General features: G+C 38.5%; 5 protein-coding genes across 6 annotated transcripts; all 5 read right to left on the reverse strand.

The window, feature by feature from the left end:
• Positions 1 to 1,540: 1,540 nt before the first annotated feature.
• samd1b (sterile alpha motif domain containing 1b) lies at positions 1,541 to 13,909 on the reverse strand. Its single transcript, XM_085356213.1, has 7 exons — positions 12,690 to 13,909; positions 11,382 to 11,625; positions 10,039 to 10,166; positions 5,830 to 5,878; positions 5,636 to 5,747; positions 1,979 to 2,093; positions 1,541 to 1,853 (listed from the first exon to the last, which is right to left on the reverse strand). Exons 1-7 carry the CDS (start codon positions 13,863 to 13,865, stop codon positions 1,710 to 1,712), a joined length of 1,968 nt encoding a protein of 655 aa, XP_085212339.1. The 5' UTR covers positions 13,866 to 13,909; the 3' UTR covers positions 1,541 to 1,709.
• A 1,979-nt stretch (positions 13,910 to 15,888) lies between these two features.
• prkacab (protein kinase, cAMP-dependent, catalytic, alpha, genome duplicate b) lies at positions 15,889 to 35,387 on the reverse strand. Its single transcript, XM_085355064.1, has 11 exons — positions 34,986 to 35,387; positions 33,494 to 33,555; positions 31,674 to 31,802; positions 27,772 to 27,870; positions 26,424 to 26,506; positions 25,799 to 25,925; positions 25,201 to 25,296; positions 22,737 to 22,859; positions 18,295 to 18,354; positions 18,096 to 18,200; positions 15,889 to 18,008 (listed from the first exon to the last, which is right to left on the reverse strand). Exons 1-11 carry the CDS (start codon positions 35,029 to 35,031, stop codon positions 17,883 to 17,885), a joined length of 1,056 nt encoding a protein of 351 aa, XP_085211190.1. The 5' UTR covers positions 35,032 to 35,387; the 3' UTR covers positions 15,889 to 17,882.
• A 1,822-nt stretch (positions 35,388 to 37,209) lies between these two features.
• On the reverse strand, positions 37,210 to 42,671 carry LOC146630946 (histone chaperone asf1b-B-like). The gene is made up of 4 exons (XM_085356214.1): positions 42,287 to 42,671; positions 40,713 to 40,828; positions 38,734 to 38,910; positions 37,210 to 38,132 (listed from the first exon to the last, which is right to left on the reverse strand). Exons 1-4 carry the CDS (start codon positions 42,393 to 42,395, stop codon positions 37,935 to 37,937), a joined length of 600 nt encoding a protein of 199 aa, XP_085212340.1. The 5' UTR covers positions 42,396 to 42,671; the 3' UTR covers positions 37,210 to 37,934.
• Positions 42,672 to 43,262: 591 nt separating this feature from the next.
• On the reverse strand, positions 43,263 to 72,140 carry LOC146630947 (complement C3-like). The gene is made up of 43 exons (XM_085355065.1): positions 71,863 to 72,140; positions 70,853 to 71,051; positions 69,391 to 69,553; positions 67,543 to 67,637; positions 66,957 to 67,045; positions 65,889 to 65,971; positions 65,005 to 65,092; positions 64,782 to 64,884; positions 64,453 to 64,573; positions 62,751 to 62,866; positions 59,200 to 59,346; positions 58,811 to 58,910; positions 58,632 to 58,726; positions 58,349 to 58,540; positions 58,056 to 58,211; positions 57,688 to 57,817; positions 57,535 to 57,603; positions 56,743 to 56,937; positions 56,530 to 56,650; positions 56,364 to 56,452; positions 56,103 to 56,242; positions 55,689 to 55,907; positions 52,602 to 52,665; positions 52,378 to 52,467; positions 51,075 to 51,278; positions 50,793 to 50,868; positions 50,526 to 50,685; positions 50,244 to 50,339; positions 49,843 to 49,993; positions 47,674 to 47,759; positions 47,359 to 47,436; positions 47,104 to 47,259; positions 46,953 to 47,015; positions 46,778 to 46,859; positions 46,564 to 46,612; positions 46,052 to 46,142; positions 45,859 to 45,945; positions 45,650 to 45,764; positions 45,416 to 45,505; positions 44,800 to 44,892; positions 44,631 to 44,714; positions 44,061 to 44,205; positions 43,263 to 43,975 (listed from the first exon to the last, which is right to left on the reverse strand). Exons 1-43 carry the CDS (start codon positions 71,985 to 71,987, stop codon positions 43,834 to 43,836), a joined length of 5,037 nt encoding a protein of 1,678 aa, XP_085211191.1. The 5' UTR covers positions 71,988 to 72,140; the 3' UTR covers positions 43,263 to 43,833.
• Positions 72,141 to 79,398: 7,258 nt separating this feature from the next.
• Positions 79,399 to 101,635, reverse strand: LOC146630948 (complement C3-like). 2 transcript variants are annotated; one of them, XM_085355066.1, is made up of 43 exons: positions 101,516 to 101,635; positions 99,949 to 100,144; positions 99,571 to 99,733; positions 98,905 to 98,999; positions 98,666 to 98,754; positions 98,320 to 98,402; positions 98,121 to 98,208; positions 97,903 to 98,008; positions 97,630 to 97,750; positions 97,263 to 97,378; positions 96,974 to 97,120; positions 95,910 to 96,009; positions 95,676 to 95,770; positions 95,361 to 95,552; positions 95,083 to 95,238; positions 93,791 to 93,920; positions 93,480 to 93,548; positions 91,347 to 91,544; positions 91,133 to 91,253; positions 90,960 to 91,048; positions 90,734 to 90,873; positions 89,552 to 89,764; positions 88,233 to 88,296; positions 88,056 to 88,145; positions 87,703 to 87,909; positions 87,478 to 87,553; positions 87,178 to 87,337; positions 86,916 to 87,011; positions 86,533 to 86,683; positions 84,731 to 84,816; positions 84,229 to 84,306; positions 83,962 to 84,117; positions 83,614 to 83,676; positions 83,409 to 83,490; positions 83,242 to 83,290; positions 83,038 to 83,128; positions 82,856 to 82,945; positions 82,657 to 82,759; positions 81,497 to 81,586; positions 80,525 to 80,617; positions 80,352 to 80,435; positions 79,791 to 79,935; positions 79,399 to 79,666 (listed from the first exon to the last, which is right to left on the reverse strand). In XM_085355066.1, exons 1-43 carry the CDS (start codon positions 101,587 to 101,589, stop codon positions 79,525 to 79,527), a joined length of 4,977 nt encoding a protein of 1,658 aa, XP_085211192.1. In that variant the 5' UTR covers positions 101,590 to 101,635; the 3' UTR covers positions 79,399 to 79,524. The 2 variants fall into 2 exon arrangements, with proteins under 2 accessions (XP_085211192.1, XP_085211193.1); XM_085355067.1 differs by having other exon boundaries at positions 79,791 to 79,931; positions 80,348 to 80,435.
• Positions 101,636 to 111,257: the final 9,622 nt, after the last annotated feature.

A 111,257-nucleotide genomic window follows, 5' to 3' on the forward strand; every position in this document is an offset into this window, starting at 1 on the left:
CCTTCACCATGTTTGACGGATGATATGGTATGGTATGTTTCTGTCTCCATCATTCTGGTTTTTCTTTGCAATATTTCTTCAGAACTGTGCAGGCTCCTTTAGATACTTTCTGTCTTTTACAAGATACTTTTACTCTGTCATGAAATAACGAAGATAACAGCATCACCATAGAGGTGCCTGTCAGTCAGTTGTCCAATTACTTTTTAGCCTCTGGAAACTGAGGACTATGTACAAAAATAGCTGTTATTCCAATTTGTTTGTTAAAGCTGAAGGCCTGCACTTCAATCATGTCTTGATTTCTTGATCTAAAATCAGTGAGGAGGCGTCCAGAGTCCAAATTTCATTCATTTGGAATAATTCAGCAGTGACTCAGTGAAAATAACAAAAAAAAAAATCCAATCACTTTGCTTTTGGGTGAGCAGTTTCTGTTAGGAACAAGTTTCTTTCTACTGAGCTACATCCATCAATCTTTTCAATGTGACTACAAAAAGAGCAACTATTATCCCCCTCAGCTGAGCTGCAATATCTCTTTTAGTAATAAAGTACTAAATAGTTCCCTTTAATTGGATTTGAGGATGAACTGTCTTCAAGAAATCACAACATCTTAACTCTGGTCCAAGATGTCATGATAACTAAAGATACACTTAAACACTTTTAAATACACTTAAAAATTACACTCTTTGTGTAAATCATCACTGATGAGCGGATCACTCCCAGTAGATCGATCCATTTAGTTTGTTTAGGAAAAAAGCTCTCAGCTTACTCATAATTTCTATAAAACTGGACCTACATAAGACAGTTAAACAGTTCTGTGTGACATGTGATTTTAGGTGTCTATTAAAGAAGTAAAGTCTGATGTAAAGCAAATATCAAAGTGTATCTCTGTAAAACCAGCATATAAGGTGGTGATGCATAGCCCTAAGCAGATTTAAAAAATACTTTTTCCATATGAGATATTAAGTTACACAAAACCAACCAGCTGATAAGCTGACATGGTCCAAAAGCCTCTCAAACATCTTAGTCAGTTTATTGCTTTGACCAGCAACCATTTCCAAAATTTCCATAACCCTGCACAGGTTTTGTTTTAAACATAGAGAACAATATAAAGGTTCATCATGCCAGCCATCATCGGCCTACTTCAGCTTTGGGAATGTCTCAAATCCGGTCAACCTCTAAATTCTTTGCTGTCCTTTTCAACATGTTCTGTCTATTTGTAGAAGGAAAGGTACACACCAACAAGAACATTCTCAGATCATAGCCCAAAAATGCAAATGACCCCTTCCCCAAGTCCCAGAAAAAAAACATACCGCTTTCAAAATGTGCATAAAAAGCAGCATGAAGTGACAGCTTAAACCAAAACATTTTGCACAGTTTAATCAGTACAATTGCAAAGTGCTTAATTGTTGTTTGTCTTAAAGGAGAAATTGCATGGTTGTTTGAAAATCTCTGCTCTACTTTCTCCCTCCGACACTTGTGCTCTGATAGAAAATCCTTGTTGTCTAGAAAATCCAGTCTCATTTCTGATGTCAAGAGGCAGGAGGATAAGAAACAACAGTGTGTGTGTACCTGTGTTTTTGTGTTTGCATGTGTTGTGTGACATGAGATGAAAAGTGAAGTGTATTGTACTGTATATCATGCATGCATTTTTATACTACGTTAGCTATATGTAGATACAAACACAACAGTCTGCTTGTATTTGATTCATGCTGTTAGCAGTCGTCATCCTCAAAGTGTGTTTTCTGCAGAACCTTTACATGACGTTCATAGATCTTGAGGGCGGGGCCAAGTCTGATTGACAGGCCAGTCAAAACATCATTACGCTGCATGAGGAGAAGTGACTTTCCATCGATTTCCTAATGAAGAGAGCAAAACAGCGCATGCAGGTGCATGTTGATTACAAGTGTTTAAAGTGAAGCGCAAGCCATTGAGCTTCTGTATGGTGCACTCTAGTGGCAACTAAGGAAGATCACAGCCTTACCTGGGTCCTGAACGCAGCAGCCTGCTCAGGGAAACCCGCTGCTGTGAAATAACTGACAACATCTGACACTGTCCAGTTTACTGGGCTCCCATTGACGCCCTCAGACTTCATGAGCCTGCAAAAATAACACAGTTGGTCAAACAGAAAACATGCAGGACGCGACGTTGAAACAGTCAATTTTAACAGTTATAGTGCTGCCAGATTTATTTTTCCTCTCTTTTGTAAATTCTATAGTGCATAGCATGACTGCAGAAAAACTATCAATGCTTTTTCATTTCATAAAACTGGTAGAGAGCTGGGGCCAGAGATCTGGATCACTTTGTCTAACCTCGCAGAAGTCATTCACCTCTAGTATGCTATGCATTGACTTCCTGTGTTTCAGTGATTACTTTTGTGTCACAGTTGGTATAATCATATGTCTCACTTTATTTTAAGTGTATAATGTAATCAGGGAAGTGCTTATATTGCACTACACAATATCCTGTGATTAAGTGCTTGGTGGTGATTAGTTGGATATTAAGGTTGAAATTAAACTCACACAACTGTTAAAATATTATAACTTTTTTGTGTCCTGTCTGCAGATTGAAGCTAAGATCTCACAGGTTAAGTACAATTGTTTAGTTTTAATTTATGGGTGGTCACATCCATATTGGCTGAAAAGAGTCCATCAAATATGGGCAAATATCAAATATGACACTAAACAAATGTAGGATGTTCTTCACATGAAAAATAATGTGAAAATGAAAGTACACCATCCTTGAGTTTCAGGGTTTTTATATATTATAATAAATGTCACCTTGTAGAACCACCTCTGCCACATCACTGTCAAACAATTTTAGCCAGCTCTTCTTTACAACGTTGCTTCAGTTCAATGAGGGGAGTTGTTTATGCACAGCTCTCTTAAGGTCCCACCACAACATTTCAATCAGGTTGAGGTCTAAACTTTCAGTGGGCAATTGGAGCACCTTCCTTTTCTGTTTTTAGCCATTTTTTGTAGATTTGCTGCTGTTCTCATTGATCATTGTCCTGTTGCAAGATCCAATTTGGGACAAGCTTTGTCTGTCAAACAGAAAGTCTCCTTTTAGGAGAGCATCCTAACGTACGGGATAACATCATGGTATGCAGGGTGCTCAGCTGCGGACAGGAAAGTACTGCAGAGGGTCATCAACACAGCCCAGAAGATCACTGGCTGCTCTCTGCCCAGCCTGGAGGTCACAGCAAACTCTCGGTACCTCAGCAGAGCTGGCAATATCATCAAGGACCACTCTCACCCCAGCAATCAACTGTTTGAACTATTACCGTCAGGCCGACGGTACAGGTCACATAAAACCAGGACAAACAGATTCAGGGATAGCTTCTTTCCCAGAGCTATCACTGTAGTAAATAAGCACAAAAACAATTGAACCTATTCCATACCGTCACTGTCATTATATTATGCTGCTATTCATACTGTCATTATATTAATGCTGCTATCCTGTATATATTGTACATACTATTGTTTGAGTACTTACGATTGTTTTTTTTGTACTTTTTATATTTTACATTTATATTTATTATTGAAACTTGCACCAAGGGAGTGGCACTCCAATTTTGTTGTACTCTGTACAATGACAATAAAGGCTATTCTATTCTATTCTATTCTATTCTATTCTATTCTATTCTCATGTTTCACTCAAGAATACTTTGGTATACAGAGGAGTTCGTGCTCAACTCAATGACTGACAGATATCCAGGTCCTGTGGCTGCAAACCAAGCCCAATTCATCACCCCTCGACCACCGTACTGACAGCTGGTCTGAGGTGTGTGTTCATACGCTGTTTGGTTTTTTCTAAATGTGACACTGAACATTACGGCAAAACATCTCCAGTTTAGATTCGTCATTTTTCCAGATGCAACTTTGCAAACCTAAGCTGCGCTGCCATGTCCTCTTTTAGCAAGAAGAGGCTTTCTCCTGACAACCCTTCCAAACAATCCACGCATGTCAGTCTTGTTCTAATTGACTTGTAATGAATTTAACATTAAACATGCTGACTGAGGCCTGTAAAATGTGAGACGGAGTTCTTGGGTTTTTTGCAATTTCTCTAAGCATTGAAGGGTCTAAGCATGGAAGGAATTTACTGGTACATCTACACAGACAGACAAATAGATATTTTATGATCCTGCAAAGGAAACTGCTGTGTTACAGCAGCAAGAAAAAGAAAAAAAACATAGTATATTATACAATAAAAACAACATTTTCAAAGGAAAAGTACCAGAGGCCCATAGTGAAGTGCAAAAAAAGCAAAAAAAAAAAAATCCTAAAAATATAAAACTAAGATTGTACTAAAGTTGACTGCAAATAGCATTAATAAATAATATGTACACAACAAGAAAAAGCAGAAACAAGCTGGGAAGATGGACGGCTGTCTTGAATGTTTTCCACTTGTGAATAATCCTTCTCAGTGCAGAATGATGGACTTTAAAATGTTTGGAAATGGTCTTATAACCCTTTCTGTATTGATGGGCAGGAGCAATTGCTTCACCAAGATCATTGCTGCTGTGTTTCTTCTTTTGCACTGCACAGCAAACTGCTAAAAATCTGCTTTTATAGAGGAAGTCACGCCTTCTGATGATTAGTTAATCGAGTGCATTTGGCTGCCTCTTACCCTGTTAATTCCTATCAAGGTTTACTTAGTTTTCTACACACTGCTTCTGTATTTAGTTATAAATTGTATAAATAACAACACAGTATAATATGTCATGTTTTGTAGCTCATCTGACGTTCTAATTTTAGAACCTGCTAAAGACCAGGTGTCTTTTTAAAGTATCCTGATATTTTAAACCTTGCAATAGAATCAGGGCATACTTTCTTCATCACATGACCTTATCTGAAAAAAAAAAAAGCCTTCAAAACAAACAAGAAGTAAATCATCCGGCAGAATTGGCTCAGCAGAGCATCACCAAGAAAACAATATGTGTTAATGTCTATCTAAAATTGATCAAAATATGAAATAAACTCAATTTTATTTATTTAATTTTAATCAGTCAAATGTTACAATGCAAACTGGTCTGTGCAGGACTGCAGTGAGAAATCTGTTGCAGAGTTATTAAAGTTTTGTAATTCATCTTTTTTATTTTATCTAAACAGTTTTTAGTTTTAGGAATAGTTTTCTTGTTTGAGTTTGATTGTTTTTTATTGTTTTGAAGAAAATGACAGCATACAGAGAAGGACAACACATCACTCCAAAGTATTTCAAGAAACTGCAAGACAAGACAGAGCCTGTAAAGAGAATAATGGGAGGTGTAAATGTGAGTGTGTGGGTTTTAGTTTCAGTCTGTTTTCTTTCTTATTTTTTACTTGGCAGGACAGTGAGGAGAGTGGGCAGGAAAACTCAGAAAAGAGAGAAAATGTTTGCATTGAAAGACAGTTTGATGAACATTTGAATTCTGAATTCTTTGTTTTGCTAGCATAAAAGCAATTTTTTTTAAAAGGGAGCAAATGCCCAAAAAGCAAAGCAGAAATAAAATCTGTATCAGCACCAAATTGATATTTTTAACATATATATTGCTATGTATCGTCAGAATTTCACACAAAGAAGCTGTTGACTTTTGTTCATAGTTTTCTAACGCTTGTGTGCATGCATGCATCAGCATCTGCAACATCTCTACTGTACTCACACTCCACTGCTAATGGTTATCCCTCGTTCTTCAGATCGGCTGGAGTCTCTCGGGGAGGCTGTGGGTGTTAGCAGGCAGGACGACACACCGACCTCTGTCTTGCACTCCAAATCTACGAAGGAGGCAAGTATGATTCCTTGTCGTGAAACCCGAACATGCACTCAGTTTGAGATTATCAATGAAACGAAACTCACTGTTAAAGTCTGAGGAGCTGTGGTTTATTTCATCATGCTGTGTCTGATTCTGTGCATGGACAGGAAAGAAAGACAGGGGTTAAATTAAATGCAAAGAGGGAGTGTCAGAGCAATACAGAGAGAGTCATATGACCTCCGCCTAAAATGAAGGACAAGAGGAGCTAGCAGCATGAAGATGCATCATGACAAAACCACAGTGGGACATTGAGACCATCTGCTGTGGGAGTAAAAGTGATGATGTGCAAAGGTATGAAGTGGACTGGGGGGGTGGGGGGGGGGGGGGTTTGACAAAGCTGATGAGTCACCCTGGTGGAGAACTGAAGTCTGCCTTAGACACCTTTTGTAATAGGATTTTTCTGCCTGACTTTTGAAAGCATAGAAAAGCCTCCTAGAGATAAATGGATGCTTCCACATACTGAATCTCTCATTACTTTAACCAACAAAACTCTGTAATTGCATTTGAAATCACTCCTCTGTTGACATTGTCATTACACAATACATATACACAATACATAAGAAGTGCTTGGATAATAAGTGCTATGTTGAGCATTGCATGGTATATGTTCAAAAAAAGGTATATGCACACATTATGCAAACCACATTTGTGCTGCCATGCTGGAATTGATTAAAAAAAATTTGTTCAGGAATGCAAGTGAATAGCTGTATTTTGGCATCTTTAATTAAAAAAATTATAATTTAATTTAGTGTTTTTTCTGCTTTTTGTAAAACAGTCAATTTTAAAATTTGTGGATAACAACAATAATTAAAAATTCAGTTAAAGAGCATGCACGCAGTGGTGATTAACCAGTTATAGAAACATAAAAAAACATTTTGATAGTTACAAATACCTTTAATAAACCTTACACTGGGTGGTGGTCTAACACATTTTGAAGCAGTGTATATCAACATTCATATACCATATATACCACTGATACCTAATAAAGTCCTTGTCGGGTACTAATTATTTATTTTAATCATTTTCATATAAAATGCCCAGCATGCACACGGCTTCAGTGTTTGGGTATGCTGTTGGAGAGATGTTAAGAGTGTGTGATAAACTGCTGTTTACTCTGATTACATTTTCTAGATCAGTGTGGATCATAGTTAACAAATAATTACGAAACAAGAGTAATCTGTCTGCTACATTTTCTTATAATTTATTTGAACCTCTTGAAAAATGTAAAGTGTTGCTAGAGGCTTCTTTTCTGGCATTCAGAACTCTTACCAGGAATACTCATTTAAAAGCACTATTTTAGTTAAAAAAACGTGATAAAGGTATAACTCCCTCACCCAATCAGAACAACAGAACTAATGAAAGGGTCAGAGAGATGTCAGTCTAGCTCACTCTGCACTTACACCCTTTTTAATATTTTGTTCCTCCTTAATAACCCGTTAATCAGCATCAGGCTCTTAATCACATATTGGGCATATCCTGTAGTACAGTGTAAGACATTTCCTGATTGTATAATTATCTAAAGTGTGACAAAGCTTGGCCATTCAACATTAATCATAACGTAATATTTGCTTTTCCAATGAAAGGGAGAACTCGCACTTTTGAGATTTTACTGTTGCAGAGAGCAAAACACTGACTTCTGTGTCAAAAATTGACACAGCCTTCATTTCAAGGATAATCACTCCCATTCAGAGCTGGTTCTCTGATTGTAACCCAGTGACCAAACAGCCTCTTTAGTTAAAGAGGCCACAGTTTGCAACCATAAAGTGACTCATCAGATCAGGAACCCAACTAGAAGCAGGTTTGTTGCTTTTTCAACACTAAGAGCAACAATTTGTCCTCTAGGTTCAGTTAACACAGACTATAATGCGCTGACATGTTTGATGGAGAACAGTAATGGAAAACAAGATGATTCTTGGAATATGCCATTGTGTACCTGAGATTTATTTTTAAAACAACTCATCAGATTTGGCTCAGTGGAATTTTGTTTTTGGAAATCCAGCATGTGTCGCTGACACAAGTATTAAAGGTAGGGCTGTGCGATATGACCAAAATCTCATATCCCGATATAAGAATTCTATCGTCCGATAACGATATAAATCACAAAAATGTAACATTTTCTGTAAATTCTGTGAATCTCGGGCAGCTTGACTTGCGGGAAGTGTTTCCAGCTGCGCGTCGTGTAGCTGGAGTCGAGTGTTTTAACCGATGCATGAAACTATACATTTTTAAACATAAGTTGTAACGGCCGCCGTTTTCTTTGTGAGTATTTATTACACGGCGTGCTGCGGGGAAAGCCTGTTCTAACGTTTGAGTCTAAGGTTGATTTTTTTTAGCACCTGGGGGCTCTTTTTTACTTCTCATCCGTAAATAATCTGCTCTTTCACGTGATTCAGTTTATTTTGAAAAGTCTCAACAGGATCTTGAGCTTTATTGTGAAAGGTTTATGTGGAACATAAACAAGCGGACACGCGATGCTGTTACCGTCGTTGTTGCTAACCACAATGCATAAAAACAGGTAAACAGTTTATTTTGCGACACCACGAAACAAAGGATAGCGTAAAATGAAACATAGACATTTTTATATCGTCATCCGATATATATCGTTATATCGAACAGCCCTAATTAAAGGTAACAAAACTTTCTTGGAATGATCTACAAGAATGTTGGAAGTGGTGCAGGACTGCCCAAGGAGGTTATCTTAAAATCAGGTTTAATTTTTTACATTTTTATATACTTTTATATACAAGTTTTGTAACTTCACAATCATGAGTTGTAGTTACATTGTGACAGTTAGACCAATAATACCTAGAAAACCATTTAAATAATAACTTCTACATGCAGTGCAGAAAAAATATAATGTGAAATCTTTAATATTTTTAATTATTATTTTTTATAGTTATTAGTGTCCTTGAATTAAATAAGCAGATGGATGGATGGATGGATGGATATTTATTTGAGAAAGTTCTTTGATGAGTTAAGATAAATTAAATGAAAACAATTAGTGCATATTATTGAGTTTTCTTAAAGTTTGCTCTCAGATTTGTTGCTTGAACTGATCTAACTGTGTGCTAAACTTGGTTTAATAGGTTAAACTGGGGAAAAGCATGAGATGGATTTTCTGTAATTGGTTGCAGGATTTTGAGTTTTGGGGTTTAAATGTTTGTTTCCATTCTCGTACTCTAAGATTTTGATTATTTGTTAAGCTGACTTTGGGATTTCCTGTTTTGATTTATTTATTATTAAAAGTATATTGTGAGTGTTTTTTATTTCAAGGTTTCTACTGATATTTGTAGTAGGAGTAGTAGTAGTTTTCCTTACTCTGATAAAAAATAATTGGCTTGTATATTTAAACAGACTAATAACATACAGAAATTTCCTTAACAACCTAAGATCAGCCACGTAAGTACAGAACTCTGATTCCGCCTTCAGATGATTCCTCCTTCCTTCTTATGAGATGCTAAAAAAACGCTTTTAAGGGAATTGAGAAAAAATCAAATATACGAAAGATGTCGATGAATTAAGGTATTCAAATTGAGTGAAGTCATTGTCATGTTGAAAATACCCCCCAGTTTTGGATGATTTGAGCTTTGTGATATGGCACGTAATCCTCAGAAGGTGGGTATGCCCTTATCATAAAGGGATAGCATTTTCTATGGTTATGTAGGAAAGTTGCAGCAGATCAGCAGTTTCTGAAATACTCAGACCTGTCTGGTACCAACAACCAGGTTCAAAGTCACTTAAATCAACTTTCTTCCTCATTCTGAAGCTCAGCTTGAACTTCAGCTGGTTGTCTTGATTATGTCCACAGGCCGATATGCACTGAGCTGCTGCCATGTGATTGGCTGATTAGATATTTATGTTAGTTGGCAGTTAGACACTTCTAAAATAATAATCGGAAAAATGAGTTCCTGACTAGGAAAACTGAAAAGTCTGAGAAAGTTTTGGCAGATACAAACACTGAGTTGTTGACATCATATAGGCAGCATCATGGAGGATAAAAGTTGATGTCAATTCATGGTTAAAATAGTCCAAATTCACATTTTTTGTTTTTTTGCAAACATTTAGCTTGTAATTTAGGATTTTCACTAATGACCACTCCTCTAGGAAAAGAGCATTACTACACAAAGAATACTTTCACATTTAATGCTCCAGTATATTTGACTTATAATACTTGTGTACTATCAGTCAAACCATTTTGAATGATTGAAAAAACAGAACAAAACAAAAACAAAGTGGACGACACATGTACTTACGCTCACTTGCACCTCCATTGGTATCTGATCAGGGGAACCAGCTCTCTCTTCCATGACTGGACCATTACTCTGTGACTGCGAGGCTCCCTGAACTGGTGTGTCGGGGATGAAATCAAGCACCGGCAAACCTGAAAAAAAAAGTCAAAGCAAGGTAAAAAGACTGAAGAAAGGAAATTCTATATCTGAAAATAGTTTAATGGTAGCATAGGAGCAACTATTTATGTAATTTACTGTGTACAGTACTGTTAAAAAGTCTTGAGCTACTCCTCATTTCTATATTTTTTACTTCCAAGGAGCCAGACTTCCTTCTGATTTATTAAAGTGCTCTTGAGTCCAGGAAGGTATTTTGAAGGTTCTTTTGGACATTGGTTGCTTTTTCATTCATTTTCTGTCCAGTCCTGGTAACTGGCTATTCACAGCGGACTAGTGTTTTGTTTTTTACGTTCCCTAACACTGACCTAAGTGTAAAAAAAAAGTATAAATTGTATGTGTAGGCACTTTATTACCAGCACCCAGTTGCAAAAATGCATAATGCGTTCCCAATCCTTTAGCTGAATTCACAAAATATGTCAAAGATAACACAATTTCTTTGTGTTATTAAAGAAAATGTGTATGGAGTGACCCAGTGAAACCTCATAAGAAATGGTCTCAGTGGAAGGGTGGTTATCAAGAAGCTATTCTTAAGAAAGAAAAACAGGGAAAGGGCTGATGCATGGCAAATTACATAAGAACTGAACTGAAAATTAGTAGCAACAGGTTCAAATACAGACATCAACATTACTGAGGCACTGTGAGATCATCTTGCCAGAGACCTGAGCAAAAGGGAGCCAACATCCAAAGAAGAGCTTTGAAATGTCCTTCAGGAAGCCTGGAGAACAATTCCTGAAGACTACTTAAAAAAATAACAGGAATGCTTACCTAAGCAAGTGCAGTCTGTGCTGCAGAACAAAGGTGGTCAAGCCAAATATTTACTTTGAAACGCCTCAGAATTGTACAAACTCTATTTCTATATATGTCTGCAAAGTTCAATAAGTTGCTGCCCACATTCCCATTTTCATAGCAAAACATAAAGAAAGAAAAAATTATTCAAGTATTAAATAATTACTAGTATTAGTTATTAGTATTAGTCTGTTTGAAATTGTTGTTGAAGAAAAATTAAAAACTTAAAAAAGTCCAATTTAAAGTTGGAAATCAGTTTGAAAAGAAAAAAACAAATAACCACTTGAAGGTTTTAAGAAGCAGCAGCCGTGGTCAGTAAAGAGCTATTTAATATAACCGTGAGAATATTACTAGTTCTTTAATGAGGCTGCCTCTGAGTACACACAGCCATTCAGTGCACACACCTTTGCCTCCCTCCTGCTGCTCCTGCTGGGGGCTCTCCTGCTTTGATGCTGTCTGGATCTCAGCATCTTCTCTGATTTTCTCAATGAGCACTGGTTCGGTTGTCATGGCTACCGGGGATAGTCCTCCCTCCTCCTCAGAACTCCGAGTATCCTCCTCCTCCTCTTCTTCCTCGTTGTCTTCCCGTTCCTCTTCTTCACTGGCTGTTTCCATCGGCTCATTCTCCTGGAGAGAGGGTGACGGCGGCTGCAAGCACACATAAAGTTGTATCAGAAGAAACGCAATTAAAAAAAAAGGGGTGGGGGTGCACTGCTTTTCGAGATGAGTTTAAAGCTAAGTTAATCGCTCCCTAAGTTTTGAGGGGTTTAAGAGCATATCAGGTCTGCTGAGCTTCTCCGGGGCAGACAGTGCTGCTCATAAACACCCCCCACTTGGAGAAAGACATCAGAAATAACGATAGCCGCCTACTATAGCTAAGTTTGCACGCACACACAGGGTGGAGAGGGAGAGCGCGAGGGAGGAGAGTGCGCTGTCAGAAATGACACAAAGGACTTAATGAAGCAAGAAACGGGAGGGGTAGTGGGACATAAACGGGAAGGCTATAATAAAAACGTTAGAATGGCGCTTTTATTATATGAGTAAACACGATGTCCGGCTGATGGGGCTGAGTCCTCCGTCGGCCTGCGCGACAGAGCAGCGCTCACAGGAGCGCGGCAGCGGCACGTCTCAAGTTTAGACAGACACCGCCTACTGCGCGGCAGGCCCAGACACTCTGCGCTCCGGTGTGCACGGCTAAAGTTTATAGGAACGAAATCAGATGTTATTGACCCGAAAACAGCGAAGTGGAAACGAAATCTGTAGGTGCTCGTGCTCGCGCCGCGCACAGACGCTCTTTGGTGCGCGCTCTCGCCCTGGGAGCCGGGGAAAGCCGCTCCGGAGCTGTCTGCTCCTCTCTGTAACCCGCACCTTTTGTGCAGGAATCCGAGCTATACATACACACACAGACAGAGACACGCATTTGGCGAGGCTACAGAGGACAAACGCAACACGGGCACGGTCGCATCCCACTGACAAGCATTCGAGACAATAACGCATTTCCTCAAATGCCCTCAAACACTTTTTGAAACATTGAGGTTTGACGAGAAGAAGAAAAAACGAAGCACACGCCGGGCGACGGAAGCGCGTCCTAATGCTGTGCGTGCGGTTTCAACCCGCGATCATTAATTTATCGGCAATCCATCGAGCCAAAGCTGCTCGCTGAGCCCCGCACAGTCCAGACGTGTCGAAAATATTAAGTTAGCGTTGCCCACCTTTTTCACAGCGTGTTTGTCCTGCAGTGCGCTCTTTGCAAGTCTGTCAGCGGACGCATTCTTCGGCATCGGTTCCTCTACCACCACCCCCCTCAGAGGGAGAGTAATGTTCCCGCAGCGGGTCCTGCGCAGCCTGCCCCTCGCCACCTCTCTCTCCATGACCACTTTGACTTTGCCTCGGGTCAGCTTTTCCTCCGACAGCCGTTCCTGGCTGCTCAGATAGCCCAGGATCTCCTTCAGCCCAAGCGGCTTCATGTGGCCTCTGGTCACAGTGGCTGAGCCCCCTCGGAGGCTCTTCTCGGACAGGCTGCGAACAGAAGCGACTAATCTGTCGCCCAGGTCCGAGTTAGCGTGGTTCCCCGTTGTTTTGGTGCTCCCTCCTCCGACTCGAAGTTTGGGCTTGAGGGGAACAGACTGCTTCTGCTTTTGATTCTGATGAACACTGCTGACACTCCCAGGGCAAGTTTTGCTCTGCGTGTCAGCCCGGGACACAGCACACTCCTTTTCTGCGCTAACTGCACCGGCTTTGCTCTGAGCCGTCCTGCCGCCGTCAGCCCCGCTGTGTGCGCCTGTCCTGTGGCCGAAACCGGGCGACGGGCAGTCCCCCGCCGCCTGCTGTCCTAATCCCTTGTCTCTCGGTGCACTCGCTTTCTCCTCTTTACAGCCGCTCCCGACAGCACAGCCCGTTGTTGCGCCACAACTGAGGCACCCGTTTCCGCTACTCGGGCTGGAGGCAGGCTTGAGCTTTTTGCCGGTGGTGCTGCCTGATGTTTGAGTGTGTGGATCTGGGCTGGGCTCCGAGTCCTCCTCTGCCTCCTCCTGGTCCGTGAAGCTGTGCGCACTGTCGCCGTTGTTGTTCAGATGATCGTGTTTGGTCCGCTCCCTCGCTGCCTCCGCGCTGCTGCTGCTGCCAGCGGCCGTAAACTCACTCTTCTTTCTGCTTTTCCTCTGCACCTTCGCCGCGTTTCGGTACGATATGGACCCCTTGTAGCTAACTTTGAGCACCGTCTGCTCTTGAATCAGTTTTTCCAGTTCTGTCCTGGTTCGGTCCGGGTCTGACCCGTGTCGTCTCCGGACCATTCGACAGATCCTCTCCAGATCCGGACGGGCTTTTCTCGAGCGGAGAGAGTCGATTGTTTCCAGGATCCACTCTCGGTACTTGTTTGGCTCGGACATCTTCTCCTGCTGGTGCGGATGGGGTTTGGCCCGAGTGCGTCTCTTTTTCCTTCTCTGTTGTTTCACAAGTGACGCTGTGTCAAAGCTGGGAAGCCAAAGTGCGATCCCCGGCTGGAGAATGAGGACGGAAGCCTGGCTGGTACGCTTGCGTTCGTTTGCCACATTGTGCGCTTAAGGTGGACCGAAGATGGCGCCTATGGTCTCTGCCGCCAGAGACGCAAATTGCATTTAAGGTGGAATTGACTCGCATTCGCGTGGCTCAGAGCCACGTTCTTTGTTCGCAGTCTTATTCTGATCAGCCTGCGGTTTACAGCAGCACAGTGGATTTCAGCACAAAGAAACACGCACGCAGCCTCCGTCGAGGACACCCCGGGTATTTGCGTGTTATATTTTTGAGCGTTATGGCGAATGAGTGAGCCGCGCGGTCAACAGATGGGTGGATGACGGCTTCACCCCGCATCAGGCGGGAGTGATGGATGTCACCTCAAGACTACGCCAACCTCCCACCGAGAACACTTTAAATACCTCAGCATCCGCTCACTTTTCGGCAAACGTGGAACTTTCACGTTTCAGCTCCACACCCAAATGAGGACGCGGGAGTTCAGGAGAATTTTACAAGTAAAACTTTATTGGAATGATACTCATGTTGCAAAATATTACACTTCGTATTTTTATGTCACCGTTTCCGTGACTTTAGACGCTTCTCTTTGCAGTGTGTGTATGTGTGTGTGTATAGTATGTCTGTGGCGGGGGTTAATATGGTTTATATTGGGGTCTCATTTCCCTAAAAAGTGCGACAGTATGTACCAGCATTGTGCCTGCATGGAGAGGAAGTTGTATCACTGCAAAAACATCGAGGAGACACATAATAATATTGTATTATAACTTCAAACATTTTGTCCATGATGATATATTCAACATTAAACCTGACATGGAGGAAATACAGCGAATGTGAAACCTCAACAAGTGATGTAAACAGTTTATTAATAATAATAATAATAATGGTTTTTAAATTAACCAGTAAGCCAGCTGATGACTACAACTAGGCTTACAGCTTGCAGCTCTTTCCACCATTTATCTGCCACTATGATTTTGGCGTCAGATTCATTGATAAAATCTGGAGTTTTTCAGCTGGTTAATCTGCCTCAGTGAAAAAGAAGGGGAAACATTAATACAGGAGAGACATGTCGGATCCATGTTAGTTGCCTTGTAAGTGACTCATTTCTCTGTGAAGCCCCAGGTTTACTGTGGCAGTTGGTTTGTGGTCATTTAACTTTACTTTTGGGACTATGCCACACACAAGCACAATATCCAGTAGCCTTAAAAGTGACCCAGCATTATTGTCCTAGTCCATTTATTCTTGAAATGCTGTCTCCTGTTTCAGTTGATATCTCTTTCTCTCTGTTAAATAAACTAATAAAAGGAAATTAAATACACCACATCACCCGTGTAATTCTGACAGGCCTTGCAGAGTCCCAAACAGCCTGCGTTACAAACTGTACATTTATGCAGAATTTAAAGGATGTGGGAGATGTAGGACTTTGTTTTTTGGAGCTTGACCCATGCAAGGCACTAATAAGATAACGCAGCCTCTGATGCAAGTTTACTAAACAGTAAAGCTGAATCACCGGAGTGGTCCTTTAAGACCTTCAGCTGACACTGTGCTTCTGTGATGCACATTCTCAAATTGATCTTTTTTTTTAAACAAATTACCACACTGTAAATCTGGGGTCACGCACAGAGTGGGAAAAGAGTGTTGATCGAATAAATAAGTAAATATGGCAAGTGGACAATTAGCTGTGGGGGCTATTGTTCCATATTACAAATGATAGACACAAACCATTACACATAACAAATGTGTATCCTGGAGAAAATGCTTGAGATATATATATATATATATATATATATATATATATATATATATATATATATATATATATATATATATATATATATATATATATTTTTTTTTTTTTTTTTTTTTTTTTTTTTGCTATCTGAACTGTTTCAGACTCGAGGGAAGTATGTGAATTTATATTATCTAGTTTATAACGATGGGAGAAAAACCAAAGCGCCTGTATAAATCAAATTAGGAAACCATCATTATTGTGGCACATTAAATTACAGCAATAAAGAAGGCATTTTGATGTCTGAAACGAACATCAGTGTCACTTTGTTTTATCTCATAAATTGTGAATGAACAAATCCTACAGTAACGACCCTCTCTGGCCATTGCTGAAATATTCTGTGACCATAGCTCAGGAGCCAAGGAGACACTGAATACCAAAAGTGCTATTTGTTGTATTCTTCAAATCAGCAGGTTGTATACCATGCGCTATGATTATTTTTCTCTCTTCTCGGTATTAGCTCGATTCACCGCCAGAAGCTCTAGCTTTCACTAACTTGTTAAATGGAGTGCCAGTCATCTTTACATCATCACCAACACACAAAAAACAAAACGAAACAAAAACTGTGCATGTTTAAAACACATAAACAGTAACAGAGCTGCTGTCACATATAAGACTGTCACATAGAGTGTGGTCCTACTTTACAAGTGATAAGAAGAAAGGGATGGGTAATAAGATGAGGTGAACATGAATACATATTTCCATTGAAGACCATAAAAGCGCACTATCCAAACTGCCATCAGTGACTGGTCAAAATGCTCTGAAGGCCACCAGCCGGAAGCAGTTCAAGGTAGTTTGCCTCAAGCGGTCTCTTTCAGTTGAAGTAATCAAGGGCCAAAGGCTTGATTCAGTAAGCAGAATCACTGTGGCCATTACGTAAACTCTGAGCCGAGACAGGAAGTGCTTTCATGAAAACAAAGTTGTCGAGTCAGTTAGCAAAATCAAATCTTCTGGAAGGGCAAACTGTGGAAGACGCTAACCAAAAGTCTGAATATTCCCTTTTGTTTCTCTTAATTTGAACCAGAACTTTAAATTCCCAAATCCATATCACAGATTTACCTGCTGATCCTAACACTGTATGTTAATAAAATGTCTATTAAGTGATATGTTCAAACCTGAGATACCATTACGTTACAGTGTTTCTTTAAAACACCCTTAAAAACCGAGTTAATTCCATCCCCTTACTCGTATTTCCTTGTTTGTTAGCGTGACATGATATCATTGGAGCCACTAGTATCTAATAACATTTAGAATGGAGTACCGTAGATATGCACTAATTCTAACAATGATAAGAACGGTAGATGGATAGTTACACAGTAAACGTAACTGACTTTTTTTCCCCTTAAAACATCATCTGTCTCTCGATGAAATTTATTTTGCACACACAATGCATTCATTTTTTTTGTTTTTTTTTGTTGGCCCATCAAGCCTTAAGTTATGTCGTGTGTCTATGATATGAAAGGGTAAAAGTTTAAATTCTGAAGGAAAAATTGAGATAAAACTGCAAAATGTAAAGTCATCCAAGCTGAAAGTACATATGTGTGCAAGACCTATTAAACCTGCTACTTACATGCCCTTCCTGCTTAAAAAAAAACAAAGAGCATGTTAGCCAGTTGTCGGTTAAAATTTAAGAAACTTTTGTCCAGACTGAGACCTAAACTTGCACAAAACTCATTAGTCTTCATGTAATGACTAAGAGGCTGGACTAGATCAGCACAGACAGGCTGATTTCTCTTTGCTGCGGTGTGAATATGACTAAAAGATGGATTTAAAAAAAGGAAAAGGAAAAGGGAAGATCTCGGGTGAAAATGTGTAGAGGCAACTCCAAATTAGTTGGATTCTCAACACCCATGAAGCACACCTTCATTATAAAGGGATCCATAAATAAGACAGAATAATAAATAAAACACAACAAAAACACAACAGAAAAGGCAACACTGCTGGTTATCAGTCTCCTTGCTCTTTTTTCCTTCTCTATCCGATTTTTCCTCTTTGTAGCTGGTGCTTGTGATTGGACAGGAGACAGTACTTTCTCCTTATGTCTCCCACTTGACCAGCCTACCTTTGACTCTCCCTATTTCCTTCTTTCTTCCTCTCTTGCTCTCTAACTCTAGAACTCAGCAAACTCCTTGGCACATTTCTCAGTGAAGGAGACGCGAATCTCCTCCTCCTCGTAGTCGTCGAAGTTGCTGGTGTCGCCTGGTCCTTTGAACTTGGGGATGAAGGGAGCTTCCACCTAAAGTCACATAAAGGAAACTATTATAAAACAAACTGAAGGGAAGAAAAGTCTCACATGCCACACAGTACACTCACCAAAACATACCTTTTTCTGGTAAATGGCAATCCAGTCAGTTGTTGCAAACCACTTGTGTCCCTTGATATCATTGACCCCATTTTTGAGGTTTCCATAACGTTTTGTGAGATCCACCTTAAAATAACACAAACATATTTTTCTCACGGTCACGTTAAAGAAAAAATAAATGTAACCTAAACGTCTGAATGCCTGCGGTATTTGCTCTCACCTGTAACAGGTTCCTTAGGAGGTCTTTCAGGTCTGAACTGAAGTGAGACGGGAAACGAACCTAAGGGCAGAGCACAAAATGAGGATTGAACCAGTGATAACTTCATGTAGTGATGAGATTCAGGCTCTCGGGTTCGTTATCTTCTGTAGTGAAGCACTGGTAGATTCTTATAATACAATGACATGGCTCTATGTAGTTCTGGGAAAAACTAAGTACATCATATGAATCAGTAGCTTGTAGAAGAACCTTTTCCAGCAATAACTTCCAGTAATTGTCTTGAGAGACTTCCCAGACTTCTCACATTGTTGTGGAGGATTTTTAGCCCACTCTTCTTTACAATGGTTGCTTCGGTTCATTGAAGCTTGCTGGCGTGCATTTGTGCACAGCTCTCGAGTTCCAGCTACAGTAATTCAATCAGGTTTAAGTATGGACTTTGACTAGGCCGTTGAACCTTCTGTTTTAGATTTGCTCGTGTGTGTGAGATGACTTTCTCGTTGGTCAACCAAGCTTCCTTTGTCGGAAAAATGGTGTCACATTTGACTCTACAGGGAGTGCAAAATTATTAGGCAAATGAGTATTTTGTCCACATCATCCTCTTCATGCATGTTGTCCTACTCCAAGCTGTATAGGCTCGAAAGCCTACTACCAATTAAGCATATTAGGTGATGTGCATCTCTGTAATGAGAAGGGGTGTGGTCTAATGACATCAACACCCTATATCAGGTGTGCATAATTATTAGGCAACATCCTTTCCTTTGGCAAAATGGGTCAAAAGAAGGACTTGACAGGCTCAGAAAAGTCAAAAATAGTGAGATATCTTGCAGAGGGATGCAGCAGTCTCAAAATTGCAAAGCTTCTGAAGCGTGATCATCGAACAATCAAGTGTTTCATTCAAAATAGTCAACAGGGTCGCAAGAAGCGTGTGGAAAAACCAAGTTGCAAAATAACTGCCCATGAACTGAGAAAAGTCAAGCGTGCAGCTGCCAAGATGCCACTTGCCACCAGTTTGGCCATATTTCAGAGCTGCAACATCACTGGAGTGCCCAAAAGCACAAGGTGTGCAATACTCAGAGACATGGCCAAAGTAAGAAAGGCTGAAAGACGACCACCACTGAACAAGACACACAAGCTGAAACGTCAAGACTGGGCCAAGAAATATCTCAAGACTGATTTTTCTAAGGTTTTATGGACTGATGAAATGAGAGTGAGTCTTGATGGGCCAGATGGATGGGCCCGTGGCTGGATTGGTAAAGGGCAGAGAGCTCCAGTCCGACTCAGACGCCAGCGAGGTGGAGTACTGGTTTGGGCTGGTATCATCAAAGATGAGCTTGTGGGGCCTTTTCGGGTTGAGGATGGAGTCAAGCTCAACTCCCAGTCCTACTGCCAGTTCCTGGAAGACACCTTCTTCAAGCAGTGGTACAGGAAGAAGTCTGCATCCTTCAAGAAAAACATGATTTTCATGCAGGACAATGCTCCATCACACGCGTCCAAGTACTTCACAGCGTGGCTGGCAAGAAAGGGTATAAAAGAAGAAAAACTAATGACATGGCCACCTTGTTCACCTGATCTGAACCCCATTGAGAACCTGTGGTCCATCATCAAATGTGAGATTTACAAGGAGGGAAAACAGTACACCTCTCTGAACAGTGTCTGGGAGGCTGTGGTTGCTGCTGCACGCAATGTTGATGGTGAACAGATCAAAACACTGACGGAATCCATGGATGGCAGGCTTTTGAGTGTCCTTGCAAAGAAAGGTGGCTATATTGGTCGCTGATTTGTTTTTGTTTTGTTTTTGAATGTCAGAAATGTATATTTGTGAATGTGGAGATGTTATATTGGTTTCACTGGTAAAAATAAATAATTGAAATGGGTATATATTTGTTTTTTGTTAAGTTGCCTAAAATAGCTAAAACTAAAAACAAACTAAAAACTACTTCCAAAAACATTCAGCTTTGATATTAATGAGTTTTTTGGGTTCATTGAGAACATGGATGTTGTTCAATAATAAAATTATTCCTCAAAAATACAACTTGCCTAATAATTCTGCACTCCCTGTAGAATAAGCACACAATAACAGAAAAATAAAACACATCACCCCTCCACAGAGTTGATTAATGGTTTGAGGTGTACGTGCTATTATGCTGTGTCTGGTTTTCTCCAAACGTGTAGCTGTGCATGTATGGCCAAACTTGTCCGCTTTGTTCTTATGTGTCTAAAAGTCTGTACTCACAACAACATTTCACGCACAGATTTATCAATGTTTTCGTAGGTTTGTATTTTACATAATTAGAAGTCCTTCAGACTGTGTGCATGAACAAATGAGGGCATGACATAGGTCTTTAAAATGAGTATTACTACTTCTACTATACCACTGCTACTTATTATTATTTTTTTTTTTTTTTCAGTCATCATTTACAGTTGACCGTAAGGCCCCATATACTCAGAATTACAATTAAATAAATAAATAAAAACCCCTCAAAATAAAACATGTGTAAACATAACTTCAATCATTGTCTGATGTCATAACTTATCTTCTAATATTCTCTTTTTTGACACTATACCAAAGATGATGGAGAATTTTGAGGCGTATTTTTGTTTTCTTTGTTTTTATTGCCATGCGTTTCTTATCTGGGTTTGACAGATCATGTGGTCCATGTCCTCCACCTAATTTCTTCTTTTTCCTGTAGTTTGTCTTTTTCATATCAACTGATCCACAGTGACTAGCTCAGGCTAAACATTATTCAGCACCCGAGTTATGTTTCACCCCGAAGCAGCTGATTAAGAATGAGGCTGATTTATTAACATATACATGGTGGTAAGAAAAATTGGTCAGTGTGCACCTGTCATAAATTTGACATTGATTTTCCTCATTTCTTTTGCAGTATACCAATGTTTCCATGCACATATTAGTAAATGAGGGTCCCAGAAGTCTTATTCAGATGCAGTTTTGCAAACCTAAGCTGTGCTGCTTTGTTCTTTTTAGAAAGAAGTGGCTTTCTCTGGCAACTCTTCCAAAAAGTCATACTTGCTCAGTCTTTTTCTATTTTTAATCTCATGAATTTGAATTTTTAAGATGTTAACTTAAACCTGTAGAGTCTGAGATGTAGCTTGTTGGTTCTTTGCAATCTCTCTGACCATTGGACGGTCTGACCTTGGTGGGAAATTGCTGGGAAGGCTCAGAGTGCTCTCACCACCCAGTTTCAAATATTTTTTCCACGTTTGGGCTACATCCACACATACACAGGTACTTTTTTTTAATCCAAGTTGATTTCCATCCACATTTAAATGCAAAAAAAAATCTTAGACACTGTCAATTTCATGCTAAAGCAACAGATGGTGATATAACCCAACCATGAAGAAATGTTGGCCAATAAAAAGCTCACAAACAATAACAAGGCACACAGTCTGACATAAAAAAAGATGGGGAGAGATAAAGGTGGACAGCTTTCATGTTGCGAGAGAAAAACCTAAATGTTCCTTGTCCACACATAAATGCAGATATATAGATTTAAAAAATTTTCACCCTCAAAGGTATTTTTCAAAAGCTGTTTTCAGTGGTTCAAACTACCACACAGTTAAGTTAAGTTAAGTTAAGTTTACTAAAATACTCATATACAAGCGAACATAACTTTGGATCTGCATGATGTCAAAAGATAGCAGATAGTCTCAGTATGGTTACCTCAGGTACAGTGAACATGATGCTATTCAAATTCTTTGTGTGAGGTGGACAGCCAGTCAGAGGAAAGATGAATTAAAGAGAGGGTGGCTTCAAAGGAGGCAGAGCCAAAATAGCTTAGTTCAGACAGTGGATGAACTGAGGTGCTGTATCAATGGTTGTTATAAAATACATAAGGATTATTTTGGAATCTGAATCATGCAACACAACTCTATTAAAGTCCAAATATAAAATTATGGAACTGGAAACGATCACAATACTCCCCTTATAAATATACAAGAAATAAATAAAGGAAATATGCTCCTCTTACATCCTCCCTGATCAGATTTATTATGCTGGATCAAGGCTCTAACTGCCAGGTTCTCTAATATGATGGCGTAAAAAATTGCTGCTTTTTACACATCTGGAAACAACAATGTGGGTGGAACAAATACAATGCAAACCACAGAGTATTTTCAGAGACCAACAAAGGAAAAACATGGCTGAACAGATCAAAACAGATGCTTCTACTTGGTCCGTGTTTCTATGGTAAAAACACATTTTTTGAAACTACACCATACCCACTCTACCACAAAAAAAAAGAAAAAAGAAAAAAACATTGCCCAAAACTCTTTCAGGATTAACCTAAAACTGAAATTTAAATACAAAGTAAACTAAAATACATTTTTACAACAAAAAAACAAGCTAATATCACATCATGAGTCATGTTCTCTTGTGTAAAGCATTAAATATTAGCACAAAATGCTAATCAGACAGTCAAACTCACCTTCCCTGAAACAATCTTTTCATAGATCTGAATGGGCTGATCAGCAAAGAAAGGCGGGTACCCTGCTGCCATCTCGTAGACGAGTACACCCAATGCCCACCAGTCTACTGCTTTGTTATACCCCTGGTGGATGTAGCGGGGGGCATGACAAGGATGGAGTAACGGAAGAAGAAAGAAAAAACATTAAGTTAATTTAAGATAAAATATAAAATGATGCAGTAAATGTATATTTCATCATATGTCTGTAATGAATTGTGTACACGGGTAATATCAACAAATGCACCAATTCCCCAGACAAAAAAAAAAAACCCACAGAAAATAAATGATGAACTATCTCGATAGTCTGTTATTTACAGTAAAATTACAAATCAATAAAGTGGCTTGTTTTATTCCACATAATTAATTGTCAACTCAGTATCTCCAGATTATAAAGTGTTATATAAAGCTGCACACAGTAAGGATGCATTCACAGCCTGTTAGCCTTAGTTACTGTCAGTTACTGGACAGCTTGTGTCTACACGTGTCTGTATCATAGTTAGTACACATGGTTGGAGTACTTGGACCAAACCTTTAAAAGGTCCACTCACACTACACTCGAGGTCCCAAATGAATTCCTATATACATGGTCTCAGAGACTCAATTTTATTCAATCCTTATTCCAATCTAACTACATATTAGCTTTCCAAGATATCTTACACTCAATATGTTTTCCTAATGCAAAGTGCAGATATGTACTGCTACAATGTTCGACGTTCACATTAAGCATAGCCAAACTTTTAAAATAATAAGGCTTCAGACAGCTTTCAACACCCAGTTTCTGGCACTCTGTTTAAGCTTGTGGATCTGCATGATGACAAAGACACCAAGAGTGGTCATCTCAGATACTCAGCTTTTGCCTGAGCACATAAGCCCCACCCACCTGCTATTCAAATCATTCATTTGTGAGTTGACTTAAAGCGAGGGTGGCCTCAAAGGGAGAGGAGTGAAAACTTGTTTCAGTCACAGTGGAGGAACTGAGGGGCTGCACCAAGTCCCAGAATAAGACAAATGATTACCTCGAACTGTGAATCATGCAAAACTACAATAATAAAATCCCCAAAAAATAAAAATACAGAGCATGAAATAAAGAGAATAGCTCCATTTTAATAATGATATGTCAGTTTTCGATAATGATATGTTCACTTCTTGTTGTGAGGAGTATCTTGGGATGCCTTTGAGACAAAAAGCTTGTCTGTTAAGACTAAATTTGGTGACTTGTGGTACATTTTATTATATACACTGGATTTAATAATTGCTTTAATGACTTTTCCTGTCTGATTGTAAACATATATTTGTAAGTCATTCAGTCATTTAGCGGAAACCTCACTTACATTATAGTTTGGATTTATTGGAATTAAAAGTTTAGCCACATTATTTAGTATTGTTTATAATATTGGGCACTACCATTCAACACCATTTGGATGAACTACTTTATATAATTATTTGTGTAACATTTAAAAGTTGCTTATTTAAAGCCTCCACCCATCTCTGACAGCAATTTTTGATCCTACCTTCAACTGTTGGGAAAAAAAATGAGGAATGTGAATGTGGCAGTCTTCCAGTGACCTGAGCTACAGAGAGCACAGTGAAAATACTCTCCCATCATTTTGGTGTTTAAGAAAGAGAAACTTGAACCTGCTTGTCACTCACAGAGTCTATAGATCACAACCCACCAGGGTTACAAAGCCCATAAATGTCTATATATATACAAACTGCAGCACTTCAAATGTTCTTTTAATACTTATTGCACAATTTTAAAGTTGCTGGCACGTAAGCTTCCCAAAGCCTGGCACCTAATGAGGATGCTGCCAGTCTGTGCAAACAACAATATTCTTAATGAGTTTTGTCATCAGTGTTTTCCTAACATATGTCAAACACTGAAGAGACCTGTGTGTTCTCTACTCAGGTGTACACAACTTCTCATCTGTGTGCACACACATTCATAGAGCATCTGGGGTGGGACTGATACAGACAGATGGGCATGTTTTTGTGTCACAATGCTCCCAGTATCTTAAAGCGTATATGCACATGTAGAGTGAACCGCAATTTGCTTGTCAAAAGTACTGCTAAAACATGTCCTGCTAGGATTATTTATATGACTGTATATTACTGCAGATTATTCGTGTGATCAGCTTTAAATTCACAGGGGTGTAACGCTGGTATTATAGTTTGCAAGTAAGCAAAGTAAGCTATTGGACCTTCACATATTATCACATGATTTTTAGGACTTGTCCTGAAAGAAAAACCAACAGTTATGCATTTGTCTTCCAGTTGGACTCCAAGCAAACTGTAAAAATGTATAATAGAAACAATCTTTCCTATGAGGTACCTACAGCTATCCACAAGTGAATATAATCCCAGCCTTAAAAAACGAAGAAGCCTCTACCCCAAGCTTAAAGTTAGTTCAGCTGGCTGCCAAGCGCACCTTGCTGAGAATGATCTCTGGAGCCAGATATTCTGGGGTGCCACACAGTGTCCAGGTCCGGCCCTTCACACGTTTGGCAAAGCCAAAATCTGTAACCTAAGAGGGGACAAAGAACAATGACAACGACAGTGAGTAAAAAAAAAAGAAAAAAAAAAAAAAAAGAAAATTCAAATAGGCTAAGTAACACCACATGAAAGGCAGCAAGAAAGAGAGGCACTAAAAACAGCCGCATCAAGGGAAATTGTCACCAGCTGTTATGCAACAGTTCGCCACTAGAGGGTGGTACACCAGCACACAGAGACGATTCCAGAGTGAAGAACACCTTTGTAAGGTTAACGAATCTCACACTGAAAATAAATGTCCTCATATCTGTTGAGCTGTACGTGGCATAAAATATTCTAATTTTGAGCTCTAGAAAACTCTTACTGTGATGATAGTTTTAAAATATTTAAGTAAAAAGATGTTAGATAAATGGAATAAAACAGATGGATTAATGTGTGCTAAAAAAATTACTGTCAGTTGCAGACATAATAAATATGGAACACAAATTCATCAGCACGGTCTGTGAAGGATAAATAATTAACAGTAAGTTTGTTACCTGTATGTAGCCCTGTTGGTCTATGAGCAGGTTTTCAGGTTTCAGGTCTCTGTAGATCAGGTCCAAAGCATGGAGATACTCAAAGGTCAGAACGATTTGAGCAGCGTAAAACCGAGCGTGAGGCTCACTGCACATAAACACAACGAGACAAAAGGGGATCTGTTTGGTGATCGAATAGCAGAGATGACTTGAGTCTAGCATAGAGATGAGAAGAGCTGAAAATACTGCCGTAGGTTAGGAGACATGATAGAAGAAAGAATACTGAATGGGAATTAATACATGGAAAAGATGTAGGCAAGCAATACTCTACATTATACTATAATCTGAAATAGCATGACATTTGTTTGCTGCTTTGGGATAAGCCAGATCATCTTGCAACTTTGGATTAAGCTGTTAATTAAGTTATAATGTCATGTAACTCTAGACATGGATAGTATAATAATTCTTCTGGGGAAAAAAGGTTTTTAAATCTTATATTGCGACACAGTATCCAAACTTTTCTAGAGTTGTTGTGCTTTGTGCCTATGTAGAATACAAGATAACAGAAATGCTTTCAAAGTCCACTGTTTACTCTTGTAGCAATCCACAAAATGCTTCTGGATATAAACTTTATTCAAACACTGACCTAAATCTGCCAATTCTCCGTAGATGGGAAAACATCTCGCCACCTGGCACATACTCCATCACCATGTAGAGGTTAGTGTTGTCCTGCAGAAAGGAGGACGAAGGTTAGTGGCACTCACACAAACACACAAAAGCATGCCCATGTATGGATGCACTTCAGGTACACACATATACAGGAGTTAAAACTCAATTACGTGAGCTAAAAAAGAGAAGAGCAATTTCACCAGTTACCAAATTGTTTAATCTAGCTGGTATTTTGCTAGTTAGCATTAACTGACTATTATTTATAGTATTGCCATATAAATAATAAAGTACTTTAACCCAGGAACATTACTGAAGGCCTGGTTTGTATATTGTGTGTTGTTTATATCACAGTTTTGCAAGATATAAGTAGTGTAACCGACTAACACAAATCACACTGCATATGTTTTGTTCTTGTTGACTCTTCCTCCTGTGTGTAGGACAACACACGTGGACTGGAATATTCTGTTAATAGGTTTATTTAAGGTGTCTAGGATAGTCAATCCCTGGCTTTCCAGGTGCATCTAAACAGCTTAACCTGAATAAGGCATTAATTGGAGTATAGCCATCAGCAGGATTAGTCTGTGCACGTCCATGTCACACGCTCATGTGACATCTAAAGCCAACTTCACCATGTACTTACATACAACTCAACAGGACTGACAGTGGTGATGGAAGGGGTAGTAGACTGAAAGATTAATGCACTATAAATTATTTAATTTTAATCATTAAAACAATCAGAGTTGGTGCTCAATTTTCAAAAATATTACAAATAGGCTTCTCATCTGCTGGCCAAAGATACTTGTAAACACTTCCAAGAGGTCTTTAAAAACATGCAGACTTAATGTGACCACTTAGTTCATAGTTTGAATAAATAAAGCAAATTATTTTTTGAATTAACTAATTTGTGTGTGAGTAACCAAACCATCATCGGATCTGTAACAAATTTTAGCCATTTTCTGCTTATTATTGTTTCAGAATCATTTTAAGTACAGGTATGCATAACACATGTTAAATAAAGCACTGACCATTGCCAGCAGTGACCAAAGTAACAACTAGCAGTTGAAAATAGTATTTAGTGGCAAGTTAGTAACTTCAGGAGTTGGTTGAGACCAGCACAAAGATGGATATATATTAATCAGGCAGCTAAGAAACAGCTTCGAATGGATCATAACATTTGTCTGTGGCTTTTTAATGAATTAATATGCGAAACTTTGCTAAAGAGTTCTTTTATTGTTATTTTAATTGTGTGAGAAATTAAGCAGTCACTCGCTGTCATCAAACAACCACAGGCATGTGTGCTCTCACACACCTAAAATAATCCATACCTTGAATGAGTACTCTAACCGCACCAGAAAAGGGAAGCTGACAGCCTGAAGAATCCTCTTCTCATTTAGAGTGTGCTCTATCTGCTTGAGCTTGACCACCTGAAAGGCAGAGAGAGACAGAAAGAAGAAGGAGAGAGAGAGTGAGAGAGAGACATTTTACCCAGTAAGACAAGAGTGTGAAATTTAAGGCAAATATGAAACTAGCAATTTTCATTTAAATACATATCTGTTAAGACATCTCTCACAGGTTGAAGTAATATGCTGCCTATGGCCCAATCATCACAATATTTGAGTGTTTTTGCAATTGGAGGATTATAACATGGGTGTCTGTGGCACCATTACTGGAAAAAATGCTGTATTAAGTTACTGATAATGAAAACCGAACATTTCCTACTGCTGCATCTTCCCATTAAAACCATTTAACTTTTGAAAAATGAGCTTGCTTTTATTATGAAGTATCAGCTGGAAATGCATTGTGTTTGTTACTGTTATCATTCATTAAAAATGGATCAACAAAACAATATAACTGACATATTTCTTTGACAGCAGATCAGTTTGAGATACTGCAGAAAGTAATGGAACAAGAAGCAACAGCCAGAGTGAGCTGTAAGATGAAGCGCTGCAGGCAAAAGACTGCACACCTCCAACAAACTTCTTTCACTGTACCCTTCTGCTGACATTCAAAATCATATCTCAGCTGCTCACCAAATGATAAAAAGACTCTTACTTATTACATTACTTCTTTATGAAAAGACAGTAGTATTACTGTCTCCAAAATTGTGTAACTTTAACAAACAGACACTCCAGGTACAGCAAGACATCTGTGGCATTTACGAAAACAACCTGAAGTCCGTATTCTCAAGATTTTCCTCCATAATTAAGACTATAGGCCAGTGTGCTATTGTGCCATGTCTTTGAACTTTAAAATAACTATGAAACGTGTTGGGGTTTCATGGGAAATCAGCTTAGAGTTAGAAGTAGTTTAGATGAAAGGAGGTTGCAAGGCGGATAGTGCAAAATTTAACAGGAAACAAGAGTTTGTGGCAGATTTTTGGCTGGGAAGACTTATGAACATATTCTACATCACCAGTTACAACAAGGCTGCATCGGTAGGGTGGCAGCACCTGGTTAAAATAGTATTCTCTTTTAAACCTCACTTGGTATGCCACTTGGGCCTCTCTGGCGAGACCAATCACAGATACTCCACTTCCACCACTTCCATCTGTAACAGACCAATCACTTCAAGGACACAGGCTCGCCCGACCCCCTTTATAATAGGCCCTGGCCCCACACCAGGCATTCTTGCCTTCTTCCCTGTGAAGATCATTAGAGCTTAACCAGTGATCCTGGACCAAGGTTATCCACTTAACAGTTTACAGATCCAGTTGTGAAAGGTATTCCCTGAACGTTTCTGGTTTCAGGATTACTAACATAAATATTTTATTTAATTATATTTTAATTATGTCAGTATATTTTTCTAGTAAGCAGTCGTCGCGTTGTTGCAATTCTGCACCTTATCAAGTCAGCACATCAAGTGAGCTTGTGCTTGTATAGCTATTTGCTAGCTGTCCAAGCTGAAAATTGGTGCCTATGGGTGCCACTGCATTCTCTGGTAGTGGTAAATGGTAGTGGTAGCAAGGTTAGGGACGTTGCTTTTGCTGGTTGAATATCTGAGGGAACCCCCCCCCCAACCCCTCTGAATCACTTATGTGGGTGTCAAACATGCAAAGGCGTCACATGGGCAGACAGAATCCTGGAGTCGCATTTGCAAGTGCCCAGGGCCGCAAAAGCCGATCCCTGTCTTTCTGACACTGCAGCGAAGCTGAGCAACATACCCAGCTCAGGTTGCACTTGCTGGGGGGATATGATCAAAGACCCCAAGGCTGAACTTACTCCTTTTTTAATCAGCTCCTCAACTCCAAGGAGGAAGAAGATGAGGATGAGTTAAAAAGTATCTTCTGATGATAATGATGACGATGAGGAGGATGTCATTTTCCCTCCTATCCAGGCATTGTGGCCATTTTCCATCTTCCCCATAAGGTCACGCTTATATATATATATGATATGCAAGCATGTAATAGCCAGTGTCCCAGGAGGTGTCCTCTCTGCAGATGGATATGAGATGTCATCTGAGTCCCAGTCACAATTTCTCTAAATATCTGGTAGCTATGTCTCACTGGAGTGACCCAAAATTGTTCATAACCAGTGTCCTCTTATGTATGGTGGTTATGAGGAAACAGATGCTTGATTGAAAGGTTAGAAGGCTGTTTTTGAGGGGAGGGCTGTCAAAGGTACCTGGCCCCAGAGACTCATATAAATTAGCAAGAGCTGATGGCAATTTTCTAAACTGAGGCACAAAGGCAAGTTTAGGCCTTCAGGGATTTTTTGGTATCTTGCCATAGTTCCTGTTTGCAGTCCCTTCCCTTGCCTTTGTGCCGAGGTTTCGGGAATCTAGCTTAGCTTTTCATTAGGGCTGTGACACTAGATGGTGGAGGCTATAGTGATGGCATGATTACCAGTGCAACCAGCATTCACCAGCATCCACATTCTACCAGAGAAATGGCTTCCTTGTGGGGCCTTGTTAAGGGTGTTTCTGTGGATTACATCTTTGTTATTGCTAGTTGGGCTTCCACACATTTTTTAATTTGTACTGTTCTGATGTAACTGCGTCCTCACTTGCATGCTCAGGCCTTAATGAGGCCTGCTAGCTGAACGTTGGGGTTGGTGTGAGGTGTCGGCCTTCGAGGTGCTATTGGCAGGAGAGCATGCAATTTGGGAGTGAGCTACATTTCCAATAGTGCGATACCAAGTAAAGCTTAAAAGGCAATGTTTGTTTACCAGGGTAACCCCAGTTCTCTGAAAACTGAGGGAGTTATTTCATCGCATTGCCCTATTTGCATGTGCAAAAATGGCTTGTGTGGGGCCAGAGGCTATTTTTAAAATGGTTTGGGGACCCTATGTCCTTGAAGTGATTTGGTCTGTCTTAGATAGATGCGATGGTAGTTTAGCTTCTGTGAAAGTATTGGGTTTACCCTGGGAGATGACCCTGTGGACCAAAAACTCCATCTAAATTGTTTACTAAAGTTAATTTTCAGTACAACAATATGGTGCTATGTATGCAGAGGCAATAAATAAATAAAAGTATAATGCCCACCTCCCTGAAACAAGTGCAACATAGACTTTTTTGTGAAAACAGCCATAGCAAAACAACACCATCGTGTTCATGTACATTCATTCTCTCACTCTCTCAGGCATGTGTTCTGTCAGTAGTACTTGCAGAAGACTGTAAATTCATGGATTACCTTCATGTCCCTACTGATGTAAAAATTATTTTGCCAGTACTTTAGTACAGCATGACAGATAGATAGATATAGATATTCATTCTGATTTTGATCTTGCTAAAATCCCAATCTCAGTGTTTTATCAATAAGATGATAATTAAATGGTAAATGGTCTGTATTTGTATAGCACTTTACTTGGTCCTAAGGACCCCAAAGCGCTTTACACTATACACAATCATCCACCCATTCACACACACATTCACACACTTTAAGCCATAATATAATTATATTGTGGATTAATTATCATCTTATTCACAGATTAAGTCAAAGATTTATTTTAACTGAATATTAAAATTACTCTGGTGTTATCCACGTAAAGACAACCTCTGCTCTGTGACTGTAACTAATCCCTGCTTTCAGCACAAGTGGGTTCAGATAATAATTTCACCTGTATTTGAAGGGCCTTTAACAAAATGCATAAAAGAATAAAATCTTCCGAGTGCAGTATTCACATCAATTACATTTCTGTTTTCTGTGGGAAGACTAACTAAAAAATGGATGGGAGCGCATTTAAACACCCCAATCCCTCTGTGATTCTGGTGACCCCTGACCCAGACTGACCTTCTGCTTGTTGAGGATCTTCATCGCATAATGTTGTCCCGTTTCTCTGTGCTTCACCAGCATAACACGACCAAATGAGCCCGTGCCCAGGGTTTTCAACCTCTCAAACTGCTCCAGGCAAGCAGTGTTCTGAACAGACAAAACAAAAACGGTTAGCTGATTTTTGTGAAAATGGGATATTTAGGGTCATGTTGCTGGTAGCGAGTTTTTATTTTCAGCTACTCGTGTGCTCACATTTATCACTAATTCTTGTATTTTCATGGTATATATTCTTTGCACATGTCATAAACAAATATGCAATAGATAATATATATAAATTAATATATTTGGTATGTATGGTTTATAATTTCTTAATAGAAAGTAATACACATGTGCATACAGGATACAGTGTAAATTTGAAGAACAATAAAGAAAAAACTTTTACTCATGTTTGTGGTACCTGAACTGTTTCTCAGGCTCAGATGGTCCCAGAAACTTATTTATCATAAATAATTGATGTTTTCCTACATAGAATCAAATCATGCTTAACACTCATATATTTTTAGATACTGTCATAGACGGTTTTGCATACATATGTGATAAATATTGGTTTAGGCTTAGATATTCAGCTTTATCTCAAAAGTCAAAACAAAAATATTGCCTTCACTGCAATTTTTATACCCAGTGCCATAGTTTGAGCTGCTCAAGTGTAATTGGATCATTGCTACATAACCCGTTTCACTGACAGCTGTGGGTTGTTTCTTCATTACTTCTTCCGAAGTAGAATAAAAAATAAAAACGTTTTGAAGATGATTTCAAGTGTGGTACATGCATTTGGGAGCTATGAACCCACAACATGTGTTTGAAAGAGCTCTCATTTCAAGTGAAACAAGCTATCCTTGAGATCCATTTAAAAAAAAATGCAGTACTGGTGAGCTTTGCTCAGTATTACAGTATTGCAATGGGCCCTTTTATCATTGTGTTAATTTGTTCATTTGACAATCTGAAAATAATAAATAAAACTGAATAAAAATTCAGTATATTTTTTAACCCCAAATTCATCATTTAGCTTCAATAAGCTTAAATAAATACAAAAAAAAATAAGCCAGTGTCCCAAAACATACGGAGAAAATTATATACAGTATAAATTAAAACAATGTTGATACAGATTTATGTATATTTAATGGTTTAATTAATGTCTATGAAGAATATTAGGTGATCTAAAACAAGTGAATTAAAAAAAACAACAACACACACACACACACACACACACACACACACACAGCTTTAGGGTTGATACAGTTGACATTGCCCTGGGGATATTTTCTAACTTTCTTACTCATACTGCATACAATACGAAATATGTATACTGAATATAAATTTGCAGCATTAAATATTACAAAACATATGGAGTTGTTTTATGTCACAGTTTACTTGAAACAGTAACTTGCATTTTAAAAACAGTCAGACAGTAGCATCATCACTAACCAATAGCCAATAAATAATAAAACTGATGCTATTTACAAACAAATGTATTTATACCGCCATCTGTATATATTAAAATTATAATTTTCAGTGATTTGCATAAAGTGATAGCTGGTAATACTGAACAAATAAACAATAAAGACATGAAACAAGTGAAATTTCAGTAGCTATGATTGGCATTTTCAAAAACAGCAGCCCACACAGAAGTAATGTATATATTTCTTTGGCCATACAGAATTGGGAGTGAAAATTCTGTTTTTCTAACATGCAAACAAAGTTAGGATTAAAGTACAAACAATAAATCCTGTGTATCATACTTCTGAAGCTTAGTGGGCAGACTTAGTACACACACTAACCTGTGCAGGATTCTCCCACTTTTTGAGGAAGTCCTCTTTGGCTTTAGCAAGGAATTCCTTGACTGTGGAAAAAACACACACCAGTGTTTACATAAGAAAGGCTTTAGTGGGGCATCTGTGTGTATACAGAAAGTGAAAAAACATCAAAATAAAGAAACAGAACACCTACTTTATTGTCTGAAGTCAACAGCACAGAGTCTGACTAAAAATTGTTAATTAAATCAAATTTTATTCATATCCATCGTAAAACCACCTGCTCATAACTATTACTCACAAAGACCCAGTGGCTACATGGATGATTTGTCAGTGTGTAGAAAGTTTTGAAACGTAAACTGATCGTCTTATCTGTCTGTAAGGTAATTCAGGCTGTTGGGATTTTTCTAAATGTACAGCAATTAGTCCAGATGGCTGATAGTCTGAAAACTACATGCAGAATATTCTCAAGTGCAAAAAAAATACCTGAACTTGAAATCTCATGAACAAGTATACTCATTTAAAAGCTTAAATCCCAGGACACATTTCAAAACACTTGTTGACCTACCGGTATTAACTATCAACACTTTCCCTTCTCACCTTCACTAAAAGTGTCAGCTGCTCAGTGACCGGTATGCATTTATACCAAGTAGCTATGTCATATACTTAGATGTCTTGATTTAAATGTCAAGCATTTAAGCCTTTTGGAATAACTGTTTCTTTGATTTTCTTAAAAAGAAATCCATCACAGTATTCAGATTTACTCCAGTTTGTGACACATACATAACTAAATAAACCTTTACATATCATTTCCTAGTAAATTGCTATTTCAAAAATGATGAATTTAAAAACAAACACAAAAGTATAACCCCAGACATGAGCACACTCATCCTTCTATATTTGGACTTACAGTACAGCAGACAATCAGACTAACTCAGTGTCAATCTGCAAACCTTAAGGGGGTTCACCAAACAAAATAGCCCCCACACTTTCAGCAGCATCTCTTTCCAGAGACAACAGGCACTGTGCGTTTGGGAAATATCTGACACATAGCTTGTTGTGATCTCGCCAAGATTTGAGTACAAGAGGATGTGAAGTTGCCAAGATTCTTGCAGCTTACAATAGCTGTTGGTTGTTTTGCACCTCGTGAAGTGATTTGGCTATGGAAACGGCACTACCACCTGCTTTATTATAAAGCAGCATCAACTGAATCCAAAGAAAAAGCTCTGTTCAAAGCGGAATACTACTACCGAGCACCTATTCATCTGTCTCTATATTATGAGGTTAGTTAATTGAAATGTAGCTGCCTAATTTGGGTTCTTGAAAGCTATCCTGACACAGGCTTATTTAAGGACTGAGCAGGATGAGTGGATCTTTTTAAATCAGACAGCAGAAATAGGCCGCTGCATGGAATGTTAACTGAAGCTAACATAGCCGCTGTGTCACACCGTCTCTGGTGATTTCGTGAGTCTGGAACAGAGCAATGTGTTATGTTTAGCGTACAGGCGACGGTACCCACCGCTTTCCATCTCGCTGCCCTTCCTGGCCGTGGGCGCGTTGCCCATGATGACAACCTGTCAACGGGCGATCCGTGGCTTTTTGGCCGCCCTGCAGCCTTCTCAAGCCGATCTAATCTCGATTAGGTCTGTTCGGTATTTTCTAAATCCAAAAGCACCAAGCGTTAACTCCGAGGTCTTGGTCTTTAATAGCCTGGCAGCTGCTGATGCGGTGCCAGGGCGAGACGAGATGGTAAAGCGGGCTCACTCACTCCTCAGTCATCAGCAACCGGCAATTGATATATAGTTCAAATCCACGGGGAGGATACCTTTGAGGTATCTCGGTCGTTGGGGCTTCACTGGACCGTAAGGCCGAGCTCGGCGCAGATGGCCTGAACACGGAGGATCCAGTCTTCGCCTGTCCCTCCTTGCAGCCCCCGCCGAACGAGCCCCCCCGGCTCCCCACCTCTCCCCAGCCTAAAGAAAAACGACACCAGAGGCGGGGACGCGATATTCTCAGCCCAAGAGCCGCCACTTTTTGTTACCAAACCCAGCTTTTAAAAATTAAACCTCGGCGGGGTCCGACGACGACGGGAATTCACCCAAATCAACATTGGCCCCCCGTAGCCTCGGAGACGAGCGAGATGACGGAACTACAGTCGACTGAACGTCCCGCCTACTAGCCAGAACCGGTTTTTGATTGACAGCTGCAACCAGCCCGCGGATTGGCAACCTATGTATGCCGGTATCCCACGGAAGGCACTGATTGGCTCTTCGCAATCCATCAAGAGCAGCACCATCCTACCGCCCTACACAAAGCGAGTGAGGGGAACGTCACCGATTATTTTCCTCCCGACGACATACCCGCCCACTTTTCCTGGTTTCCGTCCTCCATTGGCTAGATGAGGGCGAACCGTGGGAATCTCGGCGAATGTGAAGATGTCCATTGGCTCTGAGTAACGATTGGCAGGTAGAAAAAAAAACCCTCTTCAGCCCCCCACTCCCACCGCCACCAAGCGACTGATACACGTTTGGCCAAGTGACGTCAACCGCGAGCTATTTTTAGAAATGTTGGTCAGAATTTAACGCACGCGCGGCGCGGTCGGGCTGGCAGGACTTCTAAACATTTCGCAGACCGTCGTGCGTTAAATGATGAGTGTATTTAGTGAGAAATAATATTAGGAAACAAGACGGTCTTTCTAAACACTCAGAGAGATACCGTCTCTCTGAATATTTTACAGTCACCGAAACCCTCCAACAGCCTCCTTCAACACAGCACATCCACCCCAGCACCTAGAACACCTGCAGGCTTAGCCTAGCATATGACCGAGAGTCCTTTTATGAACGGGACCTTCAAAAGGCTCGGTTTCACATGGATTTGCATCTGAATATCTAATTTCAATAACAATTTCACCTTGTGCTGGTAATTAAAAAAAAAACAAAAAAACTTATGGTATGAAAAAAAAAAAACATCCATTCTATGAATACGAGATCTCTCAGCTGTTGCAGGGTTTGACACCATCATTTGGGCTCACAGGACACCACCACGGTTATGTAAAACGGACTCAAAAACCAAATCACTAATTCTGCTAATACTTGGTTGTAACTTACATATCACAGTCCCCCCACACCGTACAGAGTGCTGTTAAAGGACAATTGAAGCTGCATATGGGTTTTACTGCTAAATATGAATATATGAAAAGAAAAACTGGTCAACTGTGCAGACATGTGAGAAGTAGACAGATGGATGGATGGGGGAGTTGGTCCCTTCAACTAAGATAAAATGTGCAAGAGAGCACAGACAGGCCCCCCTTCCTTTTGTGCAGCAGTTGCCTAGCAACATGAGGCTGGAGTGAAAATGGTGGTGCTGCATTTTATGAATGAAATCGGAAAACAGAAAGGAGCCAGAGATGGGAGGGCGAGGAGCGAGCCAACGTGCTGAGTCTCTCTACTGTTGCAGTGCTTCCTTCCACACAAGTCAAGGTGGAAAGCAGCCGTATGGAACATGTTCTGATTAACAGGAAACACAACAAGGTCAACAAAAAAAAAAAAACTTTATTAACCCCATCACTGTTGTTACAAATACTGAAGCTGAGAATATATAGTAAGTACAAAATGAAAACCTGCCTTCTTGTTTTGAAGACAAAATAAGAACAAGGAAAACATTATTTACAGTAAGCCTAAATCATCCACACACACACACACAATGCAATTTGGCATCCATCATTACCTACATGTTTTGCTCATATAGGCGTTTTATGTAACAGTAGGTGAACTGTTGCCTATTCACAGAAGCAGGTTTACCGAGTAATCTAGATAACCCTGGGGCAAAACATGTTAATGCGAATAAAGCCACTTGATGCCACAATATCATAAACATGGCCCATAATTCAAACCCAATTCCCTCCCCCCAGTAGGTGTCACAAGAGACAAATCTTACAAAGAATGAAGTGCTCTACTACAAGCAGCTAGGTGCTATATCCTTCCCATCGCATAGCACTAGTTGATCTGTGCAGAAAAGGACAAAATGAACAGCATGGGTATCAGAATCTCGAGTTTTTCCCACACGTTTCAGGTCTGTTGAAGTGACCTGGCCCAGCACTGATGATCTGCACTTCTTTCAGCCAGGCATAAAATATAATCTTATACAGAAATACAATAAATTAAGGCAAATCTGACTGTGCACACCTGTGTGTGTGTGTGTGTGTGTGTGTGTGTGTGTGTGTGTGTGTGTGTGTGTTGAAAGGAAGTGCGTAAAGAGGAGGAACCAGAGGTGGTAACCATGCCAGACCAATCCCATTTTTGAGTGCTTCATAAAAAGATAATGTCTATGCTGTGGTGTCCTGTGCTTTCTGTTAAAGTCCACATGTTATACAGAAACATCCATGGCCTCCTTGTATAAATGTGTGTTTGCAATGTGGGTGTGTATAGATAAGAAGGGCTCCTTATCCATTGCATTAATCTGATGCCTCTTACATGCAGTCCATGGAGTTATCTGGCATCACTCCTAGATGTGGCATCTTTCCTGGTATACAGGATGGAGGGAGCATGCCACTGATGTTGGGGGACGGGTCAACATTCTCACTGTCTTCCATCTTGTCTGCCAAGCCCTCCCAGTTGATATGAAAACGGGTGACACGAGGATTTGAGGCCAAAATATTCCTCTGGAGCTGCAATGATGAGAACTTGTTAGAAATAGGGGTGGACTGCTAATGTTTTTACATGAGGACATAATTAGATTACTAATTAGGAGCCCAAAAGTTAGTTATGACAGCCATCCTTAGGAGTGCACATTTCCCCTCAGAACTTGGGATAGCTTTGAATTAAATACAATGAATAGTTGGTTTTATGTTGGATTTGTAGAAGGAAAAGACCAGTGTAAAGAGAATGAAGCACAAGATAATAATTTTAATGCTAATGTTAAAGTAGATACTGGTACAAGAAAGCATAAAATTCCACCTGAACTAATGCATTCTTTTAAAACAATGCAAGACCAAATAAAACAAAAACACAGTGCTAAACAATCTCCAGATAATTCTACACACACATACACGTACATAATGCTACAGTTATCTGTAATTGTACATTTCTGGGCACAAGAGGGCAGCAGAGAGACATTTATAGTACCTTTCCACAAATATGGCCCATATTCTACACTTAATATCACCCAATGCTGATGTAATCTGGTCACATTACAGTAAATGCAGACAGCTGGAAACAGCTTTCCTCAGTATTATTCATGATGGTCATTTGTGTACTTGTGTATGTTACCTGAGAGTAATCTGGTTTGAGAGGTGGGTTTTCTCGCAGTTCAGGGTCCGTGTATTCATTGTTGACATAGTAACCGATGCGGATGAACTCCTGTCCACGGTAGGTGCAGGTTATAAGGACTACGGTCACTCCTACAGCATCGCTTTCTGGAATCAGCCCTGTGTTAGGAGCGTCAGCCTGATAGGGTAAATGAGCACAGAGAAGAAATCAGATGAAATCTAATTATGCTATAAATGAAACAGTAACTGGTTAACCAAACCAGGGATATCAAATACATATATGATATTGTGCAAAAGGAGTATGTGAAAAATCCCGTTTATAACAATTTTCAAGACATGGAACACTCAAAGAGCTTTATAGAGGTTAAAAAGACAAAATTGATACAAATGAACTGAGAAAAAACACAAACATAACCCAAATGCCTGTCTGAACAGATGCATTTTAAGCTGCTGTTTAAAGGATGTCACTGAGTGGGAAGTGCAAAGAATGAGTGGGAAGCTGTTCCAAAGTTTTGGAGCTAAGGTTTGGAAGCCACAGTCCCCTCTTAGTTTTCAAAAGGATATATGAAATCACAAGAAGGCCTCTGAGGACCTACGAACCCAGCCTAGAGAATAGGGGTGGAGCACTTTGATAATGTAGATGAAAAACCAAAATTTTAAACTACTCTAAACCTGACAGAAAGCCAGTGCAAAAATGTTAAAAGTGGACTGATGTATGAAGACTTTAGAGAGTCAGTTAAGAGTCTCACAGGAGCATTTTGGACAGACTGAAGGGAATTAATAGATGCTTCAGTCAGAACAGAAAACTCCATTCAATAACCTAAGCAAGAGGAGAAGGAGGCTTGGACAAGAACCTCCAATTCACTTCTTGAGAAAACAAGCTGAGGTGCTTGTCCATGCCTTCTTGTCCTCTTAAAAGCAGTCATACATCAGATGAAAAATCTGACGGTACTTTTCTGCACTTAAAGTTCACACCACTTTCTGAAATTTCTCACCATTAGGTGCCTTTTTTCTTTTACACTTGAATGGTTCATAGGTCATTGTTAAGTGACTGTAAGAAAAAAAAAAATCCTTTGAAAATATCCAGGTACAAGGACTACATTGAAAATTTGTGAGGAAAAAAGTAGTCAATGTCCAAAGAAATACTGAAAGGTCAGAAGACTTTGGAAAACTATTGTTCAAGACCACAAAAATGATAAGTCTTGACTCCTTGATAGCAAAATATAATAAGAAATTAGGCTTGACTTAGTATAGGCTTGCACTGTACTGTATAACTCATTGAGAAGTTGAGTGCAGAGAGACTTTGTTGACAATTAGCATCACAAAGTTCAAGCTTAGTCAGAAAAGGGGATACGATGCTGCCTCACATGGAGAAGCTCATCTGTCTTGGGATCTTGTTTAGAGACAAGGGTAAAGTGGAGCAGGAGAATGACAGATCTATATGATCTATTGCGTTCAATTGACATTTCTACCTTCACCTTTTCTTTTTTTTTGCATATACTATTATATATTGTACATATATTTATTAGTTTCAGATTTAGCCATTTTTATATTTTGCCTGTTTATGTTATTGTATTTTGCACAACTCCTTGTGAAGCTCGCACACAAGAATTTCACTCGCATGTGCTGTACCAATGTACCTGCACATGTGATGTGACAATAAAAAGTGATTTGATTTGACCTACGGACAAAAATACAAGGTAGATGACAGAAGTAGACCACAAATACTAGCGGAGACAATCCTCCACTACATCTCTGCATCAGGTGTGGTAGCAACATGTACTGATCCCAGTGAGAACCCAGCCATGATGTCTCTTGGCCGGTCTGGGAACCTCTCAGTTTCCTCTCAGAAAAGCTGGGAAAAAGATGCTGGGACAGTGCGATCTGGTATGTCTGCTTTGAATACTACTCAACAGGGTTTGTTTTAAATAAAACTGGATGTTAAGTATTACATGATAAAAGCTCACTGAGAGGACTCACCTGAAACACAAACATGTGTCTGCCAGCTGGTACAGGGCCCACTAAAACAGAGTCCAAAACCTGGTCGTACTCCTCGCTCTCAGCTGAACCCACATAAATGATCTTCCATTCCAGGTCTGCCAGTACACAGAGGACAAATAGGGAGGTTTGTTTTTAAATTATTATTATGATCACCATCATCATTATTACTACTACTACTACAAGGTAGGCTTAATTTTACTTTTTTAAATGAATAATTATAGTTAAACATGCACAAACTACTTTTTTTTCCCTTTCACACACACACACACACTCTCACACACACACACCTGTAAAACAGGGTATTGTGAATGATACCTTCACCAGAAGGGTCACTTTATCCAATTTACATAGAAAATGTTTCATGGTTGTCCCTTTTTGTTATAGTTCACCCTGTATTAATTAGTATTAGTAATGCAAATAAAATTTACCTGTAGCACTGGCCAGATATAACCGAAACGGCATCAGTCTCCATAAAAACCTCAAGTTTCCACAATTTATTGATTTGAATATAAGGGAGAAAAACGATGTTTAATGGTGCAAATGTTGTTTTGGGATATTAATAACTGGATTTGGTAATGAAAGAAAAAACAAAAAACAAAACAAGATTTGTGACTCAGTCCAACTAGCACCACAATACGAAAGAGACAAAAAGCAATTCAGTTTGTTTGAGGTGCTGACAAAATTTGAAACTCTACTTGCTCATAATGTGTATTTGGTAATATTATTTGGGCTCACTTTTAAATGAACGGCAGAAAACAGGAGACTAAACTTGGAAGTTGTAGCATGATGCTATTGGTAGGCTTGATTTTAAGACAGTTCAGTACATTCTATATTTAATATCTGCTTATCCATTAATTTTAAAATCAAATAAATGTTAAGGGTGCTGTGTCGAGAACTAGTAAAAAAATGGGCCAAGATAGAATACGTACAAATAAATTCAGACTGAAGCTTATACTTAAATTTTGTTGACAGGAAAATAGTTTTTTGTTGTTTTTTTTTAAATCGGAAAGGTAATGAAACTTAAGTTTCGGTATTATAGATACCAAATGTTCACAGCAAAGCAGCAAATAATATAATGCCACTTAGGGCTCACAAGTCCATTGTGCTATAATTAGTAGAAGAAAATGCGGGCTACTTTTATATCCTTAAAGAAAAATATATTTCCCCGCTATCCCGTCGCGCGGTTCGCGGCAAATTACGAGCTTGTTTATTGCTACAGTAACATGTGACCGACCAATCAGCTTCTTGAGAAATACTTACGAGGAAGGTCCTTTAACCAATAGCGGTGGGCAGGAGGCGGGGCGCTCTGCACAAACGCGCCAGCGCCAATTTTCAACAACTTTACAAATGAAATATAACTTTACAGCCCAAACGACAGCTAATACTGAATAACCATCGAGCAAAATAACGTGCTTATCGTTCACTTATGATGCAACAAATACATCCAGCGGTGAAATTAACACTTAAAGCAGACTGCGCCCACACGACGCTGCTATTCTACAGCTAACATAAAGAGTAATTCAACTAGAATGACACGCTAGCTAAATACCCACCTTCCGGCAAGTCCTCCATGCATTCAAACGTTATTTCGAACTGAAACGGGTTTCCAAACGGGCTGGGGTTATCCAACACAGCAACATTTAACACTTGTACCTTGGCCATATCTTCAGACGCACCTTAACCTGAGAAACTCTTACGCCTTTTTTTTCTCTTGAACCAGATTTAGTGAGTCACTTCGCACTTTACTATCGCCGAGCTCACACGCTGTCAAAGTTGCCTGGCTTCAAAGACGCAAGTTACAGTTAGCCTCTTTTATTCTCCAAGTACACCAACAGAAGGAGCCGCTGCTTGGCTGAAGGAAGTACGTCACTTTCGTCTTCTTCGACGTCTTTATTTTACATTGTCCATAGAAGGGTGGTGCTGCCCTCCAATGGTAATTTGTTGTATTGCAGCTAGATTAAACTAAATACATAAATATCCTCGAGAAATATCAAGAAAAATATTTTAAAAATAGTGTGTATATATGCATATAGTAGAGAAATGCCAAGAGCTGACATATAAATGCCTTTCTGTTGTTTACTTGTTCAAAAGAAACAAAAAAATAATTACAATGCCACAGTTATTTAGACCTGTATATGTCTCTTCACTGACTGATCAAGTTTTCTACACAGAGGAAAAGTTTCAGACCATGAAATAAATACTTTATTGCAAAGAAATCCAAGGCGCCTCCAAAAATGACCTTTACTTCGTTTTTGTTCTAACTTTCATTTGACTTGTGTGAGAAAACCAGTAGCTGCATTGGGAGTATTTCTACAGAGCATTAATCAGTGCTGAAAACCAGTGCGTTACAGCGTGATTCTCAACATTTTCCACTGTGACTATGTTAGCTTATCAAACACAATTGCAGCCACTAAGATCAAATATGACGGCAATCTGTTCTCGCACAGTTCACAGTGCATACATTGCCATTGTAACCTAAGTTTTGAGGAAGGAAAAAAAGCTCGATATAAAATAATTTTTTTTTAAAAGGACAAGTAGTGCAGATATAACTCAGGTTATATAATTTTATTTGTTGTTACATGGGTAAACATGCTGACATTTTATTTTTGTTATTATTAACTATCTATTAACCACCTTCGTACACATGATGTTACATGATGTTTTACAAACGATTCTTACATGTTTGTCCAAATATAGGTACCATTTACACTGTATTTTTTCAAAATGTAATGTAAATGTGGAGTAACTGATTATTTTTCTGTATACTACTTGAAAAATTCACCTATTATCTCCTTGCAGTCGACCAGTTCTATTCTTGCCTGTCTTCCTCTTCCTGTCTCTGTCTCAGTCCATCAGGGGACATTTGGGATGTGGTGGAAGAATGCACGTTTAAGACACTTCCTCACTGGCCTCACTACAGACCTGGAAGTCTGTCTTTAATATACAGTTTATGAATTTTTTCTTTATTTTCTCCTTCGGAAAGCTAGTCTAATTCTCTGTGTTGCTAAGGCAGGTTTTTGTTTGCCTTTTTTTAAGAAGTGTCTTACTCAACCTTTAAAAAATATTTATAGATTATTATTTTTTATTCTCTTCAGTTTCACTAATTTCGACATCCTCGGATCATGTATTCATTGACCATCTCGTTAATGGCTAAACAGGTAGAATTATGTTCCTCAGTTGTACATTCTGTTACTGTAGGCCAGTACTCAATCCAGGTTCTCTCACCAAGGACATACTGATACCTAATTTGAAAGTGAAAAACAGAAAAAAATCTTACAAATCTATGAATACTCCCAATATCACAAGAAGAAAAAAACAACAACTTACGATTGACTCTTTTCATCTTTGAAAATATCTCCAGATGTTCCCATCATAAGGAAGGTTTTGCCCACTCCCAGATCTAAAGCCATTCTGCAGTGTGGATAACCTAGGAACGTGCGCTGTCTACCCTGAGCACCCACATCATAACTTCCTGTAATCAATACATAGAAGAACAAATGCAAATAACACATAAAGGAATTTTTTACATTTTCTTTGTATTATTTGTAGCTCTAATCATCACTTCTGAAAGATTGCAAACTACCTGAAAACAAACAAACACATAAGTAGGCAGTTTGGGAAGAATTATTGGTCAGAGCCCAGAAAATGAATCTAAATCATACTTAATTGTGATTCCTTTAAAATTCACATATTAAGAAGAAGCTCAGCTATGAAAAATTAGGTGGCATTTTAATTCTGAGAAATTCTCAGCCAAATATTTGAAAATAATGATGGCTGAAAATGTCTTAAATTCAGACAAAGAAGATATCTGGTATCACCATAGGGGATCAGATAGGGAAACAATACAAATCGCAAACACTTTTGGTTCTGTCACAGGTTTAAATAAAATCAACCTACCTTCTTTGATGACTTCCAGCACCTGCACTGTGTAAATGTCTGTGGACAAACCATCTTTAAACTGTTCCACGCTCACTTTGTATGCTGAGGACAGACAGTTTGTAGACTGTTAGCTCACCTGCTCTGTTCCTTAGAGTATTTATTCCATATTTATTAAAAACAAACTTACCAAAATCTATTTTGCTCCTCACTGTAGTCTCACAAATCTTATCTTTGCGTTCATCATTGTTGATTTTTCCCTTCTTCTGCATACTACAATTCTCTGGAAATATACAACAGGCACAAAGGGATAAAGGAACTAAATGAGATTATGTGGAATTTTGTGGACTGGTGATGGCTGCATGGATCTAAGCCACATTTTAAATATGTTAGAGCTGTGTTTGTGTTATCTGCATTTGACTGACAGATGAGCTCCTATTAAACAATAGAATCATACATCTCATGGGTCAAATACATTACCAAAAACTAACTAGCAACTGCAATATACACCCAGCAGCCGAGTCATTACATCTTGGTAGTATCAGGTTGCCTCCGCAACTCGTCACAAAACATATTCAAAGAGTTGCTGGAAACATTCCTCAAAGATTTTGGCCACATTGATGCGATTGAATCACACGGGTGTATTTGTCACGGAGTGTCTAAAGTACTTTTATAGTAAAAAAAAAGAAAAAAAAACTTCCAAGTATTGTGTACAATCTACCTGTTCTAACCTTTGTATACCAAAAATGTTTAATAAAGAATTTCAGAGGTTAAAAAAAATGTATGTAGCGTCATCTCCTGCTTACCTTCAGCACATATGCATTCATCATTTCTACAGAGGCGCAGCAGCTCTCCAGTTTTCCTTTCTGGATGATAGAATCTCACACATTTTGTGTCTGCATTGACAAATAAAGATGTTTTTGCACCATTGTAGTACATTTAAAAATGTAATATTGCACCCAACCACATGAAGTGAAATCTACTGGAAGCAAAGATGAATCCTTTACGCTCAAAAAACGATTCAAAGATGCCAAACTCACGATCACTTTGTAGCTGGTCGCTGAATTCGTAGACATATACAGAAGCTGGTTGTAAGATGCCCACTCTCAGTTTCTGATGGACCCTAAAGGCAATCTCCAGCTCCGTGTAAGGAACCTAGAGGAGAGAAGTTATGAAAAGGAATTAAAAAATGATGTGAGCACAGGTCAAAAGAGAAAAAGTAGAGAGAGGGGGAACACTGATCGCTTACTTTGTTCAGGTAAATGGTGAGCAATCTTCTCTCTGACTCAGTGCTCAGCCTGTATTTTGAAATAGTGCGGGCATGCCCTTTGGCTTGCTACAATGAAACACACACATCCACGGTTCAAAATTTAAAGATGCCTCCTTAATTAGAAATACTGAATTCTGAACAATTTGAGCCCATTTGTGTTTATTTTTCTTACTAAATCCAGATCTTTTGTGCTAACAGTGAAGCCAGTTAGCAAGCCTATATCCAAGACTGGTGTGGTTGCATTACGCTCCTTGTTCTTATAGCTGTAAACAGAACAGGGAGAATAAGTAATCAAAGAATGAAAAGGCAAGAACAATTTCTTTATCAGCAGTAAAAGACACAAAAGTTACAAATCTGTATAGCTCTAAACAAGAGCTGTGAGAGAAATGTTTTAAATAAAATTGTTAGTGCTGTCAGCGCTAATCTTGTTAAAATGACGTTAACGGCATAACCGCATCAACAGGGCAAATCTCCATTAGCGGGTTAGTGCAGATTGCCCCGTGCGCGGTCGCAACAGGTGTTTTTCTGCCTGGTGACTTAATTTCACAAATTTTCCAAGTGTGAGCTCAAGGTTGTTCATTTGTTGGTGGGAATAATATATAATATTGTTAAAACCTTTAACGGAAATCAAATCATTTGAAAAGTTCAATGAAATATACATATATTTATTTTTTGTCTACTTACAAAACCTTAATTTTTAGGTTGTAGATGTTTTCATCATCACCCAGCGACTCTGCAGAGGCAAAGCAATGGAAGACTTTAAATCTGATTTACAGTATTTATTTTTAAAAAGCTCGGAAAAAATCAAATTAAAATAAGAAAATTACCTCACATAGATAGTCAAAAAATGTGTACAGTTATCTTAAGATGGATAAACCGACAGAGGGCAGCAAATTACCTGGAAGGAGCTGCACTGACAGGTTAAATTTCTGACAGTTGTCTTCTTTTTCTTTCGGCAGTTCATAATACAGCGACGTTATCTGTGATACAGACAACAGGAGCTTACAGCAAATTCAAACACAAGGAAACAAATAAACAACAAATAAACAACCAAAACATTGCATTTTACTTACCGTCAGTGTTGCTTCTCCTGGTCCTGTGGCTGACACTTTCACGTCTTGGTTTATGACGTTGATCTGTTAAGGATGCAGAAATCAACACATAGCAAGCAGAAGGAACAGAGATGCTGTGTATTTACTTATGTGAAAAAGAACACTTTCTCACTTTAGATGTTCTTGTAGCAAAGTGGTTTTCCCAGTTAAAGTTGTATTTATCAGGCTTTGACCTCCCCGGCAACAAGATGTCCACATTCAGATCGTAATCTGGCTCTTTTTCACTGGTCCAGTACTCTGCTATTGCCTGGTACACTGTCATTGTGGCCTGGGGAGAAAAATGATCAGTGATCAATAATTTGTGGCCAGAGCAAGATTAACTTCATCAGTGGATCAGTACATGAGGATATTAAGATGTCTTCTTTACCTGAGCTGACCCATAGCCTCCATTCTCTCTGATCTGTTTGTTGAACCATCGGACAATTGGTCTTGCTTCATCAAAGGCCTTTAATGGAAGAAAAGGGTTGAAATACAGTGTATTTGTCTTATTTTAGTTAAATATAGAAAATCTTATCAAAGCTGTTATATAATAAGCACGATTTCCACAGACCTCTGCATATCCTCCTACACTACATCTATTATCTTCTCTGTGGTCTTCCTCATTTCCTCCTGCCTGGCAGCTCAATCTTCTATTACATGTACACTTTAGCTACATGTACTGCTCTGTGACACAGATACTTACCTTGGCCCTAACAAGAGCCAATAGAGCGTAAGCCGTGGCCTCCACTGTGAAAACTCGTCCTGCAGGTGAAGGCCAATAGGACGAATCTAAGCAAAACACAGAGACAGTTTTGCATCAAGTAATGTGGTGCTCTGTCTAATCTTTAATTTAAATAATTTTTATAATAAACTTGATAATAGGTGGGTAAGGTTATATAAATATATACACAAGTTCATACACAAGAAAAATGCATTCCATTTTTTCAAAAAGAAAGCTGCTATTTGATAGGTGCTGGCTGGGTGGAGGATTGAAGAAAAAAGGAGGAGTGAAATGCAGAAATGCAATGCTTGTTGTTACTTCAGTAATAGTTACCAGATACAACTCAGTAGATAATTGTTGTTCCTATGGAAAGAGAAGGAACCCAAAGAAGATTGCTAGGAATAAATGCACACTGGATAAGCAGAAGAAGATGGATGGATGGATGGAGGGAAAAACACAGAGGCGCAAACATCAGTGTCTTACTTTCTTTTTCTTACGATGTGGCAGGTGAACGTGCATATAAAGATGGAATCACAAACACTCATGTCATATATTTTAGAATCACGCTTAAAGAAATATACCCCCCAAAAAAGGTTACACATTCATCCAGCAGGATGTTGATCCAAAATGTTCGAGTCACTCATTTAGTAAAACCTCCTACACTACATAAATGATCCAAACTAAACTTCTCCACTTACCGTGGCTGCTAAAAAATAGATTAAAAAAATGTCATGGAGAACAAAAATCTGTTAATAGCTGTCGCCAAAACTGTCACAGAGACTGGTTGGGTCCACACTCAAATGTTGTCAAGCTGCTCTACAAGCTAACCGACAGAAAGCAATAAAACCAATCTCTGATCTTTAGTAAAGTCATTATTGGGTGTCAGAATACGCATCTATTTGTACTGATTTTGTGTTGTATATAACTTCAAAACTAACAAACTCATTTGTGTGGAACTTTCTGCTTGTCAGAATCAGAATCAGAAACTTTATTGTCATTGTCATGAGAACAACGAAATTAAGAATGGTCCCCGATCATTGCATCATCCCTAGCAATATCAAAATATAAATAAAACAATAAAATTCAATAAATAAAATAGATAGAATACTTAAAATACTAACAATTGTGCTTTCCAGTTGACAGATGTGTATTAAAAAAAATCATTTTCTTTCACATTTTTTCTCCTTCATTTATGTCAAACAAAGTTGTATGTAACGTTTCTCGCGGTTAGTATCATGGTTGCTAGGCAACCTGAACAGCGCGACGAAGGCTAGACCGTCCCATTTCACAAGCCTCTCACTTCCGCACTTCTCGTACTTATAGTACGCACAGTGCGCGTACTTCAAGCGTGCAGACCCTGAATTGGGACACAGCCATCGTGAACGCTTCCTGGCCATCCAGCGAAACTCTTGGGAAGACAACGTGAACATTTTATTTGTACTGTATAATCTGCAGATTCTGACAGAAATCTGCAACTATCCTTTGAAGCACCGCTCCTCTAAAACAGCAATAAGGATAATTATTAGGTTATCTACATTATTATGTAAATAACAAAATAACTTAAAGCAAAAATTGGGAAACATAAAGTCCGAAGTCTTTACATTAAGGGCCATCAGTCAAACAATACTGTTTGCTCTGGGTCTAAACAGAGCGCGTTGTGTGTGACGTCTTCTTTTGCGCATGCGGGCCGCTTTGAGCGTTCACACTAGAGCACGTTTGCTGTCGCATTTTAGTTGTAGTGTGAACAAGCAGACAAAAAAATCGGATTTGATCAAAAAATCGGAATTGAGCATTAAGACCTGCAGTGTGAACGTAGCCATAATGTCAAAATACATTTTTAGGCCACTTTATCTTGCGTTTATAGAAAGCTAGGATATGCACTGAACTACAGAACAATTCCTGGAATGCTAAATAGCACGCATATATTTATAGCATTTTTGAGCTTTTCTTTCTTGCAGGTAACTACACAACCACACTGATGCTTTACATGAATCTCTAATAAGCTAACATGTACGTGAATGTTAGACATGAGAGTCAATCCGTTTGACCCAAGTTTTTGTGATGCGGTTGTTGATGTAGTTTTGCACAAGCTATTTATTATTCCACTTTAGTACTACTATCTTTATATTTTGGATTGTTGTGTTACAGCACCTGGGGAAGAAAACTTAAAGAAGATCTCTCGGTTTAGTTTGTTTTCATTGGCCATGGCGTATGATGTTATGGCAACAGCATAAGGGTTGACTAAGCTTGGCAGACGCCTCTCCAGGTAGCCCACTGCTTTGTCTATGCTCGCTTGCAGATTCTGGATAGAAAGAAACAATGAAGGAAAGAAAAGTAGAAGAAATGTAAGATCACGTCGACGGGTAAGATTTAAGTTGCAGCTGCACAGATGTTTAAAGATCTGCAATATGGGAACAAAATGTACAGACTGCCAGTCTTTCGATAGATCAGTAAACACACTATCCTTCATTTTTTATATTTGACTACTGGGTTTCACATTCTGTGCGTAAAAGTTTTAAAAAAAGAGAGATAACGAACAAAAAGGCACTCACATGAACAGTTGGAGCACATATTGTGTGTGACTCTTGCATAGAAATGACGCAGAAAGCTGTAAAGGAGGCATCTGAGTCTGTGTCAAGCACATCACCCTGTACACGCAAATACACACAAGCATGTCAAAACTACTGATATATATACTACTTCTTAATATATTTAATAATAAAAGTTTGCTGATTCATCCAAAATGACATTTGGTATACTATTCTGCAGGTTTGTATTTTATGCAGGCTTTTGTTAAAATGAAGAGTTAATGTTAATGAAATCAGTGCACGCACAAGAATCTCTTTGAGGGACACACTTCCAACTTCCATAAACATGCCGTTACGTTGCTGTGTGTTCACGATCAGAAACCTGACAGCGTTACAGATCACTTCACTTTGCACTGCTATCAGATTGTTGGCCAGGGCGAACACCTTGACAACATATGCTGTCAACCTAGTAGAAGAAAGAAGGTGTATATGTAAAATCAACACATAGTCATAATCCGAGTGAGAAAATATGCAAACATTTACATATTAAAAACCAACAACTGTAGGCCTCACCAGGTGCTGCTGGGTTCATCCTGAGTCCTAGCAAAAGATCCATCTTTTTTACTGTATTCAAGTTGGTTGTGGTATCCTAAACAAACCAAAGAAAGTAAACTCAAGTTATTCACTATTGTTCAAACTCTGTACTAAAAGTTACTGAAAACCTATTTGAATAGTATTTTTAAATTAGGTGGTTTTGTATTGCTTGTTACTGCCAAGTGTGACCTTTGGTTTTTACACACAGGGCTTTAAAAAAGAAATCTCTCATACCTGTGCTAACAGTTTGTGTTAACTTACCAGTTGTGATGTGCTGGAGGGCCTGATGACGCTGGTCAATGTTCGCAACCTCCCAGAGATCGGCTCTGTCTAAATATGTGACTGCGGTAACTGGTAGGGTCATGTGAATCATGTTCTCCTCTCCACATCCTGAAGGCTGATAGATCAGACCACCCATTGACTCCCCACTAATTGTGTTCTTGAGCACGTTTCTCTGTTGTTTCCCTGAAATTAATACACAACCAGTCTCATCATTTGCCACTGAGAACAAGGTGGAACACAGGGGCGTAATTTCCAGGGGGGTAAGGGGGGTTATGACCCCTCCAATAATCAGACCCAACCAATATAACCCCTACAATAAAATTATGAATTAGAATAGAATAATCCTTTAATTGTCCCACAAGGGGAAATTTGGTTGTATCAGCAGCAAAGAAAAGCACATATACAAAAAGAACAGGACACAGAACAGAAAACAAAATTATTATTATTTTTTTTTTACATATTTACATCAAAGACAATAGTTACCAGAGCAGAGTACAGTACAGCTGTTGAAATTAGCGTACAGATAGTGTGCAAACAGAGCAGGATATTGAAAGATGTTTAAATAGTTAAGAATATTTAGAATAATTAGAAAAGTGCAGATTGTGTATTGTACCTGTGCATTAAAAAGTAGACATGTAACTTCCAATAAGTTAGTGTATATATAAGCTGAGAAAAGTAATGTGCAGTTATAACAGTACAAGTTGTTACAGCACTGATGTAAACATCTGTGTTTCTTGGGAGCAGTTCTGCATAAATAGGCTGTTGATTTTATTTACTCATTTACTCAGTTAATACCAGCAAAATAGTTGTACATTTAATCATCTGGGAATTTACCCAGATTTATTTATTTATTTAGACAGAGATCTTGACCCCCCCAATGTTCAGCACAAAGTTACACCAATGGTGGAACACGTAGCTCTTACCAAATAAATACAGTAATCCCATATGCATTTTACATATAATTTTAATAATATGAATGATTTTAATTAATTAATATGCTTGAAATGTTTGGTTTTTTTTGGCAGATATGATGTAAGCATTTGAAGGCTGATCATTAGTGTGATCATCACTGACGATATGTCACTGCATGTTGAATATTGCTAGTGCTTTTCCCAAGCAGACAAGACTGTGCTGAAAGTCTGCAGAAACTATTACTGTGAGTAATCTGACATGACACTGGAACTGCCATGTGAATGAAATTTAGTCCTGTTGGCACCACTGCCTCTTATCTCTCCAGTAATACCGAGGTGACACTGCAGGCACTCTGATGTGTATATCTTACCTGTTAGTGAGATTTGTGTGCTGGTAGGTGAGTTGGGAACAAAATCTATCACAGGAATCTTGCTATTGAGGATTTCCACTTGTCTGCCATCTATAAAGTTGAAAAAGTTTCATTAATACTTACAAAAAATAACCAGAGATGATAGCTGTTCATTATCAGGCTATAAGCAAATGAATAAGTTACTAAGTTTTCTTTAACTGGAGCTACTTAACATTGATACTCACCTGTACCTCTTTGTTTAGGGTCCAAAGTTAGAGTATGAGTAGATTTGATCAATATGCCTTCAGGCTGAAAAAACAAGCAACTTTTTAACTTGCTGTACAACAAATTTAGATGAGAATTGTTTGTCCTAGGTGGATTTGGTTATAAGAAGTATCTCAGTTTAGTTAAGCCAGATCCACTAATAAAAAGAACAACTTTAAGTCAGCAGTAATTTATATTTCCTACACTTACAAGCACACACTGAGGAAGGATGGTATGGGAAGAGCAGCGAGTGTGCCAACCTGGCTCGAAAAGCCATGGCAAAAAGGATGGATACTGTGTTTTGGCAGTTTAACAAAGTAATATAAACTCAAACAAGCAAACAAAAAATGAAATCTTAAACCTCCCCAGAAAACTACTGTATGCTGAGGGAGAGTTGAGTGTAAAACGTGTGGATTGTCGCATCAGACACAGGACACTTCCTTGGTCTCTTGTGTTCTGGGGGCCTCTGGATGTCTAGAGTTTTGATCTCCTCCATACCTGCTTCATACCCTGGAGGACGGGGCTGTGGCCCCCCCACACTCCCTAGCAGATCGTAACATGGAGAAACCTTTGGAATGCAAGCATGCTGATCCACACAGGTATGCACACAGGTGTACACACGGGTATTCACAGACGCGGACTACAGCTTTCTTGGCTGCTGCCTCAAAGCATATTGTGCGCTGTCTACAGTGGGGCAAAAAAGTATTTAGTCAGCCACCGATTGTGCAAGTTCCCCCACTTAAAATGATGACAGAGGTCAGTAATTTGCACCAGAGGTACACTTCAACTGTGAGAGACAGAATGTGAAAAAAAAATCCATGAATCCACATGGTAGGATTTGTAAAGAATTTATTCGTAAATCAGGGTGGAAAATAAGTATTTGGTCACCTCAAACAAGGAGAATCTCTGGCTCTCACAGACCTGTAACGTCTTCTGTAAGAAGCTTTTCTGTCCCCCACTCGTTACCTGTATGAATGGCACCTGTTTGAACTCATCATCTGTATAAAAGACACCTGTCCACAGCCTCAAACAGTCAGACTCCAAACTCCGCCATGGCCAAGACCAAAGAGCTTTCGAAGGACACCAGGAAAAGTATTGTAGACGTGTACCAGACTGGGAAGAGTGAATCTACAATAGGCAAGCAGCTCGGTGTGAAAAAATCAACTGTGGGAGCAATCATCAGAAAATGGAAGACATACAAGACCACTGATAATCTCCCTCGATCTGGGGCTCCACGCAAGATCTCATCCCGTGGGGTCAAAATGATCATGAGAACGGTGAGCAAAGATCCCAGAACCACACGGGGGGACCTGGTGAATGACCTGCAGAGAGCTGGGACCAAAGTAACAAAGGTCACCATCAGTAACACACTACAACGGCAGGGAATCAAATCCCGCAGTGCCAGACGTGTTCCGCTGCTGAAGCCAGTGCATGTCCAGGCCCGTCTGAAGTTTGCCAGAGAGCACATGGATGATGCAGCAGAGGATTGGGAGAATGTCATGTGGTCAAATGAAACCAAAGTAGAACTTTTTGGTATAAACTCAACTCGTCGTGTTTGGAGGAAGAAGAATACTGAGTTGCATCCCAAGAACACCATACCTACTGTGAAGCATGGGGGTGGAAACATCATGCTATGGGGCTGTTTTTCTGCCAAGGGGACAGGACGACTGATCCGTGTTAAGGACAGAATGAATGGGGCCATGTATCGTGAGATTTTGAGCCAAAACCTCCTTCCATCAGTGAGAACTTTGAAGATGAAACGAGGCTGGGTCTTCCAACATGACAATGATCCAAAACACACCGCCCGGGCAACAAAGGAGTGGCTCCGTAAGAAGCATTTGAAAGTCCTGGAGTGGCCTAGCCAGTCTCCAGACCTCAACCCCATAGAAAATCTGTGGCGGGAGTTGAAAGTCCGTGTTGCTCGGCGACAGCCCCAAAACATCACTGCTCTCGAGAAGATCTGCATGGAGGAATGGGCCAAAATACCAGCTACTGTGTGTGCAAACCTGGTAAAGACCTATAGTAAACGTTTGACCTCTGTTATTGCCAACAAAGGTTATGTTACAAAGTATTGAGTTGTATTTTTGTTATTGACCAAATACTTATTTTCCACCCTGATTTACGAATAAATTCTTTACAAATCCTACCATGTGGATTCATGGATTTTTTTTTCACATTCTGTCTCTCACAGTTGAAGTGTACCTCTGGTGCAAATTACTGACCTCTGTCATCATTTTAAGTGGGGGAACTTGCACAATCGGTGGCTGACTAAATACTTTTTTGCCCCACTGTATCTTGCGTGCTGCACAATATCGTTTATTATTTAGTATCTACTGATATCTACTGCTAGCTAGTTTATTGTGATGGTGCTGTTTTTTTTTATTATGTTGCTCTTCGTTGTTTGCTTTCTCTTCTGTTTTTTTTCTCCATACAGGTGACCCAGGTGGGTTTTTTTTTGTTTGTTTTTTTCTTTCTTCCCCCCCCTTCTCACTGTCTCTTCTCCCCTTTGGTTTTCTTTCTCTCCCTCTCTTTCTTTCATTCTTTCTCCCTGTCCTATCCCCCAGTCATGTCTGTCCCGTTTGTAGGAACTGAAAATAAAATAAATTCATAATTATAATAAAGGTCAATCAAATGGACCAATATGGCAAGGCCATGATGATCCACTTGGTAAAATAAATCCGCTTGGCATCTTTCTTGGCCTTAAGACAACAATTCTGATGGCTTAAGATCCAAACGGGACACAAAAAAAAAAAAAAAAAAAAAAAAAAAGACAGGATAAAAAGGAGGATGGAGGTAGGTTCCAAAGCATTTTTTAGATTAACCGAAGGTTTGGCAGGCTTCAGGGACTAAAAGGGGCACTCTATATGTGACCCTTAGAATGATCATAGGTGATAGCTCAACTGGAATGTGTGCTGAGCTTGACTTTGGTGCCTGCCTGTACCAATGCTATGCTTGATTTCTTAATGTATTTAATTGTACCCTGCATATCTGGCTGCATTCAATGACTTCATGTGTCTCTTAAAGGTAGGGAGCTATGTGAGTTGGTAGAATATGTCTTTCTTTCTTACCACTACTTGTAGCATTTTCACAATTCCATCACTGATACCCAATTCTGAGTCTTTGACAGCTGCTTTGATCTCAATGCGATGCTGTCCCTCTTTTGTAGGAATGATGGTGAATGGTACAGATCGTATACTTTTGGCCCCGACTTTAATCTCCTGACGAAATTGCCCACGTTTAGATGCTGCACTGCACACATGTTCCGCCTCAGTCAGATCAATGCGCACCTTGAAAATAAGTTCATTCAAGGATTTCAAACACTTTTTGTCATAATCTACAGAATATAAAAAATCGCTACAGTCTCTGATCAAGTTCCACTGAAGAACAGTTAACTGAATAATAATAATATTAATGATGATGATAAAATGTCATTGAATGGAACATTATGGTGGTGTTGACGTGCTTGGATGAACCAGGCTTACTGTGTAAAGATTGGGACCATAGTTGTGGATGACTGCCTTAATTTCTAGCTGCTCCCCACGAACAGCAGTGTCCGGTAGCTTCAGATCAACAAAGAAATCTTTACGGACAACTATCTCTAATGGATCACCCACACAGATACCTTCAAAAAAGAGAAAAAAAGAAAAACGGACAAAGACACAAACACAGCAAAAGAAAGACCAGTTGATGAGCTATAGGTTGGCTCCTTGATCTAGAGACAAATTATATCAGTTCATCCTCACCGTGAGTTTTTGATAGACTAATACCAGTGAGCTGCCAGGTTGTAATTGAGTCTTGCAAAGGAACATTTTTCGAAACTGATGTTGTTTCACTGAAAAACGAAATATTAACACAGTGAAGGTAGTGAAGGTACTAAGATATTTCAATTCTATATTTCAGCTCACTAACCATCTAGCTCTGTTCGCAGGGCAAGCAGGCAATTTGATATCAGACCACAGCCAACTTTCAGGGAAATTGGTGCGGGAAACAATTTCATTGCTGTCCATGAAACTGCTGTCATCATCCTCACCTGAAGTTTTAAAACGTTCACATTTTTATTCCTTTATAGTGACCAGTAGGACCATTTATAACCACCTTCCATCCATTGTTCGTGATTCTTACTGCGAGCCAGTTTGAGGCCATCCTCCTTCCTCTCAGCTCTCTCTTTTTCTATTTCCTTGCAGCAGTGCAGGAAAGCCTCAAAACAGGCTGTATCAGCGATAAACTCACTGCGCTTCTCACAGTTAGATGAAGTTGGGGTTTCCCGGATTCCATCTAAGCAACAGTCACGTTCCAGTTTGTCTTTATATTGACTCACTGTAGAGAAAATAGCATTTAACAGAAAGATAAAAGGTGAGACTCCTTCTGACCCTTTTTTTTTTTTTTTTACACAGAGGTATAAAAGACTAATAATTAGTTTATTTATTAGAAATAAAAAAAAGTTTCTAAATCTAATTGAATTTGACAATCATTGTCACATTTTTTTTACTGGTCATTTATGTTACTTTAGCTCAAAATAGAAAAAAAAAACTTAAAAATGTTTACTTTGGTACAACAACAGAGCAAAGTGGAAAGTCTCAAATAGTGATAAAACTAGTACTTTAAATCAAAACAACCTATAAATGTTCTCCATATAATTAAACTATAATTTGAATAAGAAAACACAAACGCAGAATGTGGAAAATGAATTGGAGTATAAAAATTGTTGTAGCTGTAGATGAGACAGACTGAACTATTGTACATAATAAATAAATCTTGTAGTATTGTAGGAAAAAAAAGACATTTTACTTATTTTTTCTTGTACAATCATATAGCATGGAAAAGTTAAGCTTTAGAAATGTTAGCAACAAAAGGAGTTGTTTGTAAAGCCTGAAGTGTATGACAGAAGATCATGTAAGTGTTTGTTGATCTTACATAAGGTAGTTGTGACATTCATCATATCAACGGCCCTTTTTCTTCTGTTGGGGTTCAGACATTTCAGCTCTGGAAATTAACACAGACTAGACTTTACTATTTTGGTTTTAGAAGAAAGAAGGAATACAAGTGTGAGAGTAAAAAAGAGGTTACCTTGTCTGTAAGGAGTTCCAGAAGCTGTATTTGACTCAAACAGCAGCCCAGCATCATAAAATACACTCATGCTATCCTTCCCCCCACCTGGTGTGCACCCTGTGTCATAGTTCTCCACAGTGTCCCAAATCTACAGTATGGACGTTATACACACAGAGAAGCAGATAGTTTAAGTTTGGGGTTCAGCTATGAGTGTGCTGGCAGTTATTTCTATAGTTTTTGGTTTAGTCTTCCTCCATACCTTTACATATTAAAATGTTCTTGAGCAAAAAATGCAACAACTTGTATCTTTAGTCCACTGCCGTTAAAGTGTGAGCCTTAAACTCCTTAAAGTCATTTTGAAGGGGAATAAATGAAAAATAAATTACCTTTTTTTGGGTTAGACGGTGCTTACTGTTTAGGACGTATACACCTTTGTCAACTGCGACCAGTCCAACTGTGGCTTCTGGATCACCTGTGATTTTCAGGCTAAATATTTTGCGAGGCTCATAGAATTTAGAACCAGCTTCTGATTGAAGCTGCAGCTGGAGAAGGAAGGAAAAGTAGATTTGTATTCGTTAAAGCAACCAGACTGTAAATGGGAAATATACTAACTTTAACTGTGGTGCGCAGGTGTGTAATTTTCCCACTTAAATTGCTACATCATTATTATGCGTCTCACCGAACCCATGCAGGAGTCTTCTACATCCACCCAGACAGAGTCTGACACAACTTCGTTATCATTTGGATGATAATAGGCGATGATGCGGAAAGATGGCAGCAAGTCTTTGGTAACAGTGATGATTAAGGATATCATTATTTGACCACTTGTTCTGTAACGGCCATATTTCACGAGCTGACCTCTGCTAAGTATCTAGAGATAAGAAACTGAACATCAACACTTATCTCGTATGTATGTACAGTCTACTATGTACGTTTGTTGTGTAAGTAAATATGTATCTCACCAAGTACGTTATGTCATTTTGAACATTTTGCTGCCCACTGAGGTGAATGTTGATCTTCAGGTTTTGCCTGTTTTTTACTTCAGCTGTATCCACCCCTTTAAAAACATTAAAAAAATTTGACTTAAGAATTTATTTATTTTTGGATGTCACTACCTCTCTAATGTTATTTCAGTACATACCTATGTGAATGTAACAGTTGCTCTGAGAGGCATATGGGAGAGCAGTCATGGTGGCTGACGCTTGCCTTTCAGGTGAAATTTTAACATCGTTGGTCTTTGCCTACAATAAAGCACACGTAAGCTAATAAAGTAATTGACTTCGCTCTCACTTTCATTCAGCCTGCATATAGAGGTGACCCATGTACAGTACAACATTGCTTTATGTGCAAAGTTGAATTTAATTATATCAAAGCCAGTATTCAGTAACAACTAAATATATACAGAATAATAATTATGAGACAATTAACCTAATAGTATCTTTAAAAATTTCTCCCACTGGGGATTTGAAGATTCTTGCATATCAGATAAGCTTATCTAACAACTGAAAACTATTAGGTTTTATGACTTACTATGATTTTCATTGGTTGAGGATTATTGACTGTATTGATAGTAAGCCTCGCCATGCCATTAGCTGCGGTAAAGCCTTGGACATCACCTGGGTCAATCATCACTGCAACACCTTGTGCAGGAGAGCCATCAGGATTCAAAACCTCAATCTGCAAAACAAAGCAAAACAACAATGATTTTTATCATTTTATCTACTCCTTTTGACCATCTTTATACTTCTCCGTCAACGCTGTCAAAGCAAATATTCACATTTTTCACAATGCCTGTCACAATCTTGGTAGTGGCGATTTTACGATTTTCTTTCATGTTTATTTTCTTGTTCTTTCTCTTTTCAGTAGTTGTCAAACAGCTAACAGATCATCTGCAGAGGAATGGTTTATTTGAAGAGTTTCAGTCAGGTTTCAGAGCTCAGCACAGCACAGAAACAGCTTTAGTGAAGGTTACAAATGATCTTCTTATGGCCTCTGACAGTGGACTCATCTCTGTGCTTGTCCTGCTAGACCTCAGTGCAGCGTTCGATACTGTTGATCATAATATCCTATTAGAGCGATTAGAACATGCTGTAGGTATTACAAGTACTGCGCTGCAGTGGTTTGTATCATATCTATCCAATAGACTCCAATTCGTGCATGTAAATGGAGAGTCCTCTTCACACACTGAGGTTAATTATGGAGTTCCACAGGGTTCAGTGCTAGGACCAATTCTGTTTACATTATACATGCTTCCCTTAGGCAGTATCATTAGAAGACATAGCATACATTTTCACTGCTATGCAGATGACACCCAGCTCTATCTGTCCATGAAGCCAGATAACACACACCAATTAGTTAAACTGCAGGAATGTCTTAAAGACATAAAGACCTGGATGGCCGCTAACTTTCTGCTTCTTAATTCAGATAAAACTGAGGTTATTGTACTCGGCCCTGAAAATCTTAGAAATATGGTATCTAATCAGATTCTTACTCTGGATGGCATTACCTTGGCCTCCAGTAACGCGGTGAGGAACCTTGGAGTCATTTTTGACCAGGACATGTCCTTCAACGCACATATTAAACAAATATGTAAGACTGCTTTCTTCCATTTGCGCAACATCTCTAAAATTAGAAATATCCTGTCTCAGAGTGACGCTGAAAAACTAGTTCATGCATTTATTACTTCCAGGCTGGACTACTGTAATTCATTATTATCAGGATGTCCAAAAAACTCACTGAAAAGCCTTCAGCTAATCCAAAATGCTGCAGCAAGAGTCCTGACAGGGACTAGAAAGAGAGAGCATATTTCTCCTGTTTTGGCTTCCCTTCATTGGCTTCCTGTTAAATCCAGAATTGAATTCAAAATCCTGCTCCTCACATACAAGGTCTTAAATAATCAGGCCCCATCTTATCTTAATGACCTTGTAGTACCATATCACCCTATTAGAGCGCTCCGCTCTCGCTCTGCAGGCCTACTTGTTGTTCCTAGAGTATTTAAAAGTAGAATGGGAGGGAGAGCCTTCAGTTTTCAGGCCCCTCTTCTGTGGAACCAGCTTCCAGTTTGGATTCGGGAGACAGACACTATCTCTACTTTTAAGATTAGGCTTAAAACTTTCCTTTTTTCTAAAGCATATAGTTAGGGCTGGACCAGGTGACCCTGAATCCTCCCTTAGTTATGCTGCAATAGATGTAGGCTGCCGGGGGATTCCCATGATGCATTGAGTTTTTCCTTTCCAGTCACCTTTCTCACTCACTATGTATTAATAGACCTCTCTGCATTGAATCATATCTGTTATTAACCTCTGTCTCTCTTCCACAGCATGTCTTTATCCTGTCTTCCTTCTCTCACCCCAACCGGTCGCAGCAGATGGCCGCCCCTCCCTGAGCCTGGTTCTGCCGGAGGTTTCTTCCTGTTAAAAGGGAGTTTTTCCTTCCCACTGTCGCCAAAGTGCTTGCTCATAGGGGGTCATATGATTGTTGGGTTTTTCTCTGTATCTATGAAGCGCCTTGAGGCGACTTTTGTTGTGATTTGGCGCTATATAAATAAAATTGAATTGAATTTTCATGGTTTAGGGTAGGGATGCACCGATACCGATACCGGTATCGGGTATCGGCCTCGATACCACATTTTCTAAAGTACTCGTTAAAAGTCCCCCAATACCACGGTCTGAGAGCTGTCTATGTTTGAGCGGCATGTAAGGGGTTAATCACAGGCGCCGAGTGCCCGCCCCCAGGCCCCGAGTGCCCGCCCCCAGGCCCCGGCTGCAGCTCAGAGCGGGGAGAAAGCGAGGCGAGACATATCAGCTGTGTGGAACTATTTCAAAGTGAACGAAGACGCGAAAACAAAGGCGGACTGCAAATTGTGCTCAGCGAAATTGTCCAGAGGAGGCTCATTTAACACAAGCAATTTAATCAAGCACCTAAAATCCCAACACAACAACGAGTACAAAGAGTTTACCCACGCTTATTAGCACAGAGGAGCATAGCTGATGCTATAGCAGTGGGACGGAAAATAGTTGGGCATTTTAAACATTCCGCCTTAGCCTACTCCCGCCTCGAGGACATTCAGGCTCAACCAGCCAATAAAGAGACTGCAGCAGGACGTACAGACGCGCTGGAACAGCACGTATTACATGCTCCAGTCCCTCATTGAGCAAAAGCGAGTGCACGAACTCCCTGACTATCTCACCGCTCACCAATGGGCTCTTATGGAGACGACTGTTGCCATCCTCGCCCCCTTTGAGGAACTTTTCATTTTAAATAAATGTTCTTAATTCCAAACTAGTCCCTTGTTTGTTTGTTTTTTGTTAAATTATAGGACTAAAGCTGTTACCTGCAAATTTAAATCATGTTTTTATTAAGTACTCGGTATCTGTATCGGCGAGTACTGAAATGCAAGTACTTGTACTCATTTCCAAAAAAGTGGTATCGGTGCATCCCTAGTTTAGGGTGTCTGGAATCCGCCCTTGAAGGGGCGGCTCTGTCACGATCCTGGTAGTGGCAATTTTACGATGTTGTTTCATGTTTATTTTTTGTTGTTTTCTTTTCATGGGGAGAACAACAAAAAAATAAAATAAAAATTATTTTGAAGGTCCATGTCCTACGTCAGTGTAGTCAGCTTTTTCCCCATGAGTTTCCACTTCCCCTAATCACCCTTGTGTGTATTTAGCCTGTGTGTTTCTGCTCATTCTTTGTCAGGTTGTCTGTTGTTCACGTCATGTTTCCATGTTTCATGTATTGTTCCATCCAGGCCAAGTTTCATGTTGAGGGTTTTTTCATGTTTGTTTTTAGTTCACCCAGTTTACGTTAATGTTAGTTTTGCTTCAGTTTTCTTTGCCCTTTGTTTGTACCTTTTTTGCCTGCCCCATTAAACGGCTCGCTTTTTGTTAATATTTAAGTTTTGTTCCCTGTTCCGTGGAGTCTGCGTTATGGGTCCTTTTCGTCAATCCATACCGTCTCCCTCTGCCAGACTGTGACAATGCCATCCAGTGGTCATTTCTAAAGTGACCATTTATGTATCTCAGATCATCTAACCATAGTTTTATTTTTACAAACATGCAAATAAAGGTAATTCACATTACCGCAACATCGAAGGACATTCCTGGTTTGAAATATCTGGACGTTTTCTTGAAGTGGATGGTGTAAGGTGATGTAACAATCTGAATACCTGTCAGCTCTGCCTCTGCCATTTCACTTCCTGTACAAACAATTCCATTAAATATATGAATTAAAAATGATTATTAGCACTTTAAAACACAATAAAAACAGACAAGCAAAGATTTCAGGGCAACGGTAATATAGAAAGTTAAATGTACATTATTTTTGGTGCAGTATTTCAAAAGCAACTTAGATGCATTTTAAGTTGTTGGCTCTCAGTATATTAATAGCACAACATAAATACAATATAAGGACTACATTTAATATTGCGCCTTGAATGCTATGATCCCAATTAATCCCAATAAAATGGAAGTGAAATTTCACACACAGGACAAGTCTCCGTCTGTCCTCTGTTGTGTTTTCCACATGGTTGTCTCTCTCCCTGTTCTGTGTTTTTCTGTGTGTGTGTGTGTGTGTGTGTGTGTGTGTGTGTGTGTGTGTGTGTGTGAGAGAGAGAGAGAGTGGAGAACTGAGAACTGATTGTACAGGCATTATTAAATATTTACCAAAACCGTGTTTAAATTTATAAAGATAATAATATCAAGAGTTAATTTGGCTGAACAGGGGACTTTAATAATCTAACAATGTAATTACTTAATATAATTAATAATTAGTAACTTTTTAAAATTTACATGTAGGATTTGTTTTACAATACACAGATCAAAAATGTTAAGGGAACATAAGACAAGGCCAGTTAAACTTCAGGCATATAAGTCTATCAAGTTAGAAAGCATAAATCATTGTATATGAATCTTATCTTTTTTGATCCAAATGAAAGCAACAACAGGAACACTGAAAAGGCAACAAGAAGACACTGCCCAAAAGACAATATCGGACTATAGACATATAGACACAGACACAGATGGTTGCTTTTTGCTAGTGTGCTTGTCACTACTGGCATTAGACTGTTACTGAAATGTATTCAGGTTGCACAGGAAGTTAGGTAAGGTTTGCGGTGTCTCCCAACATAGTCTTAATATTACAGAGGATATATCAAGAAATGAGGTGGAAAAGAAGACACAACGAGAGCTGGACAGGACTAGGAAGGGCATTAACTGAACAGCCGGGCTGATATCTGCTCCTCTGTGCAGAGAGAAACACTGCCAGAGCCCTTCAAAAAGACCTTGAGATGGCTCACATACATTATTCTGAGATAATTGCCAGAGAACACCAGAACTCCAAACACAGTTACATAGTTATATAGTTTACTGTGTAGCTTTTTGCACAGAGAATGACTGCTCACGGGATATTTCCTATTTTTTGGTTATGTGTGAAAATATCAGCAGTTTATGCAATCCTCAGACCAGTTTGTCAATCAAAACATCCATCTCTCTCATTCTGATGCTTGGTTTGAATTTCAGAAGGTCATCTTGATCATGTCTACAGACCAATATTGAGTAACTGGCATGTTGCTGGCTGATTGGGGATTGACATTAACAAGCAGTCCAACAGTTGTACCCAACAAGGTGGCTGGTGGGTGTATTTCATCTTATTGAGAGTATTTCAGTAACACAGCCATTTACACACCCATTAATGCTTGTGTTAGCTATAGGTGTACTACTATAATTAACATTCACCTTTGATATTTTTAATTACACTCACATGCTCTCTTTTACCATTTCTTACCGCTGTCTGTCAGCACATTGACAGCTGCAAATATGGAGCTCCCCACCAGGCTGGAGATGTTTTCAAAGGTCTGTTTGATGTGCTCTTTCTTCAGCGTGACTGTTCCTACACCATTCTCAATCTACAACACATAACACACATAATATTAGTGCTTTATTTCATCTGGATGCAAATGTTGCAGCTTAGACCCAAACAGAAAACATTTGTTCCATTCTTTGCATGTGTTTTAATACATGTGCGTAAAAGAAAAATGTGTGCGACAGAAAGACACAATAATAAAGATGAAGTGATGGCACACAACAGTGATGAACAAATGTGTGAGTATGTACCGACACTTTCTGAAGCGAGGCCTGAAAATTTGTCTTTTGGTCCTGATGCAAAACTCCAAATACCCCAAAAGCTGACCCATCCACCTCTTCACCAAACAGATAGCTAAAGCCACAAGAAAGTAATTAATAAGCTCACGAGGCCAACAAATGGGTATGATTAAAATAAAAACATCAAAAAACATAAAAAAACAACAATCTAAAATCTAAAAAACATTTTACATACGTAGCTTTGATGTTGATGGTGAGCTCATCACTGTCCACATAGAAGAAAGGATTTTCACGCGTCAGCTTGACCTCGAAATTGGGCAGCACTGAAATGACATTTTACTGTATGGTGAAGATAAAGTAAAGAGGGTAAAAGTATTGTTGTACAGGTTATATCTAAAGTGGATTTAACCCCTGGGCCTGAAAAGTGAGTCCAGAAAATGGGGAGAAGCCTTAAACCTGCATTCTTTGTAGCAAGTAAGAAAAAAAAATCTGTTTTGTTTGTTTATGTTTCGGTGGGTATGGTATTATTTTCTTGTGCTTCTAATTTTTTTTGTTTGTTAGGTGAGTTAATTCCCTTTTCTGATCCATTCTGTCCTAGTTTCATTTATGTGTTTTGGTCCTTCAGCCTAGTCTCTGTATTTCTGTATTTTTTGTTCCACTGTTTAGTTGTGTCAAGTTGATGTTCTTTAATTTTAGTTAACCTCACTTGTGTTCCCACTGGTTTCCTCTCCCATCCTCATCTCCCATTGTCCTTTGTTGTGTCCTTCCTCATGTCTTCCAGCTCTGTTTCCACATTTTTACTTTCTTTGCTCCCACTACTGCTACTGTGTTGGACTTTTTCATTCCGTTTAAAGTAAAGCATTAAAGGTAATTTTGAATTTGTTTCCTGCCTTTTTGGGTCCCAAATCCTGCTTGGCACACAGCGATTTCATGACAACGTAATCTTTACATTGCAAATGATGCTCCATATTAGTTAATAAGCAAGAGTGTGCTACTAATATGGTGACAGCCAAAAATGCTTAGAGACTTCAGAAACAGAGCTTCACAAGGCGGTGGCATGATACCTACATCCATCTTTTAAATGCAGTCTATGATGAAAATGCCCATGAGATAGCTCACCATAGTCCTTGACCTCAAATTCTGCAGAATAGCTCAACTGTGGTTTACTCTGGAAACTCGCCATCACTTTCCACAGTCCAGTGCTTTCAAAAGACAAACACATGTACATAGAGTCAGACTGACATGTGAAGGATGTCTTTCAGGACAATGGCATGTTTCAGTGGCTAATTCTGTTGCTGTTTTGGTTTTCTCAATTCCCTAAAGACTCATCCAATTTAAATGTGCAGAGCTGAATCCCCAATTTAATACACTCATAGTGCTTAAATATCCAGAATGATGTGTGTGTAGTTTGGCATATTTTTGTTTTTAACTGAGACATGGTGATGCTTTTAGATGAGTAACATAAATGCTAACATGCATATGTTGAAATGCTGATGTTTATGAATAATTGTAAGTGTGTTTGCCAGGTTTTGTGTGTTAAGCAGAATCCACTTTTACTGTATTTGCTGAAAGTTTCCTTTGTTTATCTTTTAATGTCTACTTTAATGTCTGCTTTAGTGACATCACAACAAGCTTGGATAAAATCCTATGCACACCCTTTTCAGCAAAATAGGGAACATCTTACTGCCAGACACGAACACCTTTTTGTGATGAAAACGCAAGACAAAAATGTTTTAAGGGGCATTAAATGCATGGCATACTGCCAATAAAATTACCCTGTGATGTTTAGTTAATTCTTTATAAAATCATTCACATATAATGTGAAACTACTTTCTAACTGCTCTGTCCACTTCTTTGATGCAGAATACCCCTTTCTCACATCAAGTATCTAGGAAATGTAAATGGATCACCTGCCTGCAAAACCGCGCACGTTCTCAATAATAAATTCCGTTGTAATAAACACAGAGACGATGGTACAGGTGCTTAACATGTGCAACTTGCAAATATTAGCATTCTAATAAGTACTAAATATAAGCATGTTAAAACTCTACTTATCACTGTGTCTCAGTTATTCCATATATGTAAAAGTAACATACAAGAAACCCAACCCCCCCACCCCCCCCACCCCCCCACCCCTTCAAAAAAACAAAAACAAAACAACAAAGCATGGAATTAAAAAATATATACCTGACAATTTCATTAAGTTGAAAATGTCCAGAGTGGATTCCTGATTTCACAGAAACTGTATCGAGTGGGAAAATGATGCCTTCAGGGTTCTAAAAAAGAAAACAAAATAAAAACCAAAAAAAAAAAAAAAGTTTTATAGTTTGATTTACAAAAAAAAAATCTAGCTCCTTCATCTCTTCTGTCATACTGTTGTTGTATTATTTATTCTATACACTTAATGTTTTCATGGCATATTAAGTTATATTATTAAGAGTCTATTAAGACTCCATAAGCTCAAGCCTTTATCAATCTCAGTCATACTGCCTTCATACTACCTAGATATGAAAAGCAACAGAACATGTAATATGACAATGAATTCTTCAACCAAATGACCTCAAAATTCAATCAAATAACACATTTTAATACCCATCCCAAATTAATCCATTCAGTCAAATTCTAGTCTGTCTGCTAGTTAGTTTATTGCTTGGTGCAGACTGATGGTAGTGGTTTATCCTCTATAAAACAATGACAACTTGCCTTCATCTAAAAAGAAAGTTCTACAATATCACATTCATTATGAAATAAAAGAAAAAAACAAAAGCAATACCACAAACTGAATGGCAACAGAGGTATCACTTATGGTGGAATTGTCCCGTTCCACTGGTTCCATGTTAGGGGTCAGTGCAAATAACCTGTAATGAACTGAGAGAAAGGTTATTCATGTTATTCTACATTTAGCTCTGTGACTGTTTGGCTTTTTCAGCTGCTTGTAACAGTAGTGTATGTAACGTGTTACAAAGTAACAAAGAATTGTATGTTTACGTCCTGATCAGGATAGAGCTTTGTGTCAGTGTGTGCCTATGTGACAATGCATCTATAACCATGTTATGTAGTATTGTAAAGTGAAGTAAAAATTAAAGGTGGGCAAATCATTTTAAATATCAATTGAATATCACTGGTATTGGCATTGGATTGATACTAGCATGATAGGATCAACACTTTGTTTCTATCTTCTAAGTTCTATATGTAGCTCACTGAATCTTGTTAGATTAAATATTTTTTGAAAATGAAAAAATATGCCTCAAATATGTGTGTTCTGACTCTTCAATGTCTTTTATTTATAGCCTATAGAACATTTCAGCACCTGAAGTTGACCTAAAAAGTCCTTTAGAGACAAGCGCAGTTACAATAGAGGTCTCCAAAAAAACATGACAAGTTGAAGTGTGTGTGTGTGTGTGTGTGTGTGTGTGTGTGTGTGTGTGTGTGTGTGTGTGTGTGTGTGTGTGTGTGTGTGTGTGTGTGTGTGTGTGTGTGTGTTAAGAATTTGTAAACTGACAATGATTCATCTCATGCAAAATGACACACTGCCCTTCCCTACATAAATTGCCTTTATATTAAAAGTATTGGTTATCAGTATTGGCAATACAGGCCCTGTATTTATTTTATCAGACTCTGCAGTATTACACAGCACTAGTAACAAGTAGAGCAAGTAATTTGATATTGCAATAAAGTAAAAAAAATGCTTTTAGAAATCCCCAACACTACAAAGGGGGTTGATTGTACACATTGTAGTTTGCCGTGGGAGCCAAAGGGAGGCGCCAGATTTTCAGGTTTAGTTGTAACTCTAAGTAAAACATAAAGGTGAGCTCTTTCATTCCGCATTTAAACAGAGTAATGCTGTGCTTCCAAGGGTATCAGTAACCCTGCATTTAACTTCACTTCCAGCGGAACGTCTTTTTTTCACCACTAGAACTATAAGTCAAAGCAACAGCGCAGCATTGGCAGGAACAACAGCTATATCAACATAACATATACATATATTTTAAAACACAATTTCCTTAAACTCAAAATGAAACACAAAGCTTCAGAGACATGATATGAGGTTTTTTTCCTACACTAGAATGATTGTATGATGCTCTTTGGTCTGATTTTAAACTTTGCTGTAGGTTTTGTGTTAATACTTAAGAATGAAAGAAAGACTTTGTTTATGTCCTCATTAGGATAGAGATTTGTGTTGTTGTGTGCCTCATATGTGACAACGCATGTTGGGCCATGTTATGTAGCATTGTAATATGCCACATTTCCCAACATGCCACAGTGTTTTTCAGCACAGTTACATTAAAACCATCGGTATCTGTAGACTTCCGCTATTTTCAACAGACCTTCATTTATCTATTGAGCTCTACTTAGACCTCTTTATATACTTTTCTTGTTTCTGTATCCAGGATACAAGCATGCAGAGCAGGATTTAAGATTTCCTTTTTTAAGATATAAAGGAGAAGCTGAACAATGACCTCTTTCTTTTATCATAAATTACTGTTTGAACAAAACAATAACAAGACAATCCAACATAAAGAGCTAAGACTAAACAACTTTCTTTCTATTATGAAATTCCTCTTTAAATTCAGAATGTCTAAAAATACAGAAGCATTTTATCATTGTGTATTGAACTTACCTTTGCTGTTGGGTGTGTAGAGAGTCTTGTCCGTCTGGATGAAGATGTATCCAGAGTGGAAGGACACTAGGACAATTTTCTCCAGTTTCACATCAGGGAACTGAGCTTGCAGGTAAACATACTGCTTCCTTTGTGGATCCCTACTGAAGCCTTGATTGGGGATCTTGGACCAGTGTGAAGAAACAGTACAATGCAGGGTACATGAGATAATTAAGTTAAGGTGGTAGTGCAGTGCCACTTCAGAAACTATTCGGACACTTCTACTTTTTGCACACTTTACAGTTTTGCAAATGTAATTTTTCAATGAAAAATTAAAAGTTTCCCAACAATGTATAAACTTATAATAAAAATATTAAAAAGTGTTTTTCTATTTATTCTCTTTCCTAATTTGTAACAATCTGATATGTCATTTTTGAAAGTATTCAGGCTCTTAAGTCTTTAAGTCTTTTGAAGCCTGGATAAGAAGATTTGTCTGTAAAGTGCTGTCTTCAGGCTCCTTCACAGATTGTATGTGCTTTAAATGGAGGCTTTAGCTGGACCACTCATTAACAGTCAGTATTTTTTTGGCTGTATGGTTATCATCAGACCAATTTCAGTTGGCATGTACTTTTAATAAGGTTTTCTTCAAGTATCTGCATTTGGCAGTGTTTATCCTTCCTTTACTATTTCAGATCTCCACCAAAACAAATTGCAAATACCATCATGCTTCACTGTCTGGACTGTATTGGCCACATGATAATCATTGCCGGGTGTAAATGGATCATAGCTCTTGATGTTTTGCTCAAATAGTTCTGTTTTTGAGTCATTACATCTTTGTTCGTGTGTGCTGTGACCTGAAAATGTATCTGGAAAACTTGGATTTTCTTCTCTAAAAGTTGCTTCCTGAAAACTGAAAGGGTTTTCCATTGGGCACATTCTCCCATTTTTGCAGAGGAATTTCTAAACCTCTTTGTGTGATCACTGGGTCCATGTTTACCTCCCTGACCAACTTTCCTTTCTAATCTGTCTGGCTAAAACACTATAAAAAGTATGTGTAGTTTTATACATGTTACTTTCAATTATAGAGCCAACTGCTCCTGGACAATGGAAGATTTGCTAATGGTTATATAAACTTGCTTTAATCTTTTCTTCACCACTGGCTTTGTTTTTTTAATACAATTTTTAACATTTCTAAAAACATTTTTTTTGTTTTATCAATGATTATTGAATGTAGACTAATATGAAAAAGTCAGTTTGATTAATTCAAAACAAATTTATAACAAATCTTACAACACAAGAAACATTTAAAAAATGTAAGGTGTCTAACTTAATGGTGTACATATGCTAACCTTTAACTTAAACTCTTGTTCTGTATCACTTTGCTTATTATTATGCAAAAACTGAGGGCTGACAAATCCAAACAAGACTTACCTACCAACGAAACCAGTTAACAGTAACATAGATTTTCATATTTCTGCATTACCTTAATTTGTCCAAAGGCCTGAAATTTATTTGCACTGTTGAGGTTCACAGATGTTGATATCAGCGTTTTGGATTTGGTCGGATAGCTCATTACACTAATTTCAACCATTAAATCGCTTTCATCAGTGCAGTCTTGACACTCCACAAAGATGTTTTGTGCTGTTCCTACCCCCAACAAGTTGGGGGCAGACATCACCTTCCTATGGAGCAGTGGTGAGACAGAGAGGAAAAAATTAAACATTGCTTCTAAGAACAGGCAAACACACTGTTGTTTACCACTGACAAATACAAAGATTTACTTTTATTTGTTTTTTCCCAAAAGCTGACGGGAAGTTCTGGTTTAAACAATATGTTTGACTCTCTTCTGCTTCGAACTGGACTTTACACATAATAAGTGATCCATTGATTATCTTGACCAAGGTACTAAGTACTAAGTCAATATAATATTTCATCACTGTTGTTATTGTTTATTATGGTTGGGACGGGAAAAATAAAAAACATCTAAAAAGTAATAAAAAGTCTAGTTACTTGCAACAGAATGTTAATTTATACAACAGAAACTGCTAAAAGACTAATCATTATGGAAGTAACAGATGAAATGCAATTATTGAAAATCTTTGCTCGTATAGGTTCAATTGGAAAACCAGTAAATCAGTAAGAGTAGGGACAGAGTTCCCAGACAAAGACAGCTTTTATTTGAGCTTTAAAAATAGACTGGAACTGAAGCAGCATATTAAAATGAATTAAATAATACATTATTTCATCACTACCAAATTTAAATTTAATTTTCTCATCAAAGATTTAGTGTATGATATAACACTCTGACATGTCTGAGGGGTGCAGAGCCTACATTTGATATTGTGTTGTACATATAAACATTACAGAAAATATTTAATAGCACCAGTAATATAAAAAAAAAAAACAATAAATTCATGCTGTTATTTTACAGACAAACATTTTCAAATCACAAACTCTTGTAAACTTAGAGTTTGGATCTTGAGCTCTACTTACATGGGTGATCCATCAGTCAGAAAAATTAAGGACAAAAAGGCCAGTGAGGCTAATAGCCAAAGCCAAGTCCTGTATGTCCCCCTGCCTGATCTCATATCTGCCCTTACCATACAACTCTGGAGCATTTTTATCCACGTAATGCCCTCCTTCTGCACTTTGACTTTGACCCAGTGCAGTTTTGCCCAATTAATCTACTAGATCAGGTAAAAAATCATTGAAAATGTTAAAAGTATGCACATTTGCATACTAGAGCAGAGTTCTCTATGGTTTGATTTTAAAAAATCAGGACACACACTATCAGACTTAAACAGCAACCACCATCTTTTTTTCCAAAGCTAACACTGTTTGATAAGCTGCTGTATCTCCAGAAATTGGTGAACAGTATTTTTTTAAAAAGTAATATCTAATGCAGCATCATTCATATAAAAGATATGATTCTATTGCAACAACAAGTATCATTTGTTCATGTTAAACTAAGAAAGGTAAAATTAAAATGCAAAATCTTTCTCAGCAATGGAAATAAAATCAAATGAGATAATGTGTAACTGGAATAACACTTTAAGATTGACACTTGGCCCAGAGGTTACTTGAAATTAGATTACTTGTGTGTGTGTGTGAGAATAATCTTCTAACAGGTGTACTTAAAATTACTTATGTAGTACTTAAAGTATAATCTGTATCTCCTTTCCTGTAAGATATCCATAATTTCCAAATAAAGTACCTTACATTTACTTGCAGAGTAATTAAATGTGGGGTACCTGCAGAAAGCTGATTCTGTTCTGGACCTAGACATTCCCAAAGTCTTGAGTTAGTGAATGGCTACGTCCAGATGAACAGAATCAACTTTCTGGGCTTTTCTTACCTGGATGATTGTAAATGAAGCGATATATTTCTATAGTCTATATAATGCATCATCAAATTGCTGTATTAAAACAACATAAAATGCTGTCTACATGATAAATGTTGTCATGTCATTTTTTTGTTTTTGTTTTTTAAATCTTCCTTCCTATGGGTTTTACCTATATTCAGTTAAACAATTTTTTCTAGGTGGTTTATACTGTAAGACAAAGAAAGGTAAAGAAAAGCTCAACAAATCAGATTATCCTTTATGAGAAAGCACTGGGGGATGCTGGAAAAGAAAAAAAGAAAAAGAAAAAAAACAACTTTTCTAACATGGAGAAACCTCTGGCAGAAACAGGACCTGGACACGAACGTCTCTCTACGAGACACACAAGGACACTGTACCACCATCACACTGAGAGATGCTCTGTTCATCCCATCCTACCCTCAGAGCATATTTTCAGTGAAGGCAGCTACAAACTATGGAGCACAGGTGATCTTCAAGAAGGGACAGAACGAACTAGTGAACAAAGATGGGACAGTCTTCCCCATCGAAGAATACAACAGACTCTACTATTTGAAAACGGTAAACATTGAAACATCACTCAATGACATAATGTCCTGTGATACTGTTAATCTGGCTTGTGATGTAAAAACATGGCACGAAATTTTAGGACATTGTAATGTTAGCGATGTGTTAAAACTACCTGATGTTGTAGATGGCATGAAAATCACAGGCAGGGGGATGCTAGATTGTAATGTGTGCACAGAAGGGAAATTCACTAACAACAGAAACAGACAAAGTGACCCAAAAGCGAGTGAACCATTACAGTTGGTACACACTGACCTAGCCGGCCCTATTGAACCAAGTGGCCAAAGTGGTCATAAATACACTATAGTATTTACCGATGATTTTTCAGGGGCAGTGTCAGTTTACTTCCTAAAACAGAAAAGTGACACGACAGAGGCCACAGCAAAGTTTCTAACTGACTGTGCACCATACGGCAGTGTTAAGTGCATTAGATCAGACAATGGCACAGAGTTCACAAGCAGTTCCTTTCAGTCTCTTTTAAGGGAAAAAGGCATAAAGCATGAAACATCTGCACCATATTCTCCTCATCAAAATGGCACAGCTGAGAGGCAATGGAGAACTCTCTTTGAAATGGGGAGGTGTCTCTTACTAGAAAAAGAGCTGCCAAAAGAATTATGGCCTTACGCCATTCAAAATGCAGCTCACACCCGCAACAGATGCTACAGTAACAGGACTAAAAGTACACCATATCAAATGTTAACAGGGAAAAGACCAGATCTCTCAAAACTGTGGATATTTGGATCAGACTGTTATGCATACACACATAACCACAAGAAACTTGATCCCAGATGTGAAAAAGGAATATTTGTGGGTTATAGTAAAAATAGCCCAGCATACCTGGTCTATAACCCTCGCACAGGAAAAGTGTCAAAACACAGGCTTGTGAGATTTATCAAGAAGAACACTGTTGAACAACAAACACAGACTGATGAATATGACTCAGAAATTCAGACTTATGAGTATGTAGTACCCTCAAAAGAAAGTACAGGACAACAAAATGAAAATGCAGCAGAAAACAGACCTCCTAGAGAAGAGGAAACCAACACAAATGAACCAAACCCTGACATAGAAAGAAATGAGGGTGATGAGCAAAACCAAACTGAGCGCTATCCTAACAGAGAAAGGAAACCTCCGAAATATCTAGAGGATTACACATCTAACTGCAAAGATTTAGCAAATGTAACCTCTGTAAGTGTTGATTATTGTTACAGAGCAACCTGTGGAATCCCCCAAACCTATAAAGAGGCGCTGATGTCACCAGAGGCACCAAGGTGGAAACAGGCAATGACAGAAGAAATCAACTCTCTGAAAGAGAATGACACATTCGAACTGACTACTTTACCTACTGGTAGAAATACCATTGGAGGAAAATGGGTCTACGCCCTCAAAGAAAATGAACAAGGACAAATATTCAAAGCCAGGTTTGTAGCAAAAGGTTACAACCAGACACAAGGAATAGATTACCAAGAGACATTTGCACCAACAGCAAACATGACATCTGTGCGAACCCTAATGCAAATAGCAGTCCAGAATGATCTTATTATCCACCAAATGGATGTTAAAACTGCATATTTGCATGCTCCCATTGAGGAAGAAATATACATGGAACAACCAGAAGGTTTTGAGCAAACAGAGTCAGGAGAAAACTTGGTGTACAAATTAAAGAAATCCCTTTACGGGTTAAAACAATCAGGTAGAAACTGGTACAAACTCTTGAATGACTACCTTGAACAAAATGACTTTGAAAGAAACCTTTCTGATCACTGTGTATACAGAAAGGACATTGGACACGAAACTCTACTGGTTATCATCTGGGTAGATGACTTGATCATTGCGGCTAGCAATACTAACTTGTTAAACACATTCAAAGAAACAATGAGGTCAAAGTTTAACATGAAAGACCTGGGGAAAATATCCAGTTTTCTTGGGATACAGTTTATACAAAAAGAGAGTGAAATCAGGATGAATCAGAAGAGGTACATTCAAAGAATGTTGGAACGCTTTGGGATGTCTGAATGCAAACCCAGATCCACACCGTGTGAACTAAAAACGGACACTACTACATGTGGAGGAAATGATGCAAATGAGACTGTTAACTCAAGAGAGTACAGAGAAATAGTGGGCAGTTTGATATATGCCATGACGTGTACGAGACCAGATATAAGCTGGGTTGTTAGCAGACTATCTCAAACACTTGCTCAACCCACGAGAGAGGACTTAGTAACGGCAAAACAAGTCCTCAGATACCTAAAAGGCACAAACGACTTCGAACTGATCTTTAAGAAAAGCAGTGAGGATCTAGATCTAATTGCTTACAGTGACTCTGACTGGGCATCCTCTGTAAAAGACAGACGCAGTACAACAGGCTACTGTTTTGCACTTACTAAAGAGGGACCAGTAATATCTTGGAAAACAAAGAAACAGCCTACAGTGGCACTCTCAACATGTGAAGCTGAATACATTGGTCTTGCAACCACTACTCAGGAAAGCATGTACTTAACCCAACTGTTAAACGGCATGGACAGAAAAAGGTACACATGTACTAAACTGTTTGGGGACAACCAAGGGGCCATTGTGTTGAGTAAAAACCCAGTGAACAGACAGAGGTCAAAGCATATTGATGTGAAATATCACTTCATTCGTGAAGCGGTAAATGAAAGGAAAATCTGCATGGAACACTGTCCATCAGAAGAAATGGCTGCAGACATACAACAAAACCAGTTACAAGAGTGAGACTCAGAAAGTTTCAAAAATGGTTCTTTGGAAATGCATAAGATGCTATGGGTTAACAGCATGAGAACAAGGGGGGGTGTTAGATTTGTGTTCTCAAGAGTAAATATATTTATTTATTTTATGTTGTGAAAGACGTTTTCTGATTGTCATTTTATTTTGAAAAGGATTTTATTTTGGTGATTATAGATTACTTCACTTCCTGTTCCTGTTGTTCCGAAGCGCGAACTGCTGAAGCAATGATGTATTTCATTCCCTTCCTGTGTTGCTAACAATAAAAGAAACGGGCAAAGTAATCAACCAAGTGAGTGTATTATTAAGAGAACATGGCCGAAGAAGAAGAAAACTCTTCAAGCTCAACACCAGCTCACCTCCTGCAACTACTTTTCCGAGAATACGCTTCTTTTGTGGTTCGGACTCCTTCTGACATTTCTTTGGAGGTGGAGAAACATCACAGTAATTGCTTAAAGGAGCTTGCTTCTTCGACATCTTTAAGAGTTCTAAACAAATGTCTGTCCTCCCACTGTCGTTCTCTAAAACCTAAAAGAGAACTATGGATTTGATCAACTGGTCTCTGAATGCTATTGACACCCTTTTCTCAACGAGAAATCTGGGCTCGGGAGAGCCTGAGTGCCCTGGAGGGACTTTCCCTGCCGGATACACGATGGACGGGTGGCAGAACTGGAGGATCATGTGCCTGACGGGACTGTCGATCGAGGACGCTGAAGATATCTATCTATTCGGAACCATGATAACAGGGTTCATGCTGATCGGAGTTGGCTTAGCCCTGGTTTATCGGAGAAATAAGAGAGCGGAACCGGCTGTTCAAACCCCCCCAAGGCTGCCCGCTGGAATCGAAATGGAACGAGGCGCAACCTCTCACAACGAACGTAATATGGTCAACACCTTGGAGACGCTTGCAGCTGCTGTGAAGGCTCAAAACAACACCATCGAGCGTATGAGGGGAAACATCAGAGAGAGGCCTGCTCAAAATGAGACCCTTGAGCGACAGTTGGAAAACATCGCGGAACGGATCACTGCAGTTGTGAGGTCTCAGAATCAAAAGAACGATAACACCATGGAACAGAAGTTTGATACCATCATGGGGAGGCTCGCGACTCTCCAACGGGAGATCGAGAGGCCAGTGTCGGAGTGTTAAAGAGCAGCCTGAAAATTCTCCTGGGCTGCTCGCATGGAAATTAACAAAATCAACATGAACATTGCGGACCCCCATAACGCGCCAGCTGCAGGCCCAAGGCTGGAGCCGAACAATCACTCCCTGATAACGGCTATTCTTCCCATCCCATGCAAGGACACCTGGATTGGCTGGAGGACTGTTTACTTAGCCTGATAGGCCGAAGGACACTGTCTCAGCTGAACTATGGACACGCACACATACACTTACACTGATAGGCACTCACTCATCCCCCTCCCTTTCCAACGCCTTCGATGCTTGTTTCCTGCGAGGGAACACGGCGGGTCTGTGTGCCGCGCTGGAATGGTAGCGCTGTGCAGGGTGGCTGCTGTGTTCGCTTCGGATTACTCCTCACCCCCCACCCACCCCTGTGGCTTGTCATGTCTTCACAATGTTGTGCTGTGGACATTTATGTGCTATTTTGTGCAAAGGAGTTTTTTTTGTTTCCTGTTCTCATGCTGTCCTACCATGGAAGCACAGCATGAGTAGGGGTCTCTTTTTTTCCTCTTGTACTTTCCCCACTGTAGTGTACATTTCAATGTTTTTTTCTCTGATTCTACCAATCGCCTGGACATGCACTGGCTTCAGCAGCGGAACACGTCTGGCACTGCGGGATTTGATTCCCTGCCGTTGTAGTGTGTTACTGATGGTGACCTTTGTTACTTTGGTCCCAGCTCTCTGCAGGTCATTCACCAGGTCCCCCCGTGTGGTTCTGGGATCTTTGCTCACCGTTCTCATGATCATTTTGACCCCACAGGATGAGATCTTGCGTGGAGCCCCAGATCGAGGGAGATTATCAGTGGTCTTGTATGTCTTCCATTTTCTGATGATTGCTCCCACAGTTGATTTTTTTCACACCAAGCTGCTTGCCTATTGTAGATTCACTCTTCCCAGTCTGGTGCAGGTCTACAATACTTTTCCTGGTGTCCTTCGAAAGCTCTTTGGTCTTGGCCATGGCGGAGTTTGGAGTCTGACTGTTTGAGGCTGTGGACAGGTGTCTTTTATACAGATGATGGGTTCAAACAGGTGCCATTCATACAGGTAACGAGTGGGGGACAGAAAAGCTTCTTACAGAAGACGTTACAGGTCTGTGAGAGCCAGAGATTTTCCTTGTTTGAGGTGACCAAATACTTATTTTCCACCCTAATTTACGAATAAATTCTTTACAAATCCTACCATGTGAATTCATGGATTTTTTTTTCACATTCTGTCTCTCACAGTTGAAGTGTACCTCTGGTGCAAATTACTGACCTCTGTCATCATTTTAAGTGGGGGAACTTGCACAATTGGTGGCTGACTAAATACTTTTTTGCCCCACTGTATGTGTAAGGTCGGGGGGGGGGGGTCCCATTTCACTGCAGGGCAACCTGCATGTGACGAATAAAGCTTTGATTGATTGATTGTGTGTGTGTGTGTGTGTGTGTGTGTGTGTGTGTGTGTGTTGAGGGGGGGGGGGGGCGCCAGAGGGAGTGTTCGCCCAGGGCGCCAAACAGGCTAGGACCACCACTGCACACTTTGTAGAGGGCATATGATGTTTTTGTTTGTGGCTATAATTTCTGCTTGCCTTATCACAGTGGGGTGTCGACCACTAATATGGCCCAAAAAAGTAAATTTACTGAAAATGAATCTGAATACTGCAAGTGCTTCAAACAGCATGACTCATTCAGTCATTCACACCCATTCTATTAAACATCCACACATATTCATACTCTGATGGATGCATTGGAGACAACCAACAAACCTCCACTTAGTGGATGTCCTGCTCAACATCCTGAGTTACAGCCACCCTAAATACAGTGTTCTTAAAATGTAATATGGATAAATACTGTTTGTTTTTCCACAAAATTACCAAAAGAATTATGCTTACAGCCTAAAATTACAAAATTACATCCAGCATAATTTGTGTCCCCTTTTTGTTAAAAATATTCAGAATTTAGGTACTACTTAGAATTACTTATTCACTCTTTAACTGTAACTACAGTGTAATTATTTCTATTTCTAAAATATAAGGTGTTAAAAAGTGATACACAATTTACAATTACTTACGCAGCATTTAAAATTACTATTATTATTTCAAAAGTTTTATTCTTCATTGTGCTTGTTACATTTCAAATGTATTAGAAATGCGAGAAATTTTTCAACCACCATAAACTTAACAAAAGACACTAAGAGCCAGTACCCCATTTGAATACATTTTAATCACTGCAGTGAAATGGTGAAACCCTTATGTTATATTGGTTTCTGTTTTACAGAAAATTGTAAAAACAGCAGAATAACAAAATTAGATTTTTTTTGTTTTGTTTTACTAGCCGATGCAGCTAAAGAGTGAGTACTGATTGACCATCTCCTCCAAGCCCAAGCAGGTATCCCGGTATTTGTCAGTCTGACACTCTTCTGCTGTAGGCCAATACTCAACCCAGGTTCTCTCACCAATTACGTACTCGAATCTGAAAAGAACAATTGAAAGAAAAATTACATTTATTCACTGAAGGTATGATTAATGAATAGAACTCTGAGATTAGTTTAAATATACACCACACACAAGCACAGCCAGACAAACAATATACTTACGTATCTTTTTTGTCATCTCTGTGAATATCTTTATCTGAGCCCATGATAAGGTAGGTTTTTCCTTGTTCCAGACTTAAAGCTTCTCTGCAGTGTTGATAACTGAGAAATATGCGCCGTTTATTCAGTGGACCAACATCAAGACTCCCTGTAATTAAGATATGACAGTTGAGAGCAGTGATTTATGAATGACTGAATGTGTTGCTCAAACACAGTGCTGCTGTGTCCATATACATTCCTAGTTGTATCGTCATAATAGTGTCTTATGTGTAATATAAGTGTTTTGGCAATATGCTTGTGCTGAGTATTAAATGTTAAATTAGAAAATGGGTATCAGCAAGACAAGCTAATCTGGCTTACTGATAGCAAATGGTGTCAACCACTAAATGTACCTCTTAGTACAAAAGCAAGCAGCAGTTTTATAAAATGCTCGATTTGTCCTTCAAATTGCCTATTTTTTTGTGGCTATAATAGAAAATAACCATCACTGCTATCTTAATGCCACAAAAAACAACAACTAGTAATTTCTCTTAAAATAGACGTTTAAAGGACGTAGCTACTTGCCTTCTTTGATGGGGTCCAGCACTTTGACTTTGTGACTGTCTGTGGATAACTCTTCTACAATCTCTTCAACCAGTACTTTGTAAGCTGTGGGCAGCCAAAGTATAGTTTTTAGCTTTTTGCATTACTATATCCTATTAAATAAAACTAAATGTAACCCATTTATGTTTGTTTACCAAAGTCTACTTTGCTGGTCTCTGTACTTTCACAAATCTTAGCTTGGCGGTCATCATTGGGGATTTTTTCCTTCTTCTGCATACTGCAGTTCTCTGTAAGTACACAATAGGGACAGGGTAAAAATGCAAAGCTGATGTATACATGTGTGTTGATAGGTGACTGCAGGTATATGAAGGTCAACTACACAACAAATATATCAGTAAGCATTTAATTCCTGCTCTGAGTGTTGTGACTACAGTCTCTAACATAAACCTTTGATTATTTACTGCAAAACAAATTTTAAATCACATTTGCCAAAATAGGCGTCTTTCAGATTTTATAATTGTAGATTTGTGCATACATCTAAAGTTACTAATAGCACCCTAGCTAGTTATGAAAAACAAATGTGCTTTCACAGGCCAGAATACTGCAGTGTGAAAGTATACCCAATGATTCAAAAGCTTGCAGAATCACCTTTAGCAGTAATAAGTAATTGTTTTCTCTAAAATCCGTGTCTCACTTTGTTTCAAGAATTTTAAGTTTGCCCATGTGTAAGTCTATCATATTCTTGCTACAGCATTTCAAATGGGTTGGGGTCTGGACATTAGTCCAAACTATCCTGTTGTAGATTTGCTGTGTGCTTGTGCTCTTTGTCTAGTTGCATGAATCAGTTTTTCTCACGCTTGCATCATGCTTGATCTGATTAGTCAAGTAATCGCAAAAATAATCAGTGACTAGTTGACTATCAAAATAATCATTTGTGGCAGCCCTTATGTATATGTGCATATAAATGGCCGATAAACGCAATTCTGATTCTGATTTTTGCTCAAAATTTGACTTTTAAAATAAAACCTTTACTTTAATAACACTTCTACTGGTGTTTTCTGTACCATTTAAAGTTAATATAAAAATACATGAAAACCTTTTAATTACAGTTTTAAAATAAGCTTATTTAATCAGATTTATATGATTATATATATAATTGTGTTTACCTTCAGCACATGTGCATATGTTATCTCTACAGAGCTGCAGTAGTTTTCCAGCTTCCCTCTCTGGATGGTAGAATTTCACGCAGCGTGTTTCTGCATTGAGGGAAAAAAACAAGTATTTGACTGTTATTTTGTGACAGTTATGGTAGATATAACAATGTATATGAAAATGATCGAATAAAATGGCATAGTGTGCCTATTTACATTACACTGCCAAAAGTATTTTGCTCTTCTCCCTTCACACAGAAATTAACTTGACTGACATCCCATTCTTAATCCATAGGGTTTAATATGATGTCAGCACAACCTTTGCAGCAATAACAGCTTCAACTCTTCTGGGATGCTTTCCACAAGGTTCAGGAGTGTGTTTATAGAATTTTTTGATCATTCTTCCCAAAGTGCATTTGTGAGGTCAGACACCAATATTAAGCAAAAAGGCCTAGTTTACACTCTCCAATTTTAATTCATCCCAAACCTGTTCTATTGGGGTGAAGACTGTTGCAAGATAGTAAAGTTCTTCCTAACCAAATTTGCTCATCTATATCTTTATGGACCATACTTTGTGCATTGGTGCACAATCATGTTGGAACAGGAAGAGACCATCCCCAAACTGTTTCCACGAAGTTGGGATGGTGAAATTGTCCAAATATCTTGGTATGCTGAAGCATTAAGATTTTCTTTAACTGGAAATAAGGGGCCAAGCCGAGCTCCTGACATTCCATGAAACTCTCTATGCTCTGTGCTTGCTAATCTGAGGGCCACATGAAGTTAGGAGATCTGTAGCTATTGATTCTGCAGAAAGTTAGCAACCTCTGTGTGCTTCAGCATCTGCTGACCACACTCTGTGATTTTATATGACCTACCACTTAATGGCTGAGTTGCAGTTGTTCCTCATCACTGTCACTTTGTTATAATAGCATTAACAGTGGATTGTGGAATATTTAGTAATATTTGAGGAAATCTCATGACTGGACTTGTTGCACAGGTGTTATCCGATCACAGTAAGAGGCTGGAAATCACTGAGCTTCTGAGAGCGACCCATTCTTTCACAAATCTTTGCAGAAGCAGTTTGCATGTCTAGGCGCTTTTTTTATACACCTGTAGCCATGGAAGTGATTGGAACACCTGAAGAATAACAAAGGTAACATGTTTATGAGACTTACGTTCATAGTATTCATAGACAGATACAGATGCGGGTTGTAAGACGCCCACTGGCATTTCCTGTTTGATTCTAAAAGCAATTTCCTCTGGTCGTGTGTGAGAAACCTGGGAATTGAAATATAGACAGGGAAAAGCATAAATAAAAACCCAGGCAAAGTGGAAAAAAGGGGGATAAGAAGAACGATTGGAGTGATTTCCAACCTTGTCCAAGTAAATGATGAGTGAGCCTCTTTCTGACAGGGCTTTGTTCATCTCATATTTTGATATGGTGCGGCCACGTCCTCTAGACAACTAGAGACACACAAAAAGGCCAAATTTTAAACATTAAGAGGTCTTATTATTTTGGTTAACTGTAACCACATAACATTACCATAACTTCTTACCAAATCCAGGTCTTTTGTTTCAACAGCAAAACCAGTTAGTAAGCCAATATCCAAGATTGACATGCCTGCATCACGATCCCTGTTCTTATACCTGTAGAGAGAATGATAAGAATGATTCAAATGACAGCAGAGTTAAATGGACGGGAACAAAAAAATCCTATTAAGCCAAAACTATTTCTAAAGTGTAGTTTATATTGTACTTACATGACCTCTATCCTAAGTTTGTATATCTTTTCATCTGCATTTGATTTTTCTGAAAGAATAAGGAAAAAGAAAAAATGAGCACAAACAAATAAAATGCCATAAACTGAAGCAAACAGATTTAATGAGATAAGTAAAATAAAAAGAGGAGATAAAGGACATCAAAGTACCTTCTACGAGATCCACTTTGAGGGTAAAATTCTGGCAGTCACTCTCCCGTTCTTTGGGCTTAGCGTAATACAGTGATACCAACTGTTGCATCAGAAAAAGTGTGTTTTTATATTGTGTGATAAATAAGTCTTTGTAATACTGTTCTTTTAAGGTTTAAAAAGCCTTGTCTAGGATTCTGAAATGATCAACTAACAGATAACTTACTGTCACTGTTGCTTCTCCTGTTCCCCTAGCAGTCACTGTGATGTCCTGGTTTATATCGTTAATCTGTTGGGATTAATATGTACAAACACACAAAGATGTGTTTGTACATATTATGAGAAAAAAAACAGAGATAAGCTCACTTTGCTCCCACCGACTGAATTTAAATTGCATTGAATGTCTGTTAGACAGGGAAAAGGAAATAGACCAAAAAGCTTGCAGAGTGGTGAGATGGATTGCCAAAAAGACAGAAACACTAGCAGTACTGAGATTTATTTACTGCTAGAGGACATGTTTTCAGACTGACAAATTGTGCTACATGGTGACTGTGTTTGTGTTGCTTCTTCTCACCTTAGACGTTCTTGTGGCATAGTGGTTGTTCTGATTGAAATTGTACTTTTCAGGTGCCGACCTTCCTGGCAACTTGATGTCCACATTCAGATCATACTGTGGTTCGTTAGCGTTGATCCAGTACTCTGCTACAGCTTGATAGACCATTATAGTAGCCTGGAGAGAAGAAAAGTGGGGGAGATAAAGAAAGGCAAAGGTTATAAGGTGGGATAATATGTATAAAATATCTGCCTATGATATCTTGATTGACAGGAAGTTTTGTGTTACCTGAGTTGATCCATAGCCTCCGCCCACCTTCTGTTGTGCGTTGAACCATCTCACAACAGGTCTGGCATCTTCAAAGTTCTTTATTAAAACAGCAAAGGACAGGAGTAGAGTGTTAAAATAAATTATGGAAAAACATTTTTCAAAGGTACTTTGAAGGCTTTCTAATCTGCTTTTTATTTGGGTACAATTCAAATCCAGTCCAGAAACTTGCCTAATGAAAGAAAATGCAATGTTTTTCATAGTTCATAACGACTCTGTACAAAGCAATGTCTTATTTGTTTTAATTTGTATTTGCACACAATAATAACACAACATAAAAATAAATGTAGAAATTATCTTCATTGAGCTGGAATTTCACAGTTAAATAAATGGTAACTCTGGAATGGTCAGCAATGGTATTTAAATACTGTAAAGTAAATTTTCAATGATTTTGTGTCCAAAACCTATAATATTTTAGAGACACATGAATGACAGATGGATGATATAATTTGGACATGCTCACCTGAGACTTGACAAGAGCAAGAAGAGCATAAGCTGTGGTTTCCAAAGTGTAAATACGGCCTCTAGGTACAGGCCAGTGAGATAGCTCTGACAGACACAGTCACACAAGTACATTTTTATTACTATAATATAAAACAGAAATATTTTAGAAAAAATGTAAAAACTTTTTTCAAGTTAAAAAAAATACTGGTATTCATTAGATAAAAGTAAATTGATAAATATATACCCAAATTCGAGTAGGCACACTGGATTTTACTGAGAAGTCAGAAATGAATCAATAATATTCAATAAGTAAAATTTTCAGGAACACAAGAAAATTGATGAGATTTTTTCAGATATTTTATAAAATAGTAAATTTTAAAATTCATGAATAACAAAAGTCATGGTCTTCCAGTCTTCAGTGCTTTTCACCCACTTCTGTCTGTCTCTCCTCAACTCTCTCTCGCTCATCTCCCTCTGTCAGTGTGTGTGTGTGTTCACTGTGTGTCCCTCTAACCACGCCTTCTGTTCCAAGGGAAGGTCCTTCCTCCATTTCCCGCATCTCATGTCCGAACACCAAGAGTTAAAACAATCACCTCGTGGTAGTCTTCAGATGATCGGCTTTCTATTCAAGCTAGAGGAATTCCCTCATTTGTGGCAGAACAATGGCTATCACCTCTGTCTAAAATCAGCCACATCTCCCAGAAAACCAGTTAACATCTCTGTATCCTCCGAACCACTTGAATTATCCTCTATTCTGCAGGTTTATCACAGACTAGTGTGCTGACCAAATAAGGCAACCAGGATTTGGAAGCGGCTCTCCACTACACAAATTAGTCCAGGTGGAGCACGCAGCTAACCTGAATCAAGTAAGCCCACAACACTATGACGTCATTGGCTACTAGGCTCCCACTTGGCTGACATTTGAGGCGTTGCTGGGCTAACAACCTCCCCTGTTTCTGGCAACTAAAGGTAAGTGTTCTGTCCACGTGCAGCAGCATCTGCACCACCTTTAGTGCATCTGGAAGGCCAGAGGGTTTGGCAGGGTATCTACGAAACATGTTCGACTTAGAAATGAATCCAAAAAGTTCCCCACCTCTGGTGTCAGCAAATCTGGAGTTTCCAAACTCTTCTGTTGGTAATCAGCTGTTCTGTCTGCGATTTAAGCTAGAGGAATACCCATATTTCAGGCCTGATTGTTGAACAGCAAAGAGTTAGTGTTGTCGGCACATATATGAAGTTTTTATGTTCTGTCTATTGTTGTCACCTCACATTTTTCTCATCTCTGCGCAGGAATCCTGGCTGTGTCTCAGTGAGTTTTTAAGACAGAGAGTTTTCCCTGTAGAGTTTCTGTGGATCTGTAAATATTGCAAACCTGGACACAATAGCTCACAATTCCTTCTGTTGTCATTTTTTGTAACTTTACTGTAAATAAAAGCACTATTGCTGGACCTGTTCTGAGTTCCACATCTTGAGTCCATTTGCACCATTACCAACCATTAATGACAAAATTTTTTTTTGTATTTTAGCCTATGGTTATGTCCTGTATGTATGAGAGAAGAACAGGGTAGCAACTGAAAAGCACTGAAAAAATCCTCAAGAATATATTTTTGCAGTACAGTTTTCTTTTTCACTGGTTTTTGGAATTCACTGAGACTGTAATAATCATAGTTACATTTAACTGATTGTGCAAACATGTGCGGTGTGTATGTGTGTGTGTGTGTGTGTGTGTGTGTGTGTGTGTGTGTGATTGTGCATGCGTGTGTGTGTGTGTGTGTGTGTGTGTGTGTGTGTGTGTGTGTGTGTGTGTGTGTGTGAACATACCTGGGGAAACAAACTTGAATAGGATCTCTTTGTTCAATTTGTTTTCATTAGCCAGTGCATATGATGTCATGGCCACAGCATAAGGGTTGGTGAGGCTGGGCAGGCGCCTCTCCAGGTAGGCCACTGCTTTGTCTATACTGCCTGGGAGACTCTGGGCAGATGAAAAAAGGAAAAAGAAAGGAAGATAATGAGTGACAGGAAAACGGAACATAATGTTCTTCATCCTTTTGTGAGCCTACAGAACATGTTGGTGAAATTAATTAAATTCTGTCTGTTTTTGCTGGTCTGTGGTTTAAATCTTCAATGCAAGTGCAATAGAAAGTATCACCGTTTGATTATTTTAGATACTTTGTAACAACAATGTTTGCAGGTGAAATACTCACATTGACAGTGTCGGAACATATTGAGCGTGACTCTTGCATTGCAATGAGGCAGAAAGCTGTCATGGAGGCGTCTGAATCTAAGCCGGCCACATCACCCTACAGATGAAGCACAAACATATTATTATTATTTCTAACAGAACTTTTTTTTAATATTTATAAAAGCTGATTGGCAGTTGTATAACTGGTTTCTCATTTAGTTATAAGTTATTTTGTATTTTAAGTATAGCTGAAGAACTGGTGTTAATGAAATCAGTGCACTCACATTCATCTCTCCGTGGATTACAGCTGTAAATTCTTTGAAAACACCATCAGGTTGTTGTCCTCTGAGAATAAGGTACTTGACAGCATCACAGATTACATTATCTTGTATTGCAACCAGATGATGGGCCATTGCAAACACCTTGGCAACATAGGCAGTCAGCCTTATAGACAGGAAGAGGGGATACAATAGCTTAATATAATTTATTTGCCCTTACTATAAATTGGCTTTGCAAAATCAGAAATTAAAGCAGCATGTGCAAAATATTATGTATGAATTCATGGATGTTTGTGGGTGCCTCACCAGGTGCTAGCTGGGCGAGAAACAAATGCAGCAAACGATCCATCATTTTTACGGAAGGCCAACTCGTTTGTGTAACCTTGATGAAACAATTAAAGAAATAAAACAATCTTTTTACTTCACTGCTATTCAACTTGCATCTGACTCTTATCAATTAGAAACAATTTTGAGGCGCTCTGTGTGTTTATTGTGTTACCAAAGAATTCATGTACATCTGTGAGAGCCTACCAGTTTTTATATGTTGGAGAGCTTCATTACGTTTCTCAAAGCCCACAGTTTCCCATTGGTTGGTTTTATCCAAATACAAGGTTGCAATAAGAGGCAGGGTCATTGAGATCATGTTCTGCTCTCCACAGCCCGAGGGTTGTCTGATTAGAGTGCCCATTGAGTTGCCGCCAATGGCATTCTCCACCAGCTGAGATACTTGTTCTCTCCCTGCATGCATACACATACAAAAAAGGTTCACAACACCCATTAAGGTAGTCAGTCCCGAATGTCAACAATAACAATATATAATAGAAGCTTCAGGGTGATATAGCCACTGAATCACATAAACTGCATAAATATTAAATATTTCTCACCTGTCACAGAGATCTGTGTGCTAGTAGGTGTGTTTGGAACCAAATCTTTCCTTTGAATTCCACTGTTAAGAACTTCGTTCTGTACACCATCTAAACAGAGAAAAAAAGGTTTTATTAAGGTGAAAATCAGTGTGTGACTTAATAATTAGAATCTAGCTTTTTAATAGATAAACTCACTTTCTCCTTTCTTAACAGGATCTAAAGTCACAATCTTTGGATGTTTAACCAGCACGCCCTCAGGCTGGAAAACAGACAAACATTGGAAGTCATCATTATTTTAGCAAAGAAAAGTGCAGTAGCTACAAAACAGGAAATAAATCCATAATTAAATTAAGTCCTCCACAGTTTGTCCTTCTAAGCCTAACTGCAGCCTTTATGACTAAACTCAGTTTAACTTTGTATTCTTGTTGTGTGAAGTGAACCTCTCTCGATGTGTGAGAGAAGTAGCCACAGCAGCAAAAATGCAAATGATGTTAGTAGTCAACTTACTATTGCAGCTATAAAATGCGTACTTTGTAGTTGCAATAGATACTGAAAGTGTGCTGCTGAGAGGCAGATAATAATTAAGTGACTGTGGTGGTTTACAATGTTATGTTATGCACAGAGTATTTTTCCTTACAATATATAAAATATAACATAATATAAAATATAACATCATCAATATTGGTATGAAGCTGAAACTATTTTCAAGATGACAATATTTTTGACGTGTCGTTTTATGAACATTACAAAAATTCTCAAGACAATTCTGTGATATCTGGCATGATGTGGTTAAGTGGCAGGATCCTCAACACTGTTAACTAAGTGTTGATGTTTTGAAAATCCTTCACTTAACTGTCTGGTTGCAACATTTTGGCCATCTGTAAAGCTTTAGATGTCTGACTTAGCTTGAACTGTCAGGTCTATTTAAATTTCAACAACATCATTATCTATTTTTAACTATACGTAATTATTAAATATTGTTCCCGTGTAACTTTAACCAAGGTGACAGACTTCCTGCAACATTAACCATATTAACCTGTTATTTTAATTCAAATCACATAGTTTTTCTAACTTGACCTAAGTCACATTTTAAATAAAATCCCTTTTACAAAATAGACACAAAACAAGCAATGAACTAAAAATGCATTTGACCAGTATGATTATTGATAATATTTTTGATGATTTCTGAGATTGTTAAGGGAAATTTTTTGGCAGTAATAATCATGTAGTGATTAGAACAAAAGATCAACACATATTATTAGTGTACAAAATTATCAGTCTGACGTTTGGTCTGGGATTGAGCCAGACTCCAGTTGTTGTTTCTGTCTGTTCCTTTTTGTGCCTAAACCTCAACAAACAATAACTTTCAAATTATTTTATTACTACCTTTACTACAATTTTGAAAGGCCTGTTCACATTCAGATAAGACATTTTTTGGTTTTTGTTTTATTTAATAAGAAAGTGATATTGAACACATTTTTGGGCATCCAAATAGCAAACATTGGTTTTCTTACCACCACCCGCAACATCTTCATGATGCCATCATTGAGATATGAGTCCTTAACAGCTGCTTTAACCTCAATGCGCCGTTCTCCCTCCTTCATGGGAATAATGACGAAGGGGACAGATCGTGTGGTCTCGGGCCCAACAGTGACCTCCTGGCGATACCTACCACGTTTGGAAGCTGAACTGCACACGTGCTCCTCCTCAGTCAAATCAATGCGTACCTTTATAAAAGAAAAACAGCAATGACAAAGTTGGAGAAGAGACTGATCATGTGGTGTTTCAAACTGGAACAATACAAAGATCCTGATGAAATACGGAGATTTTTTTGAGCATTCCTTTAACTTTCGGCAATTTCAGTTACTCCTTATTTACAGAAAACGAAGGTAATAAACTCAACATGAAAAATGGTAAATGGTAAATGGCCTGCATTTGTATAGCGCTTTACTCAGTCCCTAAGGACCCCAAAGCGCTTTACACTACATTCAGTCATTCACCCATTCACACACACATTCACACACTGGTGACGGCAAGCTACATTGTAGCCACAGCTGCCCTGGGGCGCACTGACAGAGGCGAGGCTGCCGGACACTGGGGCCACCGGGCCCTCTGACCACCACCAGAAAAAGGGATCGTACTCTTCAATTTTAGTAATATATGATAAGCCTAGATAGATAGATAGAATCGTTTTACTTTGAACATGTAATTATGACTAAAATAACAAGAGAAAAGAAAAACTTAATGACATTAACTTTTTGTGAATATCTATCAATATATATATCTTGTCTACACAATGTTTATGCTCGAAAAGGAGTAGGATGAAACTTACACTTTTTCTGTTCCTACCCCCTTGATTGAAATTCTATTATTTATAAATCAATATTCAAAATTCAGCATTATATAATGTTTAACTATATACAAGTCTACACTTATATATAACACACAAATTAAAAAAATTCAAGCTCATGAACCAAAACAACAACAAACTACATTTTTACATAAAATGAGCAGACTATGGTTAACACGCACTAAATTTCTAAGCTTTGTTAAAATAATCTCTTTAATAATCAGTTCTCTTTTTTTCAAAGGATTTTGAGAACACAACATGAAAATGCACATAATAAACTGCACAAGATGACACTTTTGAACACCACTGTGTTTCAGTCCAGTAATTACTGTGGTTCTGTACTTACAGTGATTTGATCAGGGCTGTAGTTGTGGAGGATTGCTTTAATTTCTATCTGCTCTCCACGGACAGCAGAATAAGGCAGCCTGAGATCAATGAAGAAATCCTTCTTGACAATGACTTCAAATGGATCACCCACACAGATTCCTTAAAGAAAATATGCAGAAAAGAATAAAAATAAAAAAGTAAAGGGAAGGCCAAAAAAAGCCATATTTTAGTCACCGAGTCCTCACCGTGAGTTCTTGACAGACTGATGCCGGTGAACTGCCAGGTTGTGATTGAATCTTGCAAAGGAACACTTTTCACAAATGATGTGGTGTCACTGAAACAGAGAAAAATGTTTACAGTCTGAGAGATGTTAAGATGTAACTTCATTTGTATGTGTTTGTGATTTACAGTCACTCACCAGTTAGGTGTGTTTCTAGGGCAAGGAGGCAATTTGATATCAGACCAGAGCCAACTTTCTGGGAACTTGGTGCGAGTAACAATTTCATTGCTGTCCATGAAACTGTTGTCTTCTCCTTCACCTGGATTTTGTTTAAAAATGATATAATTTTGTGAATTTTATGACAGGTAGTATGAATGAGATAACCCCTTCCCATTTTGTTTCCATCTCTTACTGCGAGCCAGTTTGAGGTCTTCCTCCCTCTTCTCTGCTCGAAGAGTTTCCACTGCCTTGCAGCAGCGCAGGAAAGCATCACGGCAGCCTTGACCATCAACAATGTACTCGCTGCGGACCTCACAGGTGTATGAAAGGGGGGTTTCCTTCATGCCATCCAGACAACACTCAGTTTCTACTGGGTCTGTATAATTTTTTACTGAAAACAGAGACGGTTGTGGAAGAAAGCATGAGAACTGTGATTCACTGTAAAGTTCCAAACATATATTTTTAAATATGTCTTTTTGTAAAAAGAAAATATTTTAATGAAGTCAAAAGCATAAAATAAATGTTTTATTTTTCTTTTTGTCTGTTGTATATATATATATATATATATATATATATATATATATATATATATATATATATATATATATATACTTATTAGGGGTGCAACGATATTCGTATCGATATTGAACCGTTCGATACAGTGCTTTCGGTTCGGTACGCATATGTATCGAACAATACAACATTTGTAATTTATTTTATCAATTTTCCTTCTGACGATGCTGTCTGTGTTGAGCGCTCAGTGAATCTGCGTTCGACTACTCCGCCTAGGCTGCACTGTCGAGCGCAGATCCACTGAGCGCTCAACACAGACAGCATCGTCAGAAGGAAGAGCGCAGGGCACCTCCCCCACCCTCATTCAGATCTGGCGTTTGGAATTATTTTGGTTTTCATGTGACGTATGACCCTGAAGGTAAGCGAGTCATGGACTAAAGTAAAACAGTATGTTGGATGTGCCATGCAATGCTCAATTACATGGGTGGGAACTAGTGTGTTAGCGCAGTTAGCTCGTTAACGTGTTGGCCGTCTAGCCCCATGCACGGGGCGATCGGCGGTAGCTCGTTAACGGAGATTTGCCGTGTTGTGGCGTTAAGGTCATTTTAACGAGATTAACCTGAAAGCACTAGTGGGAACACAACGAATATGACTGCACATTTACGCCGACATCATCCTAGTGCAAAGACAAAAAAAACAAGCATGTTACTAACTTTAGCCGAGTCATTTAGACAGCTGTTAGCACATGATTCTCCTTATGCTGCTGAGAATATAGCCCAGAAGAAGCGGATAGTATAGCTTTTATTTTGGAAAGAGACATTTCTCTGTAATAAACTCTCTTTTCCAAAGATGAGTGATTCCTCAATCAGATACAGGGCTCGCAATATCACTAGCCCGACGTCCTGGAGCTAGCGATTTTTTCAGTCGGGCTACCAAAATCTATCTCTGCCCTGCCCGTCGGGCTATTGTAGGAAGGAAAAATATATGTCAATGCTTTTGCATTCTTTCAGAAATGTAGCTGGGTAATTATGTCATTGGCATCGGTGAGCCACTGTCAATATGTGACATATTGAAGTCGCGTTTGAATTTGCGCTTGTTTTTTTGCTTTCACTTTGCAATCGTGCGAACTGTGTATAGAGAGCGACAGCACTGATCTTTGAGTGATGATAATTTGCGCACCAATTCCTCTGACATCGTCTTATTAATCGTTAGCTTACTATGCAAACATGACAAGTGAAATCTCCCGCAGCAAGCTTAAACATGTGAGAGGTTGATCGCGCAGAGAATCGCTGAGCTTATGTGAGTGCGTGTGTAAAAGCAGCAGGATTTATATTTGACTACGATGACCTGGATGACTGAGAACCTTCACAGACAGATATATATTTCAGTTCTGCTGAGCCAAATAAGACAGGTCAGGGTGAAGAAGTGACAGCCAAAGAAAAGCTTACCACAAAACGGAGAAGTTATGACAAATCAGACTATAAGGCAAAAAGAAAGTGCAGCTTTATGGTTTCATGGACAAAATAATTTCTGTGGCTGCAATATGACGAGCTAAATAACCAGGGCTGCACATAAGTGGTCCGCAGGTGCGCATTCGCTGTCAAAATAAAAAACACGCACAAGGGTTAGGGTTAAATTTAAAAACTGTACTTTTGAGTTAAAATATATATTTATAATTTTAATAAATGACAAATTAAAAAGGCATGAACATTTTTTTGTATCGAAAAAATATCGAACCGTGACACCAAAGTATCGAACCGAACCGATCCGTGAATTTTGTGTATCGTTGCACCCCTAATATTTATATACTTACATAAGCTGCTTCTGACATCCATTACAGCAGCGTTGCGTTTCTTTCTGTTTGCAGGCTGGCATTTAATTTCTGTAAAATGAGACACAGACAAAATATACCATATCAAACAAGCCTGAATCTGAATTTGGTTTTTATGTTACTAAAATAGAAAGAATATAACACAACCTTTGTTGTTGGACTGTTCAAACATGATAGAAATAATCCTTTTTTTAAGTATAATATTTCAACTTTATTAATATGTTTGTGATGAAGCAGAAAACCCAACATTCTTCAAGGGTTTAGCAATGAAGCCGAAAGAAAAGTATTGTCACCTTGTCTATATGTGGTCTTTGCATCAGTGTTGGACTCAAACAATAGCCCAGCATCAAAGAAGACTCCCATACTGTCCTTTCCTCCACCAGGTGTGCAGCCTGTGTCATACTGCTCTACTATGTCCCACACCTACAGGTTAAAGTACAAACACATACAAGAATGTAAATTGAACAGTAAACGTACAATAAGAGGACTCGAATATGGCTCACAAATCTATAAAAACAAATGGGCTAAAAAATAAAAAATGTCTTATTGACATCTTAAAGATTATATTATGACATTGAATTCACTGTCACATTTTAATTTTTTTTCAAATTTTAGACTCACAATAATCAATAATCTCACAATAATCTCATATGAACACACACTCAGAGCAACAAATAAAACTGGGGACCTACGGGCCACCTGTCGTGTGCCCCAGCTAATGCATAGTTGTTCTGAGGCACAGGTTAGCATGCTTTAACAGCATAACAAGTTTCAGGTTTTTGGTATGTATTGTAGAATATTTAGCTGATTTAGAGTTTAGAAATGTGTTATCATAGAACGTAGAACTGTTGTAGAGACACTGACACTGCCCTCAATATAATAAAGGCTGATTGTGTTGTGAACTTAGGAGTAGATTGTAGGGTACCCCTCCCCCACTTGAGCTGTGAAAGTAAAACAGAGAAGAGTTAATGCTGAGTGGAAATTCCCCAGAGGATGTATGGGTGGGGGTCTCAACATTGTAACTGGATACCTGTGGTCTGTAAGGGAGAGGGGTTTTATGACCTCTAGGGAGTTACCTACACCCACAGTGTTTTAACTGTCACGCACACACATCCACACGCACACTCACTCATGTGCACACACATACACACAGGTATGCGCACACAGTCACACACGAGCACTCACATAGACACGAGGGAACGCACATGTAGGCATTCATGTGCTCGTGCACATAGACACAGACAGAGTTTGCAGCACACCGTAGGGGGTTTTATGATGGGGTCACTTCTATAAAGCTGGCTGTAACTAACAAAGGGGTGAAGATTTGGAGAGGGAAACCGGCCTCGTCTTCCCTTCTAGAAGTGCATGCTTAAATGAAGATGAATAAAGATGAATAAAGGTTTTGTGAAATGACTACTGAGTTCCGGTGCCGTCTCTGGAAGTTTCGACGAATAAAAGAACCGGGGTAAAACTGATTTCTCAACAGTATGCAATATGTAAATTAATACAAAATCCAATATGTGCAATTTGTTTACTGAAGCTAAACAATTTATAAAATATAAAAAGCAAAAAATCGAGAAATGACCTTTTTCTGTGTCAGGCGGTGCTTGTTGTTTAGGACGTAGACACCTTTGTCAACTGCAACCAGTCCCACTGTGGCCTCTGGATTTCCTGTGACTTTCAGACCAAACATCTTGCGAGGCTCATAGGCTGGAGCAGGTCGTGAGGATTCCAGTTTCAGCTAAGTGAGGGTGACATGCAAATTTGTATATGTTAAAAAAATAAGTACTACTGTAGAAATGAGTAACATTTGTGCATTTTGGCTGTAAAGATTCACTCTTTCACAGCTCTTGAGTCTCTTACAGTGCCCATGCAGGTGTCTTTTACATCCACCCAAACAGAGTCTGATACCACTTCATTTGAACTTGTATGATAGTATGCTATGATGCGGAACGATGGCAGCATTTCTTTGGTGATTGGTTGTATCAGGGAAATCAGTACTTGGCCTCTTGTCTTATAACGGCCGTATTTCACTAGCTGACCTCTGCTCTGGATCTGGGGAAACACATTTACACATTAATACCTAACACCTTAAGCTCACATGTATGTACTATGACCAGTCGTTGCATCACAGAAAAAATAGCTATATATACAAAAACAAATGAATACGTCTCTCACCAGATATGTGATATCATGATTTTGATTTGGCTGCTGGTTGAGATTGAGGTTGATTTTTAGATTGTCTGATATTTTCAGCTCAGCTGCGTCCACACCTGCAAATATGTTTCAATAAATGTTATAGTTTGAACACATCTTTTAGTGCCTGTTTCACACAGTATACTTCCACTTCTACCTACAGTAACAATCTTTATTCTTTTACTTGATGCAATGCTTCTTCAAGATTTTTCTCACCTATGTGGATAAAAGTCCTGGTCTTGCTCTGGTACGGTCTTGCTGTCATCTCTGCTCTTGCTTGTTTATCAGGTGTAAGAATGTTGTCATCGGTCACTGCCTGTAATTAAAGACACACACACATAAGCCATACTAAGCATAAGACAAACATTCATGTGCTTTCATGTGTAACTGTGCAAGGATCAGTCAGGACCTGTAATTAAAGCCCAGCATACATAACCAATGAGCAACAAGTTAAATTAAGTGATAAGCAAGTGATAATCTCTTTCTATGTTATTGTAAAAAGGGGTTGAAAATGATCTTTATTGCTTGAGGGCAGCATTTGTGTGAGCAAGCGTTAAAGTGGGCCAGAACAATCCAAAATAGCATTCTGGCAGCCACTGTGCTGCCCTATTATTATTATTACATTATTTTTATTATTACATTATTATTATTATATTAAGTCATTTTTAATGTTGTCATTATTGTAATTATTATTATTATTATTAGTAGTAGTAGTAGTTTGAGTTGAAGTAATAGTACTAGTAGTAAAAGTAATAGTAGTGGAAGTAGCAAAATGGGTCGTTTTTGTGACAGTTAGGTTATGCACATGCAATGTACACTGAATGTGACGTGTAAAGCAATCCATCCGCAGAGGGATGATGAACATATAATAAATATAACAAATGGATATATAACAAATGTTTGTTTAGTTTTTTTTAAACATACAGATGGTAATAATTGGTGTTGGATGATATTTCTTGCAGCAAGACACTGAGACAAATTCCTTGTTTGTGAACAAACTTGGCAATAAACGTAATTTTGATTCTAATTCTGATGTTTATGCAAAGTTTTGTTTATATTGGCCCACCTGTTAGGGAGCAAATATTAAAAACAGACATAAGGTTATATCTATATATAGATATATATCTATATATATACATATATATATTTGTGCTGTAAGATTATTGGTGGTGCTGTTGTTGTTTGTTTGTTTGTTGTCTTTTTTGGAATACTCTGTTTTTTTTTTTTTGTGGGGGGGGGGTGGGGGGTTATAAGCTTTTTGAAAACTTAAAAAAACTTACATTGATTCTCAGCTCGGCTGCATTTCCTTCTGTATTGATGGTGAGCCGAGCCATGCCGTTAGCTGCAGTGAATCCCCTGACTGCCCCAGGATTAATCACTACTGGAACGTTTTCTGCTGGTGTTTCATCAGGATTTAAAACTTCAATCTGACATCAGAAAAAAGAAACTGAATCATAACACTTTTTAAAGCAATTATAATTTCTTCAAATACCACAACTGACATATCAAAATTATGATTTCAAAGTGTAATATTATATCAGACTATGTAAATGTAAATTAGTGCTTTACCGAAACATCAAAGGACATTCCTGGCTTGAAATATTTTGGAGTTCTTTTAAAGTGGATCGTATAGGGTGATGTAACAATCTGGATACCTCTCAGCTCGGCCTCCACCATTTCACTACCTGTGACAGGGTACAAGAAAATAATTATACACACAAAAACTTGTCAGAATTCATTTGTTTTTCTATTACTCACTTTGTTTTCACCGAAAATAAAAACAAAAAACAGTAATTTCTCATTTCTGACACAGATGGGTTTTTTTTATTTAATTTTTTTTGTTTTGTTGATACTCATATACTATCTCTAAAGCTGATGGACCATTGAAATTAACATATAGGAAAATCTGACCAAAAAGATGGGCTTTCTTTCTTACCACTTTCTGTCAGCACACTGACAGATACAAATATGGCGCCCCCTACAAGGCTGTTGATGTCCCTCTCAACTTTTGTTATGTCTTCCCTCCTCAGTGTCACCTCTCCTTCACCATTTTCAATCTAATTCAGAAACATAAAGATGTTCATGTAAAGATATGTTCCGCAGTTATAGCACAATAATACAGTTTCTGAATAGTAGGAGGTATTTAAATTCTTATGTCAGCATTGCTTTATATGGAAAGGCTAAATCTTAAGTATAAATATGGGCTCACCGGCACTCTCTGAAGAGAGTCTGGAAAACTCTGCTTACTTTGGTCCTTTTTGATGACCCCAAATACCACATAGGCTGTTCCATCCACCTCCTGACCAAACAGATACCTTAAACCATGAAATAAAGATGTGCTTGTGAACAACCAGTTCGAACCCAGGTCAAAATGTAACAATAAATGATCACATATATACTACTTAAATCCACAAAACAATTACATACGTAGCTTTGATTCTGACGGTGAAATCTCTGCTGTTCACGTGGAAGAACTGTGTTAATGGTGTCAGTTTCACCTCAAAACTGGGAAGAACTGCAAGATTAAAATATTTTCTTTGTCAAGTTCAAATTGCTATTTGTATGGCACATTTAAAAACAGTAAAGAAATGTTGTGCAGGTACTGTACAGATAATGGGATGCTCACCATACTCTTTGACCTCAAATTCTGCAGAATAGATTTGCTGTGGGTTGCTCTGGAATTTTGCCACCACTTTCCACAATCCAGTACTAAACACACACACACACACACACACACACACACACACACACACACACACACACACACACAGATATTAATCAAACAAATAATTCAAGAATTTGTAAAACTGAAGGTAACACATTAATTAGACTGCAGAGTATATTCTACACACAGGATTCACATTGTTATTATTATTATTATTATTATTATTATTATTATTATTATTAGCAATAATAATAATAATAATAATAATAATAATAATAATAATAATAATAATAATAATAGTACTCACCTAACAATTTCACCAAGCTGGAAATCTCCAGAATGAATACCTGATTTTAGAGAGACTGGGTCAAGTGGTAAAACAATGCCTTCAGGTGTCTGTGGAAAAACATAAATTTTCAAAACTAAGATATAAATGAAAATATTAAAAAAATCTAATAAAAAAAGTTTGTGTTTTCGTTGTTTTGCTACGGCTGATTGCATAATGTCACTTTCAATTCTGAGCCCATGAAGAATAAAACACAATACCACAAACTCAATGGCAATGGAAGCATCAGATTGGGCTGCTTCATCCCTCTCTACAGGCTCCATCTGGGGTGTCAGTGCAAACATCCTGAAATGAACTGAAGGGAAGAGAAGATGTTATTTTTGCTGCTCGGGCAGTGATGTATACATGTTGGGAGGAATATTTAATAAAGAAGTTTGGTTTTCTAATTTAAATTTAAAATATTTCTTAATCAAACCGAGGGAAATATATGACTTTTTTCCTTTCAAATCTTCACTGAAAAAAATTATCAGATGTTCTAACCTTTTTCAATGGGACTGCATGGACTACACAAAACAGCTTTCTAATTTGTGAAAAGTGATGCCATAGTCACATAATTACTGTAACAAACTCTAAATTATTGTAGCAGCACCATGTTTCCTTAAGTTTATTGAATGGCCCTGAAAAAATATTGAATCTGTATTAAATAAAATAAAGGTAGAACTATGGAAGCATGGAACACACGACATGGGAGCTCTAGTTTTCCATTCCAGCTTTATTCACCTCCATACATCAACTGAGCACATCGCACCCAAACACAACAAAAACCCCTCCTCTAAGCTTGGGTTTGAGTGGAGCCCTCTAGTGGGTCACCACAGAACTACCCTTGTGTGTGCTGTTTCTCAGTCATGAGGTAGCGGTAGACTCACCTTTGCTGTTTGGTGTATAAAGGGTCTTGTCTGTCTGAATGAAGATGTAACCAGACTGGAAGGAAACCATGACGACTTTCTCCAGGAGGCGGTCGGGGAACTGAGCCTGTAGGTACACGTACTGCTTCGCGTTGGGATCTTTACTGAAGTCTCCTGCAGGGATCTGAAACCAGTATGAAAAGTCTATAAAGACTTGGATGGCATATTCAATGATAATTGAATTTCAATGTAATAGAAATAACAATGATAGTCACATAAGCACTTCTGGATGGATGCAAACTGCATTTCGTTGCCCTGTACCTGTGCATGTGCAATGACAATAAAGTTGAATTCTATTCTATTCTATTCTATATGCAGTAAACAAATAATTCAACTTACCGTTACTTTCCCAAGCTGCTGAAAGTCATTTGCATTGTTGAGGGTCACAGATGTTGTTGCCAGCCTTTTAGTTTTGGTTGGATGGTTCATCACATTGATTTCAACCCTAACGTCTCCTCCAGTGCAGTCTTGACACTCCACAAAGATGTTTTCTGCAGTTCCCACCCGCAACAAGTTTGGGGCAGACATCACTTGCCTGCAGAGTGGTGGTAACATAGAAAGATGTTAATGATTTTAGTCTCTGTGTAGATAAACACATGCTGTTACTGACTAAAGAATAAATTATTTATTTATTATGTTATATGTTCATTTTAGACACTAAGAAAAACATGTTAATAATTGCTGAAATAATTATTTTTAATTAAAAATTAAAAATGAATTATTATTTTTATCTATTTATTTATTGTATAAAGGTTTTATGAACAAATACTTTCAAAAAAAAGTATTTACCGGCTGTTTTCCCATGTGACCCTTAATTATTATTTTTTAATTTGTGGGTTTTTAAAAAATATTTTTCAAGGTTTTGAGGAAGTGGAAATAGCCAGTATTCAGTAAGAGTGTTACATAGGAATTCTTAATTCCCAGGTTGACAAATGCTATCTTTGTGCTTCTTTGCTAAAGTCTGAGCTCACATTTTTGAATACTCTCTATATATTGCAGTGCAGCCTGATGCCAGTTTGTTGATTCATCATTATTATTCATAGACAATATAAACCATTTTATATCATAAAGTTATTGTAGATTTTGTAATCCTCTTTAAGGTCTGTTTAACATGAGAAGATCATGTCTTGAGTTAGAATATACCCTTTCACAATGTTTAAAACACTTTAGATGCTGTTCTTTGATGTTGTTCTTTCTTTATCATAATGACAGTTCTTTTCCCTATAATATATGACTGGTTGCTTGAAAAGGAGCCACAGTGACAACATAAAGAGATTGTCATTATAAACATCAGATGTTTTAACCCATGGAAAGGTTCGTTTTTTGGGTAAATTCCGATTGGTTATGAGCTATGTGCTGGACTTTAAACACAATCAGTGATCTATTGATTATCTTGAATAAAGTCCAAAACTAAATCAATACATCTTTTCATCATGCTTCTGGAGTCTATTTGCTTTGTCTGGCGTAATGCACCACTGTGCAAACTCTGGACAAAGTTTAGGACAACTTCTTGTCATCACTTTAAATACCAGATTACCTTGACTTATGTTACATAAGCTGCAGACCTGGCTGCAGCTTCTCATTACACAAAATAACAAATAAAATAAAGTTAGCAATAAAGTTAGTTGGACTGTGGTTTCATTAATATTTTTTTCCATAAGTTTTTCCTCATTCCTTTTCCTTCAAATACCACCCATGCCTTCTTGCTTAAAAAAGAATGTGAAACTATGCAAAATAAAATAATATATTCATGCAAAAATTCAATTCAATTCAATTCAATTCAATTCAATTCAATTCAATGCAATTAAACCTTCTGCACACATCCAAGATAATGACATTGGCTTTGTTTTGCATGAATTAATTCAACCTCACTGGGAATGTGTAAAAGTACAGCAGGTCTACTTACAATGGAGCTCCATCAGCCACAGAAGTGAGAGAAGCAAAGGCCAGAGAGGCCAGCAGCAGCAGAGTCCTCCTCATTATCCCGACCCTTTTCTGCTGCTAAAGTAAACCGTGGCCGTGCGGCATCCTTCTTTTATTCACTAACCTCCCGCCTAGTGCACTCCCACAAAACGTCTATTCATCCTCTTTCCAAACACATGTACACACAATTTCCCAGCAGCAGGTTGGGAAACAGTTTAGTCCTGATACATATTATCTCTTCTCTAAAGAAACAAGTAAACACTGGAAAATCAATAAAGGTTTACATGTTTAAATAATGTCTTACCATGCAGTTTAGTAATTAGTTCACGGGATCTAGTAAATATTCTTTTGTGTTTTATAAAATGTCATGTTATTGCTCATATTATTGTACTGCCTGTTTTGAATCCACATATCCACCAGTATGTAAAAATTATCAGACAAGTGGTCTGATCAAAACATATTGAGTAACTTTACATGACGTATTTGGCTGGGATTTTTGAAGTTTCAGCAGCAGGGATTTTTTTTTTACAGTAAAATCCTGACGCCAATGTATGAGATCTTGTATTTTAGGATTTCAATGACAGGGAAAGAAAAGAAAGCAAAAGGGATCCTGCCTTTACCCTCAGAACAAACTTATACTTCTCTGTGCCACATTAACCAAGGGCATAGAGCACTGCTAACAATCCTCCAAAATGCTTATCATTTAAAGGTGGTGGCATTTATATAATGGTCAGTTGATACTACGCTGTAAAATCTAATCTAATCTAATCTGTAAAAACTATGCAAACTTGGTGCCTCAAAAAAATTGGGTAAAGTTTTACTTAAGATGATTAAGCCTGGGCAACTTACTCAATTTGAGTACACTGTACAGCCTCATTAGTTCGCAGAACTCAAAAAATTGAGCAAAGTTTACTTAAGATAATTAAGCTAGGGCAACCTATTCATTTTGGGTACACTGTACAACCTTGTCAGTTCCCAGAACTCAAAATAAATATGCAAACTCGTTGCCTCAAAAAATTGAGTGAAGTTTCCTTAAGATGACTAAGTTAGGGCAACTTATTCACTGTGAGTACAGAGTAAAAACCTGTTTCCAGAACTCAAAAAAACTATGCAAATTCGTTGCCTCAAAAAAACTAAGTAAAGCTTACTTATGTCTGTGAAGGTTCTCAGTCATCCAGGTCATCGTAGTCAAAGGAGCTTGCAAAGAAAAGCGTCTGGACTTCTTAAAGAAGTCCAGACGCTTTTCTTAAAGCTCACTTAAGATGACTGTTAGGACAACTTATTCATTGCAAGTATGCAGTATTAAGAATAACTTGATATTCTTGGGAGAGTCATAGGAGAGACGGAGAATAAACTTAACCTGGGTGTCTACTGTCTTGTGCAGTCTGGGAGATGATTGAATGTTAGGGTGGGTACAGCTTCTTCTGCGGTGGGGTCGGGTGGGCTGCCCTGGGTCCTGTGGGGCTGGGCGGTCCTGGTGTTGTGTTTAGTATGTTGCTCTGTTTTTTTTGGTTGTTTTCTCTTCTTTTTCTCTCAACAGGTGATCCAGGAGATTTTTTCTCGTCTTTCTCTTTTTAAGTGCCCTTTCTCACTGTCCCCCTTCCCTTCTGTTTTTCTTTTCCTTCATCTTTCTTTCTCCCTTTCCTATCCCTCAGTCATGTCTGTCCCATCTGTAACAACTGAAAATAAAATCAAATAAATAATAACAACAAAGGTTGATCAAATGGACCAATACGGCAAGGCCGTGATGATCCATTTGGCAAAGTAAATCCATTGGGTATCCTTGCTGGTCTTCAGACAACAATTCTGACGGCTAAAGAACCAAATGGGACAGGCAAAAAAAAAAAAAAGAATAACTTGATATTTCTGACAGTACAATACTAATTATTTACCTACTGACAAACATTTCAAGTTCAACTAAATGAAAAAACAATTTGTGGTAACCTGAATATGATTAACAATAATTAACAACACTTTTTGTAATGATGTTAAAATAAGCCCAACTTTAATTTTCAAATGCAAAAAAGCTTAACAGCCAACATACTGGACACTGTTCTCTTGAACAACAAACAATTACATTGCCATCACTGTTATAATCTTACAATGAAACAAAGTCTCAGATTTAATTATTCTGAAAATAAGTTTAGGCCTACCACAAGTGTGTTTTGTACTTACTTATATAATGAAAATAAAACATATTTATTGTTCTGTCACAAATGCAGTCTAATTTAAACACCGCATTTGTTTTTCATTCCAACACAGGAGCTGGAATGTTGTATTATTTTAAGGATGCCTTGTTTCCAGTCCAGGCATTACTGCCTGAATGACTGTCATGGATCGAGGTGATGCAAATGTAAGTGCAGAAGAAAGTCTTTAACTTCCCTTAGGTACAGTGGCAGTGGATGTGGGTTGGAGATGCAATGAGCTTGAACCTGCAGGCGGCCATCTTTACAAGTACGAATTTTGCAAAAAAGTGCCCCTCTGTCAGCCAAACACATCTGTTCTCTGATTGGATTGTTACATTTGTGATTGACATGACATTGACCAATCAGATAAAAGGAAGAAAAATAGGGTCAAAATTCGTACTTGTGACTTGCAGGTTTTTTTTTTTGGCTAAGTCCACAAACAAATCTTTTTTACACACACACAAATTCTTTTTACACATACAAATCCTGATTTACAAATACAAAATTTTGAGCCCATACACAGGTAACTCCTGGCATATCGTTTTCAACCCCCCTGTGGTCTTTTGCCATTCAGGTTAAACATGATATATATAGTTAGTTAGTCGTGGCTATGGATTGAAAATACCCCCCAAACCCCACCCCTAACAGCTGCACCTCCTGAAAAATTTTGCCTGGCTCTTATCTCACTTTTTTTTATTTCAAACAATCAACAGAAAATTTCGCAGACATATTTTTATATAAGGTTTTTAAGGCTGTGGTGTTCATTTTCAAGTAACATGAGCCCAGCGGCAGAGGGAGTGTTCGCCCAGGGCGCCAAACAGGCTAGGACCACCACTGGACTCACCTTCACTGCATCTACAATCATGCCTCACTGGCTTAAAACCTGTGCGCTGCTTGTGCTGTTGTTGTTTTTGGTGTTGATGTGTACAGCTGGCAGCAGGAGGGCTTTGAATGTAGGCTACTGTTACAGCAACCGGGTGATCACTGTAAGGGTGGACAGCACGCAGCTTGGTCGAGGTTGAGGTGCGCGGGGGTCCTGCCTGAGGGCAGCATGCTGTCCGCTTCGGCACGCAGGCTGCATGGTCCTGCGATCTTTTTTTCTTTGGTAATCTGAAGTGCACGCAAACCAGTAAACAAATTAAAACAAATACTGTTGATAAACTATAATATAAAAATTACAATAAAAATTCTCAACAACAAAAACAATTGGTAAAAATATAATTAATATGTAAACAACTTAATAACCCCCAAAGTGTCTAAGCCACGTGACGTGTCAGTGCAACACCGAAACATAAGGGGGGGGAGCAAAGCGTGCCTGCTCTCCCCTATGAGGTGCCGTAAGGGACATTATTACTGAAACGCTCTCACACACACACAACTGAAACGCTCTCACACACACTACTGAAATTTTAGCTCTCACACACACTACTGAAACGCTCTCACACACACTACTGAAATTTTAGCTCTCACACACACTACTGAAATTTTAGCTCTCACACACACTACTGAAACGCTCTCACACACACAACTGAAATTTTAGCTCTCACACACACTACTGAAACGCTCTCACACACACTACTGAAATTTTAGCTCTCACACACACAACTGAAACGCTCTCACACACACTACTGAAATTTTAGCTCTCACACACACTACTGAAACGCTCTCACACACACAACTGAAATTTTAGCTCTCACACACACAACTGAAACGCTCTCACACACACTACTGAAATTTTAGCTCTCACACACACTACTGAAACGCTCTCACACACACTACTGAAACGCTCTCACACACACTACTGAAACGCTCTCACACACACTACTGAAACGCTCTCACACACACAACTGAAACGCTCTCACACACACAACTGAAACGCTCTCACACACACTACTGAAATTTTAGCTCTCACACACACTACTGAAACGCTCTCACACACACAACTGAAACGCTCTCACACACACTACTGAAACGCTCTCACACACACTACTGAAACGCTCTCACACACACTACTGAAATTTTAGCTCTCACACACACTACTGAAACGCTCTCACACACACTACTGAAATTTTAGCTCTCACACACACAACTGAAACGCTCTCACACACACTACTGAAATTTTAGCTCTCACACACACTACTGAAACGCTCTCACACACACAACTGAAAAGCTCTCACACACACTACTGAAACGCTCTCACACACACTACTGAAATTTTAGCTCTCACACACACAACTGAAACGCTCTCACACACACAACTGAAACGCTCTCACACACACTACTGAAAAACCAAGGCATTTCAGTTGAACAGGAAGGCATTTCAGTTAAACAGGAAGGCATTTCAGTTGAACAGGAAGGCATTTCAGTTAAACAGGAAGGTGTTTCAGTTGAACAGGAAGGCATTTCAGTTGAACAGGAAGGCATTTCAGTTAAACAGGAAGGTGTTTCAGTCGAACAGGAAGGCGTTTCAGTTGAACAGGAAGGCATTTCAGTTAAACAGGAAGTTAATTCTTGACAAGGAAACTGAAGGAAAAAGTGTTAGATTTCAAACAAACCACTACACAGATGTCTACTCAGCAACCTGTTAGTTAGGGGTGGGTTTTTATAATCAATTTATTGATTAAAATCGATTCTGGCTTGGATAACGTGAAATCGATTCATTAAAATCCTGAATCGATTTTTTAATATAAATTTATTTTACCCGAAATGCCAGAATCTCTGGTGAAACCTCACAAAATTTCAACAACCACCAAACAGCTAAGACAGTAAATGAGAGCAGGTACGGCTTCTGCACAAAGACGTAAACACACAGCGCGGACCCGCGGATCAGAATCAGTGAGATGTCGCCTTTCTCACCCGACAGCACGGACACGGTCGGGGCTGAAAGCCGACAGCTCGCTGACTCTGATCTGTCGGCAGGTCCGCGCTTTGTTTTCACGCCGTTTTTGCGCCGATTCTAAAGCTGTTAGTTTTATCTCTCTCCAAACAATATTGACTGAACCAGCAGCAAAAGGAGATCCAAACTGCACTTCACATAAACATCGTCATGAATTCCCTAACTGTTTTGCTTCCACCACGATAAAATCGCACGTCATGCACAGCCCTCTCTCTTTCTTTCTCTCTCTCTGTACTTCAAGAACAGTTTCCCGTCTAAAAATCTGTTTTCTGCATTATTCGCTTGCTTGTTAGGCACAAGTCTACTGTTGTTTACAGCGCAGTCAGCCGCTGTTTTTTTTTTTTTTTTTTCATTTTACATACTTCCGAAAAGAAAACCTAATTTCTGCCGTTCAATACTGAATAAATTTAAACTTTTTAAAATTATGCAAAATGCAAAACGTTAGCCGTGTCTCTAATAAAACCGCTGTAACGTCAGAGGTAACGTTCATATGTTAATGATTTTCTTTCGTTTTTGATGTACTGCAGAATATTTTTTATAAAATCCCAGGCCAGGAAAACCACCTTCATGTTTTTATGTGTTTTATCTTCAGCTACTTTGACACAAAGGCATCTGCTGTGATGCTCACACCTTTGATAAAGTCTTGCGTGTGTCAGCTTCCTTTTTTTAAATACAAAAATATGTAAATGTACTGATCTGAATTATAATATTTCTGACTGTCAAAATTCCCCATAATCAAATCGAATTGAATTGAATCGAATCGTGGAACAAATCGATTCTGGACCTCAGTGAGACAGCTGCATTACTTAACAATATATTAGCCTCAGCATAAGTCAAAATTTAGAATAGCGGGAGACGTGCATTATCCTGGTTATTTTTTTGGCATATGTGCTTTTTGTCTTTTTTTAGCAAAGAAAAATATCTTAAAATCATCAATAAAACCAGGGAGAGAAGGCTTAGCGTTCCTCCATTTAGCACAATGGATATGATATTTACTCAAAAGTATTGTTAAGATATTCATTGTGTGTACTCATGTTGTACAGTGTTTAACTGCATTATGGTTACTGTGGTTTAACAGAGACAGTATTTTAGTTGCCACCACAAGGAGGCACTGTTTCATTGTAAGAGCACGGATGCTGCGTCATCACGCCCCTAAGAAAAAAAAAAAGTATACCACAACGAAAATGGCACCCATGAGAAAAGTTTTGCCGCATGTTGATGAGGAATAAAGTTCCCAAAAATATTAAGGACATTTTTGCCTCCGTCGTCATTTTCCTTCGAGTTGATCGCTGTCGATGCTGCAATACTCAACAAGTATGATGATGTTAATAATGTCTGAGACATCCAATGCTAGATGATCCATATAAAAAAAATTATGATGTAATTCAAACAGTGGCACATCATTAATATTTAGGGAAATCCAATTTTTTAAGTTGCACCAAATACATTGTGTGATAGGGCATAGGGGAAAAAAAGATGTTCTAGGGTTTCATTTTCATCAGTACAAAAAGAACACTGATCCACCTCAAAGCCAAATCTCTTTTTTTAGAAATTCTGCCACAGTATTAGTTTTGTTTAAAGTGTGTTTCTTTAACTTTAGGTAGAATAGGCTATTTCATAAATTTTTAGTATGCTTTATCCAGTGTATATGAAATAACTAAATTAGAACCATGCCATGTAACCATTCTGTTGTAACTATGAAATATTTTGTCTTTGAAGAAACTACTAACAAATTTCTTATTGCATTTTTATCAAACAGCTGACATTGCCCTAGCAATAAATTTGGGAGCACTGATGAGAAATTATTGTATATCATAAAAATTTTAATCAAATGAAGCAGAGGCAGTGGGACCAGTTCACAAAATTTGTTATATTCTCTTTGAGAACAGTTTAGACAATATTTTTCTGAAAAGTCTGTGTAACTTAGAATGACACCGTTATCATCCAACAAATCTGTTATGAATATAATATTTTTGTTCAAACCAGTCACTCTTGAAAATTGATTTTTGATTAAGTGTTATTACCCTATTATTCCATAAGGTTGAATTATGGGGAGAAGTTGTGGGTAAATCTCATTTTCCCAAAAATGCAACGTCTGTTTTGGAAAGTTTGATATCTTTATGGGGATTTTATTTGCCGCAAAATCACATTTCAAAATAAAGTCTAATCCTGTATACTATTTTATTAAACAAGAATCATGGGATGTGGAGCTAAGTAGAGTCTGGCTGTGACAGACAAGATTTTAACCATTTAATTCTAAGGGTGCCAACCATAAATTCCAATTCTGGAGTTTTGATACCACCTTTATTGTATCCCTTCACAAGCTGAGATCTTTCTATGTAATGGGTTTTATTCCTCCACAAAAATTCGAACACATTTCTATTTATGGTTTTCATGGTATTTATCGTTTTTTTATTTTTTATATTGTTTACGTGGCGCAAAAAAGGTTGGGGACTGCTGTACTAGCAGGTTGCTGAGTAGAAATCCTTGTAGTGTTTTGAAATATACCACTTTTTCCATCAGTTTCCTTGTCAGGAAACAACTTCCTGTTCAGCAGAAATGCCTCTGGTTTCAGTGGTGTGTGTGAGAGCGTTTCAGTAGTGTGTGTGAGAGCGTTTCAGTAGTGTGTGTGAGAGCGTTTCAGTAGTGTGTGTGAGAGCGTTTCAGTAGTGTGTGTGAGAGCTAAAATTTCAGTTGTGTGTGTGAGAGCGTTTCAGTAGTGTGTGTGAGAGCGTTTCAGTAGTGTGTGTGAGAGCGTTTCAGTAGTGTGTGTGAGAGCTAAAATTTCAGTAGTGTGTGTGAGAGCGTTTCAGTAGTGTGTGTGAGAGCGTTTCAGTAGTGTGTGTGAGAGCTAAAATTTCAGTAGTGTGTGTGAGAGCGTTTCAGTAGTGTGTGTGAGAGCGTTTCAGTTGTGTGTGTGAGAGCGTTTCAGTAGTGTGTGTGAGAGCGTTTCAGTTGTGTGTGTGAGAGCGTTTCAGTTGTGTGTGTGAGAGCGTTTCAGTAGTGTGTGTGAGAGCTAAAATTTCAGTAGTGTGTGTGAGTGTTTTAGTAGTGTGTGTGAGAGCGTTTCAGTTGTGTGTGTGAGAGCGTTTCAGTTGTGTGTGTGAGAGCGTTTCAGTTGTGTGTGTGAGAGCGTTTCAGTAATAATGTCCCTTACGGCACCTCATACAGTTGTGTGTGTGAGAGCGTTTCAGTAATAATGTCCCTTACGGCACCTCATACTCTCCGCTGACGCAGGAGCGGCGAGTCCAGCGACCTGGCTGTTTCGTTTTTGCCGAACGCACAGCATAGCAAACAAGCAGAACTAGAAAGTAAAGAATTGATCTAACCAGGCTAGTATCGATCCGATACCGATCCCGACTTGGGATCCATACTATCGATATTTGGATCGATCCGCCCACCACTACCTCCCGCACTGAGAAGCAAAATTTCCAGCTTACTTAGTTTTTCTAAGTTAAGACAACACAAATAAATTGAGTTGATCAGCGGTTTTGCATAAAAAGTACCGGTAACTTACTTAAATTTACTTCTAATAATAAATTGATTAAAAAATGAGTTCAGCCTACTTAATATTTTTAATTAAACACAATATTAGGTTTTACAGTGTATGGAGTATATACTGTCGAATATTCTTTTCTTTTCTGTTTTTTAACAACTCATGTTATTGTTCTGTCTCATTTGAATCAAAATATACACCAGTATGTAAAGGTAATCAGACAAGATTAAATTGTCTGTATGTAATCAATTATTGTAAATGTAAATGCTATCAGGAAATGATCAGACAAGAGAGGGTTTTCAGGAAACACTGTTAAATGTTCAGTTTCTATGCCATATTTTAAAACAAGATCTAGAGTGCGATTAAAGTGGTGGGTGGGTTCTTTTACATTTCAAGAGAAGCCAATTGAGTCTAACAACTATGGAAGACCATTTCCGCCACAAAAAAAAAAATCCATAGCTTGAAATTTCGAGTTATCTTTCTCAAAAATCCAACTTATTAACTGGACATTTTGAGAAAAGTAACCAGAATTTTTAAGTTAGCTCTGCCAATCAGTAATCTACGTGAATGATGCAATTTTCTTGTTACCCGGAAGGATATGCCGCAGAGGAATGCACACTCAAAACCGGATTGCAACAAACTGGAGCTTTCGAGAGTACATTTGCTGTAACGGCATGTGATTCAGCTAATAACACAAGGATTTCATCATTGGTGAAGCCACGCTGAAAATACTCAGCAATTTGTGGATTCATGACTGGCTGTAATACTGATAGCTTAGCATTTGTAGCTGAGGGCTTCAGCTTCCGGGTAGCAAGGAAATTACATCATTAACGTAGATTACTGATTGGCAGCGCTAACTCAAAATTTCGAGTTACTTTTCTCAAAATTCTGAATTAATTTCAAGTTAACAAAATTTATTAATTTAAAATTTTTTGAATTAATAAGTCGAAACTCAAAATTACGAGATATGGATACTTTTTTTTTTAGTGGCAGAAACGGGCGTTCATAAATAACAGATTAAATGCTGTGTTGAGGCTGTCATTTTTAGCATCTACATGGATGTTAAAATCACCCACAATAATTATTTTATCTGAGCTGAGCACTAAATCAGATAAAAGTCTGAGAAATCCGACAGAGACTCTGTGTA

Source organism: Diplotaxodon limnothrissa, linkage group LG6 (genome assembly GCF_057381915.1).
Source record: "Diplotaxodon limnothrissa isolate DT_005_m linkage group LG6, D_limnothrissa_male_GT1.1, whole genome shotgun sequence".
In the NCBI taxonomy this organism is placed as follows: domain Eukaryota; kingdom Metazoa; phylum Chordata; class Actinopteri; order Cichliformes; family Cichlidae; genus Diplotaxodon; species Diplotaxodon limnothrissa.

What these genes read in the sequence shown, in the direction of transcription:
- samd1b (XM_085356213.1), bottom strand. Translation starts at nt 13,865, where the DNA reads ATGTCCGAGCCAAACAAGTACCGAGAGTGGATCCTGGAAACAATCGAC. An exon ending in CAATGGAGGTGCAAGTGAGC is followed by an intron (nt 5,879 to 10,038) that starts GTAAGTACATGT and finishes GTCCATGCACAG; the next exon opens with AATCAGACACAGCATGATGA. An exon ending in CAGCTCCTCAGACTTTAACA is followed by an intron (nt 5,748 to 5,829) that starts GTGAGTTTCGTT and finishes CCTCCTTCGTAG; the next exon opens with ATTTGGAGTGCAAGACAGAG.
- prkacab (XM_085355064.1), bottom strand. Translation starts at nt 35,031, where the DNA reads ATGGGCAACGCGCCCACGGCCAGGAAGGGCAGCGAGATGGAAAGCG. An exon ending in AGTGGGAGAATCCTGCACAG is followed by an intron (nt 31,803 to 33,493) that starts GTTAGTGTGTGT and finishes TTGTCTGTTCAG; the next exon opens with AACACTGCTTGCCTGGAGCA. An exon ending in AAAAGATTGTTTCAGGGAAG is followed by an intron (nt 18,355 to 22,736) that starts GTGAGTTTGACT and finishes CTCTGCCCTTAG; the next exon opens with GTTCGTTTCCCGTCTCACTT.
- LOC146630946 (XM_085356214.1), bottom strand. Translation starts at nt 42,395, where the DNA reads ATGGCCAAGGTACAAGTGTTAAATGTTGCTGTGTTGGATAACCCCAGC. An exon ending in GACACATGTTTGTGTTTCAG is followed by an intron (nt 38,911 to 40,712) that starts GTGAGTCCTCTC and finishes TTACCCTATCAG; the next exon opens with GCTGACGCTCCTAACACAGG. An exon ending in TCAAACCAGATTACTCTCAG is followed by an intron (nt 38,133 to 38,733) that starts GTAACATACACA and finishes TCATCATTGCAG; the next exon opens with CTCCAGAGGAATATTTTGGC.
- LOC146630947 (XM_085355065.1), bottom strand. Translation starts at nt 71,987, where the DNA reads ATGCTCCAGAGTTGTATGGTAAGGGCAGATATGAGATCAGGCAGGGGG. An exon ending in AGGCCTTTGGACAAATTAAG is followed by an intron (nt 69,554 to 70,852) that starts GTAATGCAGAAA and finishes CACTGGTCCAAG; the next exon opens with ATCCCCAATCAAGGCTTCAG. An exon ending in TGAAAATGCTACAAGTAGTG is followed by an intron (nt 52,666 to 55,688) that starts GTAAGAAAGAAA and finishes TTGTTTTTTCAG; the next exon opens with CCTGAAGGCATATTGATCAA.
- LOC146630948 (XM_085355066.1), bottom strand. Translation starts at nt 101,589, where the DNA reads ATGAGGAGGACTCTGCTGCTGCTGGCCTCTCTGGCCTTTGCTTCTCTC. An exon ending in AAGACACCTGCATGGGCACT is followed by an intron (nt 95,239 to 95,360) that starts GTAAGAGACTCA and finishes ACCCTCACTTAG; the next exon opens with CTGAAACTGGAATCCTCACG. An exon ending in AAACTTAGGATAGAGGTCAT is followed by an intron (nt 83,129 to 83,241) that starts GTAAGTACAATA and finishes TTCTCTCTACAG; the next exon opens with GTATAAGAACAGGGATCGTG.